This window comes from Heteronotia binoei, chromosome 15 (assembly GCF_032191835.1).
Source record: "Heteronotia binoei isolate CCM8104 ecotype False Entrance Well chromosome 15, APGP_CSIRO_Hbin_v1, whole genome shotgun sequence".
Taxonomy (NCBI): Eukaryota; Metazoa; Chordata; class Lepidosauria; order Squamata; family Gekkonidae; genus Heteronotia; species Heteronotia binoei.
This window is the reverse complement of record NC_083237.1, coordinates 47467443-47610919: the sequence shown is the minus strand read 5'-3', so window position 1 is coordinate 47610919 and position 143477 is coordinate 47467443. Positions and strand designations below refer to the sequence as shown.

At 47.2% G+C, this 143477-nt stretch overlaps 1 protein-coding gene across 2 annotated transcripts; it reads left to right on the top strand.

The window, feature by feature from the left end:
• Window positions 1-35533: 35533 nt before the first annotated feature.
• Window positions 35534-140173, top strand: ITGA3 (integrin subunit alpha 3). 2 transcript variants are annotated; one of them, XR_009556241.1, is made up of 26 exons: window positions 35534-35806; window positions 83575-83702; window positions 87315-87397; window positions 90135-90384; window positions 94245-94328; window positions 95004-95211; window positions 97113-97306; window positions 100380-100468; window positions 101580-101713; window positions 104470-104556; window positions 106451-106518; window positions 109858-109994; window positions 111749-111895; window positions 115175-115272; window positions 116468-116633; window positions 118412-118480; window positions 120801-120880; window positions 121777-121854; window positions 122801-122903; window positions 125993-126169; window positions 127216-127326; window positions 128733-128846; window positions 131602-131700; window positions 133146-133271; window positions 135961-136125; window positions 139848-139981. XR_009556241.1 is itself a non-coding variant. In XM_060256045.1 (25 exons), the coding sequence occupies exons 1-25, from the start codon at window positions 35574-35576 to the stop codon at window positions 140007-140009; spliced, it is 3225 nt and encodes a 1074-aa protein (XP_060112028.1). In that variant the 5' UTR covers window positions 35534-35573; the 3' UTR covers window positions 140010-140173. The 2 variants fall into 2 exon arrangements, 1 of the variants encoding a protein (XP_060112028.1); XM_060256045.1 differs by lacking the exon at window positions 135961-136125 and having other exon boundaries at window positions 139848-140173.
• Window positions 140174-143477: the final 3304 nt, after the last annotated feature.

Genomic DNA, 143477 nt, shown 5'->3' with positions numbered 1-143477 from the left:
TCTTGTTCCACCACCCAGGTGGGAAATATCATCCCAACCCAGCCACGGTGGGGCAACTGAGCGTGTGCAGAACTCATTCCCTCATGGCTGAAAACTTCCACTGTTTATAATGGTACTCCCCTGCCTTTGCGTATTGGATTGTTAATCCATTTTAATTTTTAAAATGCAGCCAGTCACCCTAATGTGGAGGGGTGAATGCTGCCTGGATAAGGCTTGACCCCTGTTGCTTCTCTTTTTACAAACGAAGCCCTGTTTGGATATATCAGAAATGTGAGGCCTGAAAGTTTCCTGGCCAGAAAAAGGCAGTTATTCACAGATGAATTGTGCCAGTCGGGGAGCTTACAGGACCTTGCCTGTTACTAGATGTTTGAACTTGCCCTCCCCCCACCTTTCCTGCACCTCAGCTAAAATTCTCCACATTTTTATGACATGCCTTTCTTCTCCTTCCCCAAAAACATCCCTGGCCCCAAGGCATGCTTTCTTCAGGATGGGGCATGCCTACTCCTCCCTTCTCTTAGTTATGTCTACTGGGGAAGGAAGAGAGAAGCAACTAACCGCTTCCTTGGGTGAGCGCGCGACAGCGAGGTATATTGCGGGCAGGAGAGAGTTAATCACTGCTGACACACGTGTGGGTTTCCGGAGGCGATCATCAAGGTGTGCGCAAAGCTCCCCCACCCCTCCAACCACACACACACACACACACACACACACACAAAAATGCATGGATTTCTTAGGAGCCAGGACTTCAGAGCCTGTTGAATCAGGCACTTGGAATGTGAGGGGTTGAGGGGAGAAAAGAATCTTGAAGGACATGAAGAATGTTTTTCCTCTATGCCGGGTGACCATAGACTGTTGGCAACACATGGGGGTTTAGAGGCAGATCGTCCAGACAGGATGGAGCCTGGGCAATTTGCAGGGCAGGAATGAAACCCTGATTTTGTATGTCCCGTGGCGCAGATTGGTAAAGCTGCAATACTGCAGTCGGAGCCCTCTGCTCACAACCTGAGTTGAATTCCAGGGGAAACTGGTTCATGTAGCCGGCTTGAGGCCTTCCATCCTTCTGAGGCTGGTCAAATGAGTACCCAGCTTGCTGGGGGGAAAGTGTAGATGACTGAGGAAGGCAATGGCAAACCTCCCCGTAAAAAGTCTACAAACCTCCCCGTAAAAAGTCTGAAAGCAACTTCACCCCAGAGTCGAAAACGACTGGCGCTTGCACAGGGGACTACCTTTACTTTTTACCTTTTTGTATGCAGCCCGGCAGCAGGGACTTCCTGGATGCTGTGGGCAATGGCATACATCCTACCTGAGGCTGGAGGGATTGAAGGCCCTTTCTTTCAATATAAATGGCTTTTCCACTGGAGAAGAGCCATTTCCGCCTGGTGAAGATGGCATTGCCAACCTGCAGGTGGGGCCTTGAGTTCTCCTGGAATTAATACTGATGCCCAGGCTATAGAGATCAGTTTCCTTGCAGGCAGAGTTACCTACCTCCAGCTGGAGACTAGAGATCTCCTGGGATTCCAACTGATCTTCAGATGACAAGGTGAGCTCTGAGGCATTATGCCCCATTGGAAGATGGGCTCCCCATTGGAAGGTGGGCCCATTTAAGTCCCTCCCCGCCCCAAACACTACCCCTTCAGGCTCCACCCCTCAAATCTCCAAGTATTTTCCAACCCAGAACTGGCAACTCTATTTGCAGGAAATCAGTGCTGGTGGGCAGACTCTATAATATGCCATAGAGTCTAAGAGAGATGCAAGTCCTAGAGTGACATCCTATCCCCATTGAACTCCTCTCTGCCTTTCCCAGGCGTCCCCTCCCCAAATCCCCAGGAATTTTCTATGCCATAGTCAGCAACCCTAGATGAAGGTTCATTATTTTTTATTTGTGCCTCATTTTCCTCCCCAATGGGTTTGGCACCTTGTTCTCCCCCCTGCCCAGCCCGCCTCACAACAGCCATCCTGTGAGGCAGGCTAGGTTGAGAGCAGGGTGGCAGGTCCAAGGTCATCCAGTGAGCTTCCATGGCAAAAAGAGGATTTAGACCTGATCTCCCAGACCCTGCTCTTGTACTCTAACAACTGTGCCACTGTGGCTCTCCTTAGGCTGAAGAAACCTCAGCTTACTAGGCTGGTAGAATCCATGCTGCTGGTCACGTATATGGGCCCTTGCTTCAGCTCATCCCTTCTATCATGCAGTGAATATCCCTATACTGTGATAGCAGCTGATGCCAAAGCAATGCTGTTTTTCTGAGTCTGCAAAGCCAATCAGCTCTCCAGTGGTCAATCAGAAGCCCCACTGGCCAAAAGCCCCGCTTGGCCCCGCCTACTTTGTAAAAACTCTCGGACCGATTTCCCACTACCCTTATGCCACTCTCACTCTCCTCTGCAGGGCTTCCATCGGATTTCACACTATCTGCCCCGTAGCTGCAACTCCCTGCGCCTCTTTCGCGCAGCAAACAAGATCCTCTCAAAGCCAGTTTCTGTTTGTCGTGCAAAAAAAGGCGAAGCTGGTTGCAGCCCCGGGGCAAATAGTGTGAAATCTGACGGAAGCCCCGCGGAGAAGAGGAGCGTGAGAGCGGCATAAGGCTAGTGGGAAATCGGTGAACCCTGGGGAAAGGGTTGGTGGGTGCCAATGTACCCATGGGCGCTGTGTCAGGGACCCGTGGTTTAATTCTTTTTTAATCAAAGAAGCATTTAGCTGGTTAAAGGTGAAGACATTTTTGTAGCATCTGCTGTCAGGTTGACAATATCCAGGGAGTGGCTGGAGATCAGGGATGATAACTGATTCCCAGGTAACAGAGATCAGTTCCCCTGGAGAAAACAGCTGCTTCGGAAGGTGGGCTCTGTGGACTACACCAGACCCTCCCTTCCCCAAGCCCCACCCTCCTCTGGCTCCCCCTGCCCCAAATCTCCAAGTATTTTGCAATCTAGAACTGGTGACCCTAGTCATGGGCTAGAGCAGTGATATTCAATGGCCTTACAGATGCTAGTCACCAGCTGGGACCTGGGGATCCCCTGGAATTACAGTTCACCTCCAGATTACAGAAATCAGATAGAAAATGGATGCTTTGGAGGGTGAATTCTGTGGCACTGAACCCCACTGAGGTCCCTGTCCTCCCCAGGCTCCACCCCCAAATGTCCAGATGTTTCCTGACCTAGATCTGGCAACCCTACCCCATTATCCCCTACTAGCTAAATAAGGGTAACTATGTAAGTAAGGGTTGTTATCCTCGATTAGAATAAGGTAGAGAGGAACTCAGGTAATAGCAGTGAAAATGATTCAGATCCAGACATCTCCTGCTAATATCTTAAGATTTTTAGGGAACATCCAGGGATAATAAACTGCACTTCGTTTCAGAAGCACCATGCTGTGTGGAACAGAGGCTCAGCCTCACGCACAGGATGGGCAGTTCTCCATCAAAACCTGCTTCATTTACATTTTTTTTTTAGCATCCATTATTGGACGTTCCATTTGATTGACAGAAGGGAAGAGAATGCACCCAACTGGTTGGGGTTTGTTTTGCACAGACTCTGGATTGTGCTGTCGTGCAGGAGTGCTGCCTTCTCTGCACAAGCCACCCACAGTGTCTTGAATCCTGCCAAGTATATTTATTGCTTAATGCAAGTTGGTTTTTTGTTTTTTTTGCTGCTGCTGTTCTGATAGCAGCATGGAATGCTGTCTAGTGAGTCTTGAGTGATACCACTCTCTCCCCCTCCCTTGCATAATTTTCTGGACCTTTTGTTTTAGGGGAGAAAATTAACTCCATAGAGGCAGCATGTTGCCCTGCTGCAATGGTTGTATATTTGCTAATAGCCAGGTTAGTGTGTTGCACTTTGAGGAGGAAGACTTGAGTTCAAATTCCCCACTTTCCCAGTCGAACGCTGTTTTGTGAATTCCCCAGGGGGAGTGCAACTCCTAGGCAGGCAACCAGTATTCCCTCTAAGTTGAGCTAATGTAAGTTAGTTTACAGATTTTTAGCCTCCTGCTCACACATTTTTTTCTTAGCTCAGGAAGGATGACCCCAGAGCACACTAATTTATGCAATAGCCAAATCAATCGCTTGCAACTTTAATGCCAGGAGCTCACGAAGTAGAATTTTTGCTCACAAGACTCCACAGCTTAGAGGGAATATTGCAGGCAAAACTCTACTTGGATCAGGGCCAAGTGCATGCGGAGAGGCGGGTTTAAGCCTCCCCCCTCCCGGTAATGTTTTCCCAACCTCAAATGGCCCAGAGTGCCACTAGCCCGAAGTAATACTTTGTGAACACAACCAAGTACAGATAAAGAGCAAGTGATTCACATTAAGTGCTCTTTTGGTCTAAGGCAAACTAGAACTGCTACATCAGCTTTTTCAAACTCCCCTTGAGATGAGTTTTTTAAAAAGGGAGTTTTAATACAGCATCTGGGATGGATCCGTACCAACTGGGATGTGAAGAATTACTTGATAGCATAATCAAGCAAACGGGTCTTGGGCACGGAAACTGTTTGTTCTGGTGTTCCCACCGCTAAACCTGCAGAAATCCAGACAGAGAAACCAGCTGTCCCACAGCGTCTGCTTTAGAGACTAAATGGACACCACTTGGAGATTAAAGATGAGAATGTTGCATCTTCCTTGGATACAGAGGCCTACCCAAAGAGATACTTTCTCCCCCTGTGCCAAATCCAGGCTGTGGAGCAGAAACAATGCCCCAGTTGGGAGGTAATCAGGGGTGCACATGACATTCATATCCAGACCCAGGCAGACCTATGAAGCTGCATTCAAATGAGCCACTGAGTCATGGAGTTCTCATAATACAAGAACTTGTGGACACTCAATGAAATTGCTGAGCAGTCGGGTTAGAATGGATAAAAGGAAGTCCCTCTTCACCCAAAGGGTGATTAATACATGGAATTCACTGCTACAGGTGGTGGCCGCTACAAGCACAGCCAGCTTCAAGAGGGGATTGGATAAGCATATAGAGCAGAGGTCCATCAGTGGCTATTAGCCACAGCATATTGATGAAACTCTCTGTCTGGGGCAGTGATGCTCTGTATTCTTAGTGCTTGGGGGATAACCATGGGAGGGCTTCTAGTGCTCTGGTCCCACTGATGGACCTATAGGGCTACCATAACTTGGCTGTGACTTGTCAACACTTTAAACCAGGGGAATTGAACTCATCTGTTATGAGGGCCAGATCTGACATAAATGGGACTTTGTGGGGCTGGGTCATGCATGTCATAAAATATAATGCCAAGTAATAGAGACAGACAAACACAATATAAAGGACACAGACAAACACAATAAAATATTTGTTTTTTTAAAAAAATCTTAAAGCATGCTTAAAACATTAGCACTCTTTCGATATTTTATTTAACAGTCTCTGATAACTGACGACTCTTGCTCCGAGGAGACTCAGCCAATAGAAGGAAGAGAGGCTTGGCTCAGGAGCTCTGCTGTGCAATTGAGAGAGCCTGGGAAACAAGTGCTCCCTCCCCCCTTCCTCCCCAAGGGAGGAGCCTCAGCCAATGGAGAAAAGAGAGGCTTTGCTCCGTAGCTCCTGTGTGATTGAGCAAGCCTGGCAAGCAAGCTGCGATGCAGAAGGAAGCAAGAGAGAAGGAAGCAGAAGACAGCCAGTTGCTTGTGGGCCTGATAAGAGCTCTCCGGGGGCCTGATCCGGCTCTCGGGCTGCATGTTTGACACCCCTGCTTTAGACACACAAGCACTGTGACTCCACAGCAGATGTCTGCAGGTGTCTTTCTGTGGCTCCCGTCATTCTCTGAAACAGCATCTCTGTCTCTTTTGTTGAGCCAGACAAAAAGCGGTAGCTTTGCTGGAACTCATTTCCTTTGCATTTAGTTGTTTGAAAAACTGAAATTATCTTTCCCCATCGTTTGTCCGTGAGCTCCTTTCATCTAAGTAAAGCTGCATAAACAAAAGCAAGATATATCAGCACCATAAATATCTTGTAAATACACAGATGGGTGAGGATAATAAACAGCCACCAGGGCTGCTGCGTCTTCTATGCCCAAGGGACAGAGAGACGGAAGGATGTCTCTGCCATTCGTAAACAGGGATGAATGCCCCGTCAAGAGGATATCAAGGCAGAACACAGCTGCTGACAACGTCCTAACTCGTATCCACACTCTTTCCCAGTAAAGGCAGGCTGCTGGGATGAATCCTGCATCCTAATAATGAATAATAATTATTAGGTTTGGTATAGCCAGATATTAGGAGTGGTAAAGCTGCAGTACTGCAGTCGGAGTTCTCTGCTCATGACCTGAGTTCGATCCCAGCAGAAGCTGGGTTCAGGCAGCTGGCTCAAGGTTGACTCAACCTTCCATCCTTCCGAGGTCGGTAAAACGAGTACCCAGAACGGGGAGACAGACTATTTACCCAGTTAATAGCTGAGAAATCTAAGGAAGAAGCAAGGAAGCTCTGGGAGAAGCTTTATGCATGGTTAGATACTTAAGTCATACTAGTGTGAACTTTTATTCCTATCTCTTAAGATATAGGAAAATGTGGAAAAGTAATCCAACATGGATAGATAGATAGCTTAAAGGATGGCTTACAATATGTATAATATTTTGCGTAGATGATGAAGACATAGTGTAAAATGAATAATAATATCTCAATGATATTTCATATGGAAGATGTTTTAACATTCAGACTGGATTACAATTGCAATGTTAACTGTAACTTTAACTTTCTATTTCCTCTTTCCCTTTCCGAATAACAATAAAACTTTTAAACACAAAAAATGAGTACCCAGCTTGCTGGGGGGGAAGTGTAGATCAGGGGTGACCAATGGTAGCTCTCCAGATGCTTTTTGCCTACAACTCCCATTAGCCCCAGCCATTGGCCATGCTGGCTGGGGCTGATGGGAGTTTTTTTTTTAAAATTTTATTTATATCCCGCCCTCCCTGCCAGGGCAGGCTCAGGGCGGCTTACAAAAACATGATGTGATATCATGATATAACAATACAGGTAAAATCAATTCACAGTATAAATACAAATACAAATACAAATATAGATTAATGTTAAAAAGCTAAAACAATACGATGGTGCTATAGTTGTAGGCAAAAAACATCTGGAGAGCTACCGTTGGCCACCCCTAGTGTAGATGACTGGGGAAGGCAATGGCAAACCACCCCGTAAAAAAGTCTGCTGTGAAAACATTGTGAAAGCAATGTCACCCCAGAGTTGGAAACCACTGGTGCTTGCACAGGGAACTACTTTTATTTTTATATATATAGCCAGGAGATCCCAAGATTTTCTGGCAGCCTGAAGTTCTAGCTCTTTTAGTGTTCTGCACCACAATGTGGCAAGCTAAATTTATTTGGGTGGATGAAAGAGCTCTGAAAGAGGATGAGGAGGAGAAGAAGATGAAGAAGAAAAAGAAGGGGAGGAGAAAGAGATTGGATTTATGCCCTGCTCTTCATTAGCCAAAGGAGTCTCAGATTGCGTTACAATCTCCTTCCCCTTCCCCTCAGATTGTGTTACAATCTCCTTTCCCTTCCCCTCCCCACAACAGACACCCTGTGAGGTAGGTGGGGCTGAGAGAGTTCTCCAAGAACTGCTCTTGAGCAGAACAGCTCTTAGAGAGTTATGACTAACCCAAGGTAACTCCAGCAGGTGCATGTGAAGGAGTAGGGAATCAAACCCCGTTCTCCCGGATAAGAGTCTGTGCACTTAAGCACTACACCAAACTGGCTCCAGCGGGTGCATGTGTTTAGTTTAGTTTAGTTTAGTTTATTTATGATTTATATCCCGCCCTTCCCACCAAGGTGGCTCATGGTGGCTCACAGCACATAAAATCTAACATAAAAATATTAAATTAAGCATTTTACACAGTTAAACATTAAAACATAGCAGAAATCTCATAGAACTACACTCAATTTCCTATGCCGGTTAGTTATAGGCCAGCTGGAAGAGGGTTGTCTTACAGGCCCTGTGGAACTGAGCAAGATCCCGCAGGGCCCTCACCTCTTCCGGCAGCTGGTTCCACCAGGAAGGGGCCATTACAGAGAAAGCCCTGTCCCTGGTAGATTTCAGGCAGGCTTCCTTTGGCCCGGGGACAACGAGAAGATTTTGGGTTCCCGATCTCAGTACTCTCTGGGGAACATGTAGAGGAGTGGGGAATCAAACCTGGTTCTCCAGATCAGAGTCCTTCACTCTTAACCACTCCACCACACTGGCTCTAGAATCTAGATTAGGCTGGATCCTAGAGAGAGCTAATGTGGTGTATAGAGTTGCCAGCTCTGAATAGGGTTGCCAGCTCCGGGTTGGGAGATACCTGGAGATTTGGGTTGCTGAGCCTTTTAATTGGAGATGCCAGAAGCTGAACCTGAAAGTGGAACCTCTTGCATGCATGGGCAGTTGGTGGTGCTGGTATTTCTACATCCTTTGGAGCTTAGCCCTTTTCGCAATTGGGATTCTGGAAGTCAAGATGGTTAAACTGATTTCAGGCTGGTTTGCACTGGTAGTGAAGAAGATGCCCTGTTCTCTGCGACTGTCTTCCAGGAGCCAGAGGCAGCGGTGATTCTGATGCCCAGCCTTTGGGAAACGATTGGGCCGAGAGGAACCAGCCCAGCCCAGCCTGCATTTCCTGTCCTCTCCTTTTGTTTTCATTCTTTGAGGTTTACACACGCACACACACACCCTTATCGCCAGAGCAGCAGGTAGGAAGAGGGATCGGTCAGGAAGTCCTGAAGTCAGCTGTGACTCTAAGTGGAAACTTGGACAGCGATAGAGGAGGGTGACTAAGGCTGAATTTTCAGTGCTGGGGAGGGTTAGAGTAGGTTTGGGAAACAGCAGAGCTTGTTGAATGTTGGCATGCATTGGTGCGATGGGCCTCTGAAACGTCAGGCTAGCCCTACAGAGCCCCATGTTCAACTCCTCACTTTGCTAGGAGGCTTTGTAGAAGAAGAAGACGACTGTAGAATTATACCCCACCCTTCTCTCTGAATCAGAGTCTCAGAGCGGCTCACAATCTCATTTATCTTCTTCCCCCACAACAGGCACCCTGTGAGGTGGGTGGGGCTGAGAGAGCTCTCCTGGAAGCTGCCCGTTCAAGGACAACTCTGTGAGAGCTATGGCTGACCCAGGGCCATTCCAGCAGCTGCAAGTGGAGGAGTGGGGAATCAAACCCGGTTCTCCCAGATAAGCGTCCACTTAACAACTACACCAAACTGGCTGTTTTATGGAAGGTTCAATTACACTTTCTTGGGCAGCCCTACCTCACAGGGATGTTGTGAGAAAGCTGGTTATGCTAAGGGCTTCCTGGAAGAAAACAGAGGATCATATTGATTTTTTTTTTTTAACCACAGAGATGTAGATAGGCATTTGCCTTGTAAACTTTTGGGTTGGGTTGCCAGTTTATGACCTAGTCCCTGCCGCTGTTTCTTCAAGAGTTCAGTCTGAGGCACAGTTCTTGTATTCTGCAAGAATTCTGCATAAAAGGGTTCAGGTAGGGTTGCCATCTCTGGGTTGGGAAATACCTGCAGATTCTAGAGGCAGAGCCTGAAGAGGGCAGAAATCCTGTTTCTGTTAGGGTTTTAAATGCTACTGGACTCCAGACCTAATCTGATTACACGAACTGAAGCCAGAAGTGCTCTAGGCATGCTCAGAGACTCTCTTGTCCTAAATTCCTAGCCTGGTGCTTGGAAAATACATTTTGGGGCTGAGCTTTGGAGAGGAATCTCGTCTTCGATGCAGCAGCTTGCTTTCTCCGAAGCGGGCCAGTCAAAGCCTCTCTAAGTGATGCCCAGAGCTTTTTTTTTAGCAGGAATGCAGCGGAACGCAGTTCCGGCTGTCTTGGCATCAGGGTGTGTGGCCTAAGATGCAAATATCCTGCTTGGCCTTTTTCTACAAAAAAAAAAAAGCCCTGCACGAAACAATGGTGACACTGGGGGTGTGGCCTAACATGCAAATGAGTTCCTGCTGGATTTTTTCTACAAAAATCCTGCATGAAACATTGGTGGTGTCAGGGGTGTGGCCTAAAATGCAAATGAGTTCCTGCTGAGCTTTCCCTGCAAAAATCCTGCATGAAACAATGGTGGTGCCAGGGGGTGTGACCTAACATGCAAATGAGTTCCTGTTGGGCTTTCCCTACAAACATTTTGCATGAAGCAATGGTGGTGTCAGGGGGTGTGGCCTAACATGCAAATGAGTTCCTGCTGGGCTTTTCCTACAAACATCCTGCATGCAACAATGGCGATGTCAGGGGTGTGGCCTAACATGCAAATGAATTCCTGCCGGGCTTTTTCAACGACAAAAGCCCTGGTGATGCCCGCCCCTAATCTCTAGGCTTTTGTGGGAAGGAGGGCGAAAGGCCTCTCCTGATGATATTTCCAGGCATGTCCTGTCCTGAACTCAGCCTGAGCTACATCACGAAGGAAGGGAAATGACTCATTCTGATGACAGCCTGGCAACGCTGGAGGCACAGCCGACTTTCCTTCTGGGCAGGAAATGTATTCTTTCCTTGCCATGAAGCCCAAGGTGGGGCACCGGTGGCCAAGCTTGGGGGGGCAGAGTAGAATCAGGATGGAACCCGTCCATCCCTTTGTGCCGGCTCCTCCCCCAATGCCTGCCTGGAGGAAGTCTGTTATCAGGCCCTAACCCTCCCTTTGAACCTTGGCGGGCATCCAAGAGGCTGCGGCTGCCAAGTTCAGCCACTTGACTTCCCCTGTGTTCTGGGTTGCTCAGGTGTGGTTCCCATTTACCCACCAGGAAGAGCACCTATGATTACGGCCAGGGCAGAGGGAACCCGGCATATAATTATATGCATCACACATGTCTATCTATGCAATACACACGCACGAGACAGCCTTTATTGGCATGTATAAGAATGTAAGCTAGAGGGTTGGCCAGGTTACGTATTAAAAGAATACATGATCCATACAGAATAAAATTAGGATTACAAGATAAAAAACAAAGTAGCAACATAGAAAACCTGATACATAGAACTACTTATCAGGACGAGAAACCATCGCTCTATAAAAAAACCTTTGCTACTCATTCAGTTATTTCCGGATCAGAATTATCAAGCAAAAAAAGCACCTTAAAAACATCAGAGGTCTCTAAAATTTGGGCCAAATTTGGGTATAAAAGGTCCCGGCGGGACGCCAAATAGAGAGGACACTGGAGAAGAACATGGGCGAAAGTCTCAACACAATCCGTCTTACAGGGACAGCAGCACCTACTTGAATAGGGAGTCCCTTGGAATCTGCAATACATTCTCAGGCTTCGTTTGGAGGAGGTCTTCTCTGTGTTAAAGAAATTAATCCTTGCTCATTGAACCTGGCAGGGGCAAAGCAGGCTCCCGTTCTTTTTCACTTGTCATCTAGTTTTCCAGGGCTGCAAATGTTCGTTAGTTGGGACAGGGCATATTCAGTCATTGAATTCCCACTGCTCAGCTGCAGAACTGCCTAGAAGCTGGTTTTCCTCTGCTTCTCAGATCTAAATGACTGTGCCAGAGTTCCATCTGTGGATTGCTCCCTCTGGCCTTATTTCCAGACCCAGGTGGTGATGGAATTGCTGCAAGTCCAGTGTAACTTCTGCAAGAAGCAATACATGGAAGAAGAGGAAGAGATTGGATTTATCCCTGCCCTTCAGTACCTGAAGAAGTCTCAGAGTGGCTTACAATTTCCTTTCCCTTCCCACAACACACACCCTGTGAGGTAGGGGGAGCTGAGAGAGCTCTGACAGAAACTACTCTTGAGAGGAACAGCTCTGTGAGAACTTGTGACTGACTCAAGGTCACTTCAGCGGCTGCATGTGGAGGAGCAGAGAATCAAACCTGGTTCTCCCAGATAAGAGTCTGCACACTTATCCACAACACCAAACTGGATGGCCTTTCAGAAAAATCCATCCAAGTCCATTAACACCTTAAAAACCAGCACAATTTCTAACCCTTTAAGGTGTTACTGGATTCGAATCTTCCTCTCCTACTGCAGACCAGCATGGCTACATAACTGAAACTGTCTTTCAGAAGTGACACGATACACAGAAAGAGGGAGAACAGTGTATTAGGTAAAGTTGCCAACTTCCAGGTGGTGGCTGGAGATCTCCTGGGATGAAAATTGATCTCCAGGCAACACAGATCTGTTCCCCTGAATAAAATTGCTGCTTTGGAGGGCGAACTTTAGGGCATTGTAACCTCATTGAAAGAGCCCCGTGGCGCAGAGTGGTAAAGCTGCAGTACTGCAGTCGGAGCCCTCTGCTCACGACGACCTGAGTTTGATCCTGGCAGAAGCTGGTTCAGGTAGCCAGCTCGAGGTTGACTCAGCCTTCCATCCTTCCGAGGTCGGTAAAATGAGTACCCAGCTTGCTGGGGGGAAAGTGTAGCTGACTGGGGAAGGCAATGGCAAGCCAACCTCTATTTAAACTAACAAAGCCAGAATGTTACCCAGATTTATGGCACCCACACCTACAACAGCAGTCTGCTTTTTATCACTCTCCAATGTTTTTTCAACCCTGTCTTGTCCTACACTAACAAATATAGATCCCTATTATTGATTCTTTTAATCCGCTAAAAACATTTCCATGATTCCACACTGCCCACTTATATTAAGTATTGCTGCTTGCCATTCCCATTTTGTCTGATGAAGTCTGCTTAAGAGCGTATGAAAGCTAACATTCTAAATAAAACTTAGTTGGTCTTAAAGGTACGCTTGTCTACTGCTTTGTTCTATTGCTTCAGAGCAACACAGCTGCCTGTTGGGGTCCACCCCGTAAAAAGTCTGCCGTGAAAACTTGAAAGCAACGTCACCCCAGAGTCGAAAATGACTGGTGCTTGCACAGGGGACTACCTTTACCTTTTTAAAACCTAATTGAAGTCCCTCCTCTCACCAAATCCCACCCTCCTCAGGCTCCGCCCCCAAATCTCCAGATATTCCCCTAGGCAACCTTACTGTTAGGGTGGGCTCAATCTCACTCTCCCTCTTATTACAATTGCCAACTAGCCAGGTTTCCTCTAGCATGGTATTTTCCCTCTTTGCAAAACTGAAGCAGGAGTCATGGGGGCATGCATGGGTAGTCCAAAATAAGTACACCCAGATCCCGAAGCTTAATTTCCCCATTTAGCCCTCTGCAGATATTACGCTGGTGTTCTGTTCCCTTGAAGCGCGAGCCTGTATGCTGTGAGAATCAGGAGCATGTGTGTCTCCATAACGAGTCTTGTTTGCATGCTCGGTGTATTGTGTGAATTGGGTAAAATGTGGGTTTGCCATCTGGGTAAACCCTGGTAGACATGAATGGAAGTTATATCAGCCTAGAAAACCCACACGTGAGCCCAATTCATACGTTAGGGGATTGTACGAATCATGCTCCATCACAATCCCGGAATATGTGACTGGAGGGTTTCCATCTTAGCCAAATTGCAAAGGGATATACGACTCAGGTATAGACCCTTCTTTCTCAGCCTGCACATGAGATTGCACACAGCTGACCCCGATTCAAAGGTTTTCAAGAGATTCTGGGAGGCAGGGCAGGTGCCTCCTTGCAGTCCTCCAGGCATTGCGCAGCCTGGGGCCCAGGGTGAAGAATTTCATATCCTAACCTGAATTTGTTGAGATAATTCCGGGGCTTGAATTCAGCAGGAGCTCACAGAAGCGCAGCTCCTGAACCTCCAGGCAGAGTCTGCATGCAGTGGGCAATTCTCTCCTCATTGGACCCAGATCCCGGGGCATATGCCAATGAGATATGCTACTGAGCTCCTGCACCCTTATTTTCTGCAAAATGACCCCTGGATAATTAAATTCATTAAACTGAAAGCTGAGCTGCTTCTTTGCAAGAGAAATGAATTGGTGAAGTTGTTTTAGGAATCCATCTATCGATCAATCCAATGTAGTGTGATTGTCTCAGGCTAGCGGCAGGAGCTCAGGTGGGGCAAGGGGGAAATTTTGGGTGCCTGAGAACTATTTGAATGTCAGATCTTGAACCTGGGATCTTTTGACATGAAAAGCTTCTACTTTGCCACTTCCCTCGAAGACGACACCTTTCATCTGAAGTACCTGAGGATGTGTGCATGTACATGAACACTTATACCCAGAATGAAATTTTGTGGGTCTTAGAGGTGCCACCGGACTCAAAACTTTGTTCTGTTGCTTCAGACCAACATGGCAACCCGCTGGAATCCACAATTCATGTTGACTCCTATACTGTTTGGACGAAGGCATTTTTAAAAGTGAACTTTGCATCCACTTCATTCCCTCTCGTTTCATCCTCCAGGTCCGTCTGAAAGCCCTTTGAATGCCAGCGAAGGTCCAGCACGGCCACCTCACCCTTCCGCACCCACTGAAGCAAGCAAATATTTGCAAAGTTAATCAGAGATAAGGAAGCTGTTTGGGGGCCCTGGAGGCCTCTTTGAAAGATCGGGTGGAAGTGCTTGGATTCCTCCACTTTGGGCTGGGTGAGGCTGCTCCGTATTTGCTCTGTCAAAATTCTTAAGATACTGGCAGAGCAATCCTTAGCAGAGTTACACCGTTCCCAGTCCCTGGACTCTAGTGGACGAAGAAGGGTGTAATTCTGCTGAAGATTTATTGGATTTATATCCCGCCCTATACTCTGAATCTCAGAGTCTCAGAGCGGTCACAATCTCCTTTATCTTTTTCCCCCTGAAGGCTTAGAGAGCTCTTACAGCAGCTGCCCTTTCAAGGACAACTGCTACGAGAGCTATGGCTGACCCAAGGCCATTCCAGCAGCTGCAAGTGGAGGAGTGGGGAATCAAATGTGGTTCTCCCAGATAAGTGTCCACGCACTTAACCACTACACCAAACTGGCTCTGAGGACTGCACAATGTGGGTTTGCTTCCTGCATCATGAGCAGTGGGGAGCTCAGAGCAGACTTTAGAAGTTCCATTGCAAGAGTTTAGGGAAAGCAAAGTGTTAAAGTCCTTGGCAAGCTGGGAAAGAATATTAGGGGTGCCAGCTCACCCAGTGGGAGGAGGGATCTCCTGATTTCACGGTCTCCTGACCACTGCCTACCAGCCAGGCAGTGGGGGAAATTTTACTCCAGCAGCCACAAAATGACACAATGTCCCCAACATGATGACATCATACAGAAGTGATATCATCACAACAGGGATGTTGTGCAGTGATGCTCTGGTATCTTGGGCAAAACTCTATGGTAACCAGAGAGTTTTGCCCAAAATACCAGAGTGTTGCCACGTGATGTCCCCGGCACGATGATGCCACTTCCATGTGATGCCATCACATTGCCCTGCCCCCCCCCCCAAAGCTCCTTTCCACCCTCCACTGGCGAGAGCCGAGGACTTGACAACCCATGGACTTCAACGTCCATGCCGATGACCCGTCCTCCAGTCAGGCGACGGACCTAGTGTCTTCCATGGCGACACTGGGACTCTCTCAATTCGTTGTGACCCCCACCCACCAGGCCGGACACATGTTAGACCTGATCTTTGCGGCCGGGATTGTAGTGAGCGATATAACCACAGAGGTTGTGCCATGGTCGGATCACTTCGCCCTCAAGGCCCGTGTGAATATGCCCCCCCGAACCTGTTTAGGCGAGGAGCCGATTATGGCTCGCCCACGGAGTCAAATGGACCCGGAACGGTTCCAGATGGCTCTGCGGGACTCCTGGCCCTCTGGCGGCTCCCTTGATGGCCTGATTGAGACCTGGAATAGCCGGCTCTCTAGGGCCATCGAGGAGATCGCACCTCGGCGCCCTCTGCGACCTCAGATTAAGCTGGCTCCGTGGTATACCCCGGAATTACGCCAGCTGAAACAAGGCCTTAGACGGCTAGAGAGGCAATGGCGACGCACTCGTGACGAGGCGACTGGAACATCTTATAGGAAGTTTATGAAGTCCTATGAGATGGCAATCAAGGCCGCAAAGAAAACATACTTTGCGGCTAGGATTGCATCCGCAAATTCGCGCCCAGCCCAATTATTTAGAATAATTCGGAATCTGACTACATTGCCTCAGGGCAATTCTAAAGCTAAGGAATTGGAAATTGGCTGCGAGGCCTTCGCGAAATTCTTTGCGGATAAGGTCCAATCGCTCCGCCAGGACTGCCCCGCCAATTTGGAGGCAGTAAGTGGACTCGAAGCCCAATGCGTGTCTTCTGATTCAACTCTGGATTGCTTCGACCCGCTCAGCTTGGAGGAAGTCGACAGAATTCTTGCCACTGCACGTTCCACGACTTGCGATCTGGACCCCTGCCCCTCCTGGCTAATTAAGGCCTGCCAGGAGGAACTAAGATATCCTATACGGGATATTATAAATCGATCCCTTTCAGAAGGTGTTTTTCCAACACCTCTGAAAGAGGCACTGGTCCGCCCTCTCCTGAAAAAACCGTCATCAGATCCGGCCGAATTGGCACATTACCGGCCGGTCTCAAACTTGCCCTTTTTAGGCAAAATAATCGAGAGGGCCGTGGCGGTGCAGTTACAGGAATTCTTGGAGGACGCTTCCGTCCTAGACCCATGCCAGTCCGGCTTTCGCCCGGGCCATGGGACAGAAACAGTCCTGGTCGCCCTCATGGATGACCTCCGACGGCAACTGGATCGAGGCGGCTCGGCAGTATTGCTGTTGTTAGACCTATCGGCGGCGTTCGATATGGTTGACCATCGGCTGCTGACCCGCCGCCTCGCCGACGCAGGAATTCGGGGGCTAGCCTTACAGTGGCTCTCCTCCTTTCTTGAGGGTCGGGGACAAAGGGTGGCGATCGGGGGGGAACTGTCTCAGAGGTATTCACTCCATTGCGGAGTGCCTCAGGGGGCAGTCCTCTCCCCGATGCTGTTTAACATCTTTATGCGCCCCCTTGCCCAGATTGCACGGAGGTATGGGCTGGGTTGCCATCAATATGCAGATGACACCCAGCTCTATCTATTGATGGACGGCCGGGCTGGTGATGTCCCAGCAAATTTGGACCGGGCACTACAAGCCGTGGCTGACTGGCTCAGGCTGAGCGGGCTGAAGTTGAATCCGGCGAAGACTGAGGTCCTTTGCGTGGGCCGTGGCGGACCGGGAGGGGAGACTACTTTACCGGCCTTTGACGGTGTGCCACTGGTACCGGTGCGCAAAGTCAAGAGCCTGGGGGTGCTACTGGAGTCCTCCCTATCAATGGAGGCCCAAGTAGCTGCCACTGCTAGATCCGCCTTCTTCTATCTCAAGAGGGCGAGGCAGTTGGCCCCCTTCCTGGAACGCACCGACCTGGCAACTGTGATCCACGCAACGGTCACTTCGAGGTTAGACTACTGCAATGCCCTCTACATGGGGCTGCCCTTGTACCGAACACGGAGACTCCAGGTAGTCCAGAACGCGGCGGCCAGGCTGCTGGAGGGACTACCACGGTGGGAGCCTGCACGGCCTGGGCTGCGCAATCTGCACTGGCTGCCGGTTGTCTACCGTGTTCGCTATAAGGTGCTGGTTATTACCTTTAAAGCCCTATATGGCCGAGGACCTGCCTACCTAAAGGACCGCCTCTCCCCATATGTACCCCGGAGAGCACTGAGGTCTGGTTCTCAGAACTTATTAACAATCCCTGGGCCAAGAGAAGTTAGGTTGAAGGCCACTAGGGAGCAGGCCTTCTCGGTGATAGCCCCTCGCTGGTGGAACGACCTCCCAGAGATGGTGCGAGCCCTGCGGGACCTGAACCAATTCCGCAGGGCTTGCAAAACATTTCTTTTTCAGTTAGCATTTGAGTCACCATGTGGCAACTAAGACAGAACCTGATTAATGAATGAATAGACATTTAGCCATCTTAAATTCATCATTTTAGCACCTATTTTTATATCTTATATGTTTATATGTTTTTATGTATTTTAAATAATTTATTGTAATTAATGTTTAAGTTGTTATGTTTTATGAATCACGGGACTCCCATGTCTATTATTGTTTAATGTGAATCATGAGACTCCCGTGTCTGTTAGCCGCCCTGAGCCCGCCTAGCGGGGAGGGCGGGATATAAAAATAAAATATTATTATTATTATTATTATTATTATATAGCGGCCTTACCATTCTTAATGGCTTAACAGCTCCCCTGCAGTTGGATATTCAAATTTTTTTTAAAATGGGTTAAAAAAAATTGGCTGACATTTGAATAAATGAATGTTTTGTTCAGCTGGGATCCAAAGAGCCCTATGTGTTTACCTAAAGCACTTTTGCACACAAGGATGCTGAACTCAGAAATGAACCTAAACTTCATAGCTTTTGAGGGGGAGAAGTAAGTAAGTAAGTAAATTTATTTTTCTATCCCGCCCTCCCCTGCCAAAGGCGGGCTCAGGGTGGCTCACAGATATGGAATACCATGATTTGGATAAAATACAATGCAAACAGGAGTTTTAAAAATACAATTCAACTACATAAGTTAATTAAAATAGATAAAACAGGTACTATAAGGTGCTATAGATTACAATCATGCATAAGATGGCTAGATGGCTACACGTCGGTTTAGCCAGGTTCTAACTTAAAAGCAAGCTGAAAGAGAAAGGTTTTGCAAGCCCTGCGGAATTGATTCAGGTCCCGCAGGGCTCGCACCATCTCTGGAAGTTGGTTCCACCATCGAGGGGCCATTGCTGAAAAGGCTTGCTCCCTAGTTGTCTTCAGTCTAGCCTCTCTTGGCCCAGGGATTTTTAAAAGATTTTGAGAGCTAGAGGAACATATGGGGAGAGGCGGTCCCTAAGGTAGGCAGGTCCTCGGCCATATAGGGCTTTAAAGGTAATAACCAGCACCTTGTAGCGAACACGGTACACAACCGGCAGCCAGTGCAGGTCCCGCAGCCCAGGCTGTATGTGTTCCCACCGAGGTAGTCCCACCAACAGCCTGGCTGCCGCGTTCTGCACTAACTGGAGTTTCCGTGTTCGGTACAAGGGCAGCCCCATGTAGAGGGCATTGCAGTAGTCCAATCTCGAGGTGACCATTGCGTGGATCACATTTGCTAGGTCGCTGCGTTCCAAGAAGGGAGCCAACTGCCAAGTGGAGTTGCCAGGTCCCCCCTGCCCACTGGCTGGGAATTGGGGAGAAGGGTGACCAGAACCAGATTGGGAAACTCCTGGAGATTTGAGGGTAGAGGCCAGGGAGGGCAGGGACCTCAGTGGGAAGTCCACCCTTCCAAAGCATCCATTTTCTCCAGGGGAAGTGATCTCTGTAGCCTGGACGTGAGTTGTAATTTTGGGGGATCCCCAGGTCGTGCCTCGTGGCTGGCATCCTTAGTCCAAAGAAGAGTGCTGCTGGAAGGATGTAGAGCTCAATGGGTTCCAGTTAGGCTCGCCAACTTCAGCCTGAGGAATTCCTGGAGATTTGGGGCGGTGCCGGAAGAGGGCAGTTTGGGGAGTCGAAAGCGCTAGCAAGGCTGTGATGCCCTCGAATCTGCCATCCCAAGCTGTTACTTCCTCTTTGGACCCTAAGGTTGCCAAGCCCCACCCCCCAACCCCGAAATAGAGTTTTCCTCCCAAATTGATAGAGCATCCAGGAAAACCATAGAATTTTCATGGAAACATCCAGAGCGGTTGGTGTAATGACATCATTACCAGGTGATATCGTCACACCAGCAACATTCCGTGGGGATCCCCCCGCCGGCCCACTGAAGGCCGGTGGGTTGGGGGCCCCCAAAGCGGGAGAAGCCCTGCCTATTGGGCCCTGATCTCTGTACTATGGAGAACTCCAGGCCTTGGGTTGCTGACTCTGAATTCAGAAATCCCGGGAGATTTGAGGGAGGAGCCTGGGAAAGTGAGGTTTAGGGAAGGGAGGGGCCTCAGTAGTATATAATGCCATGCAGTCCACCTTCCAAAGCATCCCTTTCCTCCAGAAGGGGAATAAATGTTTCAAATATGTAAGTAATAAATAAAGTGATTTGCATTGTCTGGAGATCAGGTGTAATCAGGGCTGGCTCTGCCAGTAAGCAAACTAGGTGGTTGCCTAGGGTGCCAGCCTTCAAGGGCACTGGATTGGGCACCTCCCCCCATGTGACTCAGTGATGTTATCAATTTGGAGGGGGGGGCCCAGAAGCTAGTCTTGCCTAGGGTGCCAGACAGTCTAGGCCCAGCCCTTGGTGTAATTCCAGAAGATCTCTAACCCCGATGTGGAAGTTGTATTTGCAAGTCGTATGAAGAAACAGGAAGGTATGCAAAAGAGCAATCTCCAGCTCTTCAAATATTTACTGAGCGCTTGCAAAAGGATGCTGTCTCTTCTGCTCCTTACCAAGCTTAGCAAAGGACAGCCAGAGTAGTGTCATGGTTATACTATCAGGCAAAGGCCAGGTTCAAATCTAGGGTTCCCAACTCTGGGTTGGAGAGTTTCTGGAGATTTGCAGATGGAGCCTGGGGGCGGCAGGGCTTAGGGAGGGGAGGGACCACAGTGGGGTAAAGTGCCATAGTGTTGGGGTTGCCAGCCCCCAAGACCCAGCAGGGGTTTCCTTCCCTGCTTCAATCTGACATCAGTCAAACAGGGACATCACTGCACCACTTCTGGGTGACATCACTTCCAGGTGATGTCATCATACCGGGAACGCTCTGGTATTTGAGCAAACTCTATGGTTTTGAGGGTGGAAAAAAACCACCGAGTTTCACCCAAATGCCAGAATGTCCTCACACAACATCCCCAGTGTGATGACATCACTTCCAGGTAATGTCATCATGTTGGAGATATTGTGAGACATTCCCACCCAGCTCTCGAATATCCCCCAAATCTCCCCACCAGACAGGCAAGAGGACCTGGCAATCCTACATAGTGTCCAGCCATCTCATCTATGGAGCGTCCACCCTCCAAAGCAGCCATTTGCTGATTGTTGTCCTCTGGAGACTGGTTGTTATTCTAGGAGATCTCCAGGTCCCAGCTGGAGGATGGCAGCCCTATGTTTTTGCTCAGCCATGAAGCCCTCTGGGCTACACTTGGCCATTTTTGTTCTCTCCAGCTGACCTCTTTCACAGCACAACAGGCAGAAGGAACCTTCTTGGAGAAGGATGAAATTAAAACGGGTCAGGGCCATAGCCAGGATTTTCAAAGCCAGGGGGCTTTTTAAAAAGTCAAGGGGCACCCTTTCCCTTCCACTGCGGGGCTTGCCGCTTCTCAGAAGCTTTCTGGGGTAGGGGCAAAAGCTTGAGGCACTGGAAGTGGCTAAGTCAAGGGAGCCAATCTTAAAACGTTGGAGTCAAGAAGAGACTGCACCTTGTGTGCAAGCAAGGGGTTTTTTTCCATCGCTCTCTCTCTCACCTTTTTAGCCAGCAGCACCATCCATCCCCCTCTCCCCAGCCCATTCCACACAGCTTCCTCTGTCTCCCACTCCTCCGCCTCCCTCCTCTCCACCTGCTGCTTTTGCTGTTTCAGTGCACTGTGCCCTTCTCTGCTCTCCCTGCTCTGGCTGTCACTCATGACAAAAACAATGGCTGCACCCTGGAGTCAGAGGGCCCAGCCTGGAAGTAGGGTTGCCAAGTCCAATTCCAGAAATATCTGGGGACTTTGGGGGTGGAGCCAGGAGACTTTGGGGGGTTGGGCCAGGAGACATTGGGGCGGAGCCAGGAACAAGGTGTGGCAAGCATAATTGAACTCCAAGGGAGTTCTGGCCATCACATTTAAAGGGACAGCACACCTTTTTAAATGTCTTCCTTCCATAGGAAATAATGAAGGATAGGGGCACCTTCTTTTGGGGCTCATAGAATGGGACCCCCTGGTCCAATCGTTTTAAAACTTGGGGGGGCACTTTGGGGGAGAGGCACTAGATACTATACTGAAAATTTGGTGCCTCTACCTCAAAAAACAGCTCCCCCAGAGCCCCAGAAACCTCCAGATCAATTATACCCTATGAGAATTGATCTCCACATAGGGCATAATGAAGTGCTCAGCAGACATTTCCTCCCCCCCCCCCCCCCCGTTTCTGGCAGCTCTGAAGCAAGGGATTGGCCTCTCTACTCATGAGTTGCTGCTAACTTTCTCAAAGTTACACAAACACACCATCCCAAGAGGAAGCCTTTCAATCGGAGACTGAAGCCTCCGGAGGGAGAAAGGCACATGGTCCTCTGGAGGTGGGGCTTCCCCCCCTGCCGGCCAGTTGACTGGGAGCAGGAAGGAGCCTAGGAAAGCAGAAGAACCCCCGCTGGGACCTGGGGATTGGCAAGCCTACCTGGAAGCCAGAGGGCAATGCCCCCACAGGCCCCCCTGTGGCTACAGGCCTGAAATGGGTTAGGTAGAACATCACACAAGGCTTCCACCACCGTCCCAGCAGTTTGCGTGCTCAGGGAACCTGGAGTATATTTGCTGACCACGTGGTGCAGGCCACCACAGAAGGGAACTTGATAGCGCCCTAACCCTTGTGTCTCAGAGTTTACAGAAAGGCACAACAGAGAGTAAATCCAAGTCTGTGGAGGGAACCAGTGTGATTTAGGCCACACAGAATTCCCCTGGCGTGGTGTGAGGGCTGGACCTCAATCAGCCAAGGAAAGGATTACTGTTGGCTTGCAGGCCGCTTTCCCAGTATATACATTTCAGAGATATAAAATATGAATTTCTCTGCTAAGAGAAAGTGTTTTTCTTCAGCATCTGAGCTAAAATTATATCCTGTGGCCTGAGTTAGCTTTAGTGTCTTGATAGTTTCACAACTGACACTAATAAAAGAAAAGAATGTAAAACAGACAAAGTTGCTATGTAAACAGCAGAAAGACCCAACCAAGATGTGTAGAAATGAAATATGAAATAGCCATATATAGTCGTACAGCACTTAAATGTGGCTGAGGGATGAATGAATCAGGGCTGAGAAAGAGCTGGTACCATCATCTCCTGTGAGATCTTCTAGTAAAGATTTTGATAGGCCTTAATCTTGTCCTCCCAGTGAAGGGATATATAAATAGATGGAAGAGTTTGATAAGAAAGTAAATTGACAAAGACAGATTACGGTCCTAAGAAATGAGTAAACTAATTTGAAACGGCCTCATTAGATCCCAGTCAGTACTGTGAGGGTTGGCAACAATACGACTAAGCTGTGAGCAAAAATTTACTTCGTGAGCTACTGGCATTAAAGTTTTGAGCTACTGCATAAATCCGCTTGCTCCGGGGCCATTTTTCTTGAGCCAAGACAAAAATGTGTGAGCTGGAGGCTAAAAAACTGTGAGCTAGCTCACACTAACTCAGCTTAGAGGGTACACTAGTTGGCAACCTTCAAGTGTCGCCTGGAGTTCTGCTAACTGCTCTCCTGATGACAGAGATCAGTTCCCCTAGAGAAAACGGCTGTTTGGGAGGGTGGATTCTCTGGCATTATATCCTGCTGAGGTCTCTCCCCTCCCCTCCCCAAACCCTGCCCTCTCCAGGCTCCACCTCCCCCCAAACCCCCAGATTGGTCCCAACTCAGAGCTGGCAACCTTACAGGACCTGGTTTTGAATCTTGAAGATGGGTGTGTTTCTGGGAATATGCAGGACGCTTTTCTCCCTAGACCAGGGGTCCCTAACCCCCGGGCCGTGAACCAGTACTGGTTCATGGCCTGTTAGCAACCGGGCGGTGAGCTGTATAATTATTTCATGATGATGATGATAAATTGGATTTATATCCTGCCTTCCACTCCAAATCTCAGAGTGGCTCACAATCTCCTTTCCCTTCCTCCCACAAAACAGACACCCTGTGAGGTGGGTGGGGCTGAGAGAGCTCTCCCAGAAGCTGCCCTTCCAAGGACAACTCTGCAAGAGCTATGGCTGCGCCAAGGCCATTCTAGCAGCTGCAAGTGGAGGAGTGGGGAATTAAACCCGGTTCTCCCAGATAAGAGTCTGCACACATAACCACCACACCAAAATAGTGCACAATTGTATCATCCCAGAACCATCGCCCTCTCCCCTCCACTAGTCCATGGAAAAATTGTCTTCCACAAAACTGGTCCCTGGTGCCAAAAAGGTTGGGGACCACTGCCCTAGACTGTCTGGCAAGGCTAACTTCTGGTGCCCCCCCCCGCACTTATAATGTCACTGGGTCACATGGGGGCCCCTAGTTCAGCACCCCAGAAGGCCAGCACCCTAGACAATTGCCTAGTTTGCCTAGTGGCAGGTCCGGCCCTGCCCTCAACAGAGCTGCCACCAGCTTGCGTGTGTGTCTCTGGGGGTGATGCTTCTTGGGGAGGGCTGACAAACACAACTCCAGATCAAGGAACACGTCATAAGGCCCTAACGGAAGGATGTCTTGTATGTGGCAGAATAGTATTTGATGAGGATGTTCTGTATTTGCAGGGCTTTTGGGGTAGAAAAAGCCCAGCAGGAACTTATTTGCATAGTCATCTATGAGGCCACACCTCATGACACCAAACCAGGTGGAACTGTGTTCCTCTGCATTCCTGCTCAAAAAAACCTCTGTGTATTTGTAATATATGGAATTGGCCTTGACCTAGATAGTCCAGGCCAGGGCTTTTTTTGAGCAGGAACACACAGAAACGCAGTTCCAGCTGGCTTGGCATCAGGGGTGTGGCCTAATATGCAAATGAGTTCCTGCTGGGCTTTCTCTACCAAAAAACCCTGTGTGGAACAATGGTGAAATCAGGGGTGTGACCTAATATGCAAATGAGTCCCTGCTGAACTTTTTCTACAAAAAAAGCCCTGCGTGGAACAATGGTGACATCTGGGTGTGGCCTAATAGGCAAATGAGTTCCTACTGGGCTTTTTTTTAAACAAAAAAGCCCTGAGAACACAGTTCTGGCTGGCTTGGTGCCAGGGGGTGTGGTCTAATATGCAAGCAAGTTCCTGTAGGCCACACCCCTGATTCCAAAGCAGCTGGAATTGCGTTCCTGTGAGTTTCCGCTAACCCCCCCCCCCAAAAAAAAAATGGTCTCTCCCCAAATGCAAAAGAGAGCTGATAGGTCCTTTGGAAAAGCTGTCTTTCCTTTTCTCAGACTGGACTCTGGTATTCCCATGGGTGTCAGTTTGTTGATTTTATCCCTTCTAAACTGGGATCTCTCACTGTTTACAGGTCAGCCGTCAGTGTCCTCTGGCTTGCATGGCTATTGCAGATATCCCTTGTCTTAAACTGAACACTAACATAGCATAGTCAAGTCTGCCCTAGTGGTTAGAGTGTCAGACTAGGGTTTGGGAGGCCCAGATGTGAATTCCGACTCCTGCCATGGAAGTTTGCTGGGTGACCGTGGGCCAGTCACACACTCTCAGCCTAACCTACCTCACAGGGTTGTTGTTGTGCAGGCAAAACGAAGTAATGAGTAGGGTTGCCAAGTCCAATTCAAGAAATATCTGGGGACTTTGGGGGTGGAGCCAGGAGACATTGGGGGCGAAGCCAGGAACAAGGGTGTGACAAGCATAATTGAACTCCAAGAGAGTTCTAGCCATCACATTTAAAGGGATAGCACACTTTTTTAAATGTCTTCCTTCTATAGGAAATAATGAAGGATAGAGGCACCTTCTATTGGGGCTCATAGAATTGGACCCCCTGGTCCAATCGTTTTGAAACTTGGAGGGTACTTTGGAGAGAGGCACTAGATGCTATACTGAAAATGTGGTGCTTCTACCTCAAAAAACAGCTCCCCCAGAGCCCCTGAAACCTCCAGATAAATTCCCCATTATACCCTATGAGAATCAATCTCCACATAGGGAATAATGAAGTGCTCAGCAGATGTTTCCCTACCCCTACCCCGCCGTTTCTGGCGAGTCTGAAGCAGGGGACTGGCGTCTCTACTCACGAGCTGCTGCCAACTTCTTCACAGCAACACAGACACCCCATCCCGAGAGGAAGCCTTTCAATCGGAGACTGAAGCCTCTGGAGGTGCAAAGGCACATGGTCCTCTGGGGGCGGGGCTTCCCCCCACCAGACAGCTGACTGGGGATGGGAAGGAGCCTGGGAAAGCAGAAGAACTCCTGCTGGGACCTGGGGATTGGCAAGCCTAGTAATGAGGTAGTGGAGAACCACAGGGACATCATTCAATAGTAGGGTTGCCGTGTTTGACTCAGGAAATATCTGGGGATTTTGGGAGTGAAGCGAGGAGACTTTGGGGATGGAGCCAGGAGCAAGGGTGTGACAAGCAAAATTAAACTCCAAAGGGAGTTCTGGCCATCACATTTAAAGGGACTGCACACCTTCTAAATCCCTCCATAGGATATAATGAAAGAAGGCGCCTTTTTGGGGGGGCTCATAGAATTGGACCCCCTGGTCCAACCTTTTTGCAATTTGGAGGGCATTTTGGAGAGAGGAATTAAACACTATACTGAAAATTTGGTGCCTCTATCTCAAAAAGCAGCCCCTCCAGAGCTCCAGATACCTGCAGGTCAATTCTCCATTATATCCTATGGGAATTGGTCTCCATAGGGAATAATGGAGTGCCCAGCAGACGTCTCCCCCCTCCCCCGATTTCTGATGTTCCTGAAGTGGGAGGAGAGCTCCAAACTGGGGGATCCTCTGCCCCCACCTGGGGATTGCCAACCCTACTTTGGGAGTGAGGATTCCCCCGGTATTCTGCTCCATGCTGGTGGGTTGCGGGCCTCCAAACTGGTGGAAAGCACCCCCCTCCGGAGCTTGGCAGCCCTATTGGCAACCCAATAGAACAAGCACATCGCCCTTGACACTTGATAGCGTGTAAAAACAGGAGACAAGATTGGGAAGGCCTACAGCAGACCGCCAACGAATGAAATCATGAGTCATAATAAAACGAGGGTCTAAAGCACAAGCCAAGGGAAGCTGTAGTAGGGCCACAGAAAAGGAAGTCTCATCTATCTGGTTATTGCCCTATGGGGTTTGAGCCACAGCTGTCCTCAGAACTGGCTTAACAATTAGGCCAAGTAGGCACTGGCCTAAGGGCCCCCACGCCTTTAGGAGCCCTGGGCTGTTTCTCCCCACACCCTGGTTTTTCCCCTGTTTGCAGCCCTCCCAGCCTGCACACGCAGCCAGCAACTGAGCTGCTCTTTGCCCAACTTGCCTGGTGTGTAGGGCTGCCAAGTCTCCAGCCTTCTCTGGTGGGGGACTTTCATGTAGGGTTGCCAAGTCCAATTCAAGAAATATCTGGGGACTTTGGGGGCGGAGCCAGGAGACTTTGGGGGTGGAGCCAGGAGACATCGGGGCAGAGCCAGGAACAAGGGTGTGACAAGCATAATTGAACTCCAAGGGAGTTCTGGCCATCACATTTAAAGGGACTGCACACCTTTTTAAATGTCTTCCTTCCATAGGAAATAATGAAGGATAGGGGCACCTTCTTTTGGGGCTCATAGAATTGGACCCCATGGTCCAATCGTTTTGAAACTTGGCGAATACTTTGGAGAGAGTCACTACATACTATACTGAAAATATGGTGCCTCTACCTCAAAAAACAGCGCCCCCAGAGCCCTCAAAACCTCCAGACCAATTCCCCATTATACCCTATGAGAATCGATCTCCACATAGAGAATAATGAAGTACTCAGCAGACTTCCCCCCCCCCCCCATTTCTGGCAACACTGAAGGGGGATCGGCCTCTCTACTCACGAGTTGCTGCCAACTTTTTCAAAGTAACACAGACACCCCATCCCAAGAGGAAGCCTTTCAATCAGCGACTGAAGCCTCTGGAGGTAGAAACGCACATGGTCCTCTGGGGGCGGAGCTCCCCCCCCTCCGCCGGCCAGACTCCCCGAGGAGACGCCTGCAGCAGCCGGAGAGGATGCAAGGACTACGAGTCCCAGTATGCACCTCGTGAAGGGAGGCCGCACCGTTCCCCCCCACCCCTCCCGCTTCCACGTTCTTGGAGATCGGGGGGAAAGGCTCCTAATCCAGGGGTCCCCCGGCAGGGCGGGGGGTTGGGAACCCTACTTTTGTGTGCGCACAGAGCGTGCAATGCAATGACATCACCTGGAAGTGATGTCAATGCAACGGCGCTCGCGGCCGCCCTAGCAGTTCCGGGAAAACGCTATGGTTTCCCTGGACGCTCTAGCCATTTGGGAGGGGGAAACTCTATGGTACCTATTGTATCATAGAGTTTTCCCTCCCAAATGGCTAGAGCGTCTGGGAAACCCATAGCATTTTCCCAGAAACACCTAGAGTGACCGCTGCGTGATGTTGCTGCCGTGATGACATCACTTCCAGGTGACATAATTGCACTGACAACGTGGGCCGGTCCGTTGGGAACCTCTAGGGCGGGGGAACCCCAACCCAGACTGGGGGCTTGGCAGCCCTACTGGTGTGCTTGCTGCTGGCGTTGTTGCCAGGTTTGCCTCTCTCTGCTTCTCCTCCACAGCTTAGTAAAAGGGGCTTTCAAGAGGGGCCTGCAGGCTGCACAGGGCTATGGGTGGTGGGATGGGATCTCAGTCCCTGAGATAATTTGCAAGGGGCCCCCCAAGATTTCAGCTGCATAGGTGCTTCCACAGGGTTTAATCTGGCACCGGTTGTTCCCTGGAGAGAAAGTTCTGGGAGCAGTCTGATCGCAGGCCCAAATAACCAAATGCTAGAAGTTCCTGCAGACTTTGCAGATGAATGTACAGCTGGAACTCCGACATTCATTATCCTTTTAAGGATCAGGTCAGTAGCTTTCAAAATTGAGTGTGTGTGTGCGTGGGGGGGGGTATGTTTGCTCCGGTGCTCCTGAATCACCCCAGCAGTCTGGGCATGGGGGAAGCGAGCCACATGAAACATGTGATTGGGGAATAGCCCCTCCCACCCATGCCACTTTCCGTAGGCCGCTGGCTCTCTCTCCCTGCTGCTGTGGTTTCCTAAGGCAAACAAGACACAGGCCGCAGAGACGGATAAGAAAGGGAGGCAGATGATAAACCTTACAGGAACAGAAGGGCTGTTGTTACACCTGCCCGGCACTGAGACAACACAACAGCCTGTTCCTGGAGCAAGGGTCAAAGGAGCAGCTTGCCTTCTGAACCCTGGTCTGAGTGGGGATTTCCGAGCAAGACAGGCACTGCCAGAGCAGCAGCTGGCCTGAAAGCTGCACTCGAGAAACCCTTTCCTCTAAGCGTGCCAGGTCTCACCACATATTGTAAGTGGTGCGGAAAAGGCACTCAGTGCGTGCCCAAAACAAATAGACATGAGTGGGGTAGTGGGAAGAATGTTGGACTAGGACAGGGGTGACCAAACTTCCTTAATGTAAGAGCCACATAGAATAAACATCTGGTGTTTGAGAACCGCAAGACATGAATGTCAGATGTTTGAGAGCCACAAGGCAGGTAGGGAAGGAAGGAAGGAAGGAAGGAAGGAAGGAAGGAAGGAAGGAAGGAAGGAAGGAAGGAAGGAAGGAAGGAAGGAAGGAAAATAGATGGGGAGGGAGGGAGAGGTAGAAAGAAAATAACTTTAAGTGCATTCTCCAAACCACCAGCTGGCTTGGCTTGGCGAAATGATTTAAAGAGAGAAATGCCTTCTCCAAACTAGCTGACTGGGTGGTAGGGGCTTTGAGAACCACATGATATGTGTGGAAGAGCTGCATGTGGCTCCTGAGCCACAGTTTGGCCACCCCTGGTTGGACTAGGATCTGGACAAGTCACCAGAACCTAGTCCAAGGGTGGGGAACAGTGGCTCTCCAGATGTTTTTTGCCTACAACTCCCATCGGCCCCAGCCAGCATGGCCAACAGCTGGGGCTGATGAGAGTTGTAGGCAAAAAACATCTGGAGAGCCACTGTTCTCCACCCCTGACCTAGTCCAACACTTGGATCCTACCTCCACCATTGAAGCTCACTAGGTGACTTGGGGCCAATTGCAACCTCACCCACCTTGCAGAGTTGTTATGAGGATAGAAATGGAGAAGTGGAGAACAATATCGCTAGCTGCTTTGGGCTCCCATTGGCCTGCAAGGCCCGTAAGACAACTTTGTTTCAACTCACCTTCAACTGATAGTAGTATATGCGGATACTCAAGAGGGCTGAAGATACTGGAATTAACACTAGCACCAAACTGTTTTAATATGTTTTAATTGTTTATATTGTTTAATGTTTTAATGGTTAAAGTTCAGTATTGTAAATGTTTTATTGATGTGAGCCACCCTGAGCCTGCTTCAGCAGGGAGGGCGGGATATAAATCCAATAAAATAAATTGGGAAGGAGAACGGGGTGAAAGATATCAGAAGAAATAAATAACAAGGACCTTCGTCTCGAGTGTTGTTTCATATTCAGAGGCCGGCTTCGTGGTTGGGTAGATGTTGTGGCTTTAGAAGGCGAGAGTTGAGGTTTAAAACCTGCCCCCGGTTGAAATTTAGCAGAAGTTTAGAAATGTAAGTTTTGAAATTTAACTCTAGTGGGGTAGGATTCAACCAGTTTTTCCCTTGGTGAAAAAAAAAGAGGTCCTTTTGAACACCCTCCCCCCACACTCCCCAATAAAGAAAAAAAAAACTATTTTGGGGCTCACAGAACCTGCATGGGCAAAAGCCAGATGGAACAGCGACTATAAGAAGGAGGGGAACTGGGTGAGATATAAGCAAAAAACCAGGCTGGATATAGCCCAGGGTTTGAAATTCATCCCTAATCTTCTATTGGCTGATGAATCCTGAAGCAATAATACAATACTTTTAGACTTGCTTTTTCTTTTGTTCCCTAAATCCAACCGCAGCACAAACTATGAATCAGCTGGCAAGGTGCGTGCCTCATGCATCATGTTTGACCTGCTTGTATGTGCACAATTAACTGCTTGCCTGTTGAAAATTCATGCCTGCAGGGGCCTGACTGGGAAAGACGTACTCCCTGCGTGTATTGCAAAGAGACAAGGAACTCATGCATATTTGGGGAAAGTATATTATACTTGGCCTTCACCTGGATAGCTCAGGCGGCTAACCCCATCTCATCAGATCATGGGCGCTAAGTGGGATCGACCCTGGCTGGTATTTGGATGGGAGATCTCCAAGGAATGCCAAGGCCCTGATGCAGAGGCAGGCAGTGGCAAACGACCTCTGGGTGCCTTGAAAACCTTCCAGGGTCGCCGTAAGTCGGCTGTGACTTGACGGCTTTTTCCACCACCACCATTTTGTACTTGAGTATTATTCATACCCAAGTTCAAGAAAAGCAGCTCAGCGAGCTCAAAGAGAAGAGCGGTCCAGAGTATTTTTGGCACCCTGCGCTTCACCCTGCGCTGCGATGCCGGGAACATTCGCTGGAAGGAGAACCCATTAACAGCTACCTGGATAGGACTGACTTGGGTGTTTCTTGACACTAAAAGCAATTAATGCTGCAGCCTTGATGTTGCCTTCGAAGTAGCTTTTGCTGTGGGACTTTGTGTTTGTTTCCTTTCATTTTATTATTCATGAGAGAATCTTTCAAAGGGTGCAAAGTGGGCCTGAACTGCTGGTTGTGAGATCTGAGGACCGTAAACTTAGTTTTGGACCGAGGTGAATAGCTTCTCTGCTTCCTGAATGAGACCATTTAAAAAAAAAAAAAATCAAAAAGAATTATTTATTTAAGTGATTTCGACTCCGCCTTTCCGTCAAACCCCCCAAAGCAGTTTTCGGAAAAAGATTAAAGGAAAATCAGACTGCAATAGCCAATAAAAGTCATGCCGCGGCAGGCAACGAGTGAAGCGATAGTGCAGCTGGGGGAAAGAAACCATTTTAACCTGGCATTCAGAACCCAATAAAGATATCCGGAAATGTATCTCTGGAGTGGGAATTACACAGTTTGCGGGGCCTTTTCTCTGCCTGGCATTACTTATATATTTACTTCGTTTATAACCCTCCCCCCCCCACACACACAGTAAGAACAAACAGCCTAAGGATACTGGTGGCACTTATGCTCTGTGAGATTGCTGGAGGCTACCGTGTTCCATTTGTAAGAAACTGGGTTGAGACACTAATTGAGGAAGGATGGAGCTCTTGAGGAAGACAAGAAGCTGCTTATATTCAAATAGCAAGTCAGGCTCAGGGATCCTTCTCTCCTATTGGGAAGCTTGTCTCTTGTTCAAGAGAAGTCCCATTGGTTAGTGGAAGAAAGGAGGAAAGCACTCTTTATGGGACTATATTTGTAGAACATCTGTTTTGGGGCTGAAAAGGGTTTTCACCATTCATGGACTGCAAGTTCATTTAATTTGTTTGATTATTCAGATTCTACACTGTGATACACTTATACATATGTTTGTTGGAAATTGCATGGTTTTTTCCTTGTTTTTGTCTAGCTTGGAGACTGGTGGTGCCTTGTGTTTTGTTATGCAGCTTTTGATGGTAGAGCAAGGATTCAAACTTGAATCTCCCAGATCCTACTTCAACGCTCTGGCTTACTCTTATAGTGTAAGATCTTACACTAGATCGCAGAGTTGGGAACATTTACAGAAGGGCCTCAGAAGATGAGCTTAGTGACTGGAAAGATTCCTGTGACCTGAAAAACATCCAGCTGCCCTTCACCAGAGCAGGGCCTTTTGGGCCCTGGCTCCGACCTGGTGGAACTCTCTGCCTAATGATATCTACCACCTGTTGGACCTAGCGCAGTTCTACAGGGGCTGTAAGGCAGAGATGTTCTGCCAGGCTATGGCTGAGGACAGCTACAGTTTTCCACCCTCCCTGCCCCCCCCGTTTCTCACCTCCCTCCCCATGGGGTACTGATAAAATAGATTCATGTTATGGTCATTTGATATTGTTATGTGGTTTACTGTTTTAACGGTTGTACACTGGCCTGCTTTGTTTCACAAGGGAGGGTGGTCTATAAACTGAAGTTAAAAATACATAATTTTGTCAGTTCCCCTCCCCCATTGCTCCCTGCTGTAGTTAGAATCCTGAAACTACCAGGCAGAGAGAACATTGACAACTCTTAAAGCATTCCTTTCCTCATCAGAAGAGTTTGCAACATTGCACAAACTTCCTGGGAACATTTTGTGGTTAAGAACAAAAAAATGTTTTGAGTCTGCATTTTTCTTTCCTTTTTTTTTTTTTTTTTTGGCTGTGAGTCAAGTTTGTGCCACCCAAATTTGACATTTCGGTTTTGTCACAGACCCTTGAGCTGCGAGAAATTTGTTTCCCAGAATTTAGCCCTCTGAATGTTTGATGTTGAATATTCTCCGGATGTTCCTGAGATGTGCATATGTTTGCTGTATAGTTCCTGAAGATCTGATGTCTCCGTATTTGAGAAGTCTATGTTTGTGTGATTGCCTGTTTGAAGGGTGATGCTTGACAGCATTCTATAGCTGACACACAATGATATTTAGTATTTTGTGGAATGTGATGGTTGGCATAGAATGGTATTTAAGATTGGAATAGATGTAATAATTCACATGTATGAATATGCAGTATTTAAAAGCTTCTGTGATCCCATATTGTATGCTTGTCAGAGCGACCCAGAGATGTCAGCAAATTTTTAAGTACATTCAAAATGTCAGCAGCAAAACTGGGACAATAGATCAAAATTTACATATCTACAACTATTCCATATGGCATACCCATTAGAGTGATAGGCTAGGATTTGGGAAAGCCAAGTTTGAATCCTCACTCTGCCATGGAAGCTCACTGGGAGCTCACTTTTGCCAACTCACTCCCTCTCAGTATAACCTACCTAACAGGGTTGTTGTTGTGAAGATGAAAATATCAACAGCTGTCACATCAAAGCTTTAAAAATACTGTTGCCATTTGGAGAAGATCATGGACCTAAATATAAGAGTGGGAAAAGCCTTAATTTCAAAATCCACAAATTCTTCTGGATTATGGATGTCTTCCTCTCCAATTGGGAGGAGGAGCCTCCCATTGCACCTCCTTAAAAATCATATATTCTTTTGAGTTTGGCTCACCAGGATTTCCCCCCAGAACCTCATATTCACCTCTAGCTGGATTCTGTGACTCCCTTCCATCCCCTACCTCTAGCAGAGAAGGATTCCCTTCAACAATAAAAACATTTTTTCCATCGAGGAAGAGAGTAATGAAATACATCCCCCAGTTCTGGAAGTAAATCATTCCAATGTAGTCTTCAAATACATGGATTCTCCAGATCTCCCATCCAGGGGTGAACCAGAGACTAACTTAAGAACATAAGAGAAGCCATGTTGGATCAGGCCAATGGCCCATCCAGTTCAATGCTATGTGGCACACAGTGGCAAAAAAAAACCAGGTGACATCCAGAGGTCCATCAGTGGGGCCAGGAGTACTTCCTTTAGCATTGTTGTGGCTTCAGATGTCTTCCAACCATATCAACGGCAAGACATAGTCTGAGTCCCATGGCACTTTCAAGATCAACAAAGTTTAATTCTGGGTGTTAAATACTGGGTTCAATACACATGCGAGACACTTGGCATAGTGATCAGCATATTTTATTAGTGACACACAGCATGGAAAACTGCTGCTAAAACGAAGACTGGAGAACTGGCCAACCGTGCCAACTATATATGGTTCAAGTTCCCGCGCTACTACACCATTGGATCATTTGAACCAGCAGGGGGCTCGCAATTGGTCCCGGGAAGCAAGGACTAGGATCCTGCTTCCCATTGTCTCTGTGTCCCCAAGCTCAGTTCTCAAGGCTCTAATGAGCCATATGTACCTAATACCGGGCATAAGTTTCCATGTGCGCTAGACTCAAAACTTTGTTCTGTTGCTTCAGACCAACATGACTATCCACCTGAATCTAACAGCAAGTTGAGACAAATCTGAGAAGTCTTGATCCAGTGGTGGCTGGGGGTGGGGTGGGGGAATCAAGTGAACTTCTGATTTATTTATTTTTGGGTGGAACTTTGTTTTGTAGGTTTCAGAGGGCGAGCAAGAATGGAACATAAGAACATAAGAGAAGCCAATGGCACACCCAGTCCAACACTGTGTCACACAGTGGCCAAAGCCCAGGTGCCATCACAAGGTCCATCAGTGGGCCCAGGACACTAGAAGCCCTCCTTCTGTGCCCCACCCTCAAGCACCAAGAATACAGACCATCACTGCCCCAGACAGAGAATTCCAACAATACACTGTGGCTAATAGCCACTGATGGAGTCCAGCACCAGGCTAAAGACCAAGGAGATTTCCAGAGCAAATGCTTTTGAGAGTCCAAGGGCACTTATACCCTAGAAATCTTGTTGACTCCAATCTAGCTGGTCCATTGCATGGTTCTAACATGAAGGCACTTCATCAGCTGCCATGCATGCCAGAGTCTTTTCCTCACAGTTTCTGGTGGGGGTGTCGTGTCAAAAAACGAGCCTGGGAGGAGTTCTCTTTCCCCTGTCACCAAATCAGGCCCTTCTCACACCTGATCCCCGGGCAAAACCCGTGCCCGAGGATCCCAGGCCAGCCGGTGTCCTCCCTTACCTCGGTTTGGCGAGAGATCCCCTCTCTTGCCTTCCACCCCCACTGTTCTCGTTTCCGTGCCGGGCAGGTGTCCGGGTCCCTTTAAGAAGCCAACCGCCTGTCGATCCTGCTGGCTGCGACTCTTTCTTTTTCCCCCGGAAGAAAAGTGTAGCCAGAAGCGGCCGCTCCGATTCTGTGCAAGGTGGGGAGAGGGAGGGAGGTGACCAGGCGCGCGCAGATCCGCTCCTCCCACCTCCCTGGTTAATACCAGGCACAGAATTGCTCCATCCGAATCTCTCTGGGAAGTCGAATTGAGGAGGGGGAGGGATTCCTAGTTAACTAAGGAGAGGGGCAGCGAGACGTTTAAAAAGAGGGAAACCCGGGAGGAAGGCGAAGGGGAAACTGAAATCGACAGCAGCGCAGCAAAGGAGGACTCAACAGCCCGCACTTGGCTCAAAAGGGCACGCCAGACCGCCGGGAGGTGTAAGAAATTGACTCGATCGGGACGGTGAGAAATTGACCAGACACGTCATGACTGCTAGTCAATTTCAGCTTGGCCAAAGCTTGGCGCGGAGAAGCCGGCTTTGGAGACCAAAGGCGCTGCTTTGGGGGTGCGCGCTTTGGGTCTCCCTGTGCCCTCCTCCGCCATGTGCTGCTTTCAACCTGGACACGAAATTCGTAATCCTCAAGAGAGGCCGGACGCCGAACAGCTTCTTTGGCTTTTCAGTCGCTCTGCACAATCGGACGAACCCGCAAGAATATCTGTAAGTGAGCTATAATAACGCTGGGAACCGCAGAACTGTCTGGTGTTCTTGTCTCGGCGGCGGGAGCGAGGGGGGGGGGGGGGGAGGGTTAGGGTCGAAGACCGGCTCTGAGCCGAAAGTCGACTCCGGAGTTGTAAAACAGCGCCCGAGGGATATAGGCAGAAAGGGCAGACTTTTGAGTAACGCAGAACTCTGGAGTCAGAACCTGAGATTTCAAGGCTGTCGGCGTGTCCTGATGCCATCTGCTTTCAAGCGTTGCCCGTGCGGGGAACAACAGGTCTGTGATGCCTGTTGTCATTTGCTTTTTTTCTTTCTTGGACCTGAAATCTGCTCCAACTTGCTTTTAATTAAATGCAGAGTGCCTAGATTCCTGTCTCGGGGTGGAAAAACTAGTTTACTTTGGAGTTTCTTGCTGGTTCACAAGGGGGATCTTTTTTTGAGGTTTCTGCATGAAATGGAGACATGGCTCATTTTCGTGCAGGATCCAAGCTGTTGTTACTTATTTCTTTGTTTCATTCATTCATATCCCGCCTCTCTCCCCAATGGCTAATCAAAACAGCTTAACATCATTCTCCTCTCCTCCAGCTTGCCCTCACAACAACCCTGTGAGGTAGGCTAAGACTGAGAGTGATTGGCCCAAGGACACCCAGTGAGCTTCCACGGCACAAGTGGGGACTTGAACCTGGGTCTCTCAGATCATAGGCTGACACTCTAACTCAGGGGTGGCCAAACTTGCTTAACGTAAGAGCCACATAGAATAAGCATCAGATGTTTGAGAGCCACAAGACATGAATGTCAGACATATGAGAGCCACAAGAAAGGAAGGAAAGGTGGAAAGAAAGTAATAGAGGGGGAGGTGGAAAGAGAGCAACTTTAACTTTAAATACATTCTCCAAGTTCCCAGCTGCTTTGTCTGGAAGAAGTGATTTAAAAAGACGAATGCCTTCTCCAAGCTGGCTGATGGGGCAGTGGGGGCTTCAAGAGCCTCACAGTGTGTGTGAAAGAGCCACATGTGGCTCCCGAGCCACAGTTTGGCCACCCCTGCCCTAATCACTAAACCACACTAGTTCTTTTCATTAATTTCTTACCTGTTTGATTAAGCTGAGCTGAATATTGTAAAGGGAAAGACTTCCTTTGCCCTAGAGAAGAGCTGCGTCTGGATGACTACTGTTGAGGTCCCCTCCTGCTGGTTTCATATTCACGCAAGCTGGCCTTGTTACATACAGGGTGTCTGTTGTGGGGGAGGAAGATAAAGGAGATTGTGAGCCGCTCTGAGACTCTGAAACTCGGAGTGGAGGACGGGATATAAATCCAATATCGTCATCATTATGTGCTGCTTCACATATCGCGCTGAGTGGGTCTGGGGTCCTTGTCCCATGTCAGGCAGAGATGACAATTGTGACTTGCGGGGGACCTCCTTGCTTTGGATGTGTGCAATGCCCAATGAGGCTTCAAGTGCCTCCCCCGTCAGTTTCCTGTACTGCTGCAATCTCAGGGGTGTGCTGTTGGGCTCCTTGGCAAAGCCCGTGTTGTTCCAAGAAATGAATGAACCTCCCCAAATATCACCTTCTCCTAGGAGATCAAGATGGGTACCCATGTTAGTCTGTCTGGAGCAGCAGCAGCAGGAGCAAGAGCACTTTGAAGACGAACACAATTTGTTAGTGTCTTTTAATCTGCTTACAAACATCTCCATGATTTTGCATACTAATTCACTGCCCACTTTTTCTATATCTAGGACTGTTGGTCATTCCATCCTATTGTCTGATGAAGTGTGCTTCTAGCACACGAAAGCTGACATTCTGAATACAACTTTGTTGGTCTTAAAGATGTGCCTCGACTCCTATGTTGTTCTATTGCTTCAGACCAACACGGCTGCCCCCTTGGATCTATATACAATTTGTTAGTGAGCAGTGACTTGGGAAAGCTCACCCCCCCCACCCCCGCCACAGCTTTTGTTACTCTTTAAGGTGCTGCTGGATGCTTGCGCTTCTCTACTCCCCTTTGAGTAGAGTTTGAGGCTGGGGAAACGAGACTAGGAGGTAAGCTGAAACCCCAGCTCCATGTGCATCTCCAGATTCAAGATACTGCATGTACAGGAGTTGAGGTCATCCTGCAGTCTGCATCCCATGCAAAGCAGGGACCTCAGACCCAACCTCTACACTCCACCAGTGTTCCCTCTAAGCTGAGTTAGCGTGAGCTAGCTCACAGATTTTTAGCCTCCAGCTCGCACATTTTTGTCTTAGCTCAGGAAGGAGGACCCCAGAGCACACTAATTTATGCAGGAGCTCACAGCTTTAACACCAATAGCTCACAAAGTAGAATTTTTGCTCACAAGACTCTGCAGCTTAGAGGGAACGTTGCACTCCACTCCTTGGCTTCTGCCCTAACAGTGCAATCTTGTGTGTGCTTATCCTAGGCTGAGCTAACAGTAAGAAAGTTAGGGAGCTGCAAGCAAGCCTGCCTCTTTTACTATGGTTTTCTATAATGCCTTTGTCCAAAAGGCCAATCTCCTGCTGGTCTGGGGGCTACAGCTACTTTACAGACCCATCTAAGCATAAAAAACATCTGCCTTTAATCCATTGGCAAGGCTTCATTCATTCACTGGCGTGAATGCGGCACAATAGTATGGAGCAGAGGTTAAGAGCAACGGACTCTAATCTGGAGAATCTTGGTTTGATTCTCTATCCCTCCACGTGAAGCCAGCTGGGTGACCTTGGATCAGTCACAGCTCTTTCAGCGTTCTCTCAGCCCCCCCCCCCCAAATAAGCCGAGCTCACCATTAAAAGAACTCGAGTTTCAGGCAGCTGGACAATCCTTGGCTCTCCTGGCTATATTACACACAGTGCCCTATGATGATTTATTTTTTAGTAAGGCGTAATCAGAGGTAATTTATCAAAGGCTCTGGCTTGGGGGCAGAGCATCTCCCTGGCATGCAGAAGGGCCCAGGTTCAATCCCTGGCATCTCCGGTTAAAAAGTAATGATTATTTGTTGGAGATGCTTTAGGCCAGGGGTGGCCAACGGTAGCTCTCCAGGTGTTTTTTGCCTACAACTCCCATCGGCCCCAGCCAGCATGGTCAATGGCTGGGACTGATGGGAGTTGTAGGCAAAAAAACATCTGGAGAGCTACCGTTGACCACCCCTGCTTTAGGCTGATCCTGCATAGAGCAGGGGGTTGGACTAGATGGTCTGTATGGCCCCTTCCAACTCTATGATTCTATGATGTGGAAGACCTCTGCCTGAGACCCTGGAGAGCTGCTGCCAGTCTGACTTGACAATACTGACTTTGACAGACCACAGATCTGATTCCATAGAAGGCAGTTTTGTGTGTTCAAAGGTAAGAGGGAGCGGCCCATTCTCAAAAGCTGCTTTTATTGTAGTGGAGAGGCAGGTAGTAAGTGCTGAGTCAACTTTAAAATGAGTCACAGTGTTCCCTCTAAGCTGAGTTAGCGTGAGCTAGCTTACAGATTTTTAGCTTCCAGCTCACACATTTTTGTCTTAGCTCAGGAAAGATGACCCCGGAACACATTAAATTATGCAGTAGCTCACAACTTTAATGCCAGTAGCTCACAAAATAGAATTTTTGCTCACAAGACTCTGCAGCTTAGAGGGAACATTGGTCACAAATGAGGCAAAAAGAATCCCCCCCCCCGCCCATGTATAACATTGCTCAGATGCTTAACATGTATTCCCTATCTGGCTTTTGTTCTCTTGGGAATTGCACTGTAAATCTTTTTTTGCTACACCGTCAGCTGTTCGTATCTTTAATAAATCCCTGACTGGCATGTCGGCCTCCCTCTGAGCAGCACAGCTCCGCTGGCACGGGGCCACTGGACCTCTTGTTGGGTATGAGCCTAGATGCCTGCCCTTTTGCAAACGTGCCGCACGTGTTGTGGGAGCGGGCCAGAGGGGAGTGTGGTCTGCCAGGGGGGACAGGTGTGTGGATATGTTAGCCCACATTCCCAGTAGAGGTTCTGGAATGGTAATGGGTGCAGAGCAATGGACTGTGCTAAAAAAAGCTGGTGTTGGGATGGGATGGGTTGATTCCGAAAGAGTCATAAGGAGGGGCTGTGGCTTCATGGTAGGTGCATTTGCTTGGCAGGGGCATCTGCTTGTTTGAGTAGACAATACTGACCTTGATAGACCAAGGGTCTGATTCAGGATGTAAGAACATAAGAAGAGTCCTGCTGTATCAGACTGATAGGCCATCTAGTCCAGCATCCTGTCTTACACAATAATAATAATAATAAAGGTAGTCCCCTGTTCAAGCACCAGTTGTTTCTGACTCTGGGGTGACGTCACAATATTTTCACGGCAAACTTTTTACAGGGTGGTTTGCCATTGCCTTCCCCATAGATAGATCCAAGCGGGCAGCCGTGTTGGTCTGAAGCAGTTGAACAAAGCAGGAGTCAAGTTGCACTTTTAAGACCAACCAATTATTATTTGGAATGTAAGCTTTCATGTGCTCTTAAGCACACTTCATCAGATGAGGAATCCAGCACAGTGAGCAAAGCCATACATAGCTGAGCAGAGCCATACATAGCTGGTAGGCAGTGGCCCAGAATGCAACATGGTACAGATTTAAGAACCAATGACAGTGCAGGAAAATTATCTGGTAGGCAGTGGTTTAGAATGTAAAATGGTACAATGACAGAATAGTAAAATTAACAAATTGCGCAAACCTTTGATCTGAGTAGCACACAGCAACAGGGAACCCCCACCTTAACTAAAGACCTCAGGAGATGAACTCGCTCATAGCTTCCCCTTTCTTCCCAGTTCTCATTGACAAGCCTTGGACATTGACATTCATTAGGATGTGTTGGAATCCTGCCTAGTTATTATTTTTTTCACTCTGCCTTTCCTTCAAGTTTACCCTTACAACAACCCCTGAACTGACAGAAAAGGTGGAGTATAAATACTTTAATAAATAAATTATGTTTAACAACCGCGCTAGGTGGATTACTTTGAGAGACAGAGACAAATTAGCCAATTAAATTAGGGAGAGCTGGGATTTGAATACGGTTGCCCATTGAGAAAATACCTGGAGATCTGAGGAGTAGAGCCTGAAAGGGCGGGGGGTTAGGGAGGGGACAGAGTCCAGCTGGGTATAATGCCATAGAGACCACTCTCCAAAGCAGCGGTGGCCAAACTTGCTAAACATACGAGCCACATAGAATAAACGTCAGATGTTTGAGAGCCGCAAGGCAGGACAGGCGGGAGGGAAGGAATAGATGAGGAGGGAGAGGGAGGCAGAGGTGGAAAGAAAGCAACTTTAACTTTAAGTGTATTCTCCACTGACTGGCTTGGAGAACTGATAGAAGAAGAAGAAGAAGACTGCAGATTTATTCCCCGCCCTTCTCTCTGAACTCGGAGACTCAGAGCGGCTTATAATCTCCTATATCTTCTTCCCCCACAAAAGACACCCTATGAGGTGGGTGGGGCTGAGAGAGCTCTTACAGCAGCTTCCCTTTCAAGGAGAACTCCTGCGAGAACTATGGCTGACCCAAGGCCATTCCAGCAGCTGTAAATGAAGGAATGGGGTATCAAACCTGGTTTTCCCAGATGAGAGTCCACGCACTTAACCACTACACAAGTGTTTCCCATTTGCAGGATCGTGACCCGGTACCAGGCTGTGGAGAAACGCCATCTGAGAGTGTTGGTGCTTCATCCAAAAAAGCAGGGATCAGTAAATCCATTCAGCAGGCTTTGTAGCCTTCCCCTCACTCCCCCCCTCCCTTCCAGAGCCAAACCAACAACGCTAGGGGGAAAGTCTCCTAGAGAGGCAGGAAGGGCTGTTGTTCTCGCCATGTGCTAGGCAGGAAGAGTTTCTCAGTTTGCAGCAGGCGCTCGGGAAGGGAGGCTGCTGGCCTGTGGGCTCCGGCCTGTGGGGGAGGCCTGCTCAGGAAAATGAGGCCTCCAGGCAGTAAGACAAAGTAAGTCATTCTCTTAGGCAGATCAAGTATAGACCAGGGACAATACGATGCGTTTAAAACCACCTTTATTTTGTTATGCTGTTTGCTGGGCTTTGCTGTGCGGTGCTGTGCTGTGCTAACTTTTTAAATGCAACTGTTTTTGTTTTGTGTTTTTCTTTTCCTATATTTTTCTCTTTTAAATAAATGTTTTTTTCTGTTTTAAATGCTGGCAGTTTATCTCTGTACCACCTAGATCCCCAGACCGCTTTAGACCACGCTGTGTTAAGAAGGGGGCCCCAGGTGAAGGGGGGGAAGGCATGCAGTTGGATAAGGTGCCCATCCTCCAGGGGTGCCCCAAAGAAGCGCTGAGGTCTCTGTGAAACCCAAGTGCAGGGTGGCAGAGGACCTTGAGGCCTAGCCTCATAGCTGGAGAGGGGGACTGGGAGTCCTGTTCCTCTCAATCTGAACCCCGGGACTGAGCAGGTGGTGGCAGCGAGCCCAAGGGGCAGGAGGAGAAATAGCTCCCTCCAGGAGTTGGCGACTCCATAGGGAGCAGACGGGACCGGGCCTGAAGGCAGAATCGGGCCGGTTCCGCCACACTTGGCGGCAGCGGTGGGATGAGAACAAACAGAGAACTTGATTGGCCAGGCATTTTTGCTTTTTGATACGTGCAAGCACCCAGAGGAAGCAACAGCGGTTTTGTTTTCTTTTCGGGTCAACTGGAGTAGGGAAAGTTTAGCTAGTTAGGATGGAGCGTGCTAAGAAACTGGAAATCCTGAAGATGACAAAGCCACAGCTCCAGGAAGAGTGCGCAAAGCAAGAGCTGGAGTGTGACAACCTGACTGTAGTAGATATGCAAGTCCTCCTGTTGGAGCATCTTGAGCATGCAGGGGCACCTGCAAAAGTGGCCCCCACCCAGTCAGAAGCAACCTTGCGGCTACAGATGGAACTGGAGAGAATGCGTATCGAGGCGGAACGAGAGAGAGAGGAACGACAAGCAGAGAGGGATGCAGTCCGCAGACGGGAGGAACGAGAGAGAGAGGAAAGACAAGCAGAGAGGGATGCGATCCGCAGACAGGAAGAAGCAGAGATCCGCCGGCAGGAGGAAAGAGAGAGAGCTGAGGTCCGCAGACGGGAGCGGGAAGAGCAACGTCGCCATGAGCTTGAGGTGCTACGTCTGGAAGCTGAACTAAGCAAAGAGATCCAAGTCACCCCCAAAGACTTTGCAGTGTACAAGGAGGGAGAAGACCCCTCCACATACCTTTCCAACTTTGAGAGGGCAGCCAAACAGTGGGGGATTGCAGAGGAGGACTATATGTCTTACCTTTGTAGCAACCTGACTGGAGAGCTTTCAGCCATCTATTACAGCATGCCTATGGAAGATGGGGGGATAACTTTTGCAGGCTATAAAGCCACTGTATTTAAAAGGTTTAAACTGGGGCCAGACCACTCCCGAAAGCAGTTCAGGGGTTTGGCTCCACAAGAAGGTAAATCCTATTCTGAATGTGGGGTAATGAAGGAACAAACAGTTCCAGTGTTATTGGGCCGGGATTTGGTGGTTGGCCAGTACTCTATCAATGCTGTAACCCACAGCCAAACCCTCAGGGGAAGGTGGGTGGAGGAAGGCAACTTTAAGGAAGCCACCTCACCTCCAACCAGGGAGGGGGAAATAGCCCAGGTTATTGAGGACGAAGAGAGGGCAGTCACCCAGGAGGGGGAGGGCCAGCCTATCTCAAGTCCTGGAGTAGGGTGTTCCCAAGGGGAAGAGGGGTGTAGCTTTCCCCAAGTGCAGCAAGAGGCTGTGGATGTTCCTAGCGAGGAAGGGAACCTGTCTAGCGTAAAGGATGTGCAGGCTGAAGAGACCGAGGTGGAGAGTGGAGATTTCACAGGAGGTTCTGAGAGCAGCAAGGCTAATGTGGGCTCAGAGGAGCACATAGCTGAAGGCTTGGGGGAACGGGAGCGGTTCCAGAAGGGGGTCCGGAGCGGCCTTAGGTTGGAACCGGTTCACCAAGTAGCTGTGGATCAGGAAGTGGGATCGTCCGAGACGCTCTCAAAACAGGTCGTCTTGAAGCAGGGCAGACAGGAATCCTGGAAAGCTGTGGGACCTTCCAGGCAGGAAGGGGGTCAGTTGGGTAGTGCTGAAAAACCAACCGAGGGGACTGAGAACCCAAGCCAAACCCTCAGGGGAAGGTGGGGGGAGGAAGGCAACGTTAGGGAAGCCACCTCACCACCAACCAGGGAGGGGGAGGACCAGTCTGTCTCAAACCCTGCAGGAGGGTGTGCCCAATGGGAAGAGGGGTGCCAATTTCTGCAAGGGCAGCAGGTTGCTGTGGAGCCTTCCAGGAAGGGAGGAGCTCAGTTGGCTGACACTGAAAAACCAACTGAGGGGGCGGAGAACCCAGATCAAACTTTGGCTGAGTGTTCTGGAAACAGTGGGACTAGGGGTGGCTTGAAGGAACAGATGATAGGAAGTCTGGGGGAGCCAGAAATGTTCCTGTCTGAGGTTCAAAGTGACCCTAGGCTGGATCCACCGTGTGAGTTGGCAAGGGACCAGAAAGTGGAGTTCTCAGAAGCTGAGACAGGGGCTAGGGTGATGGATGTCCTGCCACTTCATACTGGTGAATGGAAAGTGGAATGGGAGGGACCCCATGTGATTGTGGATGACCTAGGCGATGCTACTTATGTGGTGGCTATGGAGAAAATGGGAAAGGCAGTTCAAGTGGTGCAAGTGAATATACCACAGCCATTCTCTGAGAGGTCCATGGGGTTGCATATAGGTAGGAAGGAAGGAGACAAAAAGAAGCTGGGACAGCAATTGTTTGGAGCCCCAGAGGTGGTTTTCTGGGAGGACAGAGTGGACAGAGGGAATATTCCACCAATGAGGGATAAAGGAGAAGCCACTGTGTGGGAACTGGGCAGTTTCCAACCTCATATGTGGGGCCAGGGATTTCCTCCTTTGATGGACCACTCACCCCAGCAACAGCAGCAACGGAGGGAGAGCACCAAACTCCAGAGGTGGTCCTGGGAGATGGAGGAGTACATCTTAAAGACTGGACATTCCTGCTGCATGCAGCCATGCAACGTTTTGTCCAGAAAGGACATGGGCACCTAGGGTGCTGGACTTTGTGTATTATTGGAGAAATACCTGAATGTTTGTGTAATATTTTGGTTAATGGGTTTCTCCTTGTTTGTTTGGATTCTGCTACGGGGTCACCTCTGTAGGAGGCAACCCCTCCGGCTCAGAATTTAAGGAGGGGGAAGTGTGGAGAAACGCCATCTGAGAGTGTTGGTGCTTCATCCAAAAAAGCAGGGATCAGTAAATCCATTCAGCAGGCTTTGTAGCCTTCCCCTCACTCCCCCCCTCCCTTCCAGAGCCAAACCAACAACGCTAGGGGGAAAGTCTCCTAGAGAGGCAGGAAGGGCTGTTGTTCTCGCCATGTGCTAGGCAGGAAGAGTTTCTCAGTTTGCAGCAGGCGCTCGGGAAGGGAGGCTGCTGGCCTGTGGGCTCCGGCCTGTGGGGGAGGCCTGCTCAGGAAAATGAGGCCTCCAGGCAGTAAGACAAAGTAAGTCATTCTCTTAGGCAGATCAAGTATAGACCAGGGACAATACGATGCGTTTAAAAACCACCTTTATTTTGTTATGCTGTTTGCTGGGCTTTGCTGTGCGGTGCTGTGCTGTGCTAACTTTTTAAATGCAACTGTTTTTGTTTTGTGTTTTTCTTTTCCTATATTTTTCTCTTTTAAATAAATGTTTTTTTCTGTTTTAAATGCTGGCAGTTTATCTCTGTACCACCTAGATCCCCAGACCGCTTTAGACCACGCTGTGTTAAGAAGGGGGCCCCAGGTGAAGGGGGGGAAGGCATGCAGTTGGATAAGGTGCCAATCCTCCAGGGGTGCCCCAAAGAAGCGCTGAGGTCTCTGTGAAACCCAAGTGCAGGGTGGCAGAGGACCTTGAGGCCTAGCCTCATAGCTGGAGAGGGGGATTGGGAGTCCTGTTCCTCTCAATCTGAACCCCGGGACTGAGCAGGTGGTGGCAGCGAGCCCAAGGGGCAGGAGGAGAAATAGCTCCCTCCAGGAGTTGGCGACTCCATAGGGAGCAGACGGGACCGGGCCTGAAGGCAGAATCGGGCCGGTTCCGCCACACAGGCCAAGGAGGCCTCACTACCAGGTCACAAGAAAAGCCAAAGCTAGCCCCGCCCCCAGCAAAGCTAGCCCCACCCCATCTCTGTGTTGTGCAGAGAGGAGCTGGGCTGCCTCTCCTTTCTCCCCTTCTCCTAGTGTTTGAGAGAAAAGCTGGCATCCACTGGCACTTTAGACCCATGAAGTGTTCTTCAAGGTATGAGCTTTCATGTGCCTTGCAGTATGTTCTTTTGGGGAGATTTCCCCAGGAGGTCTGGGCAGCAAAGAAGGGTGTGTGTGTTTTTTCCAGCTGGGAAGGGCAGGGAGTGGGCATTCCAGTAGCTGTTTTTTTTTTTTTTTACCAAATGACCCCTGGGCAGAATTTTTGCTGGCTGGGGTCATCTGATTGTGAGGAAGGCTTTTCCCCTCCTTTGGCCGCCCCCTTCTTTCTTTCTTTCCCTGCAAGTGATGCTCTGTCTGTATTCTTGGTGCTGAGGGGGGTGGGAGGAAAGCAACCATGAGAGGGCTTCTAGTGGTGGACATTCTGGTGTTTTTTGGGCATTGTATGAGGGAATTTTGGACTGGATAGTCCACTGGCCTGATCCAACATGGCTCCTCTTATGTTTATATTGTTTCTTTCCTTTCCTTTCCTTTCCTTTCCTTTCCTTTCCTTTCCTTTCCTTTCCTTTCCTTTCCTTTCCTTTCCTTCCATTCTTTCCCTTTCTCTTTCTTTCTTTCCTTCCATTTTTGCTGGATGAAACTTTTATGTTCATCATACTGTTGTTGCAGACATAGGAACTCTGCCAATGAAAAGTTGGCACCCCCAGTTGTAGCCAGGTGGCCTTCTATGAGATTTCTATGTGAGTGAGAGTAAGAGGTGTGGGGCAGAAAGAGATTATTGGAGATTACTTTGATGTATCTCAACAGCACTGGAAGAGATGGTACTATGAACTTGGCACCATTTTACTGGTCCTGCTTTTAACAGCTGTCTGGCACCAAAATTAAACTCCTTTTGTAGATATTAAAAAAGATTAAAGTAGTTCACTGGCTAAGTATCTGCACAACAGGTTGCTTTTAAAGGCATGGGAAACACAGCCAGTAAAAAGCTGCAAGCCCTCATAAATATCCTTTTTGAGATAACTGCAGAAAAGCTTGTATGAACTTCATATAACTTGAAATTAATTCATTAATTGCAGTATAATTCTCTGCTACCTTTCACAGCAATTCCCCAGTGTTTCAACCAAAGAAAAGTATTAAAAATAGGTGTCGAAAGATTTTCTTGAAACTAAGCATGCTTGGTTGTAGCTTGAGGCAGGGTTCCAGTAGTAGCGGCTGAAGGAAGGGCCTACTAAATGTGTCAGCATATTTTGAGGTAGAGCAGCTGCCAGGGCCCAGTGTAGGTGGTACACAGTGCTGGCATTCCTGATGGCAATGGCAACAGCACTCCCAATTGCATACACTGGCCAGTGCTGTTGAGGAAGGTGTGTGCAGGTGGTGCAGGAAATTGAACATGGGCATTAGGGGTGTTTGCAAGCTGGAGAAGAATACACAAACAAATAGGTGCATGCAGATGTGGGGGTGAAAAGAGAGGACCGCCCACTTTCCACCCCCATTTTGGCTCAGCATGAGTTTCAGAGAGATTTGTCTGAAAATGAATTTACTTCTGAAGAAGCAGGTTTGGGGGAGTGCCCTGGAAGTGACATCACAGGAAAAGGTGAAGTTTTGGTTCAGTGTGCCCCGGAAGTGACATCACTTAGTCCTTGACATCACAGGAAATGACATAATTCCTGTCTCCCGGCTCCACCCCCAAAGTCTCCTGGCTCCACCCCCAAATTTTAGTGGGCCCCGAAGGAGAAGTGTAAAAATAACCAGGCCACGGGAAAGAAAAGTTTGGGAAACCCTGCACTACACCAAACTGGCTCTCTTTAAAGAGAGAAATGCCTTCTCCAAGCTAGCTGAAGGGGTGCTGGGGTTTTTGAGAGCCACACAATATGTATGAAAGCCCCATGTGGCTCCCGAACCACAGTTTGGCCACCCTTGCTCCAAAGCAACCATTTCCATCAGGGGAACTGATCCTGGTCACCTGGAGATCAGTTGGAATAGCAGGAGGTCTCCAGGTAGATCTGAACCTGGTTCCTCTGGTCCTACATAGTGTCATTCTAAAACATTGCCCCATGCTGGTGTGTAAGAAACACCAGTTACCCCACAGGGAGTGAAGGAGGAGCCCTGCAAAGACCTTGGGGTACCTGGATGTTTACAGGTCCCCTTGATCTTCGTATCACATAGGAAATTCCCTTTCCACTGCTTGTACCATTCCTTGGATCAGAAAGCACATAACTGTACTACATGTCCTTTTGTGTCTCTGCTTGTAGGGTTATTTCCGTGAATATTTTGATGAAATGGTTTGAGTGATTGTACTGTACCGAGTGAATTGTTTTTAAGACTGTGACTAGGAAAGGAAGCATGATTTGGCACCCGTTGTCTCCTCTTCGGGGGGGGGGGTGAGCATTGTAATTGGGGCTGGGCATTGCCATATTTGGCAACGAAGGAAAAAAATGTCCCTTTGGGGCACATAAGCTGGCATTTGACTTGTTCAGGGATTTCTTTGCAGCATGAGGTTGGTGTGGCTTTTTATCCCTCTGGGCTCGTTCTCCCAAGGACCCAAGCACATGTCTCATCATGCAGATGTTTCCCTGCTCTTGGCACCTTCTCAAGGGCTTCTCTCATCTGCCTGCCATGCAGAGAGATCTGGAGCTGCATCCACATGGCAATGGATTTTGCTCTCTCATTGAGCCAAAGCAAGAATTTCCTTTGTGGCCTGCCCAGTGTTCCCTCTAAACTGAGTTAGCGTGAGCTAACTCACAGATTTTTAGCCTCCAGCTTGCACATTTTTTTGCTTAGCTCAGGAAAAATGGCCCCAGAATGCAATAATTTATGCAGTAGCTCACAATTTAATGCCAGTAGCTCACAAAGTGGAATTTTTGCTCACAAGACTCTGCAGTTTAGAGGGAACACTGGGCTGGGCTTGTACCTGTGGGACAATCCAGCTGGGAATAACTTCTGAAAGGAAACAATAATAGTGTCCAGCAGGGGTGGAATTCTAGCAGGAGCTCCTTTGCATATTAGGCCCCACCCCCTGATGTAGCCAGTCCTCCAAGAACTTATAAAACTTTTTGTAAGCTTTTTGGAGGATTGGCTACATCAGGGGTGTGTGGCCTAATATGCAAAGGAGCTCCTGCTAGAATTCCACCCCTGGTGTCTAGTAATGTGTGGATGCAACTTCTCTGATAGGATTGCCAGCTCTGGGTTGGGAAACACCTGGAGGTTTTGGGGGTGGAGCCTGGAGAAGGGGCGAGACCTCAGCAGGGTACAAGGCCATTTGAGGATTAGATAGATTCTTGGAAGCTAAGTCTACCAATGGCTACTTAGCCACAGCGACTGAGAAGAACCTCCTCTTCCAGAGGCACTAATCTTCTGAATCTCAGAGCCAAGAGGTGACATTAGGGGAAGGTCTTACCTATATACACAGATGTTGGCTGGCTAGAGGAACTGGTTGGCCACTGTGTGAGACAGGATGCTGGACTAGGTGGGCATTGGTCTGATCCAGCAGGGCTCTTCTTATGTCATAAAGTCAAGGATCCTCCAAAGTATCCCTTTGTTCCAAGGGTAATGATCTTACTCATCTAGAGATCAATTGTAATAGTAGGAGATTTCCAGGTTCCACCTGGAGGATGTGAATTAAAAGTCATATAAACCATGATATCACTAACAAAAAAAAATCCAATTGTTTACCGGTAGCAAAACTCCTTCTAAGCTGTGGATTCTTGTGAGCAAAAATTCTACTTCTGGTAGCAAAACTCGCTCTATAAGCTGTGGATTCTTGTGAGCAAAAATTCTACTTCATGAGCTATTGGGATTAAAGTTGTGAGTGAGTGATTTGGCTATTGCATAAATTAGCTTACTCTGGGGCCATCCTCTCTGAGCTAAGAGAAAAATGTGTGAGCCATAGGGTTGCCAAGTCCAATTCAAGAAATATCTGGGGACTTTGGGGGTGGAGCCAGGAGACATTAGGGGTGGAGCCAAGATCAAGGCTGTGACAAGCATAATTGAACTCCAAAGAGAGTTCTGGCCATCACATTTAAAGGGATGGCACACCTTTTCATTTCCTTCCTTCCATAGGAAATAATGAAGGATAGGGGCACCTTCTTTTGGGGCTCATAGAATTGGACCCCCTGGTCCAAACTTTTTGAAACTTGGGGAATAGTTTGGGGAGTGGCACTAGATGCTTTACTGAAAATGTGGTGCCTCTACCCCAAAAAACAGCCCCCCCCAGAGCCCCAGATACACGGATCAATTCTCCATGATTTTCTAGGGGAATAAATCTCCATAGGGAATAATAGAGTTCCCAGCAGACATTTCCCTCCCCTCCCCCCGCTTTCTGATTACCCTGAAGCGGGGGGAGGGTCTCCAAACCAGGGGAACCCTTGCCCCCACCTTGGAATTGGCAACCCTAGTGAGCCAGAGGCTATAAAACTGAGCTGGCTCACACTAACTTCGCTTATAGGGAACATTGGTTAATAGATAAAATTCTTACAAATAATTTTAACAGTGCTCCTTATCACATTCTTAAAGGATATTGTGCAAAGGTCGCCATAGTCCATTCAAGTCAACATGGATACTTGTAAACGGAGGCACCAGACCTGGAGCAAATTTCCTTTAGAGTTAGTATCTTTCAAGCAACATTGTCAATACAGTAGGTCCAAATTTACAGACCATAAATGATCCACTCACAATCATCTGACTCAGACCTATGGCCATCCTCCAAATCTCTCTTATGTTACAGTAGATATAAATATCATCCTTGTGTTGCTTTTCTTATGTTTTCTTATTTTTCTTATCTCTCTCATGACACCAGCCAGCCTTAGGACATCGTATCAGCTTTTTCAAAGATTCTTGGACTGTACAGAAAAAAACATCTCATTTCAACATGTTAGAATTGTAGTCTCATGACCCAGATCTGGGCCTTCGTTTACAAGTATCTGTGTTGACTTGAATGGACTTTTGCAACCTTTGTACAATATCTTTTAGGAATGTGCTAAGCTGTTGATTTTTGATCACTGTTAAAATTATTTGAAAGAAGTTCATCTACTTAGTAAATAATTTGAATTCTTTCCATCACTAATATCCCGGTTTATATTACATTCAATTCACATCTCCTTCCGTGGTTCTCTCTGTAGTCTGGCCACTTGGAGGGTGACAACTGAACTCTCTTGCAAGGGCTGTTCCCTTCACCTTGGCTTCCAGACTGGAGCACGTTTTGGAACTTCCACACTAATCATCCTCTTCCTAGTTATTCCCCATCTTTGATATGCTAATTCCCAAGCCTTCTTTACTCCAGCCTTCTTGGGAAGAATGCAGTCTGAGTGCATAATCATGAAGTCCGGATGGAACGGCACACATTCTCTTGCTCTTCCTGGATGGAACGGTGCACATTCTCTTGCCCTGCCAAACATCTATTTTCCCATGTTGCCCCATCATGGGACCCATTTTCCCAGCATGCCTTTCCTTCTTTGCAACCAGATGGCTTTTGGAGGGCTATTTTAAAAAAAAGGAAAGGGGGTTGCTATAGCAAGCTGTTGCTGCTTATTAAAGATTGGAATGGAAATAGATAAAGCCGCTATAGTGCATGCGTGAAGAAAAGAAACAAAAAGAGGGCCGTGGGTTGCCCCAACAGCTATAATCAGGGGTGGAATTCTAGCAGGAGCTCCTTTGCATATTAGGCCACACACCCCTGATGTAGCCAGTCCTCCAAGAGCTTACAAGGCTCTTTTTGTAAACTCTTGGAGGATTGGCTACGTTAGGGGTGTGTGGCCTAATATGCTAAGGAGCTCCTGCTAGAATTCCACTCCTGGCTATAATGACCATGCCCCAAAAGCCAATGGGGAGGGGCCGTACCTCTATGGAAAAGCATCTGCTTGGCATACAGAAAGTCCCAGTTTCAATCTCTGGCATCTCCAGTCAAAAGGACCAGGCAGGAATTGATGGGAAAGACCTTCAGCTAAGGGTCTGGAGTGCTTCTGCCAGGCAGAGTAGTGCCTTAAAGTGTATACCTTTGCATCTGCAACAGGGATGAAGGCAACCTCAAGGTGGTAGATGGAGAGCTTCTGGGATTACACCAAATCTCAGGTGACAGATCAGGTCACCTGGAGAAAATGGCCACTTTGGAAAGTGGACTCTGCAGTGTTATGACCCACTGAAGTCCCTCCCCTCCTCAAACTCCTCCCTCCTGAAGCACATCCCACCCCTCCCAATCTCCCAAGTATTTTTCAACCCAGAGCTGACAACCCTATCACTCCTCATTCTGCATAATCTGCCTTGAGTCCTAGTGAGAAAGGCAGACTACAAATAACATGAATAAAAGCTAAAAAGGGCACAGAGGGAGCTCATTACACAGCAGTAGTTCAAAATATCTAGAAGCCTAAACGCTCCTGGTTCCTCTTCTGTGCCTCTGAGGGCTGGCTTCCCGAATTTTTAGAAGACCACAAAAATATGAAAATGTAAAACATTCCCCCAAAATCAGTGGAGGGCAGGGTCTTTGATTTCAATGCTGGTACCTAAAAGTTGGGATATCCCTCCAGTTAATGCATATGCATAATGCTTCTTCTCTCTCCAGAACTTTGATGCCAAAGGACTGCATGGTTGTGCAAAAATCTTAGAGGTTAAATTCAAAGGCAATGCCCTCTCCTAAGGAAAAAAGAATGCGTGTCCATGAAAATGGTACAATGGAAAGTAAAACAGACACAGATTCTCTGTCCCCTCCCCACCAGTTCAGAAGAGATCCATACCATCGGTTTGTAAGCAAAGAGAATAGATTCCAGTCTTTCTAAGAAAATCCATGTGGATATTGTATCCTTAAGCTCTAGGATCACTGCAAATGCCTGCTAAGTAAACTATTAGCCATGAAAGAAGCATTCATTCTCCATGGTGGTTCCCATCTTTAGAAATCCCTTTCTTTGGCTCTTAAGAGGGTTGTCTGTGGAATGCATGAAGTCTGTCTTTCTATTCATTTCACAGATTTTGAGGCTCTTTCTTGACATCCCCCCCCCCCCATTTTCACATCCTATCATGAACAGCCTTGTTTAGGTCTTGCATACTGGGGGCCTTGGCTACTTTTTTAAAGTCAGTCTCATGTTGGGTCTTCCTCTTTTCCTTCTGCTTCCAACTTGTCCAAGTGTGATTGTGATTCTTGACTTCTAACCATATGACCTGGGTCAAAATGATCCATACGTGGATCAGACAACAGATTATACATTTCGTCTGTCTGAACTATGTAACAGCCAGCATCCAGATCAGAATATTTTATCTGCAAAAAAAATCCCTTGGCATATGTATTATAAATGGTTGCCTATTCCTGAGAAACTGAAGACTCAGATTTAGGAGTCAGCAAGTGTCAGAATCCCAGGTCATGAACTAGCTGATGGAATGGTAGCAGAGAAGTCAAGTTTCTTCGCTTCTGTCATCGCTTCCTCATTGCTTTTCCAATGAACTGTAAAGCACACTGTTGAATCCATTCCAAGTTTTCTGCCAGTGCCACTCTGGACTTCTCCTGGCTGTCTTCAAGTCATCTACATGTGATAAACCAAAAGGCCAGGTCCTGCGTAAGACTGAAGAGGTTGAGGTAGGCTTGGTCTTCCCTCCCTGGGGGTGGAGGATCCCCTGTTGCCACTCAGCTGGCAAGCAGGGGGGAAATGGTGGGGAGGATGTTGGCAGTGTTCTTCTGTGCTAATGTCACTCCCTGTGTGCCCCGTTGATGAGGAGCTAGCTTGATGAAAGCTTCCAAAAGCTTCCTGTTCCAAGTTCCCACCACAGATTCAACAGAGCATTTCTCTGGAATCCAAAAATCCCCCAGAGCATTCTGTAGTTCAGTAGGATCCATGAGCCTCTGACCATTTTAATGCCCCCCCCAGTGGAGCATCAACAGTGCATTCGCCCTTGCTTGAGTAGGCAGGGATAAGAACATGATAGATGCTGAATCTCTACCCCACAAATCAGACTTTCCCCCAAAGACTCAATGCAAAACATTAATTGAACATTGTAACCTCTGTAGTGTGTTGGGCCTAAGGTTGCCATCTCTGGGTTGGGAAATACCTGGATAATTTTTTTTGAGGGGGGGAGCCTGGTTAGGGTGAGGTTTGGGGAGGGGTCTCAACAGAGTACAAAGCAGCCATTTTCTCCAGAGAAATTGATCTCAATTGCCTGGAGATCAGTTGTAATTCTGGGAGATCTCCAGGTCCTGCCTGGAGGTTGGCAGCTCCAGTTTGACCCATCTCAACCAGAGAGAGGTCCATGGCAGCAAAAGGGGCTTTCTTGGCCAAAGCAAAGAATTATCGATATGAATCCTTTAATTCCTCCCTAACAATCAGTCTTGGTGTCTGGCACCAAGCCCAAGTAGAATCATAGAGTTGGAAGGGACCTCCATAGTCATTTAATCCAACCCTCTGCACAATGCAGGAAATTCATAAGTACCTCCCCACCCCCACCCCAATGACCCCTGCTCCATGCCCAGAAGGAGTACACCTCTGACAGGTCATAGGGTTGCCAATCCCCAGTTGGGAGAAGGGAATCCCCTGGTTTGGAGGCCCTCTCGCCTGCATCAGGGTTATAGGAAAGCTGGGTTGGGGGTTGAATGTCCACTGGGCACTCCTTTATACCCTACAGAAACTAGTCCCCATAGGGTATAATGGAGAATCAATTTGTGGGGCTCTGGGGGGCTGTTTTTTGAGGCAGAGGCACCAAATGTTCAGCATAGCATCTGGTGCCTCTCCTCAACCCCCCCCCCACACCAATTTCAAGGGGTCCAATTCTATGAGCCCCAAAAGAAGGTGCCCCCTGTCCTCCACTATTTCCAATGGAGGGAAGGCATTTAAAAGGCGCAATGAAGGGATGGCATTTAAATGGGATGGCCAGAACTCCTTTTGGAGTTCAGTTGTGCTTGTTACAACCTTGCTCCTGGCGCCACCCCCAAAGTCCCCAGATTTTTCCTGAGGTTGACCTGGCAACCCTACAAGGGAGTCATGGGTTGCTAGGCAGAGACTGGCAGTGGCAAACCACCTCTGAAAGTTTCTTGCCTTGAAAACCATACGGGGTTGCCATAACTCAGTTGTGATTCGATGGCAAGAAGAAGAAGCAGCAGCAGAAGCTGGAAGTATTGGAAACAATGCATACAAGAAGCCAGCCCCAGGCTCCGTCAGAGGTGGATACAAGGAGTCTTTCTTAACAGCTACGGGAAGCTATCTGCATAGGCACATGCACTTTAGACATCTGCAAACTTAAATTCTGCTATATTTGGACTATATGCACTTTATTTCTGCTCATACACCTGCAAGGTGATGAACTTGAAAAGTTTTTGAAGGATTTGAAATTAGGAGTGTATTTGGCCATTTTGATATGCTTTTCATTTTGTATTTACGCTATGTTGTAACTTATGCATCCAGTGTTGTAATTTTAAATGGCATTATCAAAAATATACTATTGTTAATTGTTATAGAAATTTTCATTCATTGATAGTTCGCAGTTCATTCTAGAAGTGTTGCAGCATTTCCCGTGAACCTCCCTTTTGTATTATTGTAGCCTCCAGGTGCGCCCTGGAGATCTCCAGCTTTTACAACTGATCTCCAGCTGGCAGAGATCAGATCCCCTGGAGAAAATGGCTGCTTCGGAGGGTGGACTCTATGGCATTTTACCATGCTGAGGCCCCTCCCCTTTCCAAACCCCGCCCTCTTCCAGATCCACCCCCAAAGTCTCCAGGTATTTTCCAACACAGACCTGGCAACCCTGAGAGATTAGGAAAGGCAAACCTCTGAATTCCTGCCATTTAGTTTTGCAGACTGGAATTTCTGTATGATCCCAAAGGGCATGTTACACTCTCTCTCCATCCCGGACTAGCTGGGGCTTATTAACTTAAACCTCAGAGGCCTCTGGAAGGCTCTGGATTTTGAGGGTCAAGGTGTGAAGTTCCCACGGACCTGTTAACATTCTTGTTCTTTGCTGGATCAGCAGCCCTGTTTTACAAAAGACCTTTTCAACTGGTTGGATTTTTCCTCTTGATTAACTAACTCCCTCTCTTAGCCTAGGCCTCAGTTCCCATGGAGACCAGTATTATGTTATTTAAGAGCCGGCTCTTTTCCCCCCCTCTTCTCTTCTTTAACCTTGGTATAAATCAGAGCTAGGGCCTCTGATGTTCGGTGCGTGGAGGGGACTGTCCTACTTGTAAGGTGTCCTACGGCTGCTGGCTTTTACTGGTGCTGCCACCTTTTAATGCTTGTGCTCCTCTGCTTCAAACTGCTTCAAATGCCTGTGGAGCAGAAATTTAGTTATTGTGCTTTGCCTGGTTGGGCCATGACATGATAGGGGGGGGGGGAATACAGAAGTGTGCATATTAAGGTATTGTTAAAATAAAGGAGTCTTGCTGAGGGTGGAAATGACAATCCTGTTGTTGGGTGTGTGTTTTTTTTAACCCTTTGGGTTATTTCTTCTGTGCACAGTTCTGCAGGACTTCAATTGTACCAGATCTTTCAGCATGGCACGCGTGTTAGTAGACTTGCCAAGCTGTGCCTGGCAACTGGTAGAAGCTTCAGGGGCTGGGGACGTTGGGGAGCAGCATCATCTGCACCATGATGTCAGCTCCAGGGAAAACGCAGATTCTCTTGAATCTCTAGCAGCAGAAAGATTCTCTCATATGGCCTTACCATAGAGTTTCAGCTGAGGCCTGGAGCTACCCAACATCACTTCTAGGTTTTCTTGGGACATGATGTCATGGTGCTGCTGACATAGTCTTTTTCCCCCTTTCTTTAAAAATCTGTCTCCCTCCATAGGGAAAGACCTGGCAGTCCTCTGTTACATAGGCCACTACATTCAATGGCCGCTCAAGCATTTTGCCACCTGAGGTTGTTGTTCCACCCCTCTCAGACCCATGGAGCCAAAGAAACTACTGCCATATGCCTTTTTGCTCCCCTGAGACCTAATAAAACCGATTCATAAACCTGCACATTCCCTGTAAGGCAGGGGATCCCCTGGTTTGAAGGCCCTCCCCCCACTTCAGGGTCATCATAAAGCGGTCGGGGAGGGAAATGTCTGCTGGGCACTCCATTATACCCTATGGAGACCAATTCCCATAGGATATAATGGTGAACTGATACATAATCCTGCACATTCCCTGTAAGACTTCCTGAACATTCGCAAGATGCATTTTTCTCCCAAGAGTCTGGCAATCGTTTTGTTTGTCCTGAACAGTGCTCCATCTAGTTCAGCAGTGACCTGCTTCACAGCTAGGCTGAGGGACCAAAGTATAGTTGCCAGGCTGTGTCTGACAACCTGTCAGCATATAGAAGGGCATGACATCGCATGGGGCATCATGTCACCTCTAGGGATACCTCAAAGTGATGTCGTGTCATGCTACAAGTAGCTGGGAACTCTATAGTAAAACCATAGAGGCTCCTGAAATTCCTAATGCTACATGAAGTCATTTCCAAGTTTTCCCAGAAGTGATGTCACACTGGCATTTCTTCTTTTTTAAACCCTTCCTGGCATGACATCACTGACTTCTCCAGAAACCCTGCGAGTGACATCATGCCATTGCTCCAACAATGATTTTTCAAACTAATTTTTCTCCTGGAGGAAGTAGGGGTTGCTGGCAGGAGGCCTGGCAACCCTGAATTCTCCCCCCTTTTAACCCATCTAAGCTAGCATCCATCTTGTGATTGAATTTATTTAAATTTATTACTATTTAAACTGATACATCTGTTTAGTCTTTGGGGTTTTTTGAGTGTTTTGGAGGTTGGTGCATCACGGAACCCGTGGTTCTCCAGCACCCATCTTGTAGCAGTAAGTTCCATAAGTTAATGAAACCATGCCCGTGCCCCTGAGCTATTATATAGTATCTTTCCATAGCTCTGAAGTAATGACATCCAGATGCCACACATCTGGTATTGGTGGTAAGGGTCTCCAAGTAGACACATTGGAGCCTCAAAACTTCTGTTGCCTGAGTCTGATCCCCCCCCCCAGCATTTTTTTTTCTTTTGTCACAACCTTGTAAGGGCTGTTAAATAAAACCCTTGCCACAGGGTTTGCTTTTGTCCCTCTTTGTTCTTATTTTAAAAAAACAAAACAAGGAGGGGAGGCACACAAAAGCTCTGGCCGCTGCTTTCCAGAGACAGCTGGAGGGTCTCTTTGCCTCTTCCCGGTTCAACAAGGATATCTTGTGCCCTGGAGAGGATTTCTGACAGGAACAGCTGCTGGACTTGAAAAGCATCTGTGGGGACATTCCAGAGATTCATTCACAAGGCTCTGGATGAAGAGGAGGGCTTTCTCCTTTCTGAGGGAGGGAAACACTCTGGCAGGCCTAGTGGGAAGGAGGCAGCTGTGAGCTAGGAGCTGCCTCTGCGTGCTGGGAAAGTTTGGCTCTGTGAATGGTGAGCTACCTCTGAGGAAGTGTGGGATTTCCCTTCTTGCCAGGTGTTTGCCATCTTAATATGTTGCATGCCAAGAATGGAACAGCCAGGCTGGTTTATTCTCTTGCCAAAGCTCACTTGGGTTCTCATTTCTTTCATGAATTAGCTGGAATTTTTATTTCTAGCAACATTTGCAGGTTGGGGGAAGAAGGGTATTTCTGAGCATGTGCAGAGTATTTTCCCTCTTCCTGTTGAACAGTAGGGTTGCCAAGTACCTTTAAGCCCCCGGAAGGGAGCTCTCCTTGCACACGCACTAGTGCGCACGGCACAATAACATCACCCAGAAGTGACGTCATCGTACGGCAACCACTCTAGGCGATTCTGGAAAAACCATAGAGTTTTCCCAGAAACGCCTAGAGCGGCTGCCACATGATGACATCGCTTCCGGGTGACGTCATTGCGCCGGCAATGTTGGGGGAGGTTCCCCATTGGGCCGGCAGGTTGGGAACCTCCCCCTGCCCGGATTGGGGGCTTGGCAACCCTATTGAACAGCCATACTGAGATTGGTGCAATCATTTAGAGTACTGGATCCCTGGCTGAGTGTCCCATTCACACCCCATGTGAACCTTACTGGAGTTACTGAATCTTTTTCATCCTAACCGACTTCACAAAGTTGTGGTGAGGGTATAGCAGAGGGGGAATAATCATTTATGCTGCCCTGAGCTGCTTGGAAGACAGGCAAGAAAAAATGCAATAGCTTGCCACAGCCAATATCTACACCAGGAGTCCCCCACACTTGAGCCTGCAGGCATGCTGGGTGCAGCAATAAAATGGCTGCCACAGGGGGCGGGGCCAGCAACAAAATGATTGCCACAGCTAAAGTTCAGTAACGGTGTAGATTCTTGTGCTGTAGTGGAAGATACTGCCACAGCAATATTTCTTTTAAAAAATCTGCACAGCCAATCAGAAGCCTTACTGGGCAAAGCCCTACTTGGCCACACTCAGGGCTTTTTTTGTAGCAGGAACTCATTTGCATATTAGGTCACACACCCCTGATATAGCCAATCCTCCAAGAGCTTACAGGGCTCTTTGTACAGGGCTCCAAGAGGATTGGCTACATCAGGGGGGTGTAGCCTAATATTCAAAGGAGTTCCTGCTCCAAAAAAAGCCCTGGCTACATCTACTTTCTAAAACACTTAGCAGGTGCCAGAAAGACAACAGCAGGCGCCATAGTGCCCACAGGCACCTTGCTGGGAATCCCTGACTTCCACACTAGAGATGCCGTGGTATGGTTTTTCTTATAGCCTGGTCTTCCTCCTCCTTTTCCCAGTGCAAGCTGGGATTGCCAGCCAGTCCCCAGGTTCCAGTGGGGGTTCCTCTGGTTTGGGGGGCTTTGGTCACCCCCCACACCCCGAAACAGTGATATTGCATGATGCCCCCCAACATGATGATGTCATTTCTAGGTGATATTATCACGCCGGGGACATCGTGCGGAGACACTCATTTTGGGGCAAATTCTATGGTTTTGAAGCAACCCCCCCCCCAAACCATAGAGTTTTGGCCCCCAACCAAGCTTCGAACATTGGCAACATGATGACATCACTTCTGGGTGATGTCATTGTGTCAGGGATGTTGCATGTGACATCCCACCCACTCCTGGAATATCCCCCAAATCCCCCCACCACAACGAAGAAGGGACCTGGCCACTGTAGGGCAAGCCCCTAGATATTCTTTGCAGCCATAGCTGGCCTAGTGGTCCTTTGTACATCAAGTTTATCTTAATGGCCACCTCACACCCTTAAGAAAACAGCCATGGACAAAGTCTGAAGGGCAGGCAGATTTCTTTGGAAAGCACAGCTCTGGGGCTATAATCTTCTCTTACCGACAAATGAGAAAAGATAAGGTTAAGAAAGTCAGGTGCTAAAAAGTCATATTCCAAATTCAAACTGCAACTCTCCATCTCACCCCAGCATGGTTAAACCAAAAGTATTCATTTGGACTAGACACAGAGTTCTGAACTTCCTTCCTCTGATTTTGTGCTTGGGATGGGGGCTTCCTGGTCCCTCTTGGCCACCAGCAGGCAATAGGGTTGCCACCTTCAGGTTTGGAAACTCCTGGAGATTGGGCGATAGAGCCTGAGGAAGAAAGGGACCTCAGTGGGGTTAAAATGTAGGTGTGCCAGTTCTGGGTTGGGAAATACCTGGAGGTGTTTTGGGGGAGCCAGAGCAAGTGGGGTTTGCCATACATTTCCAACACAGCCGTTTTCTCCAGATGATTCTTTGTTGCCTGGAGATCAAGTGTAATAGCAGGCGATCTCCAGCCACCACCTGGAAAGTGGCAACCCCAGTACAATGCCAGAGTCCACCCTCCAAAGCATCCATTTTCTCCAGGGAAACTGATCTATGTAGTCTGGAGATGAGCTGTAGTTCTGGGGGATCCCCAAATCCCCACCTGGTGTCTGGGCTCTCTACTGAGAACACAGATTCCCTAGAATTTCAGCTTGGCACTAAAAGTGGGAGCAGAGATGCTTGTCCTTGTGAAGTCCAGGGCTGCTATGCAGAGGCAGGTATAGGGTTGCTGGGTTCCCTCACGGTTGCAGTGGGTGGATTTGACGGGTGTTCCAGGGTGAGACATCAGGGCCATCGCACAGCGATGTTCCTATTTGAGTGTGGGGTTTCCCTCCAGGCCAACTGGACAGTGGTGGATTGAAGCCCCCAAAAGTGGGGGAACCTGGGGGCTGGCAACCCTAGGCAGTTGATGGCCACCTCTGAAAATCTCTTGGTGAGTTCCATGAATAAGGCACTTGGATAGGTGACAAGGTATTGAAACAAGGAGGAGTTGCCCAGGGATTCCCGTCAGACTGCAAGACTACAACTTTATTGCAAGATTCCTTTGTGGATTACAAATATATTGCAAGGTTCTCTGTGGAGGACATTGTTGATATTATCAGCATTTTTGTGGATGCAAATCAAGTACCATCATGGCTAGAGACATTCCAGTCAAGAATTATACTAATGAGCCCTGACCTGGATAGCCCAGGCAAGCCCGATCTTGTCAGATTTTAGAAACTAAGCTGGGTCAACTCTGGCAAGTGCTTGGATGGGAGACCTCCTGGGAATACCGAAGCTGGAGGCAGAGGCAGGATTTATTCAGCCAACCTCTCTGAATATCCTCCAGGCCCCCAGTAGGGGTCAGTCACCAGAGGATACCATGACTTCCAGGTGCAGGCAGGCACACACACATGCACAAGAATTATACTAATGAAACAACTGAGAGGATTAGTCCTTTTTCTATATGAACTTTGAGAATAATATATGCAAAATTTCTGTTACAGATGTTAGTGGCTCTTTAAGAAGTGAGATTTGAATATTGTTACATTGTGTAAAGCAGGTGGCGGAATTGCAGCTCGGGAACCACAAGTAGCTCTTGCCACCACATTTGCTGGCTAGGAGAAGGCATTTATTTCTTTAAATCACTTCTCTGAGCCAAGCCAGCTGGCGGCTTGGATAATGCATTTAAAGTTAAAGTTGTTTTCTTTCTACCTCTACATCTCTCCCCAGCCCCTCCATCTTTTGTCTTCCTTCCTTCTTCTTGTGACTCTCAGACATCTGATGTTTATTCTATGTGGCTCTTACATTAAGCAAGTTTGGCCACCCCTGGTGTAAAGGATTGTTTGTTGATGTGGTGACGTGATAGTGTCTACCTTTAATAGAAGTAAATTGCACATATTTATTTAACATGTAAAGGTAAAAGGTAAAGGTAGTCCCCTGTGCAAGCACCAGCCATTTTCGACTCTGGGGTGACGTTGCTTTCACAGTGTTTTCACGGCAGACTTTTTACGGGGTGGTTTGCCATTGCTTTCCCCAGTCATCTACACTTTCCCCCCAGCAAGCTGGGTACTCATTTGACCGACCTTGGAAGGATGGAAGGCTGAGTCAACCTGAAGCTGGCTACCTGAACCAGCTTCCGCTGGACTTGAACTCAGGTTGTGAGCAGAGGGCTCCGACTGCAGTACTTCTGCTTTACCACTCTGCACCACGAGGCTCTTATTTAACATGTAGATATAGTTTATTTGAGTTTTTATGAGCTTCACAAATATATTGAGATGTTTTGAGTAATTTAGAAGCTTTGGCTAGTTCCTTTTACACGATAGACATTTGTTTATTGAAAGTACTCGCTGCATTTCCTGGAGGCTGGCAAGTCTATCATGCTTCTGGGGCTGCACAAATTAGGCTTTTGGAAGAAGGTGATGTGAATTTTCCAGGGTAGCTCTAGATCTTACTGAACACTTATGCAGAGCCAAGCCCCAAGCCCTGATGCTTTGGGGTGTAGACACTGCGCGTTAATGGCCGAGGAAGGGACATTGTGGCGTCTGACTTGGTCATGTGGGTTTTTACATTTATGGCTTTGAGTAGGAGTGCCGACGGTTGCGATGGTTGCGTTTCTTTGGAAAGCTTTGCTCCAGCTCCATTGAGAAGCTGTTTGTGGCAACTCAGGCAAAACCGACAGGGTCTTTTGAGCGGGAAATGGTGTGTTCTCCTCCCTGCATTTCTTGGATGGACCACAAAAGAATGACGTTCTTGAAAAGCTTCTTGGACTCCCGAGGCGATGGCCACGGAAGGAATGGCTACACTTTAGAGAAATGATAAAAAGCCAGTAAATTGACTTCCCTCCTTTTTTGTCCTTGTGGAAAGAGAGCATCAAAGAGATGCTCTCACTTTCTTTTTTGAAGGTGGATCATAGCTTGAGATTGCACTTGATGCTAAAAGCCAGAATCAAAGTTCAGAGGAACTGACTAACCTTCCAACACTGAGAAGGTTGTGGGCACGGCTTTTTTAAAAAAATAGAAAAAGCCCAGCGGGAACTCATTTGCATATTAGGCCACACCTCCTAACCCCAAGCCAGCCGGAACTGCATTCCTGTATGTTCTTGCTCAAAAAAAGGCCCTGGTTGTGGTCAAAAGCTGCCTCCCATTTCTGAGCCCATACTTCTGGTTCCAACCTCCAGGTGGGGCCTGGAGATCTCCCACTATTACCACAGGTCTCCAGATGACAGAGCTCAGTTCCCTGGAAGAAAAGGGCTGTTGGATGGACACTAAGGCATTGTACCCTGCTGAGGCCTCCCCTCTCCAAACTCCACCCTCCCCAGGCTCCAACCCCAAAATCTCCACGTATTTCACACCCAGAGCTGGCAACCCCAGGTGTATCCTCCCCCCCCCCCCATGTCTGGAAGTTACAGCTTCTACTCTGCATTTCTTCCAAATCTCTTGCTGCCCTGCATGGTATGAGGACAGCCCTGTTTTGCAGAACGGCAAAACTGGATTTGGGAATGTAAATGTCCAGGACTGGTCCACAGGTTTTCGGGCCCTGGGAAACTTACGACTTCGGTGTGCCCTTCCATATCCAATATATAGCAAACGGCATTTTAAAAAAAAGAGGGAAAAAATAACTGGCGTTGACCAAAAGTTGAAGAAGTAGGGTTGCTAGGTCCTATCTGGCTGTGAGAGCTGGACCATAAGAAAGGCCGAGCGCAGGAGAATAGATGCTTTTGAGCTGTGGTGCTGGAGTAGGGTTGCTAAGTCCAACCCCAGAAATATCTGGGGACTTTGGGAATGGAGCCAGGAGACTTTGGGGGTGGAGCCAGGAGACACTGGGGTGGAGCTAGGGGGGAGGGGGGGAAACGGCGCCGGGGAGCGTGGCCAGCCGCCCCGTCTCGCAGCAGGCGATGCTGCTGCGCAGCTGCCGCCTCTTCTCTGCTTGCCGTGGCTGCTCCTCCGAGATGGGCTCAGCCTGAGCCCATCTCGGAGGAGCAGCCACGGCGAGTGGAGAAGAGGCGGCAGCGGCGTGGCGGCCTCGCCCGCTTTGCCTCTGGGGTGGAATCGGAGGGGGGGGGAGGCAGGCCGGGGGCGTGGTGAGCCGCGAGTCCGGGTCCTAGAAGGGCCCGGATTCGCGGCATGCCATGCTCCTGGCCTGCCTCCGCCCTCTCCTGGTTTTGCCTGCACTGCTGCCGCCTCTTGGCTGCTCCTCCGAGATGGGCTCAGCCTGGGCCCATCTCAGAGGAGCAGCTGCGGTGGGCAGGGAGGGGGCAGCAGCGGCGCGGCGGCCTCGCCCGCTCCAGGATGGGGCGGCTCGCCATGCTCCCTGGCGCTGTTTCCCCCCTCCCCCCGCCTCTGTTTTTTTGGGGAGTGGGGGAAGAGGGTGGAAATCCTGGGGTCCCCCGCCAGGGCGGGAGGGTTGGGAAGCCTATGCTGGAGAAGAATCTTGAGTCCCTTGGACTGCAAGAAGATCAAATCAGTCAGTCCTAAGGGAAATCAACCCAGCCTGTTCCCTGGAAGGTCAGATGCTGAAGCTGAAGCTCAAATACTCTGGCCACCAAATGAGAAGGGAGCACTCACTGGAGAAGATCCTGATGCTGGGAAAGACAGAAGGCAAAAGAAGAAGGGGATGGCAAAAGAGGAGATGGCTGGACAGCATTACTGATGTAACAAACACGAATTTGAGCAGACTTTGGAGGATGGTGGAAGACAGGAGGGCCTGGTGTGACTTTGTCCATGGGGTTGCAAAGAGTCGGACTCGACTGTGTGACTGAACAACAACAAATCTGGCTCTAAGGAGGGGAGAGGGGTCAGAAGAAGAAGATGATATTGGATTTATATCCCGCCCTCCACTCTGAATCTCACAGTCTCAAAGCGGCTCACGATCTCCTTTATCTTCCTCCTCCACAACAGACACCCTGTGAGCTGCATGAGACTGAGAGGACTCTCACAGCAGCTGCCCTTTCAAGGACAACCTCTGCCAGAGCTATGGCTGACCCAAGGCCATGCTAGCAGCTGCAAGTGGAGGAGTGGGGAATCAAACCCAGTTCTCCCAGATAAGAGTCCACACACTTAACCACTACACCAAACTGAGCTTTTTTTGCTGGCTATAGAATTGTGGAGACCTTCTGGTACCTTAAACTAAATAGAATTGAGCACCAGATTAATTTCTGGGTTTCTCAGTAAATCTCAAGCCTGAAGAAATGGATGTATGAAACAGGAATTACACATTAACAATCCTGTCGCAATCTACAATTTTTTGGGTTTGAAGATATATTTGTTCTACTGTGGACCATACATGCGTGAGACATTTCTATGAGACATCTGATTTATTAAAGAATTTGATATATGATATGGACATTACAGCCTAGTAATTTGGATCACATATACCTTCAGAGGTTTTTGGTTTGCCTAACCTCCCGATGGTAGCTGGGAATCTGCTAGGATTACAGCTGATCTCCAGGCAATAGAGGAAGGGAAGGGGGGGGGGGGAATGGCTGTTTCAGAAGGCAGAACTTACAGCATTATGCCCCGTTGAAGCCCCTCCCCAAATCCCACCCTCCTCAGGTTCTACCTTAAAAATCTCCAGGCATTTCCCAATCCAGAACTTGCAGCCTTAGGTATTACCCATATCTGCAATGCAAAAAGGGGCATTTGGGGCTGTGAGGGGGTTGCATTACAAATCTGGAAAGTCCTCTCGCCCCCAGGGCTTTTTTTGAGCAGAAATGCACAGGAACGTAGTTCCGGCTGGCTTCTGTCAGGGGGAGTGGCTTAATATACAAATGAGTTTCTGCTGGGCTTTTTCTACAAAAAAGCCATGTGAAACAATGGTGACATACCTCAGGGGGTGTGGCCTAATGTTCCTGCTGGGCTTTTTCCCTTGCCCCAGTTTCTCACCTTATTATTTTAACCAACCTCAACGTGGCCCAGCTTTCAAATGGGCGATTGATATGACTGTGGTTACAGATCAGGCTTTCAGTGAAAGGGAGGCATGTCTGGCTGTTGGAAAGTGATTAGGGTTGCCAAGTCCAATTTAAGAAATATCTGGGGACTTTGGGGGTGGAGCCAGGAGACATTAGGGGTGGAGCCAAGATCAAGGCTGTGACAAGCATAATTGAACTCCAGAAGGAGTTCTGGCCTTCACATTTAAAGGGACAGCACACCTTTTCAATGCCTTCCTTCCATAGGAAATAATGAAGGATAGGGGCACCTTCTTTTGGGGCTCATAGAATTGGACCCCCTGGTCCAATCATTTTGAAACGTTGGGGGTATTTTGGGGAGAGGTACTAGATGCTGTACTGAAAATTTGGTGCCTCTATACCAAAAAGCAGCCGCCACAGAGCCCCAGATACCCGCAGATCAATTCTCCATGATTTTCTATAGGAATAAATCTCCATAGGGAATAATAGAGTTCCCAGCAGACATTTCCTTCCCCTCCCCCCGCTTTCTGACGACCCTGAAGCGGGGGGAGGGCCTCCAAACCGGGGGATCCCCTGCCCCCACCTGGGGATTGGCAACCCTAAGTGATCTTGATGGGGAACCCAAAGTGATCTTGATGGGGAAGGGGGGTCTTGCAGCAGCCGTTTTTCACCCAAGCATCTTTCAAAGCAGGATATTCGATTTCGCTTCCATCTGAAGCTTCTAACAGGAGCTGGCTTTTCTCTGTGGCCTTTCTTTTAAGTGCACTTCAGTGGTCTTAACTAACTTGCAGAGGAGAAGTTGCAAGGCCTTTAAGGCTCTGGGCCCTGGCGAGGCTTTTGCCTTTGCTGATCCCTAATGATCCATTGTCCTTGGGGATTCAGCCAAAGTTACGCATCTTAAGAGTCCGTCTAGCTTCAGTGAGTGAGTCAAACCTGTTCTTTAAGAGAGTCTAAAAGTACTTATCTTCATCCGGGGTGCTTTTTTTGGGTAGAGAAAGCCCACAGGAACTCATTTGCATATTAGGCCACACCCCCTGATGTCACCATTGTTTCACACAGAGCTTTTTTAAAAGAATAGGCCCAGCAGGAACTCATTTGCATATTAGGTCACACCCCCTGATAGCAAGCCAATTGCAACTGTATTCCTGTGCGTTCCTGCTCTGTATTCCTGTGCGTTCCTGCTCTGGGTTGGGAAATACCTGGAGATTTGGGGAGGGAAGGGACTTCAACGGAGGTATTAATGCCATGCAGCCCACCTTCCAAAATGGCCATTTTCTCCAGGTGAACTGGTCTTTGTCACCTGAAGATCAGTCGTAATTGTGGGAGCCACCACCTGGATATTGGCACCACCTAGCTATTGGGAACCTCACCTGGATATTGGTAACCCTACTTTCTACCTAGAGAGGGAGTTTAATGTAGTGATTAAGAGAGTGGACTCGAATCTGGAGAAACGGGTTTGATTCCCCACTCCTTCACATGCAGTTGGTGACCTTGGGTTGGTCACAGTCTTCTTAGAGCTCTCTCAGCCCCATCTACCTCACAGGGAGGAAGGGAAGGTGATTGTAAGCCACTCTGAGTGAAGGGAGGGGTATAAATCCCATCTCCTCCTCTTCCATCTTCTTCATCTTCATCATCCCCTTACAGGGGAGGTCTGCCAAGGTCTAGCAAGACAGTTCTGGCAAAGCTGACTTTTGCATACTTTTTCTGGGAATAATCTCAGTGAAAACAGAGGGGTGGAGGGAGGCACCTTCGAAGCCAGTGAGATCAAAGAGTTGATGCTAAGTCACTCACTTGCTGTAATGTTTTATTGATTTTTTTTTTTAGATTTTTACTTCACAATTAAGATTTTCCTGGCAGAAAATTTAGTCCATTTACTGACTAATAAAAGCCCTGGTCTAATCACAGCATTGCATGGTAAGAGGAGAGCAGAAAGCTTTGTAGTCTATATCTACACCTCAGCTATGAGCCTCTACCCCCAAGCTTAGGGTTGCCAACCTCCAGGTAGTGGCTGGAGATCTCCCACTGTTACAACTGATCTCCAGGTAACAGAGAAAGCTAGTTTCATGTAGTGGTTAAGCGTGTGGACTCTTATCTGTGAGAACCGGGTTTGATTCCCCACTCCTCCACTTGCAGCTGCTGGAATGGCCTTGGGTCAGCCATAACTCTCGCAGAAGTTGTCCTTGAAAGGGCAGCTGCTGTAAGAGCGCTCTCAACCTCACCTAGCTCACAGGGTGTCTCTTGTTGCGGGGTGGGGTGGGGAAGAGAAGGTAAAGGAGATTGTGACCACTCTGAGACTCTAAGATTCAGAGTATAGGACGGGATATAAATCCAATATTGTCATTTTCTTCTTCATCACCTGGAGAAAGTGTCTGCTTTGAAAGGTGGACTCTATGGCATTAGGCCCCATTGAAATCCCCCCCCCCTTCCCCAAAGCCCACCCTCCTCAGGCTACACCTCCCCAAATTTCCAGGGATTTCCCAACCTGGAGCTGACAACCCTACTCTAGCCCTAGGCAGAGGGCTATATGCTACCATGGGAAGGTACATGGCAGCCAAAGTGCCTCCTGAGGGATAAGAGGAAGCCAAGGAGAAAGGGAGAGGCTGTGGTTCAGTGGCAGAGCATCTGATTCTCCTGCAGAAGGTCCCGGGTTCAATTGCCAGCATCTCCAGCAAAAGGGTCAAGTAACTGGTGATGGGAAAGACTTCTGCCTGAGACCCTGGAGAACCACTGTCAGTCATCGTAGCAGTATTGACGAAAAGTCTGATTCAATAAGGCAGCTTCATGCATCCATCTTTACACAGTTTGGGTAACAGTACACAGTTTTGGGAGCTAAGGTAATGAAATGGCTTCTGAAGCTTCCAAAGCAGTGAGCAGTGACTTAGGAAAGCTCCTACCAGGGCTTGAATTCAGCAAGAGCTCACAAGAGCACTGCTCCTGAACTTCCAGCCAGGGTCTGCATGCAGCTGGGAGTTCTCTCCCCGCTGCACACAGATCCCAGGGCATAGGCAAATGAAATATGCTACTGAGCTCCTGCACCTTTTCCCCCTACAAACCGCCCTGACTCCTACCCTGCCACAAATGGCATTAGTCTTTGGGTGCTGTGGGACTCTTGCTCTTTGCTGTTGCAACAGGCAGAATAAGACGGCTACCCATCTTGCAATGGCTTCTGCCAGCTCCGTGAGCTGATCTACTTCTTGGGCCTGTGGGAACAGCTCTCAACCCCCGGCTTCATCCCTCTTAGCCTCATTTATCGTCACAGTGACACAAATCACTAAGCTAACCCTCAGGGTAAGGACTTTGTCAGCTGCATCTTCCTTGTCAGCTGCTGCGAGGGACTGGGGGAACATCTACTGCACCGGCTGCTGTATGTCATTCGCTGTCTCTGAACTTTTTTTTTAAAAAAAGTGGGATCATTTTTAAAAAAAGAATCTTTAACACTTGCTTTGAGGTTAGTGGCTTCACTAATTCTGACCATGCCATTTGCTTTTAAAGTGACCCGCTCACAGGGTTGCCAAGTCCAATTCAAGAAATATCTGGGGACTTTGGGGGTAGAGCCAGGAGACTTTGGGGGTGGAGCCAGGAGCAAGGTTTTGACAAGCATAATTGAACTCCAAAGGGATGTCATGTATACTCTTACTGTGTAATTTCTGCATTCTTGAACATGGTCATGTTTAAATGCTTAGGCTTTGTTTAAGCACCGTTTCTGCTCTGTATCAGATTTTCACTTGTCTTTAGATCTCTGCAATCTGAACCTTATTGCCTTGTTTATTGGATGTTCCAGCCTGTTGCTCGTATTGATTTACACTGTGTAGTCTACCTTGAGTCTCAGTAAGAAAGGCAGACTATGAATAATGGAAATAAATCAATATGAAGTTATTAGGTCCTGTGAGACTGTTGTCTGAATGAACACATGGACCAAGTTGGCATCTGGGTTTGTTACAGGGCCCGCTGTCTGGTTTAATGTCCCTGTTATCATTGCTGGTAAGCAATTATTTCTTGAGAGTCCCTTGGACTGCAAGAAGATCAAATCAGTCAGTCCTAAGGGAAATCAACCCTGACTGTTCCCTGGAAGGTCAGATGCTGAAGCTGAAGCTCAAAGATTTTGGCCACCAAATGAGAAGGGAGCACTCTCTGGAGAAGATCCTGATGCTGGGAAAGACAAAAAGCAAAAGAAGGGGACAGCAAAAGATGAGATGGCTGGATACTGTTACTGATGTAACAAACACGAATTTGAGCAGACTTCGGAGGATGGTGGAAGACTAGGAGGGCCTGGCGTGACTTTGTCCATGGACTCAACTGCGACAGAACAACAGCAATTATTTCAGGATAGTGGACAGCTTTGTCCACTGCAGCTTTGGAAATTCCTGGAGATTTGAGGCAGTCTGGGGAGGGGAGGGAGTTTGGTAGGCAGGGCTTTTTTTGAGCAGGAATGCACAGGAACGCTGTTCCAGCTGGCTTGGTGCCAGGGAGTGTGGCCTAATATGCAAATGAGTTCCCATTGGGCTTTTTTTTGTAGAAAAAGGAGATCTGAACAAGCAGCGATCCCACTGTCAGTAGGGATGTGACCTCTGTGATATGCTGTTGAGTCTGCTTTCCAAAGCCGCTGTTTCCTTCAGGGGAATTAATCCGTAGTCCACGGAGCAGTTGTAATTCTGGGACATCCTGAAGCCCCACCTTGAACTGGCTAGCCCTAATAGCAGGGCTTTCTACAAACAGAGAAAAGCTTGCCACCAGTTTCCCCTCCCCTCTCTCTGTTTGACTTATCTACTAACATCTTTGCTAGTTTGAAAATCCAGCAGAGACACATTTAGGAAGCAATCCTAAACAGGTCTAACTCAGGAGTAAGTCTGTTCTTTGTTCATTGGGGCTCTTACACCTATGACTGTGTTCTTAGGTTAATGTCATTGCATCATGCACACTTTGTGCACGTGCCAAAGGCTCCAGGGAAGAAGACCAAGGTTCCCTGCCAGCAGCCAGGTAAGACCTTGCAACCCTAGAAACCTTGCCCTACATCTTGTTGTATAGCCTGTGTACAGGGCTTTTTTGGTAGAAAAAGCCCAGCAGGAACTTATTTACATATTAGGCCACACCCCCTGACAGCACCATTATTCCACACAGCTTTTTTGTAGAAAAAGCTCAGCAGGAAACCATTTGCATATTAGGCCACACCCCCTGACACCATGCCAGCCGGAACTGCGTTCCAGTGTGTTCCTGCTCAAAAAAAGCCCTGCTTGTGTGACACCATCTTTGTTCAGGCTGGTGTTTGACCCTTTAGTCACTTGGGAGTTTCGTGAGGGGATGGTGGCTGTTGGGTTGCTCTCAAGGGGATATTTCTTTCTCTCAGGCTTGTTAGCAGGCTTCAGCTTCAAAGCTTGAATTGTTTCTTCTCACCGCTGGACGCCAGGTGCAAGATGGCCTGGGTCATCCTAGTGTTCAGGGTAGCTGAATCCATGCTCTTTTGACTTATAGCCAGCACTTAGAGTATAAGATGCCTAGTTTTAGTTATGCCTGTCGTCAGGGGTCGTTTTGTAGGGAAAAGGGTGCAGGAGCTCAGTAGCATATCTCATTGGCATATGCCCCAGGATCTGTGTGCAGTGGAGAGAGAACTCCCCACGGCATGCAGACCCTGGCTGGAGGTTCAGGAGCTGTGCTCCTGTGAGCTCCTGCTGAATTCAAACCCTGCCTGTCGTCTTGGATTCTGGCAAGCTTGGCTGTCAATGTTTGCATTCAAGACCCAGCAGATGGGAGCTTAGCCTGCTATTTCTGTAAGTGGGATCGCTGCTTGTTCAGATCTCCTTGAAAGCAAACCTGGATCTTGCATATTGTTTTCTTGAGGCTTCTGCGAACCAGGGGCTCCAAGCCACAGCTCCTTCCCACTGGTATCCATTTGGCTGGTCCTAATAAAATGGCTTTGTTCTTTTTTTTTGACTGACCTTCTAGGCTATGGTGCCTTGGTAATGCTGTTTTGGTTAGAGGATGGGGGAGAGGGGAGGGGAGAGAGTGAATCAGCTGATGATGTGACAGGTACCCTGACCAAGCCTGGGAGCATCACCACATTTCTGTCTCTTGTTTTTGCCAGTCATTTCCTTGCTGGGCAGTCTTCTTGGGTTCCATGGGCTGCCATCTCTGGTTAGCAAATTTCTGGAGATATGGGGGGCAAAGTTTAGGGGGGGGAGGCCAGCAGGGATGTGATGTCATAGAATCCAGCCTCCAAAACTGCCGTTTCCTCCAGGGGAACTTATTTCTGTAGCTTGGAGATTGCTTGTTATTTCAGAAGAACACCAGGTCACACCTGGAGACTGGCAACCCCTAGGGTTGCCAGCACTGGGTTAAGAAATACCTGGAGATTTGGGGGGTGGATCCTGAGGGGGTGGGGTTTGGAGAGGGGAGGGGAGGGACTTCCTTGGGGATTAATGCTATAGAGTTCACTTTCCAAAGTGGCCATTTTCCCAGGTGAACTTCTGTAACCTGGGATCAGTTGTAATAGCAGGAGATCTCCAGCCATCAACTGGAAGCTGGTAACCCTAGCAACCCTGCCGTTAAATATGGAGGCGTTCCACAATTTCCCTGCCTGCACAGATTACTTTCTTCCAGGGGTTTTTTTTTGTAGAAAAAGCCCACACGAACTCATTTGCATATTAGGCCACACCTCCTTATGGCACTATTGCTTCATACAGGGCTTTTTGTAGGAAAAGCCCAGCTGGAATTCATTTGCATATTAAGCCATACCCCAAGCCAGTTTGAACTGCGTTCCTGCCCAGAAAAAGCCTGCAGCTCATGCAGTTCTGGGTTCCCAGTAGCCAAACTGTGGGGAAGAAAGTGCAAGCCTCCAGCCCCCTCTTTCTGTAGCCTGCCTCCTGTGGCTGCCAAATACTTCCCTGTTCCTCTTTTGCAAGTATGTGCTTTATTTGGTCTCCAGAATAGGGACCCTTTCTCCTCTCACAGATAAACTTGGCCAGGCAGGCTGGAATGAAATGAAAGGCAACCAATGAAATGACGGAAGGGGACACACAAATGAAATGTTGGTGCAGGGTGTCCCCCTCTGAAAGAAGCTGGTGAGTGATTCTCCCTTCTTTCCGAGCTCCCTTCCATGATTCAAGGAAAGGTGCCAAGCTCCTGTCTTAGGGAATCTTCTTGCCCCCTATTGAGGCACACCGAAGCTCTGATCCTTCAGGAAATCTGACAGGGTAGGGTTTTACCTTTTGTTTTTCCCTATGGGTGGATTAAGTCATTGTACGGGGGCTGGCCTGGCTCCATAGCTTTTCTGTTTCATTAAAGCAGAGGGGTTGAAAGGTATGTTTATTCTATTTCCCCCTCCTTGTTCTCCTGACCTGCCAGCTCAGCTCCTTCTTTGCTGTTTTCTTCCAGCAGCTGTTCTGTGCTCCAAGCATCCTGGCTGGGGCTGGATGACGCTTGCCTGGAGGCTGGCACACACACCCCCGTCCCCAGGCCTCTTCTTGACGTCTCTCTCTTGTTGTTTCTTATGCTTGGCTTAGCTGGCATCGCTGCCTATCCCTTTTGGACTGGCTTTGCAACTGTGCCACGCTTGGCGCCAGGGGAGGAGATACCCAGAGGGAGAGTTTGTGGCTTTCCCTGGGTGCTCTGGATCTGCTTGCTAACGTTGAACACAAAACTTTGCCCAAGTTAGGAAAACAGCATAGGAAAAGAGACACATCCTAACATAACAACAAAATAGCCCAGGCATGGCCTCAGCATGCTGCAATGACACAGATAAGAATCCACCCTTCACTGCAGCCGTTTTCTCCAGGGGAGCTGATCTCTGCCAGCTGGAGATTAGTCGTCAAAGTGATAGATCTCCAGTCCTCCCATGGAGGCTGGCAACCCTAATACCTGAAGACCAAACACTCTGCAAAACAATGTGTTGGAGTGCTAGCTCAAACAAGCTAGCCAGGTGAGAAGATTAGGGCTGCCAGGTCCCCCTTGGCCACAGGCAAGGGATGGGCAAGGTAAAGTTGTCATATTGAAGTTGGGGAACACCTGGAGAATTGGGATGGAGCTTGGGGTGGGCAGGGACCTCAGTGGGCTACAATGCCATAAAGTCCACTCTCCCAAAGCCTCCAGGGGAACTGATCTCTGCAGTCTAGAGATGAACTGTAAGCCCAGGGGATTGCCAGGTCCCACCTGGAAGCTGCTAACTTTAGGCCAGATATATAAGAAGTTGATCACATCACACTTGCTGGACAGTCTGACCTGTGCGGAATGTCCTTCTTACCTTACACAGGGCAAAAAGGACTGACTGAGGCCTGATGCTGGATGCATGCAGCCCTCTGTGACAGCCAGTGAACTGTGAACAAAGCTCCATGTTGCTAGCACTGCCCATAAATCTTTTTTCCCCCTCTGTGCAGCAGATGGCCGAGCTGCTGTAAGATGCTGCCCATCTACAGTCTGGCCCATAAACTTAATTAAGAACTTGTAAATGAGAAATGAGGCGCACGGAATGCTGCATAAGGCCTTTTCGGTGGTTTTCCAAGAGGCCAGCAGCAGATCTGAGTCAGCTCTAAGGAAGATCCTGCGTGTAAGCAGAAATGTGTCCTCTGATCTGAAACAAGGGAAATTTCATCCCCTACGATGGGTTAGGGTTGCCAGCCTTCAGGTGGGACATAGGGACCTCCTGGAATTACAACTGATTTCCAAGCTACAAAGATCAGTTGCCCTGGACAAAGTGGCTGCTTTGGAGGGTGGGCTACATGGCATTATACCATGCTGAGGTCCCTCTCCCTCATTCAACCCCTCTCTACCCCCCAAATCTCCAGGAATTTTCCAACCTGGAGTTGGCAAGGCTACCAGCTTTAGTTGTGGCAGATTCCAGAATGTCATTGGATGTAGGCAGGGCTTTTTTTTTTTTTTTTAGCAGGAACGCACAGTTACGCAGTTCAGACTGGCTTGGCGTCAGGGGGTGTGGCCTAATGTGCAAATAGGTTCCTGCTGGGCTTTTTCTACAAAAAGAAGTCCTGTGTGAAACAATGGTGATGTCAGAGGGTGTGGCCTAGTATGCAAATGCGTTCCTGCTGGGCTTTTTCTGCAAAGAAAGCCCTGGATATAGGTGAAAGAGGCTATCATGTTGCCTCCCATTGTTGATTTCTTCCTAACCTGAAATGCTCTGGCTCTTTAGCCTTTCCTCATAGGAAAGGAGCTCCAGTTGTTATTCATCTTAGTTGCCTTCTTCTGCACTATCCAGCTGCCTAGATACTCTATCACCCCACATTCAGTTGCACAGTTGAATAGAATCATAGTTGTCACTCACATAATCCAATCTCTGCACTATCTTTTCTGAGGATATTGGACACCTTTCTTTATTACCCAACTTTCTGTTCCTTGCATAGAAGAAGTATTAATGCAGCCATTCTGTTTCATGTACACATAAGCTGCAGGAAGAGATGATACTTAATTTTGGAAGCCGGCTCAGTCAAAGCCAGTCAGAACCACTCAGACGATTTTCACACGGCTCCCAAATTCTGGACTAAGCTGACATCTGAGGTCACCACTGTCCCACCCTGTCCTTTTACTCCTGCTCCCCTCTCCTCCCCCAACATTCCCTCCCTCCCGCCCATTTTGCCACACACACACACACACACACGGGCTTACACAAAAGCCACATTTTGACCCAGCCAACTCTCTCTGGGCAAATGGGAGATACACACGGCAAAGCAGAATTCATCCCACTCCTTCGTTCTGCCCTTGGAATGTCACCTCCCCTCCTTCCTCTTCCTAGCAGGGCGGGTACAGCTCCTGGCACCCGCTCAAAGCTATTGTGTTTTGTGCCAATGACTTCCTTGTCATGCAAGTTGGACTTCCCTGACCCTTGCTGGCTGCTTGATGGATGGAGAACAGAAAGCCCCAGCTTGCCTGCATCCCAAGGGCACTTAGAAAGCACCAAGTCAGCAGAGGTCCCTAAGGCCGCCTAGACCAATCCCCCTGTTCCAAAGCAGTGCTGCCTCTCCCAGTGCCCTTCCACCTCCAACAGTTCAGCAATGACTTTTCAGCTCTGAAGCAGAAAGGGTGTGTGTGTGTGTGTTGTGTAGTGGCGAGTGTGTTGGAGCAGGATATGGGAGACTCAGAACTGAATCTTCAATCTGCTATGGAAATAGGGTTGTCAGCTCTGAGCTGGGGAATAGCTGGAGGTTTTGGGGGTGGAGCCCAGAGAAGGTGAGCTTTGGGGAGGGGAAGGCCCTCAGCCCGGTATAATGCCACAGAGTCCACCTTCCCAAGCAGCCATTTTCTCCAGGGGAAGTGATCTTGGTCATCTGAAGATCAATTGGAATAGTGGGAGGTTTCCAAGTGCCCCCTGGAGGTTGGCAGCCTACATGGAAGCTTGCTAGACTATTGCTCCAGCCTGTCACACCTGTTCTGCTGAACCTACCTCATGGAGTGGTTGTCAGGATAAAACCAAGAGGAGAGCAAATATAAGTTGTTTTGGGTTCCCGCTGGGGAGAAAGGCGAGGTAAATATTCTTTAAGAGGGTTGCCAGTCCCCAGTTGGGGCAAGGGATCTCCTGGTTTGGAGTCCCTCCCTCCACTTCAGGGTTATCAGAAAGTGGAGGAGGGGGTGGAGGACAGGTTGAATGTCTGCTGGGCACTCCATTATACCCTGTGGAGACAGGTCTCCATAGGGTATTATAATGGAGAATTGATCTGTGGGGCTCTGGGCAGGCTGGTTTTTTTTTTTTGAGGGAGAGGCACAAAATTTTCAGCATAGCATCTGGTGCCTTTTTTCAACCCCGCCCCCCATTTTCAAAAATTGGACCAGGGGGTCCAATTCTATGAACCCCCAAAGAAGGTACCCCTTCCTCTATTATTTCCAGTGAAGGGAAGGCATTTAAAAGGAGTGTGGGCACTTTAATTATGATGGGCAGCATTCGCATCAGAGTTCAATTGTGCTTGTCCCAACCTTACTTTTGGCTCCACCTCCAAAGTCACCGGATATTTTCTGAGTCGGACATGGCAACCCTAGTAAACAATAAAGGGAAATCGACATGACTGGCTGTCCCGAGGAAGTGTGTCAAACTACAGGCCCTGTCGATCAGGCATGCAGTGGGGGTGTTCTGTGTTGAAACTTAATTCAGGTGTGCCCGGCGGCATGATTTGGATCAAGGCCACACACCACGCAGGGAGAGGAGTGTAAGACTTCTTGACCCAAAATGGCCCCAGGGAACTGTTGTTTGTTCTGGTGGGGAAACTTACACATATCTTGGCAAAGCATGTATGTTTTGATTCATTGTGGCTCAAAAGTAAAAAAAAAAAAAAAGCAATAGGAGAAAGTTCCTGTTTCCAGAGTTACTGATTTGGCGTCTGTCAACAAGAGATGGATTTAAGGTTGCCAATCCCCAGGTGGGGGCAGGGGATCCCCCGGTTTGGAGGCCCTCCCCTCGCTTCAGGGTCATCAGAACGTGGGGGAAGGGGAGGGAAATGTCTGCTGGGAACTCTGTTATTCCCTAGGGAGATTTATTCCCATAGAAAATCATGGAGAATTGATCCGTGGGTATCTGGGGCTCTGGGGGGCTGTTTTTTGGTGTAGAGGCACCAATTTTTCAGTATAGCATCTAGTGCCTCTCCCCAAAATACCCACTAAGTTTCAAAAAGATTGGACCAGGGGGTCAAATTCTATGAGCCCCAAAAGAAGGTGCCCCTATCCTTCATTATTTCCTATGGAAGGAAGGCATTGAAAAGGGGTGCCGTCCCTTTAAATGTGATGGCCAGAACTCCCTTTGGAGTTCAATTATGCTTGTCACAGCCTTGATCTTGACTCCACCCCAATGTCTCCTGGCTCCACCCCCAAAGTCCGCAGATATTTCTTGAATTGGACTTGGCAACCCTAGATGGATTTGAGATTTGGGATAGAAGTCTGGTTGTGTGGGAATGAACACAGAGGTGGAAATACTGGAGGAACATGAACCTTATCAGTTTCTGGTTTGGTTTTTTTGGGGGGGGGGCATTGCTTGAGTGCTAGGAAGGGCAGCTTTGCTCCCTGAATGAATGAATGAATGAATGAATGAATGAATGAATGAATGAACGAACGAACGAACGAACGCACATTATAGTGGGTGGTGTTGGCCACGAGCAGTGATGCACACTATAAGCTTGGTTATACAAGGGCACTGCTATGTGCTATTGATACTATGCCTGTGCAGTATCTCATAGGGTTCAGCACATATAGGGTATCTCATAGGGTTCAGAGCATAGGGTTCAGCAGTATCTCATAGGGTTCAGAACACATGCAGCAACCTGCCATCTATATTGCACCCATCATCCTTTGCAACATAGGAAAGGATTGTGGGAACGCCTCTCCATTTGGAGTGGTACCATTGGTTTGTGTTTTGCTGCCCAAGCAAGGACAAGAATTGCTGGTGTGGTGAAATAAAAGAGCGGTTCAGTGGCACTTTAAAGACTAAAAAGTTATTTAAATCCATACTTTTGTAAGCCAGAGCTCACTTCTTCAGGTATGTGAAGAGAAAATCATTTTGTGAATTCTTATAGGGAGCATTACAAAAAGGACGGGAAGAGGAATGGAGGTCCATCACCAAAAGTGTAATTCTCTGTGTAACTGACTGGAACAGAATTGCTGTAACATATAATGGCTGATAAGTAGGGTTGCCAGCCAGTAGCTGGCACTTGGCAGGCAACTGGGAGAGCAAGATTATGGTGGCATAATGTCATTTCCAGACACCATGCACCCATGACATGATGTCATTTCCAGATTTTACCATAGAGTTTCCACTGAATCCTAGACCGACATGATATCACTTCTGGGGTCACGCTGCTCGTGTGATGGTGATTTTTTGGTTTGTTTCATTTAACCGCTGTTGGCCTTATGAGCACCAGTTGGGGGCAGTAGCTCAAAGCGGGGGATTCCCTGCCGGGAAAGGGAAAATGACAAACCTACTGGTGAGAGAAGTCAGAGGTTCCAGCCTCTTTGGGGGAACCAATAAATGAAGTAAAGAAATAGAATAAATACAACAAATCAGGAGGAAACTTTTCTGGAATCTAAGAAGATTACCATATTAATATGAAGTTATGGTGTGATAAAACCAGGGCTTTTTTTGAGCAGGAATGCACAGGAACACAGTTCTGGCTGGCTTGGCATAAGGGGGTGTGGTCAGGGGAGTTTTTTTGTAGCAAGAGCCCCTTTGCATATTAAGTCACACACCCCTGATGTAGCCAATCCTCCAAAAGCTTGCAGTACAGGGCCTACTGTAAACTCCAGGAGGATTGGCTACATCAGGGGTGTGTGGCCAAATATGCAAAGGAGTTCCTGCTACAAAAAAAGGCCTGGGTGTGGCCTAATATGCTAATGAGCTCCTGCTGGGCTTTTTCTAGAAGAAAAGAAACCCTGGATAAAACATATTAAGTCATAGCAGAGTTAGAGTTAGAACTAGAACAAGAACTTTCCTATTGGGAACCAGTGTAAGGACTGAAAGAAAGGAATCTCTTTCCTTCATTGAACAGAAGCTTAATACGTGCACACTGGCTGCATGTACAAAAAGCAATGCAGAGTGGGGAAAAGAAGATGAGTTTGGTGGGGGATGGGAGCTATCAAACAAGCCCTCTTGATTAATCTTGGTCTTGCCTGGCACAACCCTCACAAGCTTGCCAAGAGATGGTGGCGCGAGGAAGCTGAGCCTATGACTCAGGCATGACGATGCCCCCCTGCCCATTCTTCGGTGCCTCTCCGTACCAAGTGATTTGAGTGGAAACTATTTCCTAGCCTTTTCATAGAAAACACCTGAGTCACTGGATGAAATATGCTATGGCTCTGTTCCTCTGTGACCTCTTGCAGGGGTGCCGTATCCGGTCAGCCTTTCTCCCAACAATGGATCAAAGGAAGAGTGAGTAGGCATTTCTCACTTGTTGGAGTTAATCAGATGGCTAAGGGAGATACCATCGGCAGGCACTAACGTCACATGATACATGCCTTGCTACATGGGTCTGTAGCATCCCGATTAGGAAGAAAAGGACATGGTTTTGTCTGTTTCTGTACCTGATCGTACCTCTACATAAGCAAGGGAAATGGAAAAAAATCTCTGTTGTCTTTGCAAATATACAAGCAGATAGCATTGGAAGTAAACAGGTACTTCTGCAAGGCAGCAAGTCTGTTACTCCCACATCAGATCACCCCAGTCTAATTCACAGGTCTGATCAGTTCACAGCGTTCTGCCTCCAAGTTCTTAACTTCTGTTTCTGGTACTCAAGTGACTGTATGTATCTTAGAACCCATCAATTCATACCTAAGTGTTTATTTCAGATCCTGTCCTTAAAGGAGAATTGTTGCTCATTCAGGAAACAGGGCTGGCCTTTCATGAAGTGCTTTTTATGTCAAACACAGAGTCATTTTACACAAAAGATTAATAATCAGTGAGCAAACTTACAACATAATTAAATCCCCCTCCATGACCCCCTTATAATTTGAGACAGTTTTCTGGTTTGTTCTTGTTGCATGCCCCTCCAGCGTGTTATTTCCCAGACATATTTTTCTTATGAAACCTCCCATTGTGTTATTGCTTTTTGGGCATAAAAATTAAGATCTACCTGAGTGATTGTTTTAGTGACCTTTTAACTGAGATGTGACTCTGAACTGAGACTGCACATTCCGTCCAGTGAGGACTGAACATTCTTCTATCCTTGCAGTTAGAACTTTAGTCTATCAGGGAGAAAACTAGGCTGGAATTCTTCTTCCAATCACCAGCTTCTGTATTTGGTGTATAGTGGTTTGAGTGTCTGGCTAAGATCTAGGAGACACAAGCTCAAATCCCCACTCTGACATGGAAATTCAGTGGGTAACCTTGGGTCAGTTACACTTTCTGGAGAGAACAATGTTGTAAGCAGCTTTGAGTCCCCACTAGGAAAAATAGTGGGGGATCTCTCTCTCTCTCTCTCATCTATCTTCCCTAATCCCCCTCTCTGTGCTCTCTCCTCCCTTGTCCCCCTCTCTGTCCTCTCTCTTGCTTTTCCATCTCTCTTTCCTCTCTCTCTATTGTCCTATATGGAAGAGCATTCAGTCTTAAGTTTCCAACTGCATCCTGAAGTGATATGGGCCAGACATAAATGTAGTGCTTTCTTTTTGTTTTTCCCTATTGGTTGCCAATTCTAGCTGGTCAACTTCCTGGAGCTTTGGAGGCAGTGCCTGAAGAGGGCACCATCTGGGGAAGGGAGGGAGCTGAGCAGGGATGTAATTCCCTAGAGTCCAACCAGAGAAGCTGCAGTTTCCTCCAAGAGAATTGATACCTGTAGTCTGGAGATCTGTTCTACTTCCTGGGGAACTCCAGGCTCTACCTGCAAGTTGGCAACCCTGCCTGTTGGGAAACCAACAAGGGGAAGAGCGCATTCACTGCAAAATGGCCCACATAGAAAGATTTATGCATTCTCTGCTCTGATCAAATGTGTAGCCCCTTGAAAGAGCATCTTATTTTTTTTTTAAATATGGTAGGCTATGGATCACTGGTGTTCAGTATCACTTGCAATTCGGTTTTTAGTTATGTGGTACCCTCAGACCATTCACAGTCCACCTCGGTTCTTCTTTCTGAGAAATAAATGACCTGCTATATAGGACTAATATGATAATGGCATAGTGCTTTGTACTTTAATAATGTTATGAGAACAAGAAAAACAGTCCTTAAAATTCAACTTGACAGTTCCCAGCTTTGCAATCATAAGAGGAAGTATAGCATTCTAAGTCCATTGAATTCAGTGAAGTTTGTGTGTGTGTGTGGTGATGTCCAGGGCTTTTTTTCTAGCAGGAACTCCTTTGCATATTAGGCCACACACCCCTGATGTAGCCAATCCTCCAAGAGCTTACAGGACTCTTACTGTAAGCTCTTGGAGGATTGGCTACATCAGGGGTGTGTGGCCTAATATGCAAAGGAGTTCCTGCTACAAAAAAAAGCCCTGGTGATGTCAAGTCGCAGCCAGCTTATGGTGACCCCATAAGGTTTTCAAGGCAAGAGACTAACAGAGGGAGTTTGCCATTCCCTTCTTCTGCACAGCAGCCCTGGAATTCCTTGGTGATCTCCCTTCCAAATACTAACCCGGGCCGACCCTGCTTAGTTTCTGAGATCTGATGAAATCCAGCTAGCCAGGACTATCCAGATGGAGGACAATAGAGTTAGAACGGCGAACTTCTGTGAATAACTGCCTCACTGTAATCCGTTCTTGTAGCTGTGGGTGTCTGCAATAGTTCTGCTTTCCACATGTTTTCCAGCATTGTTTCCCGCACCACTGCAGCTGGACATCTCTCCCACACTCCCATGTTCCTCTATGACATTTGCTTTTAATTTTTCCCCCCATTGTTGCCACCTGTCACTATGAAACGTACACTTGGCATACTTTCACTTCTGGCCTAAGGGGCGTATGAGACCACACAGTGCTGGGGGAAAAAATAATACAGCTATATTTTCAGAATGCTGAACACTGCTGGCTCCAGCTGCTTCTGTGTCAGGATGGCAGTGATAGTGGACTGCCATGGAAGAAGGTGTATAGAAAAGTATTCTTCATTGTGAGTGGTAGAACCCTCAGGCTGGTATGGATCTCCTGTGGAGCTGCCATTTTTTTCCTGCTACTTTTGGGGAGGATCTGCTGCATATTAGGGCTCTCCTTTACCTGCCCAGGGTGGGAAATTCCCAACCTCAGTTGTATTAGAGGAAGCAGGAGCAGGGGGAGAAATGTGATGCTCTTGGAATTTCTCCTCTCCTCTGTTTTATCCTCATAACAACTGTAAGTGGTAGATTAGAGTGTGTGATTGGCCCAAGGTAGAGTTTCTAGTTCTGGGCTGGGAAATACCTGGTGATTTTGGGGGTGGAGCCTGTAGAACAGGAGTGTCAAACATGTGGCCCGGGGGATGGATCAGGCCCCTGGAGGACTCCTATCAGGCTCACAAGCAACTCACTGTTGTCTGCTTCCTTCTGCCTCTTGCTTCCTTCTGCATCACAACATGCTTTGCCAGGCTTGCTCAATTGCACAGCAGAGCTACAGAGCAAAGCTCCTCCCTTTGGAAGGAAGTGGGGAAAGGAAAAGCTAGCTTTGCCAGGCTCTCTCAATTGCATAGCTGAGCTATTGAGCCAAGCCTCTCTTCCTTCTGTTGATTGAGGCTCAACAAGTCAGTGAGGTGGATTAGACTGTGTGTGTGTGTGTTTGTCTGTGTCCTTTATAAAGTTCATATCTCCCCTGCCTGGCATTACATTTTATGACACACATGGCCCGGCCCAACAAGGTGAAGATCTGGTCCTCATAACAAATGAATTTGACACCCCTGCATATAGAATGTGGGGGTTGGGAAAGGGATGGACTCCAATGGGGTATAATTCCATAGAGTCCATCTTTCCAAGCAGGCATTTGTTTCAGGTGAACTGCTCTCTGTTGCCTGGAGAGTTGTAATCCCAGGAAGTCTCCAGCTACCACCTCGAGGTTGGTAACCCTAGCCCAAGGTAACATAGCAACCATCCATGGAAGAGGGGGGATTTGAACCACAGTTTCTCAAAACAATTTCACATTGCCAGGAAGAACGTTGCTTCCACTAAACCCTACCTGTTTTTTCCTCCTACTCTCAGGCTGCTTGCCGGAGCCCCTCGTGATGTGGCCGAGGGGCTGCCAAATGCCACGCGGACGGGTGCCATGTATGCCTGCCCATTGACAGCTGCCACCAATGACTGCCAGCGAGTGGACATCAAGGTGTCAAGTACGTGGCCACGTAGAAGATGAGAGCTCAAGTAGGACAGGGTTCAAAACTCCGTGGAAGTCTAGGCCAGGGCTGTTCAAACCAAAAGGCATCAACATTCAGAGCAAAATATTGACCAAGAGCCAGTATAAAGAGAGCCCCTTTACAACACTGAAACTATACAGCTAAACATTTGGAATCATTGACATATTAATAACATCATAAAGTGTCCTTGGCCCAAATGCTGGTTGTTGTGAGCTGCCCCCATGAGATCTCATAATAAGTAATAAATATACAGTGGAGCACCCTTGCACAGATGTTTTAGTGTACTTGCATAAATCTGGGTATAGATTAGATTACTGGCAACTGTTTTTGCCTTTCTCATTTCCCTTTCTATAAAAAATCTTTCAGAGGCCATTTAGACTCGTAAAAAGCTTTGCCTGCCATTCCCTTCATTTACCGGTTATTCTAGCATTCCACCTCTCCCTCCTATTTACCTTAACTTAAAGATCTGATTTTCTTTTTTCAAGAGCCTTGTTTGGTTTGCTCTAGGTTAAAGGTTATTATAGCGCATCTGCAATCCATCTCTACAGAGATAATTGGTAGAATTACACATGGATCAAGAACTCAGCACAAGCGCTAGATCAAGAAGGTGGAGCGTTAGTCATTTGAGAAAAGTCCACTTATGTATTTTTGAGATTGCAATCCAGCAGGGACCAACTAGATTGAACCTACCTGGGTTGTACTGCTGGAACTCCCAAAGAAACATAAGAACACAAGAGAAGCCATGTTGGATCACGCCAATGGCCCATCCAGTCCAACACCTTGTGTCACATAGTGGCCAAAACCGAGGTGCCTAAATGCCTAAACCTGACCACTATGCCAATATTTTTTTTTTAAATCACATAAAGGACAGTTGGAGAAACAGTGGAAATTCACTGGGTTACTGAAGCAGGATGAGGAAAATGAAGAGATGAATTAATTCTTTACATCTGTCATCACTACATACAAAACTCACACCTGAACCATTGTTTCCAGGGGAAGATGAATAGATACATCAATCATTGGTGCACTTTTAAAGTTAAAGGACAAAATTAAACATTACAGTTTATCCAAGATAGCTGGTATTTATCTTAGTTCTTAAAGGACTCAGATGTTAGATTGTTGATCTTTCAAATAAAGAAATTCAGTGTTACTAAATTAAAGCAATATCATCATCATTTTTATGGGGTTTAAGAGAGTTAAGGATCCTAACTTTTGCCTTAGAAAAGCTGAAGGGAAACAGTGTTAGAGTTTATTAAATTACTGCATATAGAAGAACAAGATTTGATGAGGAAAAAGCAGCATGGAAGTTGAGGAGTGGAGAGGGATGTCAGGTCCTGCCTCATTGCTTGTGGGGAATTTGGGTAGTGTTCCTGGAGGGGCAGGTCTCTGGTGTCCTCTCCATTTTATCTTCACAACAACCCTTTGAGGTCGGTTAGGCTGTGGGACTGGCCCAAGGTTCCTCAGCAAACTTCTGTGGCAGAGTGGATATTCAAACCAGCGTCTCCAAAATCCTATTCTCGACATTCTAACCAGTATACCACTCTGGATCTGGGAATGGGATTTAGAAAAGCAGGAACCAAAGTGCTTCAAAGGGCTGGGGTGCCTTCCCTACCAGGAAGGGATAACACAACTGGAGGATTTGAAATTGAATTTGGAAAACAGGACAACTGAAGGGCGAAGACATGATGAAAGTTGATTAAATCATAAAAGGCACAGATAGATTATCTTCTCCCTGTCTCATTCTGCAAGGGAGTTATTCTGTTAAGTTGATTTGTGCTAGGTTCATGACAAACTATGACTTCAGTCAGCACTGGTGGCTTATAAAAAGAATGAAAAGAAACTCAGGGATGATAGATCTATTGATGTCTACTGGCCGTGATGACAGCTCAATTAAATGTCTGTGTGCAGGGGCAGTAGACCACTGAGGCTGGCAGGAAGCAATGGGGGCCTTATATCTGACTGGTGTGAACTGGCTGTAGTTAAGGCTAAGTAGATCTTTGGCATAGTAAGGACAGTCTTGCATCCTGGTTGCAAAATTCCACCAACTAAGAATATAAATATGATCACATAAATATGATCAAATATACCAAAATACATGTATTTATTACAAATGAAATAAACAGATATAGGTCCAATAGCAGCCTCAGAACAGGATAAAATCGCACATAGGTATCAAACAGAAAACCTGTGACCAAGACCACAAACGCTTTGGCCAATGCAGCCTTCCCCAGTGGTCAATTATATATATTGCACATTAGCTCCAGGTAATACAAGGGTTGCTCCTGGCAACCAGTGGGGAATGTGGAGAAAGAGGAGGGCTCAGGCCACGTTGCTGGTGTCATGTTGCTGTGATGCTCTGGTGTTTGGGCAAAAGCTGTATGGTAAAAACAGCTTGTACCATAGAGTTTTTGCCCAAATAACAGTGCCATGGGGATGTTGCTAGGATGATGATGTCACTTCCCATGAGACACTGGTATGGTGGCCTGGGATTTCCTCTTTCTCCTGGTAAATCTCCTACCAGCCAGCTGATTGGTGGCAGGGAGGAGCAGGCTAGGCCTGGCAGTGAAGAGCCCCCACCTCCAGTGGAGAGGGCAGGGCTTGGGGAAGGTGGGATCTCAACAGAGTACAATGCCAGAGATTCCACCCTTCAAAGCAACTGTTTTCTCAAGGGACACTGATCTCTGTCATTTGGAGAACAGTTGTAATAGTGGGAGATCTCCAGGCCCCTCCAGAGTGGTAGGGAGGAGGAGAATGGTTAGGGTTGCCAAGTCCAGTTCAAGAAATATCTGGGGACTTTGGGGGTGGAGCCAGGAGACATTAGGGGCAGAGCCAGGAGCAAGGGTGTGACAAGCATAAATGAACTCCAAGGGAGTTCCGGCCATCACATTTAAAGGGACGGCACACCTTTTCAATTCCTTCCTTCCATAGGAAATAATGAAGGATAGGGGCACCTTCTTTTGGGGCTCATAGAATTGGACCCCCTGGTCCAATCTTTTTGAAACTTGGAGGGTATTTTGAGGAGAGGCACTAGATGCTATACTGAAAATTTGGTGCAACTACCCCAAAAAACAGCCCCCCCAGAGCCCCAGATACCTGCAGATCAATTCTCCATGATTTTCTATGGGAATAAATCTCCATAGGGAATAACAGAGTTCCCAGCAGACATTTCCCTCCCCTCCCCCTGCTTTCTGACGACCCTGAAGCGGGGGGAGGGTCTCCAAACCGGGGGATCCCCTGCCCCCACCTGGGGATTGGCAACCCTAAGAATGGTGTAAGTAACTTTGGGCCCCAACTGAGGAGAATAGTGTGGATATAAATCAGGTAAATATGTAAATAAACACCAACTGCATTGATTGCTTATCTTGTATCTATAGTGTGATTCTTAGTTTCACACAAGTGCCATGTAAGTCCCGTGTTATTGTTCTGTAGTGTTCTCTAATGGAGGCTGTTCATCCATGGTAGCTATTGAATCTATGCTCTTTTTTCTTCACTGGGAAAAACCATCACTTAAAGGACTAGTGGAGCTTGGAATGTAGATTTTGGCCTAATGAGATTTCTCCTTTCATTCTTCTCTTATGTCACTCTCAGGTGAACCCCACAGTAATATCGTCCAAGATATGTGGCTGGGGGTGACGATAGCAAGCCAAAGAACGAGTTCTGGAAGAGTGATGGTGAGTGGTGATGGGGACTGTATGTGGAAAGGGTTGTGGATTTGACTACAGGAGCTCTTCATAAAAGTAAAAATGAATTTCTACCTGTAAGCTGCTTGTAAAGACTATTTCTTGACAGCCATTACCAGACCCCAGTACTGGTAACCAGTGTTCCCTCTAAGCTGAATTAGCGTGAGCTAGCTCATAGATTTTTAGCCTCCAGCTCACACATTTTTGTCTTAACTCAGGAAGGATGACCCCAAAGCACACTAATTGAGGCAGTAGCTCACAACTTTCATGCCAGTAACTCACAAAGTAGAATTTTTGCTCACAAGACTCTGCAGCTTAGAGGGAACGTTGATGGTGACCCTGGTTTGGCTTCTGTTGATGTAGATAATCTTGGCCAATCTCTACTGCAGACAAACTGGGGAAACAACTACTTTTACGGTCCCAAACCTGTTGTGACCACTTTGGTAGCATTCTCTGGTCTTCTTGGTTGGTCTAAAGTGATTTGGAATTGATGGCTTTATTTATTTAAAGTATTTATATCCCACCTTTTCATAATGCCCAGGGCAGCTTTTAAAATATCAAAGATATACAATTAAAAACATAACTTTAAAACATAACAGGTAAATTAATTTAAAACTGCACTAGGTACATCATGTTAAACTCGGAGCTTCTGCTCCACAGATCCCTTCCAGTTGCCAGGCATTCATTAACTTAGGGTCTCCCAACGTGGTGCCCGTGAGCATCGTGGGGCTCACCGATATCTTTCCGAGTGCCTCCCACATGTTTTTAGAAAGTAAAAGGACCAGGTGGGCTTTTTGCTCAGCTCTCTTAAAGGATATAAGCAGGCCATATGCTTAAAAAATGAAGACAGATACTATCGGATGGGAGTTCCTCACTAGCTCAATAAGTATAATTTGGGGAATATGCAAGGAAATATTTTATAGCAAGGTGTTCATTGAAAAAGGCATCTTGTCAAGAGAATTCCTGATGGAAATGTTGGAACATAGCCTCCTTGACATTTTGTGGCTGGCTCTGTCTTCTTGTAGCTGCCCCCACCACCCTGCATCAGCATTCCAAAGATGTACACAGACTACAGCTGCCAAGACCCTGCTGGGGATCCCCTGGATTGAGGGCCCCCAACCAGCTGGCACAGAGCAGGCCGCTGGGGGGGTGGGATGCTCACCCCCAAAGAGCTTTGTTGTCGTGCCCAGCACAATGACGTCACCCAGAAGTGACGTCATTGTGCTTAATGTGTGAGAATCCGCCCCCCCCCCCGGCCAAACCAAGGTAAGACTTGGCAACCCTACCACAGACTCAAAAAGGTTGGGTCTCCCTGCGTTAGTTACTTCTGCCCATGGGATCTTGCTTCCAAGTGGCTCAAGGGGAACTCGTTGACTGCTTTGCATGCCCGTATGAGAGTCCAGATCTGAGCAGGTGCTCAGTTCCTGAGGCAAGGTCTTCTCTTCCCCATGTATACTCTTGGCACTCTCTTGCTGAAGGGCCACCTTTGCAGGACCTTTTTCTTTCCCTTCGTTTGTGAACCACTCAAAGGGTTGCTATTTTGGTCCTGCACCACATCAGCATCTTTAAATGGTTTGGAAATGTTTTTCAGTGGAATTAGATGAAATTCAAGAAATGGCTTTGGGTATTGGATGCTAGACGGCCAGGCGCCTTGAACAACAAAATGCACTTGTGCCAATTGTCGTTAGCTAAAGAGGATAATGTGAACTGCAGAACTTTGTCCCAGCTTTCTCCAGAAACTCATACTCCTACTGCTTCATTTATTCCGTTGCAGGATCACCTCTGTTTGGTTTTTTTTTTTTTGTTTTTAATACGTTACAATGGTGCCCTGGCCTGCCAGACTCCTGGTTGGGGTGGGATACCCTCTGCTCCCATGTTGTGTGCTACCACTCCAAGTGGTGGTGTGTCATGCACAATCACATCACCTCTGGTGGAAACCTGGAAATGTTAAAAGGTAGCCCTGGAAATTGCTGGGAACTTTGTGGTTTTACTACAAAAATCCATGTTCTGTGCAGTGCTACATCACTTCTAAGGAAAATCTGGATATGACATAGGGTAGGTCTAATAATTTCCAGAAAGACTGGTAAAACCAGAGAGTTTCTGGAGATTTATAGAGTTACCTTACAACATTTCCAGGTGTTTCCCAGAAGTGACACAACAGCTCCCAGGTGCTTGCGGCCCCAGTGGCACATGAGATGGACACATGAGCTATGACAAGCAGCTCTTTACCTCAACCGCTTTCAGGGTAAGGTTGCTGCGTTCTCCGGTGGGGGCTTTCGCGCACGCTACACAATGACGTCGCTGTTGCGAGTGACCACTCTAGGCGTTTCCAGGAAAACTCTATAGTTTTCCCAGATGCTCCATAGAAGCTGTACCATAGAATTTTCCCTCCCAAATGGCTTGAGCGTCCGGCAAAATGATAAAGTTTTCCCGGAAATGCCTAGAGCAGTCGCTGCATGCTGGCGCAGTGACATCATCGTGCTGGCAATGTCAAGGGAGGTTCCCCCCACTGGCCCAATGTGGGCTGGCAGGTTGGGAACCTCCTGGGCAGGGGAATTCCCACCCGGACCGGGGGCTTGGCAGCTCTATTTCAGGGTGACAACTGAGCCGGATGCAGAACACTTTTTTTCTCACCTCACCACGTTGGAATGCTGGGGAGGGGCTTTCAACTCTCCCACCTTTCTAGTACAGTACTGACGGAGGCCTTTTGGGGTTGGCTTTTCACCAGGCTTGTGCTCACCGCTACACCAGGGTCTTGTGGGCCGGCAACGAGGACCAGCGGCGCATGGTGGGAAAGTGCTACGTCCGCGGCAACGACTTGAGCCTTCAGGAGGACGATGACTGGCAGACTTACCACAACGAGATGTGCAATGCCAACACTGACTTTGAGGCGACGGGCATGTGCCAGATGGGTATCAGTGGCGGGTTCACTGACAGCAACGTCTACTTTGGAGCTCCTGGGGCCTACAACTGGCAAGGTGCCTAGTGTTGTGTATTTATTTATTTGATTTCTATCCCACCCTCCCAACAAGTGGGCTCAGGGCAGGATACAGAGTCACATAGAGACTGTGACTAAAATAACAATAAATAGGAATTTAACAATAAGAGTAACGTTCAAATCAACCATGCAGCAAAACAGAGCGAGCTGGTCTTGATAACAGAGCTCAGATGGAGGTAGGCTTCCCAGTCCCCAGGTCCCAGAGGGGGATCCCCCGGTTTTACAGGCTTCCCCCCTCCCCCAGCCAGCTGGCCGGCGGGGGAAGCCCCGCCCCCAGAGCCATCATGCACTTCTATGAACCATTCCCATAGGGAATGATGGGGAATTGATCCGTGGGTATCGGGGGCTCTGGGGGGGCTGTTTTTTGAGATAGAGGCACCAAATTTTCAGTATAGCATCTAGTGCCTCTCCCCAAAATACCTCCCAAGTTTCAAAAAGATTGGACCAGGGGGTCCAATTCTATGAGCCCCAAAAGAAGGTGCCCCTATCCTTCATTATTTCCTATGGAAGGAAGGCATTTAAAAATTTGTGCAGTCCCTTTAAATGTGATGGCCAGAAGTCACTTGAAGTTTAATTATGCTTGTCACACTCTTGCTCTCGGCTCCGCCCCCAATGTATCCTGGCTCCACCCCCAAAGACTCCTGGCTCCACCCCCAAAGTCCCCAGATATTTCTTAAATTGGACTTGGCAACCCTAGATGGAGGCTTTTTGGAGTGTTGCAGCTAGGTAGCTCGCTCCATTAGAAGAATCAGCAATGGATTAGAAGAACCAGCAAGATGAATTTGGACATCTGGTGTTTACAGTTTAGGGTTGCCAGCTCCAGGTTTGGAGATATTTAAAGGGTGTAGCCAAAAAGAGAGGGGGAAAGAAACTAAACCAAACAAGCAAAAACCTCCAAAGAAAGTTGAGGGGGCCCAAAGTTAAAAACAAATATAGACAAAAGTCACATGTTTATTACGAAAACTGATGCATGCTGATGTTACACTGGCCCTGGAAAGGAAATCTTACTTGTAGTTTTAGGACTTAAACTGAAGGTATATATTGACAATATTACTATTTTCAGTATATGTAATTTTCCCAACAAAATTTTTTGGGTCATCCATTTTCCTGATTGGAACATTTCATTTTGGGTTCTATATGAATTGTTTATTGCCTTACAAGTGACTTTGTTGTATGTTGTAATTCGAACTATTTGACCTCTGAAGAAGGCCTCTGCAGGCCAAAACGCGTCAGATCATATACGGTTCTTTTTTATGCATTTGTCACTTTGATGTTTTTATGGGGCTCCATTTGGGCCCCTACAAGGTTTTTATATGCTTTTATAATAAACATGTATACTTTTGGCTATAACTATTGATGTTTTTAACTTTTGGTCCCTTCTAGAACTCTAAACTTCCTTTGGAGGTATTTAAGGGGTGGAGCCTAAGGAGGGTGGAGTTTGAGGCATAATACCATAGAGTCCAACTTCCAAAGAAGCCCTTTTCTCCAGCGGAACTGATCTCTGTGACCTGGAGATCAGTTAATCCAGGGAGATCTCCAGCCACCACCTGAAGGTTGGCGACCCAACACATGCATCCTTCTTTTCAGTCTTTCTTGCCTTGTTTTGTCCTCTTAATAATCTTGTTTCGGAAGGGGATTCTAACAGCTGTATGCACTAATTCAGTTAAGAGGTGAAACAAAAAGGGTGGTGGATGGGGGGAGGGGATTGGCAAACAAATTCTACTCATCTGGATTTGCTTGCAAAAGCTCAAATTAGTGTGCTTGTCATTTCGTTTTTAGAAACTCCTAGCTGTGGAGAGGGGTGGATTAAGGAGGTTTAGAAAAACATCACATGGGAAGCAATTAATTTGACAAAGTTGATACTTCAACAGTGCTTCCATAAAAATCACGACCAAGACAAGTTTTTTTGGTTTCTTTAATGCCAAAATGCGTCACTAAAGAAAACAGAATTCTGAAGATTTGTTTAACTTGAAGGGTGCGTACACGAGTCTTTTCTAGACTAAAAATCTTCAATCCAAGATCAGGCTTGTTTCAGATCAGCATTTTTATAATTAACACTCCTTACAGGTCTCTCCATGTTTCCCCAAACAGCCCTCCTTGTCCTTTAGCTCTGGGGGCCATTTCCCCCCAGTTCTTGGTCTCTCTCAAATTCTCAACTTCCTGTCTTCCCCTCTCTTTCCCAAAAGCCTTTGCTTCTTCCACCCTCCCTTTCTTCAGCCCACTTCCTAACTCCTCCCCTTCCTTCTGCTCCTGATGTCCAACCTTCCCTCTTGCCCCCACTTGGGGTTGCCAACTTCAGGTTGGAAAATTCCTGGAGATTTGGGGATAGCACCTAGAGACAGTAAGGTTTAGAGAGGGATCTCAGTGAAATGTAATACCATAGACCAGACATGGCCAAACTTGCTTAATGTAAGAGCCACACAAAATGTCAGATGTTTGAGAGCCACAGGACAGGATAGAAGGCATGCAAATAGATAGGGAGAGGGAGGTAGAGGCTTGGCTTGGAGAAGTGGTTTAAAGAGACAAATGCCTTCTCCAAGCTGGCCAACAGGGCCGTGGGGGCTTCAAGAGCCACACAATATGTGTGAAAGAGCCACATGTGGCTCCCAAGCCATAGTTTGGCCACCCCTGTCATAGACCCGCCCCCCCTCCAAAGCAGCCATCGTCCCTTGGGGAACTTATCTCTGTAATCAGAAGATCAGTTTAGTGCTGGGAGATCTCCAAATCCCCACCAGGATGCTGGCAGCCCTAGTCACCTCTTTCTCACTTCCCACCCTTCGTTCTTTATGCTACTTTGCTTTAGGTTGCCTTTCCCAATATCTTCTGTGCTTTTCTGTGAACAGTGCAGAGAAATTTACTTACTTGCTTTATCTATATCCCAAAGCATTATTCTCCTCTCCTTTGTTTTATCCACACAACAGCCCCGGGAGGTAGGTTAGGCTGAAAGTGTGTGACTGGCCCAAGATCACCCAGAGAGTTTCCATAGCACAAGTGGGGATTTGAACCTGGGTCTCCCATGTCATATAGCGGTTAGCTAACCACTATATGACTTTTTGGCTCTTTGAGCTGCAAGCTGCCCTTCAGTGATTAACACAGGAAACCTCTTGTACATTGTTGGGAGCCAATTTTTCAAAGAGCTTAAATATTTTCCTTTTAGGGTCCAGTGGCAGAAGACATCTTTTCCCTTTAAAACTTTACACCACCCCCTACCTCCTTTTATATCTAGCGCTGCTGAGTTCCCACCGGGAAAGGGGATCCCCCAGTTTGGTGGGCCTCAGTACGCCAGCAGGGAGGAGGCTGCCAGGGGGATCCCCGCCCCCCAAAGAGTACCATCGCCGCATGGCATGTGCAGCGCTTGGAAGTGATGTATTGCGAGGACACTCTAGTAATTCACAGAAAACTCTGGTTTCATGTGGGGAGACTCCAGCAATTTGGAGGGGAACTCTATGGTACCATAGAGTCCCCCCCAAATTGCTACAGTGTCCCTGCACAAAACCATAGAGCTTTCCATGAATTTCTAGAGCATTCCCATGTGACGTGCCCAGCGCGATACGTCACTTCTGGGTGATGTCATCACACTGCGCACAGTGTGCACACATGAAAAAAAGTCCCCCGCCAGCAGCTGAGGGAGAGGGGGATTTGTCAAATCTGAATATATCTGGGTTACTGGGAGAAAGAAATAGCATCCTAACAATCCTCTTTGGACAATCACTATTTGGCTGAGAAAAAGAAGCTTGGAAAGGAAAGGGGACTGACTGGGTGACTTCACTCATGGGTTCAGTGGCATTCAGGCTTCCTTTAGTAGGAAAAAAAAATCCACGTTGCTTCTTTCTGGCACAGGAACCGACTACGTAATCCATCGAGAGAGCTGGGACCAAGCCGACATCTACTATCCGGATGAGAAACACGGCAACAGCTATATAGGTAAATGGCCAGAATTTGCCAGTGCATTGGGCTTGCTAAAAGAAGCATCCCCAGTCCTGTTTCAGAAGAACAGACACACAGAAATGATTTGTGGCTGTTGCTAGACTGCTGCAGAAAATGGTGCTCAGTGCTCTTGAAGAAAGACCACACAGAAAAACAGATTGGTTGCTTGTTTTAAAAGGGGGAGGTTTTTTTTTTTAAAGGCCCAAGGTGGAACTTCTAAAGCACTTCTGAAAGACACAAATGGAAAGGTCTTTCTGATTAAAGAAAAGCCTTCAGACGAGGAGGAAGGAGGAACAGAAGTCAAAATAATTGGAAGGCAAGAGTGGCATGCCATAGCAAAGGCTCTGTTAACCACCTTCTTAAAACGTGCCAGCTGAGAGCCCCAAACTGTGGAAATTTCTTAATGAAGTCTTGCTAATTTGAATCTGGGCTCTCAATGCTAGCACCAAGTCTGTATTCAGTACTAGAATTAACAGCCAAGAGGAAGTTACTTTATTATTTTGTGTTAGCTCCTGTAGAGTGCTTTCCCCCTTTGCAACAGGCTAATTGTAGTATGACTGCTCCAAGTTTCAGCCACAGAAACAAGGTGAAGAATACCATAACACCTAGGGGTTTGGTTTGGAGAACTGAAAAATGGTCACACAGCTCCCCTCTGTTGTTTTGTATTTACAGGATACACCATTGAGGCAGGCGCTAATGTATTGCGCAACGCCAACGTCACCTTCATCACAGGGGCCCCCCGCTATAATCACACCGGGGCTGTCTTCTTGATGGTCTATGATGAGAGCAGGACCCTTCAGAAGAAACTGATGATCTCTGGAGAGCAAGTGGGCTCGTATTTTGGTGGCTCCGTTGCTCTCGCTGACCTCAACAATGACGGGTGAGTCAGTTTCACCGAGTAAATGGAGAGGAGGGATTATGGGCTCCTCCCTGTTGTTTCATAAACTCCAAATTTGATTTTCCTCTTATTAGAAAAAGGTGTTTTTTAAAATGTAACGTTACGTAATTTCCCCCTCCTCTATTTTATCCTTGCAATAAAGAACCCAGTGTGGTAGGTTAGGTTGAGAAAGTGACTAGGGCAAAGTCATCCAGCAAGGTTCCATGGCAGAGCGAAGATTCAAACCTAGATCTTCCAGATACTAGTCTAGGGTTGCCAAGTCCCCTGCATTCCTTTTGTATCATAGAATTTTCCCTCCCAGATGGCTAGAGCAGGGGTGTTGAACTCATTTGTTATTAGGGCTGGACCTGACATAAATGAGACCTTGGTGGGCCAGGCCATCTTAGGTCGGGCCAAGCCAGGCCAGGCCGGGCCATGCATGTACCTGTTTAAGTTTAGGTAGCAGAGATATAATTTTTTATAAAGAACACAGAAAAATCCCAATATATATTTTTAAAAACTTTAAACATGCTTAAAGCGTTGGCATTCACTGGTTTTAAATATGCTTTCTTTGTATTTCTCCCATGGGATCTAGGGAACTTTCCTTCCTTCCCCAGGGGACTGGGGGGGAAGGACCCTCAGCCAATAGAAGGAAGAGAGGCTTGGTTCAGTAGCTTTGCTGTGGAATTAAGAGAGCCTGACAAAGCAAGCTATTGGCTGAGGAGCCTCAGCCAATGGAGAAAATAGAGGTTTTGCTCTGTAGCTCCTGTGCAATTGAGCAAGCCTGGCAAAGCAAGCTGTTATGCAGAAGGAAGCAAGATATAGAAAGAAGGAAGCAGATGACATCCAATCACTCAGGGGCCTGATAGGAGCCCTCCGGGGGCCTGATTCGGCCCCCAGACTGCATGTTTGACACCCCTGGGCTAGAGCGTCTGGGAAAACCATAGAGTTTTCCTGGAAACGCTTGGAGTGGCCACTGAGTGATGTTGCCAGCATGATGATGTCATTTCCGGGTAACGTCATCATGCCAGCAACATAGGGGGAGGTTCCCCCTGCTGGCCCAATGTGGGCCAGTGGGTTGGGAACCTCCCGGGTGGGGGAACCCCCGCCCAGACTGGGGGCTTGGCAGCCCTATTCTAGTCTGACATTCTGACTGGTACACCATGATGGCATAAGAAGAGGGGGAGGAGAAAAATTCCTTGGCCACACCTCTTGGTAGCCAAAGCACACTGGGATTCAGTAAAGGAAGGCTGTTTGCTGCAGTGATGTAAACTAATCAGTAACCTATAAGTCAGAGAGAGGCTGCCAGAGACGGGGCTCTTGAAAAACCAATCATGACAGCTTATGCTAACAGGAGGCTTCAACGCAGGTTACACCGTCCTGCTCTCTTCTATTTATCTTCACAACACCTCTGTGAGGTAGGTTAGACAGAGACAGGGAGTGAATGACACAAGGTTATCCAGTGAATTTCATGGCTGAGTACTGATTTTTGAATCTTGGTCTCCCCAAATCTAGTTTGATACCATAGTGGCATGCTATATAGTGAGGGAAGGGGGAAAATCCATATCCTATCTAATTTATTCAAATATTAGACAATTCAGGGTGATTTCGTTCCCCAATGAAACAATCTTCTGTTGCCAGTTCTGGCCCCCAAAGCAATTTTATCAGTATCCTGGTAACCCTATAAAATTTGAATGGTATGATTACAAAAATTAAAATAGTATGCTCACAGTTTCAGTCAGATAGCATGAGGAGTACTTTAAAATTCCTATGTGTTCCTGCTCAAAAAAAGCCCTGCTTGTTATACTGTGTTGAGTTCATCCTTCAGTTCCAGAATTTTCTGAAAGCCTTCACTTGCCTAATAGGAAGACTGAGATCACGCCTCTCCCTTTTCTCATTGGTAGGTGGCAGGACTTGATTGTTGGAGCACCCTACTACTTTGACCGGAAGGAAGAGAAAGGTGGGGCAGTCTACGTGTACATGAACCTTGGTGGGACATTCCACAACACCCCCAACCGCACCCTGACAGGACCAAGCAATTCCTCTTTTGGCTTGGCTGTGGCCCACATTGGAGATGTTGACAAAGATGACTTCCAAGGTAAGCTGCTTCCCTTTCAGACTGAACTTAGATTTTGATGTTCACAGTGACATGTCTAATGGGGCACTGAATATATCAAGTCTGGTTGGTCAACTGCTGTGGCCCAGCCAATGTATACCCCTAACAGTCTTTGTGGTCCAGCGGCCACTATAGACCAACCATGTAGGTGGAACCTGGAATGTTACTAAAAATGGCCAATATTGTAATGCCTCTGTATAGATTTTGCTGTGGCCTCATTTGGAATACTGTGTACAGTTCTGGTCACCATATCTCAAAAAAGACATTGCCAAGCTCAGAAAAGTGCAGTGGAGGGCAAGCAAGATGATTAGATGGTTAGAGTACCTTCCCTATGAGGAAAGCCCGAAGAGTCCGGGACTTTTCAGTTTAGAAAATAGATGGCTAAGGGCAGATATGATAGAGGTTTATGAAATTATGCATGAGGCAGAGAGAGTTGACAAAGATAACTTTTTCTCCCTTTCCCAAAATACTAGACCTCAAGGGCAATTCAATAAAGTTGATGGTCAGTAGGTTCAGAATGGACAAAAAGAAATACTACTTTACTCAGAGAGTGATCAAAATGTAGCATTTGTTGCCAGAAGATGTAGTGATAGCCTCAGGAATAAACAGCTTTCAAAGGGGATTCATAGAGGATAAGTCTATCAGCTGAGGTGAGCCTTCACATTCAGAGGCACTGATCCTCTGAATGAGTCAGGAGTCAACATCAGGAGAAAGCCTCTGTGTCCTGTTGTTGGCCCTCCAGAGGAACTGATTGGCTACTATGTGAGTCAGGATGCTGGACTAGATGGACCAGTGGTCTGATCCAGCAGGGCTCTTCTGATGTTCTTATGGGGGCCTTGACCTCTATGCCCTGTTGTTGGCCCTCCAGAGGAACTGGTTGGCCACTATGTGAGACAGGATGCTGGACTAGATGGACCAGTGGTCTGATCCAACTAAGCTTTTAGTATATTCTGGTAAGAACCACTTGGGTGTTCTCTGTTGTAAGGTTCAGGTGGCTCTGCATCAGTTGTTGTCTGTGAACCCTGACAAGCCTGCAGCTCATGTTCCTGCTTTTTGGTTTCTGCTGGTTCAGAGCTGATTTCCTGAGGCTCTTCTTCTCCTGAGGAGTCCTCACTGTTGCTGAGTCTTGGCTGACCCACAACATATCAGGATCCATGGTCTAGGGAAGCATGGAGCTCCTGAACACATAGGGTTGCCAACCTCCAGGTGGTGATTGGGGATCTCCCACTATAACAACTGATCTCCAGAAGATAGAGATCAGTTCCCTGTGGGAGAATGGCCACTTTGAAAGTGGCCTCTAGGAATTCTAGGAATACCTCATTGAAGTCCCGCTCCTACCCCCCTTCCTCAGGCTCCACTCCTAAAATCTCCAGGTATTTCCAAACTCAGAGCTGGTCACTCTACACATCCATGACCTGATCTGGTGTGTGTCTAAGGAGAGGGAATGTAACATGTACCTAGGCCCTAAGAAATTCTAGATGTGGTTGGTGGGTATGCTGTCCTCTCTGTCTTGCTCACCTTGGGAGGGACAGCAAGTCCTGTTACATGCCTCATTCTGGATGGGAAACTGGGCTTCTGCCCTCCATTTTCTTCAGCTCAGACTGACATTCCCAGTTCTCCTGGCTTTAGAGTTGTAGGTCTGGGTTGGGAAATACCTGGATATTTTGCAGGTTGAGTCTAGAGAGGGCAGGTTTAGGGAAGGAAGGGACATTAGCATGGCACAATGCCATAAAGCCCACCTCTAAAGTAGCCATTTTCTCAGGGGAACTGATGTCTGTAGATCTGTTGTAATATTGGGAGGCCAATTAGATCATAGCCTTTATATATATATATATATATATATATATATATATATATATATATATATATATATATATATATATATATAATCTTTACAGAGAGAGAGAGAGATAGTTCAATAAGTCAAGATATGATCTACAACATGATTAAACCGCTTATTTTAAAAGAAAGCTTTTAGATAATACTGATGTTTGGAGACAAATGGTGAATCAGATGGATAACTAGTTCTGGTTTACATGACATGTTTGAACGCAGCAATTAAGTAAACTGTTGACAATCTGCTCGTCACATAGAATTATGACTTTAAAAGCCTTGGTTTATTTTAACTGTGCTTAGATTGTAAAACTTGGGTCTGGCTTGCAGACCATCACTCTGATCATCTTTGGCCTAGACAAACACTGCTTTCATCGCCTTCACCCTGTTCAGACTTCACTATTGCTTGGAAGTCTGCAAAGGTAATCCTGGAGAACAAGGCAGGATATATGTGTGTCACAGGATCGCACAAATGTGCGGGATCACTCAAGGTTAGGTTTTCAGTCTTTTAACAGACAGGCACTATCTTACAATGGAGTGTCTGGGAAATATAATCACCCTGCAGTCTCTCTCAGGAAACAGTTGGTCTTTTCCCTGGGTTGAGTGGGCTGGCTCTTTCTTCCAAGGGGGGTTGTGGGGTTGAATTGAGCCACTGTGACAAGTTCTCCCTGATTCGACTCAGTCCTCAGGAGCTCCACCGTCTTCCCCTGTGACAGCTCTGGCCCTTCTGATTGGCCTCTTCTTCCACTCCCAGCCACCCTCAAATAGCCCTTAGGCTCGTTACCACCTGCTTCTTTAAGCTACAACCTCTCCCTGGGAACTCACCGCTATGTGTTTGTACATTCTTCAAGACCATGCTCACATATTTATTTAGATATATATACCATATTTTTCTCTCCAGGGGGGATACAAAGTGGCTTATGACGTTGTTCTCCCTTACTCCATCCTCCAAAGAATAATTTTGTGAAATAGGTTAGGCTGAGAGAGAGGAACTGGTTGCCCACTCTGTGAGACAGGATGCTGGACTAGATGGGCCACTGGTCTGATCCAGCAGGACACTTCTGATGTTCTGTTCAATAGAGATGGCTAGAGTAAAATTGTTTTTAAAAAGAAGAGGTTCTGATAATGTAAAAGCCCATTATTTTATATAACTCAATTTTTTTGACAAAAAAAATGAATCCATATGAATGTTTGTTCTTTTTCTTCTTCCTTTGACCCACAGATATTGCCATTGGAGCTCCATTTGAAGACTCGGGGAAAGTATACATCTACCAGAGCAGTAGCGAGAGACTGTTTGAAAAGCCTCAGCAGGTATGAAGGTATCTCATTATAATCATTCTAACGTTTGTCTCCACATCAGTCAGGCAAGTGTTGGTAACAGTAAGCAGATCATCTTCCTTGTCCTTCCAGTTTGGTGTAGTGGTTAAGTGCATGGACTCTTATCTGGGAGAACCAGGTTTGATTCCCTACTCGTCCACTTGCACCTGCTGGAATGGCCGTGGGTCAGCCATAGCTCTTTCAGGAGTTGTCCTTGAAAGGGCAGCTGCTGTGAGAGCCCTCTCAGCCCCACCCACTTCACAGGGTGTCTGTTGTGGGGGGAGAAGATATAGGAGATTGTAAGCCACTCTGAGTTTCTGATTCAGAGAGAAGGGTGGGGTATAAATCTGCAATTCTGCTTCCACCAGTGGCTTACCCACCTAGACCTAGGCTTTAGTCAAGCTGGATCAGCCCTGGTTGGTTGCTCTTCTGGCCTCGGGGTTAGCAAAAAAGACCTCTGCAGATGAAAAGAGCAAGAGTCCAGTAGCTCTTAAAGATTAACAAAAAGAAGTGAGCAGTGCCTCACGGAAGCTAATACAACACCAAAAATTTTGTTAGTCTGTTGGACTTTAAAGTGCTGTTGGACTCTTGACTCGCAAAAGCTCATACCACAGTACACATTTTGTTAGTTTTTAAGATGCTACTGGACTCTTGCTGTTTTCTACTGCTATGAACAGATTAACATGGTTACACATCTGGATCTATCTCCAGATGACAATCTCTCTCTACACCAGTCCCGATCTGTAGAAGAGCAATATCCAATGACATCTTAGGCCACACGATATCAGTCCTAGAGTGCCAATATCACTAGAGTCGCCAAACTCCAGGGGACATCTGGAGATCTGCTATTACAGTTGATCTCCAGATGACCAAGATCAGTTCCCTTGGGAAAAAATGGCTGCTTGGGAGGGTGGACTCTATGGTGTTACACACTGGTTAGGTCCCTCATCTCCCCAAAGCAGGTCCTCCAAAGGCTCCACACCCAAAATCTCCAGGTATTTCCTAATGCAGAGCTGGCAACCCTACAGTACCACAGATCCATCAATCCTGCCATCTTTTCCTTTGTGACTTTCCTCACCTTCCCATTCGTCTTCCACCATTACAGGTCATTAGCGGGGAAGACATTGACCCTGGCATCACGACATTTGGCTATTCCTTCAGTGGTGGAATGGACGTGGATGGGAACTCCTACCCTGATCTCCTGGTGGGAAGCCTCTCTGAAAACCTTGTGCTGCTCAGGTGAGATGGGAGAAGGTTGGCTGATGCCTTCCGTCTGTCTAAAAAGTTACCTATTGAGTTAGTTTGATCTAATTCATTGGAACCCTGTTAAAGAATATGTTGAGAGCCAGCATGGTGTAGTGGATAGAGTGTCAGACTGGGATCTGGGAGACCCAGTTTCGAATCTCACTCTGCCTTGGAAGCTTTCTGGGTGACCATGGGTCAGCCACACACTTTCAGCCCATCCTTAACTCACAGGGTTGTTGTTGTGAGCATAAAATGCAGAGAGGAAGAAATGTGCTGTAAAGCAAGCCCATGGGGTATAAATATGTAAATATTATAAATCTACCTCAGTTATACATTTTTATTCCACCTTTCCTCCAAGGAGCTCAGAGCATGATAGCTGCTTCACCACTCCCCATTTTATCCTCACAACGACCCTGTAAGGTAGGTTAGGTTAGGAGAGTGTGACCTGGTCAGCCTGAGAGCTTCATAGCAAACTGTGAATTTGAGTGTGGGTCTCCCAGATCCAAGCAGCCCCATGGTGCAGAGTGGTAAAGCAGCAGTACTGCAGTACTGTGGTCTGAACTCTCTGCTCGCGACCTGAGTTCGATCCCGGCAGAAGCTGGATTCAGGTAGCCGACCCAAGGTTGACTCAGCCTTCCATCCTTCCGAGGTCGGTAAAATGAGTACCCAGCTTGCTGGGGGGAAAGTGTAAAAGACTGAGGAAAGCGATGGCAAACCACCCCGTAAAAAGTCTGCCATGAAAACGTTGTGAAAGCAACGTCACCCCAGAGTCGGAATCGACTGGTGCTTGCACAGGGGACCTTTCCTTTCCTCCTAGATCCTCATCCAACAGTCTAACACTGTAGCTTGCTTCAGATGGGTAGTCATGTTGGTCTGAAGCAGCAGAACAAGGTTTGAGTCTAGGGGCACCTTTAAGACCAACAAAGTTTTATACCGGGTATAAGCTTTTGTATGCAAGCACACTTCTTCAGATATCTGCATGCACACGAAAGCTTTTACCTTGAATAAAACTTGGTTGGTGTTTAAGGTGCCACTGGACTCAAACTTCGTTCTGCTGTAGCTTGCTGATGTTGTGTGAGTTGGGAAACAGGGGAGACCCGTGTTCTACAAAAAAAAAAAAAAAGTCAATTTCAGTGAAATTTACAAGACTATGCTGTAGTTGCTCAGTGCAAAGAATTTTTTCAAAGACACTATTAAAGGAATATACTATTTTATAACATATAATAGAGCATTTGCCATTTTTCATCATGAAGGAGTCCATGTAGAGTAAAGACTCCAAAGAGTGCAAGGTCCTAGTAGGTGTGTGACCTCTCCTGATGGATGACGATGTTGCCAGCGATGTAAAAAGCAACTTTGCAGTACGTTGAAGACTCAACACATGAGGCAGTGTCTTTATAATGAAGTGTAAATGATAACACGTTTCCTAGGTTTAAAAAGCCGTGTTTCGGTTGTAGACCATCGTCTTGAACAGTTCATTTCATATTATCTGGAACCAGTGCTCACAACAATATGCACGTGACTAGTGAGTTTCTTTATTTGGCATTAGCGGTTCTGTTGTGTGAGTGTCAAGAAACACTCTTCCATGGGAGCCAGTCTTTAATCTTGTGATTATAAGTCTTTAAAACAGTGGTTATAGCATTTATCTGGGCAGAGCTGTGTTTCCAGACAGAACAGCAATATCCAGGGAGGAGGGGTGAACCAGATATCATGTCCTGTGCTTCTTGGAGGAAAGGTGGAATAAAAATGTATAAACCAGGTAGATTTATAATAATCCAGGGACCCCCATCAGTTTCTTTATGTACTGCAGATCCCATTTTACAAGAATATAGAATTTACATCTCTCTACTGAGGACTGTATAGTGGATCTCTTAGACAGATTTCTGTGAATGCTACTTTTTCCTCATTGGGAAAGCAGCAGCTAAATCATCATTCCTAAGTAGCGGCTAGGGTGTAGTGGTATCTTTGAGCATCTTTTCCAAGGTAGAATCTGGCCCTGAAACTATTATTCCTTTATGTTGTGTGCCAGCTGACGTTTCTCCTTTTGTGTTGAGCGCACCAGCTGGTATTTTCTTTTTTGTGCTGAGCACGGTCTGTCCAGTTGTCACAACCATCTAACACATGAGGGCTGGCTTTCTAGGTAAAGCAGGGTTTCACTGGAACCAGGTTTGGGCTCCAGAAGCTACTTTGAAAGGGGGATATGATTACAAGAACTGAATTTCCTGGTCCTAGTAACCTAAATCTACTGGAACACAAAAATAACCAAACTCAGAATGAGAAAAGCGCTCCTGAGAATGCCTTTTCTCCACCACTGAGTTACAAAAGCCATGCTTAGAGACCAGTAGTGCAGTTCAATAATTCTAGACTCTGAACACGACGGCCTCCCTTTAGATGGTAATGCATACTTCTAGTACAAAGCTAATGCCTCCTTTAAGGGCTTCCAAGCTTGTGAGCTGATGCCCTGGATCTCTGCTTCTCAGCTCCATTTCCAAAACTATCCTTAGAATTCCAAGGCTGGAGAGATTATACTCTTTCTGGCTTTGATACCAGATGCAACCAGTTTTGCACAGTCTCATCTAGTTCTCTTCCTTATGACAATCTGCATCCCATGTGGGTTTTGTCCATGCAGGTTCCCTGATCCCTGGCATAACTTTTGGGGGGTGGTCAACCAGAAAAGCTGGTTGGATCCAACTTTTCTCTTTGTGACTGATAGCTTCAGTTCCCCCCTCCCTTCTGTCCTTGTCTCTCGGCAGAGCCCGTCCAGTGATCAACATAGTCAGCAAGACTTTCACGGTTACTCCAACCACCTTGGACCCATCCAGATGTAATGAAGACTCTTGGTAAAGTGCACTGTCTGTCTCTCTCTCAACTCTCTTGGTTTTCTCCTGCTTTGCCCCCCATGAGTGTCAGGGCGTGGGAGCAAACATTTGAAGGAACTGAGTGTATATTTAGCCGACAGAAAGGAAGATGAAGGGGAAGCGTGCTGCCCATTCACAGCTCTTCCAGAGGATGTTGGAAAGAGCAGAGAGAACAATGGGCTGCCCTTCCCAGTGAAGACAGATGCAATGGGGTTTATACAAGAGGGAAGGAGATTTAGGATAAATGTGAATAAAAATGCAAAGTTCAATCCTATGTGAAGGTCAGCATTAAAGCAAGCAACACTCAGACATAGCTATGCATTGCATTTTCACGTTGGTTGTATTGGGTTCCTTGCTATGATTTCAGTTGTGTGTTCCTCACAGGGAGCTCATTCCCAAGTACACTGGGGTAGGATTGCCATGTTCTACCAGACAGCTGGTCATCACATTGCTGGTGTCACATGGCAACACCCTAGTTTTTGGGCAAAACTCTGTGGTCTGCGCTCAGTTTTACCATAGAGTTTTGATCAAAAACTAGAGTGTCACTGCATGATGTCAGAGATGTGATGATGGCACTGTCAGGTGACATCATCACATCATGTTTGGGGGCATTTGCAGGCAGGGTTTCCCTGCATTGGCCGGCAGCAGAAAGGAACCCCCACCAGACCAGGCACTGGCAACCCTGCACTGGGGCCTGCTTCAGATTGGGACCACAGCACAGGAGAAGAAGATGCTGCAGTCTCCCCACCACCGCTTTGTTTCCCCAATATGAAATGTCCCCAAAGGGTATTTGCCCTGTTGAGGAAACCTCCATGTATTTTTTTTTTTCATTTTACAACATTTATATCCTGCCTTTCTTCCCCCACAAGGGCCGCAAAGGCTGCTAACAAATTAAAAATGCACATTGAAATTGCATTCTCAAACCATTAACACCACCATCATTAAAACAATTAAAACCAGAGCTAAAATACATACAAAACAACCATTAACAATGTTGGGCAGGCAGGAGGGATCACTGAGGGAATGCCAACCAAAACAAAACAAAACAAAATCTTCACACACTGGCAGAAGACAGCAGCACAAAGGGACAGACAAATCTCGATGTACCCATCAAGGTCATGTGCGGCCCTCAACACAGTACGCCTGACCCCCAGGGCTGTTTAAGTTCGGGGAAATGGTGCAAGGGAGCAGAGTCTGAAGCCCCTTCTTTTGTGTCCCCGTCCTCATCTCAGTCACTCTGTGCTTGGAAATTGAGCTCGCAGTGGGATACTCACAGCCAAAGTCTGAAAGTCCTCTGTGAGGACATGGGAAAAATATAACACATAGTTAGGCCCTGACAGTCTTCTTGAGGAAAAAAAAATCACAGAGGAGGCTTTTGGGCTTGGTTGAACTAGCTCTATAATTAGGGGAGGTGGAGGCCTTGGGGGTGGATTTGTGGTCCTGGTGGCCTCTGCTCCCACCACCTCACCCCCACCATCGCTGCTGCCTCCTCAATCTCATATCCCCCCTAACCCCATGTTGGAGCCCCCAGTGTCTCTTGCCCCCATATAATCTGGTTGTCTTTAAATGCAGGGTACTGTCTACAGTCCTCCCATACTCTGGACAGACTGAGGATAACTCTGGAGAGGCTGAGACTGAGGGTAAAAGGGGTGTTAGGTGGTCTGGCTCAGAGCAGCAAGATATGTGTGGTGGTTTCTGAGCTGTTCTTGGTGATTCTGGCATAAGACCCACAGATTCATTTTGCTGTCAGCCTCAGTGTCTCCTTCAGTAATATGGGGATAATAATGCAGGTCTGGCTTCCTATAATGGTTCCTAAATGTATCTCTCTTCTCTTCCTCTCTCCTTTCCCTCCTCCTCTCCATTTCCTCACTAGCAGCATTGAGATTCGGGTGTGCTTCTCCTATTCCCAAAGCGCTGGGGATCCCTCATACAAAGAGAACATCGGTGAGTTAGAGGTTGGAATCCTGCCCGGATGGGCATTGCTTTTTTATTATTAAAAGAAGTGCAAGGTCTCAGCCAGGAGGTCTGACCTTAAAGCACTTTTCCATAATTCTAGAAGTGCAGGACTTGTTTACAGCACTTCCCATCAGCCAAGAGTTCTCACTTGAAAGCTCTTCTCCATAATTCTAGATGTATGGGACTTGCTTACAGTGCTCTGAATGTGCTCAGGAGCACCTTCCTCTTTTTGTTTGTAATTTTTCTCTGTGCCTGTAAAGAGGCATAACTCTCAACTGAGCCCCTATTGTAGGGATGCTGACCCTCTGGTGGGTCAAAACGAGAAAGGGAAAGGCACGAAGGAAGAAAGACTAAGAGAAAGCCGTGCCTCGTGTCATTCAATTTGCAACAGTCTAAATCTACTAATTCATACAATGTACAGTACAACAAGAATTCCAGAATATATTTGGAATATATTTATTGTCACTTTACCTAATCACTGATCATTGTTAATATATTTGACTTTTCGGTCTAAGTGAATTGTTGTGGACTTACAGGGTGGTAACTACATATATGTAATTGCTTAAATGGTAACACTTATGTATGTTCATAAAGAAGTATTAGCTGTTGCTGGAATTCTCGTTGTATTGTACATTGTATGAATTAGTAGTCTTTCGACCCTCTGGTGGGGGCAGAGGACCCCCTCTACCAGGCCTGACCTTGTCATCATTGGATCGGGTGGCCAGTGGTGGTAGAAGGTAGTTTTACCATAGAGCTTTTGCCCCCAAAACCAGAATGCCATAAAAGTCTTTGATGTGCCTACAATACTTCTGGGTCACATTAGAAGTCATGTGGGCATGTCACATGTGAAGAAACTCCCAGTGAGCTCACACACCCCCTCCTGCCAGCTGCCCATGTCTGATAGGTATAGGGTTGCCAAGCCCAATTCAAGAAATATCTGGGGACTTTGGGGGTGGAGCCAGGGGACTTTTGGGGTGGAGCCAGGAGACTTTTGGGGTGGAGCCAGGAGACATTTATTTATTTATTTATTTATTTATTTATTTATTTATTTATTTATTTATTTATTTATTCTATAACTTATACCCCGCCCTTCCCATAAAATGGCATTGGGGCAGAGCCAGGAGCAAGGGTGTGACAAGCATAATTGAACTCCAAGGGAGTTCTGGCCATCATATTTAAAGGAACAGAACACCTTTTAAAATGCCTTCCTTCCATAGAAAATCATGGATAGGGGCACCTTCTTTTGGGGCTCATAGAATTGGACCCCCTGGTCCAATCGTTTTGAAACTTGGGGGGTATTTTGGGGAGAGGCACTAGATGCTATACTGAAATTTGGTGCCTCTCCCTCAAAAAACAGCCCCCTCAGAGCCCCCGATACCTCCAGATCAATTCCCCATTATACCTTATGAGAATTGATCTCCACATAGGGAATAATGAAGTGCCCAGCAGACATTTCCCTCCCCCCCCCACACCGTTTCTGGCGACTCTGAAATGATGGATTGGCCTCTCTACTCACGAGTTGCTCCCAGCTTCTTCATAGTAACACAGACACACCATCCCAAGAGGAAGCCTTTCAATCAGAGACTGAAGCCTCTGGAGATGGAAAGTCACATGGTGGCTGTGGGGGCGGGGCTTCCCCCCGCTGGCCAGCTGACTGGGGGTGGGAAGGAGCCTGGGAAAGCAGAAGAACCCCCGCTGGGACCTGGGGATTGGCAAGCCTAGATAGGTAGGGCTGCACTTGAAAAGCTGTGGAGGGGAGGTCCATCAGTGGCTATTAGCCACTGTTGGAGCTCTCTGTCTGGGGCAAGTGATGCTCTGTGTTCTTGGTGCTTGGGAGGGGCAACAGTGTGAGGACTTCTAGTATCCTGGCCCCACTGATGGACCTTCTGATGGGACCTGGGTTTTTTGGCCTCTGTGTGTACAGAGTGTTGGACTGGATGGGCCATTGGCCGGATACAACATAGCTTCTCTTATGTTCTAGTGGAGAACATGCGTGCCATGCTGTGGAGCATTAAAAATACCTTTAAATGGCTGCAGTTGTAGCAGCCACATGGGTACTATCACATTTAGATGGGCTCCTAGATTCATACATTTAGAAGCAGAATGCTGGGAAAGGCCAGTTCAAGCTAATTTCTGAGGAAAAAATGCTGGAAACAGATGAATCCTTAAGAAGAATAAAAATCCTTTCCAAGGTCACGTCGGATAGGCAGTGCTGAAACAGCTGTGTGGTTTTGGGGTGGGGGTGGGGAGAACAAGAGCACAGGGCCATGGACCCAGTCAGTGGCTAGCAGCAGGAAGTATGTTTATGGACAGGTCAAATGTCAATTGTGAGAAGCAACAGTGGGGCCAGAAGTGTAGCTGAGGGCAGATTTGTCTCAAGGGGTGGGAGATTTGTCCTAAGAAGCAGGCAGTGTAGAGCTACATCCTTTCATGTTGAATAAATTGCCAGGACTAAGGAGCCAAGTCAGAGGCAGAGCTTATATAGCCTCATCCCTGCCCTGATTGGTTCTCTCACCTGCCATATGCAGGAGGGCCACCAGTGAAATAGCACAATAGCTACCTTCGAGCTCATGTTTATGTGTCTCTGTGCCAGTGCAAGGAGTAAAATGTTGGGCCCTGGATCCCAGAGTCCTGTATTTGAGATTCTTTCCACTGTGCCTTACTACCACACGTGATGTCTCGTAGACTTGGGGAACTCAGTGCCACAAGATAAGGTGATGATCACTGGTTTAGATTGATATAAAAGTGGGGGGAGTTTGGACAGATTTGTGGAGGATAGGACTCCCTCTGGCTATTAGCGATGATAGGTGAGTGGGACTTCCAGGTTCAGCCACAGAATGCCCTTGATTGTCAGATGTTGGGGAGCATTTGGTTGTTGAGGGCTGTTGCCTGCAGGAGAGAATCCTACATGTGGGGTTCTCTGCAGCATCTGATGGCTACTGTTTAAAATAGGATTCTGGACTAGAAGGGTCACCGGTCTGATCCAGCAGGACAATTCTTACGTTCTTGTGGAAATTATAATGGCACAAGCATCTCTTAGTTTCTCTGCTGTGCCCTAGAGAGGCAATTTGGTGTAGTGGTTAAGGTTCGATTCCCTGCTCCTCCACATGAAGCCAGCTGGGTGACCTTGGGTTAGTCACAGCTCTTTCAGAGCTCTCATGGCCCTAAAAAAGGTCTAGCTCGCCACCTAGTTGTGCATAACGCTAAGAGCTAGAACTTGCGGCTGCCGGACAACCTTAGGATCCCCCGGTTATTCTACACACAATGCCATATGATAATTATTATTTCCCTGGGGTCTCCATGCCTTACCTCTTCTTTTTCCTTCAGAGCTGAATTACATTGTGGAAGCTGACCGGGTCCACCGGCCGCCTCGGGTGTACTTTCCAAGTACAAACACTGCTGTTTACCGGGGGAGACTATCCATGCCAAACAGGAAGTGTCAAAATCTAAAGGTCCTTCTACGGGTAAGCAGAGCGCAATACAAGTGGTGAAATTAATAACAGAAAAAAAGGAATCGGATGGGAGACCACTGAGGTCTACGGAGGAACAAATCGAATCTACTTAGGAATACCTTCCCATTATCCTGCTGGTGGTGGAGAGTGCCGTTAAGTCACAACTGTCACATGGTGACCCTTGGGGTTTTCAAGGCAAGAAATGTTCAGAGGTAGTTTGTCATTGCCTACCTCCATGCCATGCCTCTAGACTCCCTTAGTGGTCTCCCATCTGAGTACTAACCAGGGCTAATTATGCTTAGCGTCTGAGATCTGAGGAGATTGGGCTAGTTTGCTGCTTAGCATCATTTGACAAGAGATCATGACGAGGGATGAGCACAAACCGGGAAAATGGAGGTTCATGAAGCTTCGTCGTTTGTGGGGTCTCACAAAACCAGGAACCTCCACAAACCTTTCCATTTAACAAACCTGTTCCTGGTTCGAGATGCAGTGTGGCTTGCAAAAGCCATTTTAAAAGGTTCCCTTTACGTGGCTTTTTGTAAGCTGCACTGTTGTCGCTTCATGGCAGATTTCGGTTAATAATTCGGTTCATGCCCATCCCTAATCATGATTCTGTACTTTGCATGCAAAAGAGAACTAATGTGGCGTAGTAGTTCAAGTGCGGCATTAGGATGTGGGAGGCTCAGGTTCAAATCCCTGCTTTGCCAAGGAAACTTGTTGGGTGCCCTTAGGCCAGTCATGTCCAATCAGCCTAACCTACCTCGCAGGGTTGCTGTGAGGATAACATGAAGAGGAAGAGAATGATGTAAGCTGCTGTGGGGCCACATTGGAGAGAAAGGAGGGGTATAAATGAAGTTTATAGATAAAATTAGAATAAAAAGAAGGGCCAGGTTCAATCCTGGACCGATTCCTCACTAGCAGTTGCTCCACCCCAAGCTTCTCCTTTCGCCAGCTCAAGCAGTGAGAGCCAGTTTGGTGTAGTGGTTAAGTGTGTGGATTCTTATCTGGAAGAACCGGGTTTGATTCCCCACTCCTCCACTTGTACCTGCTGGAATGGCCTTGGGTCAGCCATAGCTCTGGAAGATGGTTGTCCTTGAAAGGGCAGCTGCTGTGAGAGCCCTCTGAGCCCCACCCAACTCACAGGGTGTCTCCCTTCTTCCTCTTCAATTAATTCCTCATCTGTTGCTGCACAGGCATATTTTGTTCCGCGGCTCCCTCCAGTTTCCCTCACAGCTACTGGATCTTGTTTTTTGGAGATTCAGAAGCTGCGAGGGAAATTGGAGGGGAGCCACAGATCAAAATGGCCCATGGATCAAGCCGGCGAAAGCAGAAGCCCAGGGGTGGAGCAGCTGCTAGTGAGGAATTGGTCTCAGGCACTTACTGCTTGTTCATTTAGAACATTTTGATGACACTTCTCTCAAGATCTGCTCTCAAAAGATCTCAAATACCAGACTTTAGGGGAAGGAAACTGATGCCCCAAAGAGGGTGGAAGAGTGGAAAGAGGCCTGCATTTGCCCCAAGACTCTGGAGTTGTTTTCAGTTGAAGTAGGAAGCGCCTGGCAAAGAGAACCATCGGTATGAGATGGTGCCTTATGTTTCTGAGACAAGCAGCAGGGAAGAGTGAGGATGATCATAAGGCTGGAGTGTGAGGATGGCTGATCTGTGCAATACATGGGCAAGAAGAGAGACAAGTCTTCTTGGCTCTGAGAGCAAGAGCAGCTTCAGATACAAGCTGTCTGAGATGAACTCTCTCGCCTGTCTTGCAGGATGACATCCGGGACAAGCTGCATCCCATCGCGTTCTCCATGAACTACTCACTGGCTGAAAAGCCCATGCCCTTTCAGTTGGGTCTCCACTCTCTTGACAAGTTTCCCATCTTGAATGACGATCAACGCCGGGAAGAACATGCTGAGGTTGGCTATGTGCAAAAAAACTAGGAACACTGTCTCCCATGTGTCAGCTGTCTCTGTCTCCTTCCATTCCAATATCTTCATAGGGTCACTAATGCAAGGTTGTGCTCTTGTATAACCACCCGGCACCATCCTGCTTTTTGCCCCATGCCCCATACTGTGCCATGATTTTTTGTTGATACTGACTGATCAGCTGGAGTTCAATAGATTTCCCAAATCAAACTGAAAACCATGTGTTGGTGTAATGCAGGGGTGGCCCAACTGTGGCTCGGGAGCCACATGTGGCTCTTTCACACATATTGTGTGGCTCTCAAAGCCCCCACCGCCCTGTCAGCCAGCTAGGAGAAGTCATTTCTCTCTTTAAATCACTTCGCCAAGCCAGCTGGTGGCTTGGAGAATGCATTTAAAATTAAAGTTGCTTTCTTTTCAACCTCTCCCTGTCTTTCAGCTCTCAAACATCTGACATTTGTTCTGTGTGGCTCTTACATTATGCAAGTTTGGCCCCTGCAGGTGTAATGTTTTGTCTGCCTGTGCACATCCCCCCATTCTGCACCAAAGCCCTGCCCAACAACAAAGCCATTGCTGGTGAGTAGGCATGAATACCAGGGAGAGGGCTATGGCTTAGTGCCTGAGCATGTGCTTGGCATGCACAAAGCCCCATGTTCATTCCCTGGCATCTCTAGTTAAAAGGATTGGAAGACCTCTACCTAAGACCCTGGAGAGCTGCCGCAAGTCTGAATAGGCAATGCTGACTTTGGTAGATCAAGTGTCTCATTCAGTACAAGGTAGCTTTGTGTGTCCTTCAAAAGAGGTACCTGTTCCATTTTATTTTGAGCCACGATGCAGCTACTGTAGCGCAAACTTAAGTAGTCACTCTGTACCCATGCATTTCTGTGCCTTCTGTAATCATACTTGGTTTGGAAGAATAGCAACGTTGCCCGTGTTGGCATACAGCAATTCTTCACCTGGGATTATGTATGGAATCCCTCTCCCCATACATTGCACTGCCCTTTCACTTCGCTTAAAGGTCCTGTGCTATTCACCAACATTCTATTGCTGGTAGCTTTCTTCTCACTGGCTTAAGTTATCTGTGGATATTCCATGACATTTTAGAGCTCACCCAAGTGTTTGCAATTCTTGCAGGCAAGCAACCAGATGATAGGAAGTGTTCAGCTACGAATGTGCTTTCCCACACATGCATTGCATACATACACCTAAAAAAAGTCTATGGCTGTGATCACACCTACTAAATAATGCACTTTCAATCCACTTTCAGTGTACTTTCTGACTGGATTTTACTGTGTGAGCTGGCAAAATCCAGTTGGAAAGTGCATTGTTTCATGTGCAGTTGGAAAGTGGATTGAAAGTGCATTGTTTCATGTGCGTAATAGCTGCCTTTAAAAAGTCCCGTGTTTTCCATCCTCACTTGATGGTTCCATTGCCCAAGCTGTACTCTGGCACCATCTACTGGAGAAGAAGATTTGCCGTGGCTCTGAAGTTTTAGACTAAATTATATTCCAGAATGTATGTCATTCTTTAAACATTGCCTGTCCCCCTTTTTTTGATGGGCATATATTGATCCGTGCAGACATCACGTGATGGCTGCAGCAGGCACTTATGCTTTGCTGTGCCATAGCAAAGCTCTCAAGTGACGCAGCCAGATTTATGGAGCTGCTTCCCTGAAGCATGATGTGATAATTTATTTATACCTGCAGTCAGTGAGAGATTGATAATAATCGTTATGTGCTGTCAAGTCGCAGCTGATTTATGGCAGCCCCACAGAGTTCAGAGGTGGCTTAGCCATTGCCTGCCTCTGTGTTGCCACCCTGGACCTCCCAGGTGGTCCCCCATCCAAATACTAGCCAGGGCTGACTCTGCTTAGCTTCCAAGCTCTGATGATGTCAGGTTAGGTAGGGTTGTTCAGGCTGCTCAGCAAGAGACAGCTTTGTCACTGTTCTGCTCTCCTACTAGCTAACAGCATGAGTTAGAAGAGGAAGACTGCGGATTTATACCCCGCGCTTCTCTCTGAACCAGAGACTCAGAGCGGAGACTCAGACCAGAGACTCTCCTATATCTTCTCCCCCAACAACAGACACCCTGTGAGGTGGGTGGGGCTGAGAGGGCTCTCACAGCAGCTGCCCTTTCAAGAACAACCTCTGCCGTAGCTATGGCTGACCCAAGGCCACTCCGGCAGCTGCAAGTGGGGAGTGGGGAATCAAACCCAGTTCTCTCAGATAAGAGTCCATGTACTTAACCACTACACCAAACTGGCTCTCCATTCTGTGGTGGTGGGAAGTGCCATCAAATCGCAGCTGACTTACGGTGACCCCATAGCGTTTTCGAGGCAAGAGAGGTTCAGCGGTGGCTTGCCATTGCCTGCCTCAATATCACAATCCTGGTATTCAGTGAAAGTCTCCCATCCAGATACTGGCCAGGGCTGACCCTGCTTAGCTTTTGAAATCTGATGAGATCAGGCTAGCCTACGCCATCCAGGTCAGGGCTGCTCCACTCTAAGCCCATTTATTTCAGTGAGCTTGGAGTGCATTAGCTCTGTGTAGAATTGCCAGCAGTGGCTCCATGGGGAAGAGCGCCCTAGGCAGGGTGCACTGCCCCCGCCCTGCCCTCAGCGAAAGTGACGGAGAGCAGCAGTGCGCCTTCACCTCAGAGTGCGTGTTGTGAGGCTGCTGTAGCTCCGCCCCTGCCTCTGACGTAATGGCAGAGCAACAGGCAGTCTCACGGCAGGCTCTGCGGCACAGCTGCGCTGCTGCTTCCCGTCACTTTTGCTGGTGTTTCCCTTGCCATGGAGGTGAAGGCGGGTGGGAGGGCAACAACAGCGCCCACCCGAGGCTCACACTGGCACCCTTGCCAGGGCTGCGCCCCAGGCAGCCACCTAGTCTGCCTAGTGAAAGGGGCGGTCCTAAGAATTGCTCATAGAAGTCCTTGTGTGGGCTGTTTTTTGTTATTATAATGACATGGCATTGCTCTTTTACATTGCATGTCTTGCACCTTACTTTCCAAATGGCAAAGAGAAAAGAGAGACTTGCTACACAGCCTCTGATAAAACAGACCCTTTTCCGGGGCTTTTTTGGTAGAGCCCAGCAGGAACTCATTTGCATATTAGGCCGCACCCCCTGATGCCACCATTGTTTTACACAGGGCTTTTTGCAGAAAAAGCCCAGCAGGAACTCATTTGCATATTAGGTCACACCCTCTGACTCCAAGCCAGCCGGAACTGTTCCTTTGTGTTCCTGCTAAAAAAAAACCCCTGCCCTTTTCTTTCAGATTCAGTTCCAGAAGGAATGTGGGATTGACAATCTCTGCAACAGCAACCTGCAGGTTCAGGCTGTCTTTGTAAATGAGCTGAACCAGATGCTGCCCAGGTGAGGGTCAGTGGCAAAGGAGACACCTTTCCTGGGCGTTAACGAGGTGTTTATCTTGGGAACCTCTTGTACATGCCAGAGCACAATCCTAGGATATGTGAAACGGCAGTAATGGGTGGAATTCTTCTGTGTATTTATGTATGTGTTGATATGGGGGGGGGGGGGGCAGGACCTTTAGGTAGGGATGGGCATGAACTGCATTTTTGCAGTTCATTCTGGTTCCTGATCGAGCCACAAACTGAACCATGAACTGATATGAACCAGGAAGGTAGTTCACGAACCAAACCAGGTCCTACAACTTCATGACCCCTGTTTTCTGCTCCCCGCCAAAAGCAAACCACGAATCAGCCAAAACTCATCATGAACATTCATTTGTGAGCTGGTTCGTGCTATCTTTGGGTGTCATTGATGCAACTGTGAACCATTTTTGACCTTATTAGAACATCAGTCTTCAACAATCATCGGTGGGTTCCAGTCACCTTTTCTGATGGTAGAAGGAAGAAAGGTTGTTGCATACACTTGGCTTCCTGCTCCTCCTTTCTTGTGCAGGTCACGAGGAAGGAAACCTGATTGAAATCGAGCTCTGATTACCTACAATTTACAAATGTAGACAATGTGGGTTAAGCAGCATTAGAGTGTAATTCTAAACAGAGCTGTACCTCCCCCAGTCCATTAGAGACTATTGAAAGTGCATTATTTAGTGTCTGCGTTAGAATTCCAGAGTATTTTTGTAATGTTGGGGGACTAACTAGTTAATCAGAGTGTTTGCATTCATCTGACATGGGTAATTGTAATCTGTTTCATACCAGGTTTCCTTCATTGATTGCCATACTAGAAAAGTAGGAAGAGGAGTGAGGCGCATGTGTTTATGCTGGGTTTACACCCAGCAGGCTGGATTTATGCCCAACATGGGCTGAATGTCCACTTTGTGTGACATCTGAACACAGCCGAAAAAAGAGAAATGTGTTTCTTATAAAAACTGGGTCCCAGGGTGCAGGCCAGAGTTCAGGGTGGCTCCTGAGTCTGAAATGCATGAAGACAGTTGTATTAGAGGACCCCTCTTTAGTCCATCACCTTGCAGATGCTAGGCCAAAGGGTGGGTGGGTATTTTTAATGCATGGTAAGGTAGTGATTGGATGGGAAATCTCTCTTTATTTGTGGCTGTATCCCAACTCTATCATCTCACCCATGACAGGCGGCATGGCACTCAGGTGTTGCAATACAGCCGGGAAGTCAAGAAACTGCACTTGAATGTCACTGTCACCAATACCCCAACAACAGCCACCAATGGGGAGGATGCTCACGAGGCCCTGCTCAATATCACTGTTCCTCCATCGTTGCTGCCTTCCTCTGTCCGGCCGGTGAGAGAGACCTCCTCTACTATCAGAACTTTCATGTTGGGACAGACAAACGATCCATCTAACTCCTGAGCCAGTGCCTTGCCAGAAGCTAAGGAGAAGTTTTCAGACAGGATGCAGGAATGATTTTTTTGGAATCTGTGCAAAATCTTAACTGAGCTATGGAGCAGTGATTCTGGGAGCCTGGGCAAAAGTCCAGGAATGAGCCCCAGGATCATTGCCTCCACCCCTGCTGGGAATAGCCCCCTACACAAGGAGATCCTGATGCCAAGCCAAAGGCAAGTCCTCACCCAGCGCACCACCCAGTAGACCACAAGCTGATGGGTGTGAGCAGCTGCCATGGCAACAACACAGGTTAGCTACTGGGCAGAAAGGTTCAAGCACATGATAGACCCATAGTATGACTCAGTACAAGTCAGATGCATGTGTTCATTAGTTTTGGAGAGGGGCCGTGACACAGTGGGAGAGTATCTACTTTTTGTGTGGAAGGTCCCAGGTTCCGTCCCCAGCCTCTCCAGTTATAAGGCTCAGGTCAAAGCTGATGGAAGGACCTGTGCTAAAGATACGGGAAAGCCACTGCCAGTTTTTTTTTTAACTTTTAAAAAATTTATTGAAAAATTGAAAATACAGCATTTTAGTATTTTCTAGATTTAGACAATACTAAAATGCTGTATTTTCAATTTTTCAATAAAAGTTTTTAAAAGTTAAAAAAAAAATCAGAATAAGAGCCCCGTGGTGCAGAGTGGTAAAGTTGCAGTACTGCAGTCCTAAACTCAGGACCTGAGTTTGATCCTGGTGGAAGCTGCGTTCAAGTAGCTGACTCGAGGTTGACTCAGCCTTCCATCCTTCCAAGGTCAGTAAAATGAGTACCCAGCTTGCTAGGGGGAAAGTGTAATGACCAGGAAAGGCAATGGCAAACCACCCCGTAAAAAGTCTACTGTGAAAACGTTGTGAAAGCAACGTCACCCCAGAGTCAGAAATGACTGGTGCTTGTACAGGGGATACCTTTACCTTTTTTTTTACAATTCAATAAAATTAGCTAACTCAGTAGAGTTAGCAGCCATACTAATTACATAATACAGTTGCTAGAAAATACAAATAGCCCAAAATAGCTGCGATCTCTAGGGATGTTTATAATATATTACATGCACTGCGTCTAGGAAAGTATCATAGTCTTTATATTGTGCCAAGCTTTATAAAAAAGGAAACCAGACAGTTTCAAAATGAGAGTTAAGAGTTGCAGAGTTAGGATTAAGTATAGAGTCAGACAGCTTATAGCCACTGCCAGTTTGAGTAGCCAGTACCAACTGTGATGGAACAGTAGTCTGAATTAGTAGAATTCAGTTTTATGTGTTTGACGTGGAATCTTCTACGTGCTCTACCACTGAACCAAAACACAAAAATCCCCAAATGGCTCTTCCTTTCTGACTCCCTGTTCTTTCTGGTGCTCTTTTCTATAAGTCCTTACTGGTTTTTGACCATGGTTGGACAGCAGTATGGGCCAACTCATTCATTACAAAGTTCTTGGGTCTGCCATGGGTCCTGTCAATCCGACGTACTCAAAAACTTCCTTGCTTGAGATGTAATTTCCAGGCACGCATGGATAGGGACTGTGGCATGCAGGGAAAGGGTCCATAAGCTTATCCCCTGTGCACTAGTCAAAGTACAGTGACCTCTGAACTATGCCATACTGGTTCTCTTTCTATAAAAGCACAGAATCATCTTTAAATGAAATGAATGGGTAGTCAACTTGATTGAAAAGAACTCTTTACTTTCTTCAGAGCGGGGCCTGCAGGTTTGAGGAGACAATCCTGTGTGAACTGGGCAACCCCTTCAAGAAGAACCAGCGGGTGAGTGGTTTTGTAGGACTTGAGTGCTCTTGAAGGGACAAATGTCTGTTGTGGGACACCCACAAGGCAGTTCGATTCAGTGGAAGCCTGGGCTCAACTCCTGATGCCTTGGGTGGCCCGTGGGGCATTGAAATGCCACTCATTTGATCACTGGAACTTTTACCTGCTGCTCCTTGCTCCCAGGGGCACCACTGGGGAGGGGCACACTTACACTGGCAAACACAGACTCCTACAAATACCCATACTTCAAATCACAGGCAGTTATTATTCCTCAATAGCATCTTATCCCTGGTTATTGCAAGATAATAAAAGTAATCACAGCATTTGTTTTCATTCATTCATTTAATGGATTTGTGCCCTGCCTTTCTCCCTGTTGGGGGCCCAAAGTGGCTGGCATCATTCTCCTCTCCTACATTTTATCCTCAAAACAACCCTGTGAGGTAGGGTAGGCTGAGAGCATGGGAGTTGCCCAAGGTCTCCCAGGTACTAATCCATCAGTCTTTACCACTACACCACACTGACTCTTTAAAACACGTTCTCAAAGCTGGGTTTTTTTGAGGAGTGAAGAATGGTAATTTAATCTTCAGGGCAGCCTTTGAAACTTGCGTTGAATCTCCTGCCCTCTTGTACACGTTGAGATCTCCCCACGGCTTTTTTTGAGCAGGAACGCACAGGGATGCAGTTCTGGCTGGATTGGCATCAGGGGTGTGGCCTCAGGGCTTTTTTTGTAGCAGGAACTCCTTTGCATATTAGGTCACACTTCTGATATAGCCAATCCTCCTGGAGCTTACAGTGGGCCCTGTACGAAGAGCCCTGTAAGCTCTTGGAGGATTGGCTACATCAAGGGAGTGTGGCCTAATTTGCAACAGAGTTCCTACTGGGCTTTTTCTACAAAAAAGCCCTGTGTGAAACAATGGTGACGTCAGGGGGTGTATGGATTTCCCTACAGAAATTTAACCTCATGCCTCTTATCTGTAAAATGGGATGGTTCATAACCACTGTGCTTTTCCGTTTGAAATAGGGTTGCCAATCCCCAGGTGGGGGCAGGGGATCTCCCGGTTTGGAGGCCCTCCCCCCGCTTCAGGGTCATCAGAAAGCGGGGGGAGGGGAGGGAAATGTCTGCTGGGTACTCATGATTCCCTATGGAGACTTATTCCCATAGAAAATAATGGAGAATTTATCCGCGGTTATCTGGGGCTCTGGGGGCCCTGTTTTTTGAGGTAGATGCACCAAATTTTCAGTATAGTATCCAGTGGCTCTCCCCAAAATACTTTCTAAGTTTCAAAAAGATTGGACCAGGGGGTCCAATTCTATGAGCCCCGAAAGAAGGTGCCCCTATCCTTCATGTTTTCCTATGGAAGGAAGGCATTTAAAAGATGTGCAGCCCCTTGAAATGTGACGGCCAAAACTGCCTTTGGAGTTCAATTATGCTTGTCACACCCTTGCTCCTGGCTCCACCCCAATGTCTTTTGACTCCACCCCCAAAGTCTCCTGGCTCCACCTCCAAAGTCCCCAGATATTTCTTGAATTGGACTTGGCAACCCTAATTTGAAAGGATGGGTGTGGCTTAAAGATAGTGCTATGCACTCTAAAGAACTGTGTCAGCTTGAGAACTGTTTGAGCACTTAACTGTAGGATGGAGTAGAGAGAGGCACAAGTGATGTGAATATTTTCATCAGTGTTCAAGCCCCCTCCCCCCAGTGATATTTGTAGGACTGATGAGAATGAGTGCAACTATTCAAGAAGCGCTGCTTTGAACAGACTTCGTTTGCCATCCCTGAAAGCAGCGCATTGGTTATTTGATCCCTGTCTGGTTGGGATCAGCAATGTGACCAGTTTAGAAAGCAGCGCTCTCAGTCTGAATTGGCCCGATTTGATTGGCTGCACAGAATTGTAACAACATCACATGCACTATGTGATCTCTGATTAGCTGGGATGAATCTATCAAAACAAGCAAGAAGCCCAAACCTAGGAAAGTGGGGGAATGATGCCATAGAAACAGCAAATAAGGGGAAGTAATGCATTTTTAAAAAAATGTGAACGCTTGCAAATTTAAGTCTTTTTTTCCCCTAGATGAATGGAACATTCAGTGGGGGCCTTGGGGGAGTTTTTTTCTGACTTATAGAAGGAAAATGAGCCCAGAGATATTTTGCAACAAGCCATCAGCACGAGTCCTATTCTCAGCTTCCTGCTCTGTGATACATAATTAGGGTCGCCGAGCAGAGATGGAACCCTGATGTTATGAACATTTGGCTTGCTTCTGCCACAAGCAGCGATGCATGCTATGTAACAAGGCTGTGCAATGTCGCCTTTTTTCCAGGCAGAGCTGATTATCACGTTTGAAGTTATTGGAATTACACTGAACACCCAGGAGGTCGCCATACAGGTGGATCCTACCACGTGAGTCTTCTTCTCCTAATCAGCTGGCTAAGGCTGAAAATGGGAAAAGGCTATCAGGGAGCCTAGCTGGTAGCTTACTGGCATGTGGGTTCCAGACTTGGCATCGGAGACCCTCTAGTGATAGCATGGTTAGTGGAGACCCTCTAGGGTGGGTGGGTAACATCTCATCTCATCTTCTGCATGAACAAAAAATGCCATGTTAATCAGGGTTAGAGATGGGACTGAATGGCGTGCAAGTATTCCCTGCTTCTCTGCTTGCACTGAGATGTTATGAGAAAGAAGGATTACCTGGTTTATGTTGGAAAATACCTGGAAACTTTTTTGGGGGGGAGGAATATGGGAGAGGGCAGGGTTTGGAGACAGGAGGCAACTCAGCATTGTGCAGTGCCCTAGAGCCCACCCTTTCAAACAGCCATATGCTTCAGGGGAGCTAATCTCTGCCAGCTGGAGATCAGTAGAAAAAGCAGGAGATCTCCAGGTCCCACCTAGAGGCTGGCAACCCCAGGGGCAGAGCATTTGCTTGGCATGCAGAAGGTCCCAGGTTCAATATGCTTCTCATGCAGAAGGTCCCAGGTTCAATTCCCAGCATCTTCAGTGGAAAGTAGGCGATGTGAAAGACACTTGCCAAAGACCCCAGAGAGCTGCTGCCAGTCAGAGTAGACAGCACTGACCTTGATGGACCAAAGGTCTGATTCAGTGTAAGGTAGCCTCATAACTAATTCTAGAGTAGGGAGGAGATCTGCTGGGGGTGCTCCTCTCATGTGGCCCAGGCATTCTTACATTGTCCCAGTGACACAGGAACAGCCCTGCTATGGTTTCTGTGCCACCAAAATAACTGAAGAACCCATTCTGGAAGGCCAAAAAAACTGACCTTCTGAATATTGTGTGTCTGGCAGGATAAGCTTCCAGGAAAATCTGGTGCCAGTATGGGCAGTCTTGATGGTGGACTACACAGTTGAAGCAACTTTGACAATGTATGTATCGATAGAAAACTTCTGTTCGTTCTTTGTTAACAATCAGGGGTTATGTTAACAATCTTCTTATGGTCATGGAAGACGAGAAGCTAAAGGACTAGAGGGGTTCCTCGACGTTGTTGAGGATGTGGGTTGTTGAGGATGTGGGATGTGAGAGATAATGATGAGTGCCATCAGGGCTTTTTTTGTAGCAGGAAGTCCTTTCCATGTTAGGCCACATATCCCTGATGTATTCAATCCTCCAAGAGCTTACGGTGCTCTTATTACAGGGTCTATTGTAAGCTCTTGAAGGATTGGCTACATCAGGAGTGTGTGGCCTAATATGCAAAGGATTTCCTGCTACTAAAAAGGCCTGGGCACCATCATCTGCTGACTTGGGTGAGGCTGGCCCCACTGTCTAGGAATTTGAGGTACATTTGAGCACATCCATGACATTGGGCTGGTTTTTGGGGTGGGGCTGTGGTTCAGGGGAAGAGCCTCTTCTTTACATCCCAAGTTCCATCCATGGCATCTGCAGTTAAAAGATCACATAACAGGTAATGTGAAAAGACCTTCACCTGAGAATCCGGAGAGCTGCTGACAGTCTGAGTAGACGTGCTGGACTGATTCAGTATAAAGCAGCTTCATGGGTTCATGGCTACTTCAGGAGACAGTGGGGACCACTGAGAAGATGGAGAATGGAAACATTTAGGAAATTCCAAATTCTTGTGCAACACTAATTGTGGGAAATGGGTCTGTTTGCATGGATGAAGGTGCATCGTTTAGGTTTAATTCTCTCCCTGACATTTGTTGGGACAGAAGGACTGGCCAAGAGGAGGACTATCCACCCCACCTGGCTTTAAAAAACAAAACAGGTTTTAGTTTTGTATGAAAAGATCATCAGGACCAGCACAAGGTGAACCATTACAGACATATAAATGTGCTCATTTTGTTTCTTCTGTGGCAGAGTCAATCGGTGGCTCCAATCTTATTTTAGTGGGACGGTTATGGGCGAATCAGCCATGAAGACTGAAGAGGACGTGGGCAGCCCCATTGAACTTGACTTCCAAGTAAGGGCCTACTTTGAGAGGGGGAGGCTGTTCCCATCAGGGACTGCTGATCTCAGAGTCCTGTGGCCCAAAATCAATGTCAGTTTGTATGCCTTAACTGATTACTCCAGACTGATTACTTGTAAAAGAAATCTAGGGTGTTATTCTGTTTGGTCAATAGATCGATGCACTAAAACGTTGACCACATATTTAAATTGTTTCTCTGTCCACAATGAATTTGAGTGGCTGAGAACACCCAAAGGTGGAGGATTCTTTGACAGGAAGGCATGCCTGTGTATTTTTCTCTGTGTTAAGTGTTATGAAAAATATTTACAAGGTGCCTTCTTCTAACTTGTAGCCTAAATTTTCAATAAGAACTGCAGGAAACTAAAGGTGGTATCTCGTATTAGCAGGCCTTGAATTCAGCAGGAGCTCACAGGAGCACAGCTCCTGAACCTTTCTGATGGTTTCCCCTCTTCCTCCTCACCTACCTTGTCCATTGAATAGTAAGTACAAATGGATAACAATCCCTGGATTAGGAAAGTGGGCAGCCAGCCAGCCACCAGGAGCTTTGCCATGCCCCAAGCAACCCTCATTAACCCCTGTTGAAGCCCATGCCACCCTTTCTCCACTTCTTATGTGATTTTGGGTAGCTTACTGGCCTTTTGACTGAGGGGGGGGCAGCCAAGGAGAGCCCCATGTGAGTGAGGACTGCTTGGGCTGGCTGGATCTCTAGCCAGCCCAAGCAGGCCTCACTCACCCGGGGCTCTCCTTTCTTGCGTTGGGTTGCTTTTGGCTGGAAGGGTGGCATATGCTAATGAGTTTTGCAAATGAGCGCCACCACCTATTTTTCTACAAAACGACCCCTGCATATTAGAATTCATGCCAATAATTCTTGTAAAGCCTTTTCCCCAAGATGCACTTGGGCCTTATGCTTGCTTGTTTAAATTGCCTCTGATTCTATTGCTATATGTAATTTAATTTTTAATATCTAAATGTTGCTTTCCCCTTCCCAAGGGGTGCAAAAGCTGTCAAACAGGAAGGACGGGTTATAAATATTTTTAATCGATAACATGCAAATTTCCACCGAGGATAGATATTGAAGGTGGTCATCATCCTTCTAAGGATGTGATGTCATTTTGGGTGTCTGTCTTGCCTGAGCTTTTAAATGAAAAAAGTAAATGGATACTCTGAGCTAAGAGAATGGTACAAGACTCACCACTGCACGTGGGTGTATAGAGTCAGCCTAGCAACAAATGCTTGCAGAGCATTATTTTTGCATCATTTTTGAAAAAAATAGTGGGGAGAGAGTCTAGCAAGCTGCTTTCCTGGAAAAGCACAGCTACATTCCTTGACTAATAAAGGGAGTTTTAAAGCTATTTAATGCTAATAGCCATACAGTATCCTGTGGTGACTTGAGTTTCACCAGATTAATTATATATTAAGGATTTTGTGACCCCTGCTGCTTCTCAGTTTCCACCACTCTGCCTGAATTCTGTATTCAGAGACAGCAAATTTTTCCCACCCCACCCAAGAAAAGGTTTTAAAATCACCTGTCTTTTCTCCCACATTGGTCTGTGATGGTTGATGCCCTGATTTGTTTTTATGGACGACACTCAGAAAGAGGAATTAGCCTTCAGCTTTTTACCTGCATTGTTTTTTTTAGTGGAGATCTTTGCTGTTGTATTGAATTTCCATAAGAGAAGCCATGTTGGATCAGGCTAATGGCCCATCCAGTCCAACACTCCATCACACAGTGGCCAGAAAACCCAGGTGCCATCAGGACGTCCACCAGTGGGGCCAGGACACTAGAAGCTCTCCCACTGTTGCCCCCCAAGCACGAAGAATACAGAGCATCACTGCCCAAGACAGAGAGTTACATCTATACCTTGTGGCTAATAGCCACTGATGGACCTCTGCTCCAGATGTTTATCCAATCCCCATTTGAAGTCATCTGTGCTTGTAGCTGCCACCATCTCCTGTGGCAGTGGATTCCATGTGTCAGTTCAGTTAGGTTTTATTGCATAGGGCCAATGGCCGTTACAAACAAGAAAAATGTAAAATAACAATAGCAAGGTTTTTTTGTAGCAGGGACTCATTTGCGTATTAGGCCACACACCCTGATGTTGACTCTTATTGCAAGGCCTACTGTAAGCTCTTGGAGAATTGGCTGCATCAGGGTTGAATGGCCTGATATGCAAAATAGTTCCTGCTACAAAAAAAGCCCTGAAACTGGATTGCTACCATAACTTTTAAAAGTTACATTTTCGTCTCAATTAAAATTCATTTAATAAGAATGGTCTTTTAGAAATTTGTCTAGCTGGTTATAGAAAAGAATAAGATTTTGTTGGCCTGCTTTTCAGACACTAACTTAGATTGGATTTTCCTGGCAGCAAAAAGAGCAACCTTGTGGGAGATTATTGGCTCCTCATCTGCAAGGAGAAATAAAACATTGAAGCCCTGATTGAATTGTTCTGCATATTTGTAATCTGCCATACGTCTTGGTAAGGAAGGCGGGCTATAAATAAAAACATAAGAGAAACCATATTGGGTCAGGTCAATGGCCCATCCAGTCCAACATTCTGTGTCACACAGGCTGTGATCAAACACACTAAATAATGCACTTTCAATTCACCTTCAATGCACTTTCCAACTGGATTTTACTGTGTAAACTTGTAAAATCCAGTTGGAAAGTACATTGGAAGTGGATTGAAAGTGCATTATTTAGTACATGTGGTCACAGCCATAGTGACCAAAACACAGGTGCCAACGTGAGGTTCACCAGTGGGGCCAGAACTCCAGAAGCCCTCCCACTGTTGCCCCCCAGACACCAAGAATACAGAGCATCACTGACCCAGACACAGTATTCCATCAATACCTTGCTATAAGTAGCCACTGATGGATCTCTGCTCCATATGTTTATCCAATCCCCTCTTGAAGCTGTCTGTGCTTGTAGCTGCCACCACTTCCTGCTGCAGTGAATGCCATGTGTTACTCTTTGGCTGAAGCCGTTCCTTTTATCTGTTCAAAGCTCATTTCTTTCATTGAGTGCCCATGAAATTGATTATAATAATTCTAATAATAATAATAATGTGGCCTTTGTCTTCTAGGTGACCACAAAGGGTGAATCTCTGGGTTCCTTAGGAACTATCACTTTAGGCTTCGAATGGCCTTATGAAGCCAGCAACGGCAAATGGCTGCTCTACCCTACGGAGATCCTGGTAAAAGGGAATGAGAACCGGCACTGTGAGCCTCCTGGGCAAGTTATTAACTACCTCAACCTTACAGTGAGTTTCCTCTCTGCCTCTGACTTCCTTATTTTATGTCTTTATTAAAAGGTTTCTGTGCCACCTAAGAGAAGGCGAAAAATATTTAAGGATTGTAGCATGAAAGACCAAAATAAAACAAACATACTGTTAGCTGTAATAGCACACAAATAAAGAACAATTTTCAAAAATGTCAATGAAGACAAAATCTTATTGTATTTTTACACAATATTATTGCCTCAACATGGAGCAATAAGGCAACAGGCAGAGTACATAAAGTTCAATAAACAAAGAAATTAATTCACAAAGTCCATTATAAGTTCACGCTCATTAGTTCTCAAATGGAAACTCTCAAGTCCATGAGAAGTCCAGTATGAAGTCCTAGTCCACACGAGGATTCTAGATAATCCCCCGTTCTGATGGCTTCGTCCTCAGTGAACTATACAAGTGAACATATGAAGCTGCCTTATACTGAATCAGACCCTGGGTCCATCAAAGTCAGTATTGTCTATTCAGACTGGCAGTGGCTCTCCAGGGTCTCAAGCTGAGGTTTTTCACACCTATTTGCCTGGACCCTTTTTTAGTCGAGATGCTGGGGATTGAACCTGGGACCTTCTGTTTACCAAGCAGATGCTTTACCACTGAGCCACCATCCCTCCCCAAGTAATAAACAATGTTTTACACTATGCACTATGTAAAGCCACAAAGAATTTAACAGAAACCAATGTAATGCATCTTACCCCCAGATAGTAATGGCATGTACCAAACTATGCCATCATAGTGGTTTTTAAGTCCACCCTGTATATTTTGTGGGTCCAATTAATTAATTGCATGATTAAAAACAAAGAAATTATTCTGGTATTTTTCATTTTCTAAAAATTATGTTACTTCCATCAATCCCACATTACTTAAATTAAATTTAGACCTACCCAAGTTTTCAGGTCATTATTTTAGACAAGGCACTCTATTTGATTCCAAAGCACTTAAGGCAGCATAGTATAGGGTGGGGCAGGTATATCAAAAGATCAAGGAAGGGGAAAGATGAATCGCTGCTTCTCCATTTCCAGCTATTTGATGGTGGCAGGGCACGTCGGAAGCGAGAGCTGGAGGCCTCTCCAAACACCGAACTTCCTGTCACCTTGGCAGCTTCAAAGAAGGCCAAATCAGAAACGTCACTGGTGAGTTGAGCAGCTTGCATCATTTTTCTTCGGCTCGCCAGACCTTTTTTCAGTGAGTTTAGGATTTTAGTTTTTGTCACCCCTTTGAGTCCTGTCTAGAGGAGAAAAGCAGGGTAGAAATGCTTGAAATAAAAATTGGTATACTGCATGCTGGTGGCAGTAGTCATTGTGGGGCTCCGGACCTGGTTGCCTGAGGGAAGCAGTAAGATCTCTTGCCATAACAATCCCCAAATATGGTCCCTATAAGCGCTCTAGTTCCTGCTGATGTGTTTCCTGGTGCCTCCTTGCTGTTTGAGTCTTTGAGACTTAAATCCAAAGGGGCTTTATTTGTTTTGGGGGTTTAGAAAACTTTTCCTGTGACCATCCAGGGAGCAAATCGTCCTCTTTCTTTGGAAATTAAACTGTGCATCATCTTATTTTCCCCCAAAGCGAAGAGCTAATCTTGGCTTTTCTCTGCCACTTGCATTTAAATGGGCATCATCCACACAAAAACAACTGCCTTGGTTGTAAGGGGACACTTGGCTCAGAATCTCTGAACATTTGTGGGGGGTGGCAGTGAACATGTGGTAGCCATTTTGTGACTCTCCACTGTTTAACTCATTTTGACAGGACCCACCTGACTTTAAGAGCTGCTTGACAAGCAAAAATAAGTAGGAGTCAAGGAGCACCTTTAAGACCAACAAAGTTTTATTCAGAATGTAAGCTTTCATATGCATTCATACTTCTTCAGACGAGGGGATAAGGTACAGTGGATGCATGCATACGAAAACTTACATTCTGAATAAAACTTTGTAGGTCTTAAAGGTGCTACTGGACCCCTATTTTGTTCTACTGTTTTAGACCAACATGGCTGCCCACTTGGATCTATCGACACGCAGAAATTTAAGAGATGCTGCTTTCCCCATCTCTGCACGTTCAACTGAAGGAGAGCTTCTTCAGTTGAATTTCTGCCTGTCACAAGTTGTTAAAGGTACATGATCCATGCTTTTTTTTAAAATAAAAAACGGCATTCCACATAATCATAGCACGAAATTTCCTGGTCAAACCCCTTGAAATTCCCATGCTCTGGCTGGTTTGTCAAGGAGTCGAATTTTCCTCCCTTCCTTCCTTTCCTTCTGTGCATATGTGTACAGCTTGCAAGGGACTAAGTAGGAGAAAAGGGCAACAAATCTGAAGTCTTGGCTAGCCTCCTTTGTGTTGATTTGGAGTGCAGAGGGATAGTGTAGTAGAAAGAGACCGAGCTAGGAGCTCTATCATCATTGCCATTGAACGGTTATATTTTGCAAAAGGCTTGTGCCCCTTGGAGTTCTATAGCACAAAAATTCATCAAATTGTATGCATCAAAAAGTACTAAAGATTCATCATATGTTACAATCTTTGTTCCCTTCTAATTCCTTTGTTCTCAGAGCTGCTCCAAAGGCACATCTCGCTGCATCTGGTTTGAGTGCCCGCTCCAAGACATCGGGGCCTTGGCAAATGTGATCGTCCGAGCACGAGTCTGGAACAGCACATTCATCGAAGTGAGCACTAGTTTTTTTCTCCCTGTGGCCTTGGTTATGGAGAGGACTAGTAGCTTGCAGAAAGTTTGTTTCAAATTGGATGTGGTGATGGAAGTCTCAACCCACTTATGGTGATCTCCCCTCCCCCATGGGAGGGGAGAGATGAACTGAGGTGGCATGCAGTTGCCTTCCTCTGCATAGCAACCCTGGTATTCCTTGTTGATTTCCCATCCAAGTATTAACCAGGGCAAATCCTGCTTAGCTTCTAAGAGCTGATGAGACTGGCCTAGTTTGGTCCATCCAGGTCAGGGCCAAAATGAATGTACCATAAAATAATGAATATATTACGAGGGGGGGGGGGGTTGTAGCAGGAACGCCTTTGCATATTAGGCCACATGCCCCTGATGTAGCCAATCCTCCTGGAGCTTACAGTAGGCCCTGTACTAAGAGCCCTGTAAACTCTTGGAGGATTGGCTACATTAGGGGTGTGTGGCCTAATATGCAAAAGAGTTCCTGCTACAAAAAGAGCCCTGTGAGACAATAAAAAATTCCTCTAGTGTTGGAGCACTGCCCCCCTGCTCAAATCTCTTCTCTGCCACAAACTCACCGGAGTTGAGAGCCAGTTTGATGTAGTGGTTAAGTGTGCAGACTCTTATCTGAGAGAACCCCGTTTGATTCCCCACTCCTCCACTTGCACCTGCTGGAATGGCCTTGGGTCAGCCATAACTCTGGCAGAGGTTGTCCTTGAAAGGGCGGCTGCTGTGAGAGTCCTCTCAGCCCTACCCATCTCACAGGGTGTCTGTTGTGGGGGAGGAAGATAAAGGAGATTGTGAGGCACTCTGATACTCTGAGATTCAGAGTGGGTGGCAGGATATAAATCCAATATCTTCTTGGATGGCCTTAGGATCCTTTCTCTCAGACTCCAATTGTGCCCCCACCCCCATCTGCAACACTACAGTAACAATACAGCAAGGCTGTCGTAGGGATTGCAGTAGGATAATGTGTGTACATCTGAAAGCGTTATCGAAACACAATGGATTATTGTTGTCATTAGACTTGGCCACAATGGAGGGCGAAAAAGACTGATATGAATGTCACACCCATCAACATTCCTTAGAGCGCTAATAATATCCTGAAAGGATGCACGTTCCTACTGATAGGCGAAATGCAGCCTCCTCATCTCTGCTCCACTAAACTGCAGTTAGATTGAAATCAGCATTGCTCAAACCATCAATAGCATTCTGGAAATCTTCCTTGCTGATAAATATCCTTTGCTCGCTTGAAGAAGATCCTTTATAAGGTGGCGTAGACGTGATACAAAACTCCAAACTTTAGAACAGGAATAACCTTGGCAAAAGGCTGTTACCGTTTTTTGTTAATCAGGCAGCCAGAATAAATAGGGGGTGGGGGGTTATGGCATTCTATTAGTCTGCAACACCATTGTGAATGTCGTTCCAGCTCAAATTCCTCCATGTAATGTTGAACGACTGTATTTGTTGACAGAAGCTAAGTATTGCACCAATTTACACAGATGTTTTTTCTGCGCTTGTGGCAATGTGCCACCTCAAGTCCACCCATGCTTGTGCGACAATTAACTGCAGTCTGAATGTACATTTAACTGCCTAGGTCCTTCGCCTCACTAGAAACAGGTTTTTTTTATTGCAACACGCCTTTTATTTCTCGAGGAATCCAAGGCAGTGTACACATGGTTCCTAGAACAGAGGGTCCTGGAATAGAGGCTATCCAGGTTACGGTGAACTCTAATTGTCTCTAATTACTTCCTTAAACCAACAAGACTCAAAATTTCTTTTTGAAAGTCACAACGGAAAACATTTGGTGGCCTTTGTCTTTTCTTAAGAAGTAACGTTAAGATGTTGTAAGGGGTATAGCTAATCTGGCAGAATTCTCTAGTTTACCTCCTGCTGCATTCTCAGACAGTCTTTTGCCAGTCTCCTAATTCTCGAAATGTCACATTTCTTCACCTTATCAGCCAAAGTAATCGTTAGCACCTGTGTGGTAAAATAAAATAATTTTAAAAAACCTTATTGGATTGTGCGCCTTCCAAAAGTGTTCTCTTTAAATGAACCCCCAATTGGAAATAATGGAGGATGGGAGCATCTTCTTTGGGAGCTTATAGAATTGGGCCCCCTGGAGTTGGGTGGGGGAATGAGGAGAGGCACTAGCAGCAATGCTGCAGATTTGGTACCTCTACCCATGGAATGATTCTCCATTATAGACTATGGGGACCACTGAATATAATGGTCCCCATAAGGCATAACAGACTTCCCCAAAAATGGCAATCCTGAATATTTTTACCATATTGATAATGGAATGCAGGAATATGGGAAATACCAATATTTTTCAGATCCAGTCGACACCAAATCTGGGGGGAAATGGTTTTTTTTTTCTTGCACATCCCTAGTTGCCAGTTCTGGGTTGAGAAATACATGGAGATTTTTTTTTTGAGAGGAGCGGGGCAGAGGGGGGTAGGGTTTGGGGATGGGAGGGACTTCAATTGGATATAAAGTCATAGAGTCCACCTTCCAGAACAGCCATTTTCTCCAGGGGAGCAGATCTTTGTCACCTGGAGATCAGTTGTAATCTCAGGAAACCTCCAGCTACTGCCTGGAGATTGGCAACCCTACTTTGAAGTGATCTTAGTTGATTGTCAGGCAGTTTGATATGCTTAAAGTTTAGTGGGTAGGAAGTATTACAAAGAGAGGTGGTCATGCTACTTTTAACAGGTCTTTCTTGTCCTCCCTCCATGGAAATGTAGGATTACAACAACTTTGACCGTGTGAAGGTGGACGGTCAAGCCACCCTGTTTCTCAGGACAAACACCTCCACCATCAACATGAAAAACCACACTGTGTGGGTGAGTGAAACTGGATGCGTTGAGTGAGACAGCCTTCTGCCCCCTGACCGACCTTGATATGGAATCACCTCATGCCTGGCTCTCCTCAGATTTAAACCCATAACAAGGCAGGGGTGAACACTCCAGCGACTCTTCTGGCTAACCCAAGTTTGTTAATTTGATAAATCCCATTTGTTTTCAGACCCTGTTTTCTGTAATACCTCAGGGCCTAGGTCTGATGTGTTGCTACAGGTCACAAGGCCTGAGATGGGCACTTTGAGGGTATGGTGGAGGACACCCCATCTTCCCCAGAGGACCATTTTGTGGTGTGCAAGATCACCACATCCAGCTTCCTCTCTCTGGCCTTGGCCAGCAGTAAGGACTCAAAGCAGAGGAAGGAGATGCCATACTGAAGGTGAAGGAATGAAATCCGTCAGTCAGTCAGTTTATTTATACGGCATCAAGCCAACCATAAAAGCCTAATAATTCAAACAATTTGAACAATGAATGGCAAAATTATCCATGGTTAGAATGAAATCCTTCTTGACTTTCTCATCTGGTAGGGTTGCCAGCTCTGGGTTGGGAAATACAGGAGATTTTTGGGGGGTGGAGCCTGAGGAGGGTGGGGTTTAGGGAGGGGAGGGACCTCAGCAAAGTATAATCATAGAGTCCATCCTCCAAAGCAGCCATTTTCTCCAGGGGAAATGGATCTGGGTTGTCCGAGGATCAATTGTAATAGTGGGGGGATCTGTAGGTGCCACCTGGAGGTTAGCAACCATAGATACGACAAAAATAGTCACATCAAACCCCTCAGTGACTATTCCAGACCCAGATACTATCACTGGGCACCCAGTATTGGCATCCATCCTTTCCCGAAGTGCCTTCTGATAGGGTGATGTATCGAAACATCTTCCATATATTTATTTATAAACTGGTCAGTGGGTTAGATATGATGAATAGTGCAATTCTAAGCATAGTGGCCTTAGCAAGGTATAACTCCATAGCGTCTACCCTCCAAAGCAGCCATTTTTTCCATGGGAACTGATCTCTGTCATCAGTTAGAATACCACCTGGAAGTTGACTCCCCTACCTCTGTCCTGGGATGAGTACCTGCCCCTCCCTGTATTGAGCCAGCTTCCCCCTGCTCTTCTCCAAAAGTAAGCGCATAAGAACATAAGAGAAGCCATGTTGGATCAGGCCAATGGCCCATCCAGTTCAACACTCTGTGTCACACAGTGGCCCAAAAAAGTAAGTGCCATCAGGAGGTCCACCAATGGGGCCAGAACTCCAGAAGCCCTCCCACTGTGGTCCCCTCAAGCACCAAGAATACAGAGCAGAGAGTTCCAACAATACGCTGTGGCTAATAGCCACTGATGGACCTCTGCTCCATATGCTTATCCAATCCCCTCTTGAAGCTGTCTATGCTTGTGTGACAGTTCCTTCTTTTTCTGCACCTTTTCTTTTAGTTCTCTGTGAACATTGATTCAGAAATCAGCGAAGAGCAGCCGGCTGAGATTGAGCTATGGCTGGTGCTGGTTTCCATAGCGGCAGGCCTTTTGCTTTTGGGGATCATTGTCATCGTGCTGTGGAAGGTAAGAAGGAAAGGGTGTAAACACAGTGAATGTGGAGGGGGAGAAGGAGATGGGAGAAAGGGGCAACAGCATCTTCTTAGCCCTGTGTTCTGAATGGATACTGAGGAAGCTGAATGCATACATATGCATGAAGCTGCTGTGGACTGAGTCAGATCCTAGTTCAGTATTGTCGACTCAACTGGCAGCAGCTCTCCAAGGCCTTAGGTTGAGGGGTAGATCTTTCACATCACCTCCTACCTGATCCTTTTAAACGGAAATGCCAGGGACTCTGCCTGTAAAGCTCTGAATACACGAAGCTGCCTTGTGTTGAGTCAGACCCTTATTCTGTTAAGGCCAATGTTGTCTGCTCTGACTGGCAGCAGCTCTCCAGGGTCTCAGGCCCAGGTCTTTCAGGCCACTTCCTGCTTCATCCTTTTTTAAAACTAGAAATGCCAGGGATCGAACCTGGGACCGTCTGTGTGCAAAGCAGCAGCTCTACCACTGTGCCGTGGCCCTTTCCCAAGTTGTCTGAAGCAGTCCTGTCCCTTGAATGGTTACCAGTAGCTTCTGTGAAGCTACCAACAGCATCCTTGAGGTTGCAGCCATGCAAGGAAGATGTTTAGCATGGGCCAGGCAGGAAGGAAGCCTGCCTCCCTTTTGATCCACAGTGACGTAATCTGCTCTTAAGGAAGGGCGTGACTCTGGTGCTGGCAATCAGCTCCGGCACTTAAAGAGGCGACTCTGGAAACCAGCCAAAGAGTTCAGTACAGATTGTTCAGAACTCTTGTTTTGCATCATGGAGAAACTGGTTGGACAGTCATAAGACGCTGTTTGTATCCCGATTAACATAAGCCTCTGGTGAACACCTAGGACTCCGTGGTGCTCTGCCTGGGAGAAGCTGATCATTTCATTGAGGGGTAGAATTCTAGCAGGAGCTCCTTTGCATAATAGACCACACACCCCGATGTAGCCAATCCTCCAAGAACTTACAAAAAAGAGCCTTGTAAGCTCTTAAAGGATTGGCTACATCAGGGGTGTATGGCCTAATATGCAAAGGAGCTCCTGCTAGAATTCTACCCCTGAATTTTCATTCATGGCTGGGGCCATCTCCCAGACATGCTCAGCTAGTCGTTGGCCCATTTCCAACACTCTGTGCATGGTCATTTTTGCTGCATCCCAACCACAAACATGACACTGTTTAGTAGTAGCACTAAGTAGGCAGCATATATCATTCATTCTAGTTATGATTGCTTTGCCCTGAGCAAGGAAAAAACAGCTACCTCCAGAGCATGTCAGGTATTTTTTCTGCCCTCCTCTTCCATTTCAGTGCTAACGCTATGAAAGATATGTGCCAGTTGATGCAAATACATTGCAACTTGCTGGACCTGAGAAGGGGGTAAGAGAATGTGGGAAGTGCTGTCCAGCTGAGGCTGTCTGGATTGGCTGCCTGAAGAAAGGAGCTTGCTGTGTTCTTCCAGAGCTTAATCCAGACAAAGAGGGTTAGAACCTAAGAACGTAAGAGAAGCCATGTTAGATCAGGCCAGTGGCCCATCCTATCCAACATTCTGTCACACAGTGGCCAAAAAACCCCAGGTGCCACCAGGAGGTCCACCGGCAGGGCCAGAACTCCAGAAACACTCCTCTTTGGCCCCCCAAATACCAAGAGTACAGAGCATCACTGCCATAGACAATGTTTCATCTATCCCTTTTGGCTAGTAGCCGCTGATGGACATCTGTTCCATATGTGTATCCAGTCCCCTCTTGAAGTAGTCTATGTTTGTAGCTGCTACCACATTCTGAGACAGCAAATCCTATTTGTTATGCAGACACACATTCCCTTTATAAGAAAAGTAACCTGCAATTTGGCCTGAGCTACATGCAACTGAGCCTGCTTTGGGTCTGGACAGTTCTGTCACTATTTGGCAGCAGCAGGATGTATTGATGGTCACAGGCAGACAGCTTTAAATGGGTTTAGGTAGATCTATGGAGGAGAGGTCTCTCAGTGGTTACTAGCCATGCTGCCTAAAGGGAAATGCCATGTTTAGAAGTAGCCTCTGAATCCCAGAGCCAGGAGACAACATCAGGGAAAAGGCCTTTGCCTCAATGCTGTTGGCCCTCCAGAGGAACTTCAAAGTTTGAGAGCCACTTTGGTGTAGTGGTTAAGTGTGCAGACTCTAATCTGGGAGAACCGGGTTTGATTCCCCACTCCTCCACTTGCAGCTGCTGGAATGGCCTTGGGTCAGCTATTGCAGGAGTTGTCCTTGAAAGGGCAACTGCTGTGAGAATCCTCTCAGCCCCACCCACCTCACAGGGTGTCTGTTGTGGGGGAGGAAGGAGATTGTGAGCCACTCTGAGATTCAGAGTGGAGGGCGGTATATAAATCCAATATCATCATCATCATCATCATCATCAACTGGTTGGCCACTGTGTGAGACAGGATGCTGGACATAAATGGACCACTGGTCTAATCCAGCAGGGTTCTTCTGATGTTCTTAAGATCCCAGTATTTGGATTGGCATTGGCCTGGTGTCTCCAAACTTCCAGGATCAGCCTGGTATCATCTTGTTTAGTTATAATATCAGGAAAAAAATGGTTTGTCCAAAGCTGAAGTATCCTTTGGACCATAGGATGCTGAAACATGAGTTGTTTTCCCCCCACACCACCTTGTTTCCCTGTTGCAACTGACCTCTACCCCCCTGCTTCCTCATAGTGCGGTTTCTTCCGGAGGGCAAACACACGTGCCATGTACGAGGCCAAGGGCCAGAAAGCCAAGAGGAAGATCCAGCCGTCTGAAACTAAGCGACTGACCGACAGCTACTAGTTCCTGTTTTGGGGTGGGGGGGAAACACTGCCCACCTCCTTGCCCCATCTCTTGGTAAATGAACACAGGGTGGGATGGGTAGAACTGGGCCTATCTTTTGCTCACTGTTTCTCACTGTGGGTAGAACGGGGTCTATCTTTTGCTCACTGTCTCTCACTGTGGGTAGAACGGGGTCTATCTTTTGCTCACTGTCTCTCACTGTGGGTAGAACGGGGTCTATCTTTTGCTCGCTGTCTCTTTTAACCCTCCCACTTTTAAAAAACTCTTTTCCCAAAGACTCTGACATGGAGAACTGTGGTCCAGCATTAAGTCAGAGACCACGGAATGTGGATGATCTTAAAACAAGGGTGGCCAAACTGCGGCTCAGGATCTTTCACACATATTGTGTGGCTCTTGAAGCCACACAAATAATAATAATAGTAATAATAAAAATAATGACAAAATCTCTAGTCTTACGGAAAGAAAAGAGAGACAAGAAGACTGAGCCAACTTCTATTTAGGATTTCATTTTTAGACATTTATAGTAGAAATCAATAGACTGATGTAAGTCTACATAGGATTGCACTGTTAAACGGTTAGTGGAGAGCCTTATAGTTTATTACCTGTGTTTTAGTAATAAGCCAGTAAAGCCATTCAGTCTTTTGGGGAAGTAGATATTGTACTTCTGCTCATCCCTTGGGTCTGATCTATAAGCTCAGGGGCTGAGGACTTTCTTCCCTATGAAGAAAGGTTGAAACGCTTGGGACTCTTTAGCTTGGAGAAACGTCGACTGCGGGGTGACATGATAGAGGTTTACAAGATAATGCATGGGATGGAGAAAGTAGAGAAAGAAGTACTTTTCTCCCTTTCTCACAATACAAGAACTCGTGGGCATTCGATGAAATTGCTGAGCAGACAGGTTAAACAGATAAAAGGAAGTACTTCTTCACCCAAAGGGTGATTAACATGTGGAATTCACTGCCACAGGAGGTGGTGGCGGCCACAAGTATAGCCACCTTCAAGAAGGGTTTAGATAAAAATATGGAGCACAGGTCCATCAGTGGCTATTAGCCACAGTGTATGTGTGTATATAAATTTTTTTGCCACTGTGTGACACAGAGTGTTGGACTTGATGGGCCGTTGGCCTGATCCAACATGGCTTCTCTTATGTTCTTATGAAGAACAGGGACAGTGTAAGTTCAGGCCTTCAACCTGCTTTCGAGATGCAGAAGTACATCATCAGCCTTTGCAAATGGCAGGCAGTAAGAAGGCTCCTGGTTGGCCAGGCCTTGCCCAGGTGTTAGGAGCATTCTACTTGCTTCACCTCCTCCACGTCAGGCTGGACCTTGAGCAGTGGCCGCTTGCAGAGTGGTTTGCAAGGGAACCACTCATCCCCATGAATGAGCCCCACGAAAGAGAGAAACAGCACTATTACTGCTGGTCACTGGGAAGTGGTGACATTGCTGTGAGGGCCATGTCTGCCACTACTGACTTGTTCGTGGAACACAGAGACACCACTCCAGTAACTGTGTGCCTGCAGAGTGCCCCAGCCACTCCATTGGCACTTCTGTCAATAAGAATGCCATTTCCCCCATCAGTGGTGCTGAATGGTGGAGCCAGAATATTCCCAAACCCCACTCTGTGAGCTGCTGCTAACCGGAAGCTGAAAAAGCAGAGGTGTTTACATGAGGTCACAGCCGGGTCCCAATATCTCCTCAATCAGCACCTTTGTGACTCTTTTATTAATTGGGGGAAAGCCACTTTCTGTCTAGGCCTCTAAGGTTTAAAAGACCAGCCCTGTCAATACCATTTAGGACCAGTCTATATAACACATCTGCATTTCCAGTCAGGGACCATTTATTCTCTTGGGTGTTTCACCTGCAATGTACTTCATGTTTTCTACCATGTGCCAGGATTGCTAACTCTACTAGTATTGCTAAATGACAAGTCCGTTTCTCTTTCAAGGCTTTAATAACCAGGTATTTCTTGGGTGGCTTCAGAAATGGTACCTGCAGCTGAAGCCAAGGTTTTCCTTCCTTTCATCTCTTTCCTTCCTTTCACATCCTCTGGCCAGTCCATATGACCATGGTGATGGGGCAAAGCCAGTGCAAATTGACTTCTTTGGTACCACGATCAGTCTTGGGAACACTTGAGTGTGGGTCCAGAATTTCAACTGCTACCTGCCCCCGATGGTTCAACATCTGAGGTTCTTCCCCTCATGAGCTGCAACTTTAGTCCATTGCATGTCTGAGGGACACAGTGTCATTTCCACAAGGCCAATCTCTGTATCAACGCATTTGAGGCATTGCTGCTTCACCCTTATCAAGGGAGGCAGCACAAAAAGAATGTTTTTCAACTTTTGCAAGCTTTAGCACACAGCTCAGTTGGTAGCTGAACACTTTGCCAGGGACTGTTGAGGCAATGTTTATTTGAAGGAGACAGAAAACCCTGAACCTTGAGAGTGTGTGTCTTCCAAACAAACATGGATGACAATATGACATCACTTATTATGCAGGAACCCAGAAAATGACATCAGCACACTATAGGAATTGCTGGAAACTCAGTGGTTTCCAGAGTTTCATAGGGTTTCTGGTGATTCCTATAGAGGTGTGACATCACTTCCAGGTTTTCCTCAGAAGTGATGTTATGCCATTGCCTGGGGCACCTCTATTTATCCACTGCCATTGACTCCCCGCCCTATGCCCTGCCCTTGAGCACAATGCCTTTCTTTGACCATTGTCTAGCCTGTAGCCCAATTTAAATCACAAGTAAATTAAGACATAGTTTCTAGGCAGGCTTTGGTTCCAGCATGTTTCACTTTCAACATTATTGCAGGCAAGGCAATGGGTTGGATCCAACCAACTTTTTGCCCCACCGGAATGCAAAATGGGACTTCAGAGTACAAAAGCCACATGGAATGAGGTCTATAAATAAGAAGGGATTCTTGGTTGATGTACACCAATGTGGGCGGAGGGGAGGGAGAGAACCAGCCCTGTATGTTAGCAGGGAAGTTCCCAACAGACCACTGACCTAGAAGGATGGTTGTCATGGTTGCTGTGACCCATGTCCATGCTGAGCAATTCCCATGGCACTGTTGACATCACATGCTGCTTAGCTTGGTCTGGGGCCATTTTACTGTCTCAGTCCACTAGGTCCACCACTCCATGTGGTGGCTGGAGATCTCCTGCTGTCACAACTGATCTCTAGGATACAGATCAGTTCACCTGGAGAAAGTGGCCCCTTTGGAAGGTGGACTCTATGGCATTATATCTCATCGAAGTCCCTCCCTTCCCTAAGCCCCGCCATCCTCAGGCTCCACCCCAAAATCTCCAGGTATTTCCCAATCCAGAGCTAGCAGCCCTACAATCCACCCAGGCATAAATGTCTTTGAATATTTATATATGGCTCTGTTGTGCCACTAGTCCTCAGTGACATTAAGCTGCTTTTGAGGTCTACCTGCATAGGTAAGCCATGTTTGCAGCTCAGTTGTCAATAGTGTCACTATCATGGCCTGTAAAGTGGTGGATCCAACACCTTCTGCCTTCAAACTAGCTTTGTGCTTAAACCTAGTGAGTTTGTCTTTCAACGGCTACCAGGAAATGGTCAGCTGAACTGGCCCTCTTCACTTTCTTTGCTCTTTGTCTTTCTTCCCTGCCTTGAAACAATCCCCGGGCCTGTCTTTAGCTCCTCTTTTCTCCTGCTGCCGGTCTCAGAATCTCTCTCAAACTCAGTTTGTGTGTGGCTTTCCATCTGCTCCTCCTAATTGTCTCTTACTTTCTCTTTCTCCCCCTGTCTAGTGCAACTTTTTCAAGCGGACCCGCTACTACCGAATCATCCCCAAGTACCACGCCATTCGGATCCGGCAGGAGGACCGCTACCCGCCCGCCGGCGGCTTCCTGCCTGCAAAGCACAAAAAGCAATGGGTTACAAGCTGGCAGGAACCGGGGAGATACTACTGATGCTTGCTTGCCGCCCCCTTTCCGGCCCTGCCTCTTCACTTAAGGGGCCTGCACCAGTTGTCTTCTGTAAATACCGCTGGACTGACAAAATAACTGTTTATTTAAACCTAACTTATGTGATCCAAGTTGGGGGGGGGGTACCTCAAATCCTTCCTCAGACACTGGGGGTCCTGATCCTCACTGGACGCCAAAAGCTGCCAGGGACTCAAGAGGCACCAAAAGATGAACCGTCTCTCCCCCACACCCCGTGTATACTGATGGACTTTCATTTTCACATCCCACCCCACAAAGGCCCGGGAACTGAATTTCTGCAAGGAAATAGCGTTGAAACCAAATTACCTTGGCACCGGATACATGCCCATATAGGTAGCAGTGTACAAGGGCTTGTGTTGAATGGAGGCTTGCCAATCTGCAGGTGGTGTCTGGAAAGCTCCTGGAATTACCACTGGTCTCCAAGTTACAGAGATCAGTTTCCCTGGAGTAAAGGAGGATGGCTTCTATGGCATTGTACTCCTGGAATTACCACTGGTCTCCAAGTTACAGAGATCAGTTTCCCTGGAGTAAAGGAGGATGGCTTCTATGGCATTGTACTCCAGTGAGGTCCCTCCCTTCACCAGGCTTCACCCACAAGATCTACAGGTATTTCCCAACCTAGAGCTGGCAGCTATAGTTGGATGCAAATGCAGACTCTCACCTCAGTGCTTTCAGGTGTACATTTTTGATTTCCCCACATTATTATTTCTTACTATTATATTCCCTTGTTCTTGCCGTGACAGCAGTTTATGTACTGGGTGTAGGGTTGCCAGTCTCCAGCTGTGGGCTGAAGATCTCCCGCTTTTACAAACTGATCTCCAGCTGGCAGAGATCAGCTCCACTGGAGAAAATGGCTGCTTTGAAGGGTGGACTCTGTGGCATTGTACTATGCTAAGGCCCCTCACCTCCCAAACCCCATCCTCTCCTGGATCCACCCCCAAAGTCTCCAGGCATTTTCCAGCACAGACCTGGCAACCTTAATGAGGTCCAATTTGGTCTCCTATCCAGACAGCTTACAGGGCCAAACCTGTTTTGCTTGAGCAGTGGTGCGGTGTCATTTGCCTTCCCATGATTCTCTGGCCTTCCACAAGACTCCTGCTGCTCATACGTGTCGAATATGTGACTGTCTGCCTCTTCGAAGTCCTGCCAAGCCACTGTAGTGTGCGCACTCATGCCGCATGGTGCTTTCTTGCAGGCATGTCTGATCCAATGTTGTGCAAGAAGGCATCCAGCTTTTCATGACACTCGTGCACAGAAATTCATGGAGCCAGTTTCTTGCCCATTTGCCCGCGCCAGGTCACCTTGTGTGCGATTGATCTGTATTTTTATAATGCTTCTGTGAGGTTAGTTGTTCATTTGTGCAGGGTTGCTTGTGCACAGCAGAAAGACCTTCCTCTCTAATGAACATGCTTATTTTTCGGCCTTTTTTACACTTGCTATTTGACAACTATGGCTTTGAGTGTCCTCTCTTTTGCTTGCTGATAAAAGATTTTTCTCCAAAATCTCATTATAAACTATGCATTGTTTGGAGAGAAAGGTGAATGGATGTGGGTCCTCTCGTTATGTGCACCCCCAAATGTGTATTACTGTAAACACTGGATGTATCAGCACTGGAGCTTCTACTGTGTTGGCAAAACTACTGACTTTTTTGTAAGTTGCTCTTCCATTGCTTTTTGGAGGGCTCTGCTTCAAAAGAGAACAAAGCAAATGGGTTTGAAAGGTGGGATGAGGCAGAATTTTTATTTTAGAAACCCTTTTTCAGCTCCTCTCTGACATAACATGAAAAATTACTTGCTGAGCATTGGGAAACACCAGCATTGGTGGTAACAAAAGGACCTTTGGGGCCCAAACCATTGAGCTGTTTCCATCTGTACTTACTGTGAGTGAAAAAAAAATCAGCAATGGAATCTGTCTTCAGTGAGAGAGCCAGTTTGGTGCAGTGGTTAAAATGGTGGACTAGGATGTGGGAAACCCTCCTTCATGTTCGCATCTGCTATTTTGCCAGGAAGGTAGCTGGGTGAACTTTGCCTCAGTTGCTGTCTCTTAGCTTAACCTACCTCACAGAGTTGTTGTAAGGACAAAACTGGGAAGGCAGAATCATGTACTCTTCCCTGAGATCCTTGAAGAAAGGGTAGGATAAAAATGCTCAAGACAGCTCAATAGTTCCAGAATTCTTCACTGGGATATGTGAGGAAAATAATCAAGAAAAAAGCCTTCAAGCATGGGCCTCTCACTGACAAGTGGACAACTACACCCAGTTCCCACATTCATGGTATTAGAGGGGGTGGGACAAGAAAGGAGTGTGTCAAAGCGTGTGGCTTTGAGGAAGGGTTTTGAGGCCTGGTTTCAGTGGCTGAGGAGTGAAGTTTAGCATAAGTCAAGCAGGAAAGCAAGGTTGAACTAGGATCCCTCACCTTCCTAGCTGCCATTTTGAACTGAGAAAAGTTGGCCTCAAATTCCACAGGACTCATATCAGAAAAGGCTGTCTTTGGGAGCACAATTTAGATGAACAGCTAAACTGGGTTGGGCCTGTCATTCCGATTGGTCAGTGGAGATCTGATTCCCCAAAAGCTCTTCCCTTTTATGAAAGTGAGAGCTGGGGAAAATGGGTAGCTACTTTGTTTAATTCAAAATTGGCCTTATGGAGGTCTGACTCAGAAGATTATAGTTAAGCCTGCTTTAGTTTTTTTGGGATCTCAGAAAATGGGCAGTAGGCTGGAATGGCCTTGGGTCAGCAATAGCTCTCACCAGAGTTGTCCTTGAAAGGGCAGCTTCTGTCAGAGCTCTCTCAGCCCCACCTACCTCACAGGGTGTCTACTTTGGGGGAAGAAGATAAAGGAGATTGTAAGCTACTCTGAGATTCTGATTCAGAGAGAAGGGCAGGGTATAAATCTTCAGTCGTCTTCTAGACTCAGGATAGACAAAAAGAAACTTCTTTACACAGTGAGGGATTAAGATGTGCAATTTGCTGCCGGAGGATATAGTGATGGCCATAGACATAGACACCTTTAAAAGGTCAGTATACAGATTCATGGAGGATAGGTTTATGAGCAGCTACTAGCCACGGTGACTAAAGAGCACCTCCATATTCAGAGGCAGAAAACCTCTGAATACCAGTGCTGGGAGGCAATATCAGGGAAGGCCTCGGCCTCTGTGCCCTGTTGTTGGGCCTCCAGAGTAACTGATTGGCCATTGTGTGAGACAGGATGCTGGACTAGATGGACCACTGGTCTGCTCCAGCGGGGCTCTTCTTATGCTCTTATGGGTGTTGATTTTCTAGGCTTGCAACTCAACACCTGTAGGTAAACATTGTGGACTTTTGAAGTGTGATCACCTATCCCATAATTCAGCAGGCTCCAGTGTTACCCACCAACAATTTTCTTGTTTTTAGAAAGTAAAGCTTTTGCCCTGCAAATGTTTTTGATTGGTCAGGGG

What these genes read in the sequence shown, in the direction of transcription:
- ITGA3 (XM_060256045.1), top strand. Translation starts at nt 35,574, where the DNA reads ATGACTGCTAGTCAATTTCAGCTTGGCCAAAGCTTGGCGCGGAGAAGC. An exon ending in GAAAACCTTGTGCTGCTCAG is followed by an intron (nt 101,714 to 104,469) that starts GTGAGATGGGAG and finishes GTCTCTCGGCAG; the next exon opens with AGCCCGTCCAGTGATCAACA. An exon ending in CCATTGAACTTGACTTCCAA is followed by an intron (nt 122,904 to 125,992) that starts GTAAGGGCCTAC and finishes TTTGTCTTCTAG; the next exon opens with GTGACCACAAAGGGTGAATC.